A 144,179-nucleotide genomic window follows, 5' to 3' on the forward strand; every position below is an offset into this window, starting at 1 on the left:
TGAGGCATAGTATTTATTTTTCACATAATGAAATAGTTCTGTTGACAATTTGATAGTTTTAAAATGGCATAATCATGTGTATTTGAGAATCTGAATTTATATTCAGACATCTCTATTTAAAGTACCATGGTAGGCTTTCAAGCACAGAGAAAATAAAGCTATTTCTTTTACCTACAGTTTGAATACTTCATTTTATGTTAAAACTTAATTTACTTTCACGTTACATGTCTTATTTCTAATTTTCTTTTTTTTTTCCCATTTAAAAAAATATTTATTTACTTCTTTGAAATTCGAAGTTACACCACAAGGAGAGGGAGAGAGAGATCTTCCATCAGCTTGTTTACTCCCCAGATGGCCACAATGGCCAGAGCTGGGCCAATCTGAAGCCAGGAGTCAGAAGCCCCTTCCACGTATCGCATGTAGATGCAGGCAACAGACACACAGACCATGCTCTGTTGACTTCCCAGGCACATCAACAGGGAGCTGGGACCTGACGGGCACCCATGTGAGATCCCACACTATGCCATAGTGCTGGCCCCTCTAATATTTGAGATGAGTGAGCGTTTCAAGGTGATATTTGAAAAGATATCTGTGTAAATCACCCACTTAGACTAAATGGTTTATTTCCAGTTAATTAAGACAAACAAATATAACTGTTGCTTGTTTCACTTGATCTGTTATTTTTAGTGTGAGGCATCCTGATGTACTATATAAAATCTCTGTGAGAGGAATACAAGTTACAGTTGGGATTAGCATCATAAAGAAAATTCAGTTAGCCTCTACTCCTGTTATATGGTAAATTGTTTATTCTCATCAAATAACAATGGGCCAGGGCATTTTGAACAGTAGTTGAGGCACCACTTATGATGTCCACATCCCACATTCAGTCCACGGGCTTGAGTACAAGATCCGCTCCATTCTCACCTTCCTGCTAATTCAGATGCTGCAAAGCAACAGGTGCTCAAGTAAGTGGGTTCCTGCCACCCACCTGGGAGACCCAGCTTGAGGTCTGGGCTCCAGGCTCCAGCCTGCACAGTTCCAGGTTTGCAGGCATCTGGGGAGTAACAGCAGAGTGGAGGCATCTCTACTTTCTCTTTCTTTCAAATAGATAAAAATGTCCAAAAATAATAGTGGAGTGGAAGAGAAACGTATACTTCACTATGATCAAGGGCACCCTGATGTCGAATGGTGTTCCACTGAGTGGTAACTGGTTTGGCAAATGATGGAGATCTGAGTGCACTCACTTGAAACACACTCAGGCATACTCATGTGTTCCCTTTTAAAAGAAAAAAAATGAGGAAAGGAAAGTGGTTACGATGCTACGTAGGACACTGGTATCCTACATCGGAATGCTTTGGTTTGAGTGCCAGCTCGCCTTCTGATTCCTGTTTCCTGCTAATGGACACCCTGGGAGAATGCTGTGATGGCTCATGTGCATGGGTTTTCACCACCACGTGGAGAACATGGACTGAGCTTCTCGGCCTTTGGTAGCACTCAGTCCCAGTTGTTGCTGGCATTGGGAGAGTAAACCAGTAGATGGGACGTAGCTCTCTCTCTCCCTCCCCACCTCCCTCCCACCGTGAATGTGTGTCTTTCAAATAAGCTAAAATACAAACTGAAAAGCAAAATAAAATAGCAGAGACATGTTCATATACATTGTATGTCTTTCTGATTCCTATTTATTCCATTTAACATCATGTCCTCAACTCCCTCAATGATCAGTTGACTGTATCTCATATTACTGAGGATAAGGTTATAGTACAAAAGACTACAAATTATTGATCTTGTACTCAGTGAATTTCCAATGAAGAATAGCTCCTAGAATTTGATACTTTACAATCAAGTTAATATTTTAAGCCTTAAATTACTTTCTTTTTTATCACTGTAAAAATTTTGATATATAGTGTGTGCATATTTATAAATAATTTCAAGTTATACAACTCCATTGTAGAATATAACATACTCACAGTCATTAAACTAGAAATAATGGAATTATATTTGTCTTAAGGTAACCTGCCATTTCCAGCTTTTCTACTACCTTCATAAAATTTTGTTTGGTAGAGTCAGAGCAGTACAAAATAGCATATTTAGACCATAGATAATGAAATGTTTACTATACTTCCTCATATAAAAATGTTGCTTTAAAATAATATTATTAATTCTGTTCTCATAGACCCTGGACTCTGGAGGCTCATCAGGAACTCCCTGAAGCAGGTAAGAGAGAATTCAGTTTGTAAGATTCAAGTTTCATAACTAGAGCACCATCGTTTTTTTTATATATTTTTATAACCTGTGATGGAATACATGGCTAATTTTGGAAGATAGATTTTACAGCAAATTTGACCAAAATATAGATCATAATTATTACAGCATTGAAAAATGGTTTCTCATATAAAAATGTAACAGATGTGCTCATTTCTGCTCATCACTAATATTTTTTTTCAGTCCAAAGCTCCCACTAAAGGCACTTAAGTAAACATAATTGATCTTTTATGTATATCATAAACTTGAATATACTGAAATCTTCAAAATATGTTAATATAATTCCTAGCTATTTTTCTATTTCTAAGAATAATGTATACTTGTAGAAAACTTGGAAAACAGAGAAAAGTACAAAGAATCTCTTGTTGAAGAAAACACCATAAGTGTACTAGCATATTTCTATCTCATTATTTTCTATATACAGGTACATTTTAGATGTAATATTGGTGCTATTTTAATACCACAAATTGAGAATGATTGGAGACATTGTTTTAAAATATATGTTATACAATTAGTATTCATAAATATCTTACTAACACCATTTTGGAACTAGAAAAATCATTTTATATGTGTACATAATTTTTAAACACCCAGTTATTTCTGCATAAATTCTTTTCATTTTCTCTAACTTTTACAAAATCATATAATGATAATCTTTTAAAAATATTTTTAAACTTAACTTACTACTTGACAAGAAATTTAGACAGAGAATAACTGACCTATAGAATATGAACCAGTTTAGCCTCTTAAACATTCATATAATTTTTTGATAAAAAACTGTATCAGATTTTTACGCATAATAGCTAGGATGTTCCTTCTTATGTTTTTACTAGTTTATAGGTGAAAGATGATGCTTATTGCATACTTTCATTTTCACTTAAAAAGTGAGTTTTATCATCATCTCATTTAAGCATAGTTATTTGCATTTTTTCTGTGGATTGGACGCTTTTTCCTGCAAATGTTTACATATTTTATAATGTTCATAAGAAAAAGCAGACAAATTATAAATTATGCTTTTAAAGACATCAGAGTTCTGTGGAAGCTGATTAGATAGGATAAGATTCTAAAGAAGGGAAAACCAATCCGAAGTGAGCTGGTAAATAACCAGGTGCTATTGGGTGAATGCACTTACAAATTTCGATCATAGGCTTAGGAAAACTGAATGAACTATTACTAGAGAAAGAGAAATCTTCAGGCTTTTAATTGACATGAGCAACCAGAATGGCAACATCTGAAAAATTTTTAAGACTTATGCATAATTCTAATTTTCTGGTTCACAACCATGGCTGGATTTTTCAACACGCTACTAGCCTAAAGAGATAAAAGAAAAGATATGAAAATGAAACATGACTCTCCCAAATACTTTCATGGCTGTGTTAAATATCTAATCCCATTAAATACAAATTGGATTCAAAGGAAAGCAAAATAGATGAGCAGCAATGATACCAGAGGGAGTGGTGGAATCACATTGAAAATCCACAGAAATATTATGCATAGGAATGATTCAGGGTGTTGATAGAGGTTGTGAAATCCAGTCTATGTTTCCGTATTGTGGGATAGTAGGATCCCGGCTAGTCTTATTGTAGATTCTCTTCACATATGAAAGAATGCAAAGATGGAGGCATAGAATATAAATAAAGCAGAATTTATTTAGTACAAAACAAAAGTGCAAACTCAAGAATTAAGTAATGCATGAACAAATAGTCAAAAATGCAAAAAAGCCCCAAAGAAAAATCCCTCACCAAGGAAACATCCAAGAGAGTAAAAGTCCTCAATAAAAAAAAATACCCACTAGGGCTGGCATTGTGGTGTAGCTGATTAAGCAGCTGCCTGCAATGCCACCATCACGTATCAGAGTAGGTTCCTATCAGGTTGCTCCACTTCTGTTCCAACTCTCAGTTAATGGCCTGGAAAATCAGGGAGGATCACCCAGGTCCATGGACCCCTGCACCCATGTGGTTGGTTGGTGGGGTTGAAACTCCTGAATCCTGGCTCAAATGCAGCCATTTGAGGAGTGAATTAGTGGATAGATTTTTTCTCTCTCTCTCCACATCTCTCTCTCTCTCTCCACATCTCTCTCTCTCTCCCTCCCTCCTTTTCTCTGTCTTCCATTTTCTCTGTAATTCTGACTTTCCAGAAAATAAATAAATTTTAAGAAAATTAAAATGCCCCCCCAAAAAAAACCCCACAGAGTAGACCCCCTCCCCAAAACAATATTAAGTCTTCCTTTAAACACTCCAGAGGTTTTGGGAGTGATGTCAGAAAGGAACACAATTTAATATTCAGAAGTAAGTTTTGGATTGATTTCTGGTGTTTCTATTCTGTTCCAAATCAATCCAAGCATCTACAGCCAACTTATATTATTTCTGGAGCAAGGACAGTGTATTCAAAAAATGATGCTGGGAAAACTGGATTTCCACGTGCAGAAGCATGAAGCAAGACCCCTAATTTACACCTTACACAAAAATCACTCAACATGTATTAAAGATCTAAATCTATGACCCAACACTATCAAATTATAGAGAACATTGGAAAAACCTTGCAATATATAGGAACAGGCAAAGACTTCTTGGAAAAGATCCCATAGGGACAGGCAGTCAAAGCCAAAATTAACAATTGGGATTACATCAAACTGAGAAGTTTCTGTACTACAAAAGAAACAGGAAAATGAAGAGGCAACCAACAGAATGGGAAAAAATATTTGCAAACTATGCAACCGAAAAATAGTTAATAACCAGAATCTACAAAGAGATCAAGAAACTCCACAACAACAAAACAAACAACCCACTTAAGAGATGGGCCAAGGACCTCAATAGACATTTTTTCAGAAGAGGAAATCCAAATGGCCAACAGACACATGAAAAAATGTTCAAGATCACTAGCAATCAGAGAAATGCAAATCAAAACCACAATGACGTTTCACCTCACCCTGGTTAGAATGGCTCACATACAGAAATCTACCAACAACAGATGCTGGTGAGGATGTGGGGAAAAAGGGACACTAACCCACTGTTGATAGGAATGCAAACTGGTAAAGCCACTATGGAAGTCAGTCTGAAGATTCCTCAGAAATCGGAATATAACCCTACCATACAACCCAGCCATCCCACTCCTAGAAATTTACCCAAAGGAAATTAATTTGGCAAATAAAAGAACTGTCTGCACCTCAGTGTTGTTTGCAGATCAATTCACGATAGCTAAGACCTGGAATCAACCTAAATGCCTGTCAACAGAAGACTGGATAAAGAAACTATGGGATATGTACTCTATAGAATACTATACAGCAGTAACAAAAAATGAAATCCGGGCATTTGCAATAAAATGGAAAACATCATGCTGAGTGAAATGAGCTAGTCCCAAAGGACTATGATCGGTGACAACTAACTGAGCATCTGAAAGGAAACCTGTTGTAGTGAAATGGACACTATGAGATACAATGTCTTGATCAGCCCTTGTCCTGACTGTCGAGTAACATCTTACTATTTTATTCCTTTTAGTATTTTTTGTTCTACTTAATACCACTGGTTGAACTCTTTAATTAACACACAATTACTCTTTGTCATTTAAATTTAACTGAAAAGTGATCCCTGTTAAGAATGGGAATAAGAGATGGAAGAGATGTACAGTTTGGCACATGCTTACTTGGACTTACCCCTAATGGTAGAGCTAGAAATGTGCCAGGGGGATTCCAATTCAATCCCATCAAGGTGGCATTTACCAATGCCATCTCATTAGTGCAAGTGATCAGTTTCAGTTCATAATTGATCAAAAATATAGGATTAAGTGTCAAAGGGATTATATAAATAAGATCAATGTCTGCAAATAATAATTGATAGAATTAAAAAGGAGAGAATAGTCCTACATGGGAAGCAGGATACACAGCAGACTTATAGAATGGCAAATGCACTAAACAGCACTCTGACCTCAGAATCAGCCCTTAAAGCATTCGGATCTGGCTAAAAAGCCCATGAGAATTTTGCAGGCGTGGAAACCGAGACACTGTGGCAAAAAAAAAAAAAAAAAAAAAAAAAAATGACCTAAATGAAAGATCTCTGCTAGTGAGATCCCGGTGAAAAGAATGGGCCATCAAAGAAGGCAGTACCTTTCTCTGAAGGGAGGAGAGAACTTCACTTTGAATATGGCCTTGTCTAAATAAGATCAGAGTTGGTGAACTCAGGGGGTTCCCATAGCCTTGGCAGCTCATGACAAGAGCCTCGTGATTACTGACGTCATAAATAAGATTGTCAATTGTTAAATCAACAATGGGAGTCACTGTGTACCTGCTCCCCATGTAGGACCTCTGACCTTAATGTGTGTACTATGCAAATTAACGATAAAACTACTACTCAAACAATATCTATACTTTGTGTGTCTTTGTGGGTGCAGTCTGTTGAAATCTTTACGTAGTACATACTAAGTTGATTTACCCACATGTAATGCCAGCGCTGCAGATGGCAGCTTAATCCTCTATGCCACAATACTGGCCCGTATATGTGGATCCATACAGTGTTTTTTTTTTCTTTTTGATAGGTAGAGTTAGACAGTGAGAGAGAGAGAGAGAGAGAGAGAGAGAGAGAAAGGTCTTCCTTTTCCGTTGGTTCTCCCCCCAAATGGCCACTGCAGCTGGCGCACTGCACCCATCTGAAGCCAAGATCCAGGTGCTTCCTCCTGGTCTCCCGTGTAGGTGCAGGGCCCAAGCACTTGGGCCATCCTCCACTGCCCTCCTGGGCCACAGAAGAGAGCTGGACTGGAAGGGGAGCAACCGGGATAGAATCCGGCTCCCCAACTGGGACTAGAACCCAGGGTGCTGGCGCCGCAGGTGGAGGACTAGCCAAGTGAGCCACGGTGCAGGCCCCATACAGTGTTTTAACCACATTATTAATTACATATCTGAGCAATGATTTTACTTCCTATTTAATATTTTAAACATAACAACTAATTTGAAATTTTCTTCCTAGAGATATTGCATTGCTGTCTAGTGGAACACATTTCATAACAGATGGTATAGAGCCATTACTAGTAGCTACCATCTGCCAGCATTGGCTCTTGAAGCTAAATAGTCTTCCTCATTCACTAAGGAATATTAATCCTACGTGACATATCTTTACTTCCAAGGGATCTTGGGTCTATGAAAGTCTTTAAAAAGCTGGCAGAAAAATGGTATTCAAAGTTTCTACTTAATATTATTGGTTGAACTTTGTAATTAACACACAATTATTGTTAGGTGTTTAAATTTAACTGAAAAGTGATCTCTGTTAATTATAAGAATGGGAATAAGAGAGGGAGGAGATGTACAATTTGGGACATGCTCAAGCTGACTTGCCCCAAATGGTAGAGTTAGAAACATACCAGAGGATTCCAATTCAATCCCATCAAGGTGGCATGTACTAATGCCATCTCATTAGTGCAAGTGATTAGTTTCAGTTCACAATTGATCATTATGATAGGTGTAAGAGTCAAAGGGATCACACAAACAAGACTAGTGTCTGCTAGTACTAACTGATAGAATAAAAAAGGGAGAGAATGATCCAATATGTAAAGTGGGATACACAGCAGACTCATAGAATGGCAGATGTCCTAAACAGCATTCTGGCCTCAGAATCAGCCCTTAAAGCATTTGGATCTTGCTGAAGATCCCATGAGAGCATTTTAGGCATGGAAAACCAAGACACTCAGTGGAAAAAAAAAAAAAAACCACCCTAAAAAGATCTCTGCAAGTGAGATTCCAGTAGAAAGAACAGGCCATCAAAGGAGGAGGTACCTTTCTCTGAAGGGAGGGGTGAACTTCCACTTTGACTATGACCTTGTCTGAGTAAGATCGGAGTTGTCAAACTCAAAAGGCTTCCATAGCCTTGGCAACTCATGACAAGAGTTTACTGACGCCATAAACAAGAGTGTCAATTTGTTAAGTCAACAACAGGAGTCACTGTGCACTTACTCCTCATGTAGGATCTCTGTCCTTAATGTGTTGTACAATTGAATTAATGATATAACTAGTACTCAAACAGTATTTTACACTTTGTGTTTCTGTGTGGGTGCAAATTGTTGAAATCTTTACTTAATATATACTAAATTGATCTTCTGTATATAAAGATGATAGAAAATGAATCTTGATGTGAATGGAATGGGAGAGGGAGTGGGAGTTGGGAGGGTTGCAGGTGGGAGGGAAGTTATGGGGGGGAAGCCATTGAAATCCATAAACTGTACTTTGGAAATTTATATTTACTAAATAAAAGTTATAAAAAACAAAACAAAAAAAGACAAAGTTTATGTTGGCACACATTTTATCTTAAATACATGAATAGTTCTTTCATAGTATGTATATTCCATGAAATCTTTTAAAGAAAATCTGAGAACTCACTAGACATCACAATTAAAGAATACTGATGCTATAACTAGTACTGAAACAGTATTTTTACACTTTGTGTTTCTGCGTGGGTACAAACTGATGAGATCTTTACTAATTATATACTGAATCGATCTTCTGTATATAAAGATAATTGGAAATGAAAAAAAAAACCTGGTGTTAAATTGGAAATGGCATAGAAAATTAATTAATTAAAAAAATATTATGTAGGATCTCTGTCTTTAATGTGCTTACACTGTGATTTAATGCTATAACTAGTACTCCAACAGTATTTTTTTTCACTTTGTGTTGCTATATGGGGGCAAACTGTTGAAATATTTACCTAAGATATACTAAACTGATCTTCTGTATATAAAGAGAATTGAAAATGAATCTTGATGTGATTGGAAGGGGAGAGGGAGCGGGAAAGGGGAGGGTTGTGGGTGGGAGGGAAGTTTTGGGAGGGGGGAAGCCATTGTAACCCATAAGCTGTACTTTGGAAATTTATATTCATTAAATAAAAGTTTAATAAAAAAAAAGAATACGTTAGTGAGTAGTGTGAAATAAAGATGAAAATGTACATAGGTAGACTATGAAATAAATCAGAATAATCCCAAGAAATAAATGTCTGTAAAAGCCTACAGAGAAAAAAAATTACTAAGGTATTTCATTTTATTGATGATCTATTTGACAGTACTCAAGAGCAAGTGACAAGGTCAACTTTTGCCTTTAGTGTACCAGTCACATAAGCGCCAAAATGCTGAGTGACATGACCAAGGTGAAATAGCTAGATCTTGTTCACTGTAGCCTTTATTTTTCCCCTTATTATTCTCTAAAACTGTTTATTGCAGGCACCTTCATCCCAAGTGCCATTCATACTGTTCTTTCATTTAATGAGGATAGCATCTTGAGATTGGTCCTATGTTCATGTGGGGATCAGTTATTTGATTAACTTAGCACTCATTGATAAGGTGGATTTCAAAACCGCTTTTGTGTTAACAATGAAATGTCACTCATATTTTACTTGAACAGTTTCAGATAAATGGCTTGATAGTTACCAGGGGGAGCTTTTTATGATTTTTAATTTTACTGAATGTATGAAGAAAAATTCCTGGAATATGAAAATCTCTTGACTTCTAGACAGCTTCTAGACTAGGAGAGTTTAGAGAATTACAAATAATAGATGTTCTATTGTGTCATTCTTATTGAGGAGCACAGTGATGAGAAATTTGAAAGTAGAAAATATATGATTTACCCACAGTTGATTAACCATTTTGTTGTATCCTCAATTTTAATTTTAGTTGCTCATATATTTGATGAGAGTTATGACATTGTTCATATTTTTCCACAAGTTCAACATTTTTCTTGTTCCTCCTTGTTTTCTCCTTGTTGAAACATCCTTAATTTGTCAGTCTTTCTCAACAGTCAACATTTTCTTTTTTTAAGATTTATTTACTTGAAAGCCAGAGTTACAGAAAGGGAGAGGCAGTAAAGAAAGAAATAAGGAGAGAGGGATCCTGGGTTGGGGGGAGAGAAAGAGGGAGTGGGGGGGTGGGGAGATTGGTCTTCTATCCGCTGGTTCACTCCCCAAATGGCTGCACAAGGCAGGGTTGGGTCAGGCTGAAACCAGGAGTCAGGAGCTTTATCCTTGTCTCTTGTGTGGATGCAGAGGCCCAAGGACTTGGGCCATCCTCTGCTGCTTTCCCAGGTCATCGGCACAGAGTGGGATAGGAAATGGAGCAGCTGGTATTACAACTAGTACCTACATGGGTTGAAAGTGCTACAGGCTGCATCTATATCCACTACAGCGCAGCATTGGCCCCAGTATTTTCTACATTTTCACAGTCAGTGTTCATTCTTTTCTACATGTGCTACTATTTTCTGTATGTTCCTCTCACAAAATGATTCACTACGAAATGAAATCATATTAAGAGAGACTAATATATTAAAAGCAAGGCCATTAACAAAAGAAATCATAAAATAAAAAGGTTTACCCACTTCAAATTTTCTGATCTAGTCAAATCAAACTTAAGGATTCTAGGTCAAAAGAGAGTTACAAGTAGGAAGATGCTAAGTTCCAACTCTCCTTGGGCAGATAATAATTCTCTTGTCTTGGCATCAGTCTTGGTACAGTCTGGCTTTACTCTCAATTGTCAAAATATATATGTCAAAATATATGGTCATCGTAGCTAGAAATAAAGTAGCAACATTTATTTTATACAGAAAGATATTAATTAGATTTGCTTTTTATTGGTGCCCATGAATGCTCATACTACATTTTATTTTCCTTTGCTTAACTTTCATGTTAGCACATACAGTTTTTGAGAATAAGAAATGGGGAGGGAGAAAGGGAATGATATGGACCCATTCTCTGCTTTACCATAACCAAACCTTACTCACAATAGGGTTTCTATTCCTTTGCATTCCCTAGGACTAGCAGATTGTAAAGGCAGGAAAATCTCCATTTAATGCTACTAGTAGGCTACCACATACTAAGTTCTTTATAATGATCAGAGTGTATTTGGTCCATTTCTCTGGGGGCTGGGATAATAAGAGCACAGCACTGATATCTGGCAAGGAGCTTTGGGCTGTGTCATTCCGTAGTGGAAGAAAGAAGGGGGAAAGAGCACACACAGTGGGCACAATAGGGGACCAAGTTTGCTTTTAGAATAAACAGCCTTTCAAGATCATGAACTTCCACAGTGATGACTACTCTGTTCACAGGGCTGGGGGCATGGTCACCTCTGAAGAGCCTCGCTGTGCAACACTGCTGCATTGGGAATCAAGTTTCCTGCATATGAACTTGGAGGGACACGTTGCCCTGTGAGACAGTGACAATACAGTTGGTAAGTGATTAGGCACAGGTGCGGACAAGCAAAGTAGAGAGGGACAGAAGCTTTATTTAAAATTCCAAGCACATTATGCTCTTGCACATATCTTTGTTTTTTTGGCCATGCCTTTCATATGAAAGGTCCTATTAAACATGTGGTGAGTGAATGAATGACCTGGAGTGAACAATGCCTGTATATAAAGTCTGAGGTGACCAGGACACCTTCCAATTTCAGAAACCTCTATTAGGCAGCTGTGACCCTTGTGAGACTGTTGCTTCAGCTGGAGCTCATATAAATTCAGCATGTGAAAGAATATTAAACTTTCATTGTTGAATATTCAAAAGTATAGCAACCGATTAGAAAATGCTTGAAATTTATTTTTGTATGTACAAGTATCTCCAGCTTTAAAATGAGCAGTTCCATAAACTAGCAAACAAATTTGATGAGGTGGCATTCATAGAGGTTTAGAGATTTAGGTGAGTGTGAAAATACCGCAAGGGGTGCAATGGAAATGTTCAAGGGGAATCTCCCTAAGATATTTCAATACTGTTTGTGCTGGGGTGCATTTGGATAGGTGGTTGAAGGAGTAAAGAAGAAAGGCCTCATGAATTGTTCTGTAAATTATAGGGGCACAGATAGGGCTGTTGTTATGGCCACAGGGAATCTGAATTGGAAGGAAAATTCTCCATGCATCTCAAGGCACGACATTACAGTTACAGCAACGGAGCACTGATGGCTCTGCCTAGCGTTCTCACGTCTTGAAATAATGAGCACCAGTAGCAATGAAACTGCTCAGGAACCTGGAGGGGACTTCACAGCTCATAAATATTAGTGACATTGAAAGCACACAAGGAAGAGCATCAGGACATCAGACTAAAGAAATCTCAAGGTACCCACCAACCATAGAAAGATGGCCACTCTCTTCAAGCTGACGTCTTTCAGCACAAAAGGTCATTAGTTCTAGAAACTAGTTTGATTATTCCTAAAGGATCCCTATTTGTCTGCACTATTGTCTGAATAGATACAATAGAGTATTCATGATTCATTTGTATATGTTTGTTGTTTGAAAGGTTTTCTTATGAAGCACCAATTTAATAACGTCAGCAGTCACACTTGTCTCTTGGCATGTCCTTAGGTTAGGGATACCAGATTGTCCAATACAGTCACAGAACACACATTTAATTAGAATTTAAATTAGAATTTTACCTAAAGAACAAATAACCCTTAGTGTAAAAATGCCACAAATATTGCCTGGGATAAACTATGACCAAAAATAATGTTATATAAAATTTAAATTTAATGATACTCTTTTTTATCTGATCACTCTACTCTAGTCTTGTTGCACATCAGTATCCTTCATCTGCCTACTGTCCATGTCTTCTTACTTCTTTACCAAGGTGGAGGCATGGTAGGGACTTGCATCATACAGCCTATGTTTGTAATTAGATTTGAATATAGCCACTCTGCTCTCCTCCTCACTGGTGTCCCCTGCTTCTGCATGGCAACCTTTTACTGTACATGGTCTTCAGTCTGCATGTGAATGAGTACTTCTCTGATGTGTCTACTGTACTCAGAACTTAATGATTAAATTACTTCTTGGTCTTCTGTGCTCTTTCTGTCCAATTTCAAAGAGATTCCTTTCTCCTGCCCAGCTCTTTTACTGGGGTATAACTAAAGAAAACAAAAAAAAAAGAAGAAGAAGAAGACAGCTCTCTGCTTTCTAGGAATAAGTGTGTTGGATAGTGGTGGTCATAGCTTGAGTGATATTCAGGCATGAAATACAAAATCATCAGAAGCACTATTCTCTATAGACTTTACTCCCTATCTCTAATGATATTCACTTCGCAAAACTCTTGTCTTCTTTATGGAAATTTTGTAAAAAGAAATCAATTGTTCCTCCTTGAAACATACAGTCCCATGAATTGCTACCTATATCAGATTACTCAGTTATTTGTGTCCTAGTCTTAAATCCTATTTTGGATAAGATCAGACTCTGTGTTGGGATTGTTGACTCAAATTCAGTAAGAAAATAGTGTGAAATATTTATTACATATTCCCACCTAAAAATTAAGGAGCATATTTTTTACTTCCTGTTTGCTTTTGATCTTTTTTCAGAAGATATATTTACTTATTTGAAAGGCAGAGTGAGAGGGAGAGGGAGAGGGAGAGGGAGAGGGAGAGAGAGAGAGAGAGGGAGAGATTCTTCCATCTGCTTTTTCCCTCTCCAAATTATTGCAACTGGCCAGGGCTGAGCCAGGCTAAAGGCAGGATTCTGGAACTCTGTTTAGATCTCCCATATGGGTGCGGGGATCTAAACACTTGGGCCACCTTCTGCCCCTGGCTCTCCAGGTGCTTTAACAGGAAGCTGAATTGGAAGTGGAGCAGCTGGTTAAGGAACCAAACACCATTTGGGATACTGGCATCCCAGGCAGCAGCTTAACCTGCGATGCCGCAATGCCAGGCCCCTGCTTGTGAGGTTTAAAACATTTGGTTTGGGCTTGTGTGATGCAGCAAACATACAGAGGAACTTGAGCTTGTTCCACCCTAGCCCAGACAAAGCATCTTATTGTGTGGTCTGGGTAGGTCTTTTCCACTTAAAGTGAATTTTTTTTAAAGATTTTATTTATTTATTTGAGAGGTAGAGTTAGACAGTGAGAGGGAGAGACAGAGAGAAAGGTCTTCCTTCTGTTGTTTCGCTCCCCAGATGGCCACGTAAAGTGAATTTTTAAAACTTGCATCCATAGTTTTTACTTATTAGTTTCACCACAGTTTTTCAAGTATGAAGGAATAATTGAAGCACAGCAATAAATAAAATGTAAGTGGCGAAGACCAGGAAGTTATTTTCGGATCTACCATTTGTTACCTGTGCTGCCAGTCTCTCAGCTTGTGATTGTTTATCCATTAAATGAAAATGACATCCTCTGCTCTTGTAAGCTAAACCTTTTGAAGGATTCTTTTTAAATAGTATCGTGCTATTATATTCTGAAATAATAGAATATGTTCCAGTTTATTATAAACATTTTAGCTTTAAAAAGCTAATTCTTTATTTGACACTATAGGATTTCATCTCATATTGTGGCAAGAAGTTATTACACATTTCTTTCATAATGAAGTGTTTGAAAAAATTATTATTCATCTCACTCTTAAATTATTATCTTTGATGCCTTATTTCTAACCATTCTTTGAGTGTTTCTTTTTAAAAAAAATATTGCTTCCAAATGGTAGATGGCCAAGGTTTTCTCCAATTAAGTCTTGCACATGTTATGTAAGAAAGAACTTGGCTTGTAAAATGGACAGTTTGTCATAAAAATGACCAAAGCTGAAATGTAGATACAAAGTGCCATTGGACTGAAATTGTAAATGTGAGATTATGTGCTCAACTTCACCTATATATTCAGTTCATTCTAGTTCTTATCCACATTTCAAAATAGAATGTTTTGTTTTACAACTTTTAAACTGCAAATTCCAGGTTATTACACATTCTCCTTTAATATCCCACAATTTCCACTTTCCCTCTCAGAACACCTACTGGTTAAAAGGATATTTTAAATCCCATATTACTACCTAGATTACTCTTTGCAACCTCCAGAATCTCAAGTTAGTCTTAATATGTAGTATTCATAATGTATATGCATCATTTAAAGCTATACATGTCATATACTACCAGCATTACACAAATATTATTAACTCATATTTTTCCTGTAGCACCAAACCATTTGTCTTTTGAGTAACTCTGTAAAGTGAAGCATTCATTGACATAGGAAAATTCCCCAGATGGGATTGTCAGATAAAATATTGGAATTTGAATTTTAAATAATGAATGAGATTTTCTTTATGAGTCATATTGTTATAAAAAAGTGACTTCAAATTCTAAAATAACTGTAATTTCTATAATTATATTTGTTGATACTGCCAAGAAATAATTACATAAAGATATTTGCTTTGTATTTTTCTTTTTTATATATTTTAATTTTTAAAAGATTTTTTAAATTTATTTGAAATGCAGCGTTACAGAGAGAGGTAGAGATAGAAAAAGAGAGGTCTTCCATCCACTGGTTCACTCCCCAGCTGGCTGAAAAGGCTGTAGCTGAACCCATCCAAAGCCAGGAGCCAGGAGCCAACAGCCAGGAGCCTCAAGCTCCATCCAGGTCTCCCACGTGGGTGCAGGGGCCAAGAACTTGGGCCACCTTATACTGTCTTCCCAGGCCATAGCAGAGAGCTGGATCTGAAAAGGAGCAGCTGGGACTCGAACCAGCAGCCATTTGGGATGCCGATGCTTCCGGCTGGGGCTTTAACCTGGCGTATCCCAGTGTGTGCCCTGCTTCATGTTTTTCTCCCTTCTTCCTTCTCTTGTCTTATTCTTCCTGTTCCTTTTCTGGATCCCTGTATTGTTGCTTTCTCCCCAACACCATTTTGGGAATCTCTGTTTCTGGTTTCTTATGAGTCATTCTCATCTGGAATATATTGCATAATATTTGAATATTTTTAACATGCCCTTAATATCTGTTGTAAAATCTTCCATTGCTTTCCATTCCTCTTGTGAGAACATCTGAACTTTTCAGCTTATTTTTTACTATCCCCATAGGCTGTGTATTCCTTTTCCACGGCTTTCTCCTTAACACCTCATTCCAGTGCTTTGGGAATGAACCCAAATACTTCTGTCACATTGACTATGCTGCTTCTGAGTTTTAGACACATTCTCTCTTCTCATCAGTTGATTCTGCCAAATGGGCGCAAATGTCATCTCTTGAATGGTTTCCTGTACTTCTTTAATCTTCTTTGTAATTGCCCTCTCATTGAACTGTGGAGCCGCACTATATGTCGTTCCTTTCTCCTTCAATGAATTAGTGTCTCCAAGGTCAGAGAAATACGTTCTTTTTGTGTACGTGTGTGCTGATCAAATAGCACATTTCTTAACCTGCTCAAACTACTGCAGCACAACTCAGTTGCTTGGGGATTTAACCATACTTCATACAGTCTTGCAAGTTGAGAGACCCAAGATTCAGTTCCTGGCAAAAAACATTTTCCTTGTTTTGCTGAGGATTGCCTGTTGCCATGTCTTCACATGGCAGAGAAACTGTGCTTCTCTTGCCTTTCCCGGAGTCACTAATCCCATTTCTAAGGACTTCATTCTCATGACTTAGTCACCTTTCGAAGTCCCCACTTTGAAATGCTTTCACCTTGGGAGCTGGGGCTTCAGTGGATGAATTCCGAGAGAACACAAGCATTTAATCCATAGGAGCAGACATTCAATAAGTGTTTTGATTAAAATGGAAGACCATAATAACCTCTTAGTAGGCATTATACCGATTCCCAGCAGAGAAGAAAATGGTTGAGGTAATCTTGTGGAATGCAGGCATGATCTTTGCTGTATTGCACGAAAGTTGAATTGGATACCAATCACAGGGAGTTTAAAGCTGCAAGAAATCTGCACACTTTAATCAAGTGATCAGACTGATAGGAGACGAGAACTATTATTCTCTGAAATGCATGAAAGGCATGTCCTCCTTGTTTAGATTGCTCAGTTTTGAGACTCCAGCCTGACCCTCCATTTCAAGTTCAGAGTCCCACAACAGCATGCTTCCTGGCTATTGGAAGAAATCATTGTATTTGAGATCAAATGAGTGGAAGTCAAACTTCGGGCTACTTGACTGAAGGCATGGCATTCGGCACGTCGGCATTTGAGAAATCATTCTGAACTTGGTACGAAGACAAATAATAAGACACAGACGTCTTTGATCTACTGATCTGAGGCCCTTGCATGGCCTGGTATTTTTGGCTAGGCCCATATCTCCAGAGTTCATATAAATCAATTTACAGGAACATTATTTATTTCTCTCTCCAAGACAATTTGCCAGAATGAGGTCAGAAAGAAAGATTAATATGACATCTATTACTGAAGCAAGAAGAAAACTGCTTTACAATTAGGGTCAAATCTTAAAGAGGCAGGTATTCTTGCTTTGCCAGAAAACATTAAATTCACAATCTCACACTAATGAGCCTAGTAGATTCTATCTAAGTGTATCCAACCACAGTGCAACAAAGGCACACAAACAGAGGCCTTGGCTTTTGGAAATCCACGAATAACTGATTTCTTAGCATTTCTGAGCCCCAGTTTTATTATCTGAAAATGAGAATGTGACAAAGGGTTTTTGAGTATTAAATTGAAAATAAGTAGGTGGTAGAGCCCCTTTAAAGTAACCCCTTGACAAATAGGCATGCCTGTGTCTGTTCCTTCCACTTTTCTCTTGCCTAAGGAATGCAAGTTTAGGTCTAGGTAAGAAGTTATATATAGTTTCATGTTTTAAAACTCTATGTATATACTTTCTTGTTATTTTTTAATCTCCATAATTCACCATAATTTATTACCTTTATACATTTCTGATAAATAAAGTGAATCAGAGAAGAACTGTGTGAGACAGAAGAAAGATTACTCAATAAGGAGCCAGGGAGGTTAGTGAAATTTTCAATTTAGATACTAACTATTCTATTGCCTTAAGCATTTTAGCCCTCCTATGTGTAAAGTAAAAATGCTGACACGGAAGTTCACCGTGGTCTGGCAAAACCAAAAGCCTATGAAACAGATCAGGTAAAAACAAAATTAAAAACAGAATTGGAGATTTTATGGTTATTAAGTAGTATGGCTTTCCTCACTTGGTCATATTGCTTTTCTGCAATTATTTGTAGCATTGATCTCCATATTTACATGACAAAATCTAAATTTCTTTGCCCTTTAAAGCGTACTGCTAAATGTACGTGTCTTACAGTAAGCGTTGCTCAACCATCAATGATTTGTTGTAACTGCATGGGGGACACACATAAATCAAAAACACATTTAGAGCTCTGTCCAAATTATAAATTCAATAACTGGATCCAAATTATAAATCAAATGACTACTGTGCAACTGTCAATCAATTGAAATAGATTAATAACCTCAACTGAAGTGATTTGATGAACTGTAGAAGTTAGGGGAACTGTAAGATTTCAACACTAATTTGAAGAACTCTTCACAGTGTTGGCAAGTACTTTCATACACTGGATAATGGGAATAAGGAAATTTATAGAATGTATGCCATGGGCTTTACTCAGTGTTTTGTTGTTGTTGCTTTCTTTCCCTCACAACTACCTATTTATAAGGTATTCTGGCCATCTTTATCATTTTATACGTCAGAGTCTGAATATCAGCGAGGTGAAGTAGCTCCTCCCGTGTCACTTGCTGACTGAGTGTAGATCAGGATTCAACCCCCTTGGGTAGTTTTGTCTAGTTACTAGTCTCGTAATAATTACACTCAGCCACTTCTTATTTACTTCCAAGTAGAGAAGGGCAACTGATGGGTGAAATTGCCAAATAATCTTCAGCTGAAATGCACCTCAATGGACTTGAGAGTATGGAGATCCCAGGAAATCCAAGGCATGGTTCCTCTCTTTAATGGAGAAATAGTTTCTTTGACCTTTCCTATTCAATGAATTATCCTTTTCTTTATTCCATTTGTGTTGTTTTTATTGCGTAATAAAACCGGAGCACTAAAGTCAGTAGAATTTGGTGTTGTGATTTTTTTTTTCTACAATGACCCACTCAAGCTCCTAATCCACAAAGTGCAACCTCAGCCTCTTTTGGAATAAAAAGGAAAAGAAATAGGATTTTATGCAAATATTTCAAAATTCTGCTTCCCACAGATCATGCATTTGTAGTAACTGGATTTTATATATTTATGTGGGATGGGTTTCTACTGCAGTATAGGCTCTGTGCTATTTTTACCTGCACTATCTTATATAATATTTAAAGACAACACTGAGAGGTAGTTCTTTTTTCTTTTTTGTTCGTTTCTTATTTTTAATTCTTTAAATTTTAATTAGTTTTTAACAGATTCATTGTGCTTTGAATATATTGATATTCCCTTCTCCCTCACTCTGTTCCTGCTCTCTCCCTCCCACATTCCTTCCTTCTCCCTTTCTTTCCCTTTTTAGGAGTTTTTGAGATTATGTATTTTAAATTTATGTAACTGTAAAAAGGTTTAATTAGAAGTTTATCAAGTAAAAAGCAAAAAGATCCTAGTTTAGTGAGATATTAACAATGGCTATAAATAATAATTGAGTGGAAAAATGACCATATCACCCATATGCAGTAAATTTTCAACTAATCACAGATCATTAAAACTATAGCAGTATAATATTCTTAGCAATTTGTTTCAAAAAGGTATAAAACAAAGTTTTATAAAACTATATTTGCAGCAATACTGATACAGGCAAACAATAAATTCACCAACCAAAAGACTTAAGTTGACTGAATGGATAAAAAAACATGACCCCACTCTATGCTTCCTACAAGAAACTCAACTCACAAAAATACGTACAGACTGACAATGAAGAGTTTGAAAAAATATACCAGGCAAATGGAAACTAAAAATGAGCTGGCAAAGCAATCTTGATATCAGATAAAATAGACTTTAAATAAAATACTGTAAAAAGAGAAAAAGAAGGGCTTTATATTTTGATAAAAGATCCAACTCACCAAGAAGACAATTTTATATATATATATATATGTATACATATATAAGTATATATATATAACTATACATATATAAGTATATATAAATATACATATATACATATATATTTATGTATGTATGTATATATATACACACACACACATATGTACCCACTGCCAAGACCTCCTGTATGCATACAGCAAATACTATTAGACCTAAAGGGAGAGATGGACTCCAATACAGAATAGTGGCTGACTTCAACACCCCACTCTCATCAATGGACAGGTCTTCCAAACAGAAAATCAATGATGCATCAGAATTTAAGCATATTATTGAACAAATGTATCTACCAGACATTTACGGGATATTTTACTCAGTGGCTACAGAATATACATTCTGCTTATCAGCACATGGAACATTTTCTAGGAGAGACCACATATCAGGCCACAAATCAAGTCTCAGCAAATTTAAAAGTATTAAAAGCATTCTATTTTCTTAGACCCTAAAGGAATAAAACTAGAAATCAACACCAAGAATAAGAGACAACTCATAAATATTTGGAAATTAAGAAACATGCTACTGAATGATCAATGGGTCATTGAAGAAATTAAGAGAAATCAAAAACTTTCTTGAAAATAGTGAATATAAAACACAACATATCAAAATCTGTGGGACACAGAAAAAGCAGTATTAAGAAAGAAGTTTATAGCATTAAGTGCTTACATTAAAAAAGACAAGTAGCTCAAATTAAATATTTAATAATACAATTGAAGACTTAGAAAAACAAGAACAAACTAAACCGCAAATCAGCAGGTAATGAGAAATAATAAAAAAATGAAATAAAAGTAAAATCATGCAGAAATCAAGAAAACAAAAAGCTGATTTTTTTTTACAAGATAAAACAAAATAGGTAGACCTGTAGCCAGACTAACAAAGAAAAAAAAAAAGAGAGAGAGAGAGAAAGAACTCAAATATATGAAATTAGAGAAGAAAAAAACAGGCATTGCAACTGACACCATAGAAATACAAAGTATCATAAAAAAAAAAAAAACTATGAAGAACCAGGAAACCTTGAAGAAATGGTAAATTCCTGGATTCATATAACCTACCAAGATGAAATCAAGAAGATATTGACAACTTGAACAAACCCATAACAAACAATGAGATTGAAGCAGTAATCAAAAGTCTTCCATCAAGGAGAATTCTGGGATCTGATGACTTTAATACTGAATTCTACAAGATATTCAAGGAGGAAATAACTCCAGTAGTCTTCAAACTATTCCAAAATATTGAACAGGATAGAACTCTTCAAACTTTTTATGAAGTCAGTATTACCTTGATACCAAAACCAAAAAAAAAAAAGGGCATGACACAAAAAGAAAACTACAGACCTATATGCTTAATAAACATAAGTGCAAAGATTCCCAACAAAATACTAGCAAATCAAATCCAAAACCACATCAAACAGATCATACTTCATGATCAAGTGGGATTTATCCCAGAAATGAAAGAATGGTTCAACATCCACCCATCAGTAATCATCATGAATCACATCAATAGAATAAAGAACAAAAACCATATGGTCATCTCAACAGATGCAGAAAAGGCATTTAATGTAATTCAACACCTCTTCCTGATAAAAACTGCAAAATGAAGTATAGAAGGGACCTTCCTAAAAGTTATAAAGGTTAGATGTCATAAACCAATAGCAAGTATCATGCAAAATGGGTTAAAGCTGAAAGAATTTCCCCTCAGATTTGGAACAAGACAATGATGTCCGCTTACACCACCCTTTTCCAATATTGTACTGGAAGTTTTAGCAAGAGCAATTAGGGAGGAGAAAGAACTAAAATACATCAATATTGGAAAAGAGAAAGTCAAATTATCCATGTTTGTAGATGGCATGAAGTTGTATATAGAAATCCCAAACCAACCAACCAAAGAATTGCTAGAACTGATAAATCAATTCAGTAAAGTTGCAGGTAACAAAATATATAAAAAAAAGTAGCTTTTTGTATGCTAATGATGAACTCACAGAAAGTGAAATCAAGAAATCCCATTCACAATAGCCGCACAATATCAAATACTTAGTAATAATTTTAACCAAAGAAGTGAAAGATATCTACAATGAAAATGATCAAATAGTGATGAAAAAATTATGAAGTACACAAAAGTAGAAAGATATTCCTTGCTCGTGGATTGGAAGGATCAATATCATTAATATGTCTATACTACCAAAGAAATATACATATAAAATAAAATGCAAACCCTATCAAAAACATGTCTTACAGAACTAGAAAAGGCAATCATAAATTCATATAGAGTCACAACAGCCAAAGGGATCCTAGTCAAGAAAAATGAAGGTGACGACATCACAATACCTGACTTAGAAGAATACTGCAAAGGTATAGTGAATGTTAGTTCTTAATAGCATCAAGACTTCTTCAGTGATCAGAACATTGTGAAACTACTTGGGAAGCATATTGAACATAGATGATCTGTGTTACAGAAACTTAAGTCACTCTTTTAACTGATTTCCCAACTTCTGAGTGTAGAAAATGAAAAATCTCAAACACTTGCTTCCGAGAGGAAGTGTCATAAAACTTAGCAAGGCTAAGCCTCTCTCCACATTGCAGCCTCTCTCAGTATTCCTCATAATTCGCTGACATCTCAGTACTATCAAAATCTAACAAGCACAAAAGGATCAGTTACATGCATGGGAGAGGAGATATAAAGAATGTGCTTGAGATTGTATCTCATAGCATCATACCTCCATTACATTTATTTTCAGTGATTTCATAGGTTTTTGGTAGATTGGCAGTAGCAGCAACAGTAGCAGTAGCAATAATGGCAAACCTATTGGATATTAATCTCCTGACAACGGGTCTTGAGTACTTCAAAATAACTGATACTCTCAGCTCAGAATCATCTGGAGGAAACACTACTATCAATGTGTGTAAAGTCACACAAAGTTACTACTGATTAACAAGTAGAAGGAATGTATCCCAGTTATGACAGGAGAGATAAGCCATTTTGATAAACAGAGTGCTAGTTAATACAAAGAATGCTAAATGATAGCAAACATAATCAAACATAATCATTAACAAAGGAATAAAGGAAAAAGAATACAAAAAAATAAATAGTAAATAAATATAAAAGTAATACAGGTATTTGAGATATTCACTGTATTCTATTATGATTCAAGATGATGCCATTCTTGTCAGCTCTATGCTATTATGAAATTAGGCTATCAGTGAGTGAAAGTTTCTTATTTCTCATCTGGCAAAACTAAAATATAGATTAAGCAACTTTTCCAGATGGCATGGTTAAAAAGTGGGATAAATGGGTTCAGGTGCATCCATTTTCAGATCTTCGACCAGTATGATACAGCTGTTTCATAGAAACAACAGAAAGATAACACACACACACACACACAAGTAAAAGTTTATCTAACATCAAATTAAGAGAAGCAGACAGAGTTTGTTTTTATTAATTTCTATATCCAACCATTTTATAATCATTGTGTTATAATATTTCACAGGTTGTCTCTGTACAGTTTAATGTGTAATAACAAAAGTCCAAGTTTGATAAAGAAGTAGAAAATTGCTATAATCTCTGGTGTACATTCCTCCTCCCCTACCCAAGGTGCCTACCATTCTGAATTCAATGAAAACAATTTTTTTTTGATTTTAAAACTTTCTTCAGTTTTTATTATGGTAAAAACACAGACCATTAAATATATCATTTCAAACATTTTAAAGTGTACCATCCAGTAGTATTAAGGACTTTCACATTGTTGTGCAATCAGGTTCCAGAAGTTGTTTCCTTGTGCAAAATGGAAGCACTGCACCCCTCCAGCCATAGCTCACCCATTGCCCAGCGCCCTAGTTCCTGGATACCATCATTCTCCTTTCTGTCTCCACGAATTTAATTTCGCAGGTAGAATCATGAAATATTTCTTTTAGTGGCTGGCTTATTTTGCTTAGTATAGAGTCTTCAAAGTTTATCTTTTTTGGTTCAATATATATTTAAGCAGTTTATTAATATGTTAGATTCTCAAAGTTACAACAAATGCATGATATTTACTATAACACATTTTCATCTTAGTGTGATATCAATTAAAGAAAGCAATCAACATAGTTCATAGATATAATCCTAAAAATATAATAACTCCCTATCAATTATATAAATAAGAATGTATATAAATAAAGTAAATATATCATTGTGTTATTATATATTATATCAAAAGTTCCTCTTTAAAAAATGAAGTAATATTCCATTACATGTATATACCATATTTTTTATAAATTCATCAATCATTAGACACTCGGCTGGCTTCTTATGACCATAAGTTTAAAAATAATAATATCCTAGAGTTAATTTTTAATTCTGTTGTGAATTAACGAATTTTTAAATCATATATCATGTAATTTTATGTTTTAGCTAAGCATTATGTTCTCAAGTTGCATTCATGTTTGCTAATAGAACTTATTTTCACTGTCATCTTGACTCCCTTTGTATAATATTAACTGTCCAGTCTACTGCCAAGGAATATTGAATTATTTCAATTTTTTCCTTCCTAATGTGAGCATATGATTCAGACATTATTTTACATGTTCCCTGGTATGGCATCCACATTCTTGTTATTCAGTCATGACAAAGACTGAACATCACTTAGAATTTATTAGAAATACTGGATAACAGGCCACACCCATGCCTACATATCAGAATATTTAATCTACAAGGAGGCCTACGGAGCTTGTGTGCACAGTAAAGAATGCAAAATATTTCTGTAGGGCGATGCTTCTCTGTATAGTAGCCACTAGACACTTACGGCTTTGAGAACTTGAAATGTAGCTAGTCTGTACTGAGATATGTTTTTAACATAAATTACATGCTTGATTTTGAAAGCAGTTAAAGCATGCAAAAAAAAACTCCTAAATAATTTTGTATTGATCACATATTGAAGTGGCAACCTTTTATAAATAGAGTCAAATAAAAATTATTTAACTTAATTTCATTGGTTTCCTTTCACTTTTATAATATTTTTGTCAAAAATTTAAAATTATATATGAGGCTTGCTTTAGTTACTTATACCTAACAGTGGTATTGCTGGGGCATAGCTGATATTTATGTTAAGCTTTTTTAAGGAATACCAAAATATGGCCAATTACTAAATTAATTTGGTGTCCTACAACCATGGGATGAGATATATTATTACTTCATCAGAAAATTTAGTGTTATAATTTTGTAATTATTGTTATACTGATAATAAAATTATATTTCCCTGTGGTTTAATAATGAATTTTTTGAAATAAATCAACATTTATAAAATGTCCATTCTGAGCATGTGGTTATGTTTTGGAAGCATTTGACTTTTTTAGGAGTCATATTTGTCAGGGGGCCTGGCATTTAGTCAGGTGGTTACATTAGTGTGATGTCCAAATCAGACTATCTGAGCTCACTACCTGATTTCCACCCCTGACTCCCTTTCTGCTGATGCGGATCCTAGACAGCAATAGCAAAGTCTTTTTTTTTTTTTTAAAGATTTATTAATTTATTTGAAAGGCAGAGTTATGCAGAGAGAAAGAGAGGCAGAGAGAGAGAGAGAGAGAGAGAGAGAGAGACTTCCATCTGCTGGTTCACTCCCCAGTTGGCCGCAATGGCTGGAGCTGAGCCCATCCGAAGCCAGGAGCCAGGAGCTTCTTCCTGGTCTTCCCATGTGGGTGCAGGGGCCTAAGTACTTGGCCCATCCTCCACTGCTTTCCCAGGCCACAACAGAGAGCTGGACTGGAAGTGGAGCAGCCGAGTCTCAAACCGGTGCCCATATGGGATTCCAGCACTGTAGGCAGCGACTTTGCCCCCTATGCCACAATGCCAGCCCCAGCAAAGTCTTAAGTAATCGAATTCTTGCCAACCACATGGGAGACCTGGATTGAGTCCCTGGATTCCAGCTTAAGTCAAGCCTAGTCCCAGGAACTGTAGACATCTGGAGAATGAACCAGCAGATACAAGCCTCTCTCTCTCTCTCTCTCTCTCTCTCTCCTATCTCAAATAATTGAATGAAATTTTTAAAATATCTGGATAATCATTTTACAAATTTGTTGCAAGTATATTTGTCATGTTTAGCCTTTCTTTTTACTCTATTTAAGATATATTGCTTACTCTATTTAAGATATATTGCTTTGATATTTTATTGCAATATAGAACTTTCAGAATTTTTTGAATACTTTTAATCTGATTAGGAAATCTGTCTCTACAAAGACATCAAAATGATGTTCTTGGCAATAGCAGCTAACAAGTTGGACTCTGGACTCAGATTAACCAGCAAAAATTCTGGATTTGCTCTTCCTTAGTACCTGACTTTGAGGTAAGTACTATACTTCTTTCAGCTGGAAGTTGCTCATCTATAAAATAAGGACAATGTTAAAATTTTACTATGTTTATTCTCAGTATTAGAAGTATAACCATAGCTATTTGTCTTCTAATGTTTTTTTTCTTTCAAATTTTATTCCTCAATGTGCCTGAAATTGAACAATTGAAATTCCAATAGTGAAAGTGCATAGCTATAGATGGATAGATAGATAAATAGAAGATAGATAGATAGATAGATAGATGCCATCCTCTTTCAAGGGCCATGGTAACCAATTCAGTCATAAATTATTTCTGGCTCTCATGATGTACGATCTCTTTGTATGATCCATTGGTATGATCTATTTATCTGCTCTCTAATCCATCACAATGCTCTAATTTTCTATCCTCCCCTCCCCCACCACCACACACACAATGCTATCTCACTATCTCGTTAGTACATCTTAAAAGGTTTGGAACTTATAAGCAAAAAATCTCTCACACTTTTTTATTCTGCAAACCCTCTGCATTCTTGTAGAATCCTTTTCGTGTTTAAACACATCTGTAAATTGACTTGTCAGTTTCCAGACCTTTGCATTCCCTATGAAGATATAAACAAAACTTTTGGGACTTTAAATAAAATGTATTGAATCTGTAGATGAGTTTGGGGAGATTTAATATTCTGGTAACATTGACTAGTCTAGTCCATAGTATGTTATGTTTCTTGTTTTATTAATGTTTTTAGTGTCATCATATAGAATTTTACATGCAGTGGACACACCCTTTGTCATAATTTTTTGGTGATTTAACTTTAGTAGTTATTGGTAAACAAAAATTTTAAGTCATTTCTCTATACTCTTTCCAACAATAAAAGGAGTTGTAGTTACTCCACAACCCACAATACTTAACTATTTAACTTAGCTAGTTGATTCATTGAGCTCTTATTTACTTTTTTGAGGCAATATGCATGTTTTCAATAGGTAAAACATAGAATCTGGAGCATGCATCACTGGATTTTATCTTAGTAGACCCAAAAACTTGTGTGCTTAGAGAGAGGAAATAGAACACATCCAAAGTGGTGTAATATGTGTTTGTGTGTGTGTTCGTGTGTGTGTAGATGGGTTTATATGTGTGTGTATGTCTATATTTATAGACCTTCATGGGAACAAAAATGCATTAAAATATGGGCTACAGGATGTAACTACTTGTTAATTACTATAATTTGCATACCAAATAAAAGCCCAGCTGCAACACAGACCAAATTCCAGGGATGTCAAGTTCAATTAATACGTGGTTTCCAGCAGAGAGTAGAAAACCACCATGACACAGGCGAATTTAAAAAGTGAGGATTAAGAAGTTCTTGTCTCCTAGAACTATAAGATATGGAGTTAGAACTATGCATAAACTAATCAGATGGATTTCAAAGACAATTCCAGAAGTACTAAAAGCTATGATAGTGACATAAGCTCAATATACATAAATGTCCATATTTACCTCCAACTGCTCCAACTGTGGGAATCAGAATTGAATGCATGAGAAGTATGGTGTTTTGTTTGTATCTTGAAAGAAGTAGAGGATTTCAATTAGTAGAAATAAATTTTAGACTTTTTTATTAGATTGAAGAAAGAACATTAGAAAACTATCACTGTGCTATAAAAGTCCATGGATTGCTGTGTCCATTGATTAGTTCATTGACTGCCTTTAAGTACAAATACTAATTCTATTTGGTTCAAACAGAGAGGTTGCGGAAGAGCAGTACTGCCCCCAGTACAAAGATGGAACTTTCAGTGACTAAACAGAGACAATGGATAGAATGATGAAACAATAAACAAATGATCTGTTGATGAGAAAAATAATTTAACTAGTAGTGGAAGGTTTTAGAGACACAGTTCTTTAAAGGCTCTTTGCTCATTGCACAATCTCAGTGATATCTCTCTCTGGGTAACATGACAGGTGAGTTTGTTGGCCACAAACCTTGGATTCTTTAAAAACACAGTTTCCCAGTGATGATGCACACCCACTGTGAATTCAGTGGGTCTGGCACATCTACATTGGACTTGTGGATCTTAATAGGAAAGGGCAGAAGCAAACATCATGCTGGAGCTCCTTGTCATGTTGTGAGTCTAACCCGAGAGTCTCGTATCTCCTACCAGTTTCCCTGTAACTTCAGCAGATTAACTTGTTAGCTTTCAATTAGCACAAAATCTGACTCTTCTAGACAGAGGTAAAATTAAAAGCTGTGGCAGGTACTTTGAAAGGTTGCACTGAATTTAGCATTTAAATTACTTCTCAATGAAAAGCAATGGTTTGAGGAAAGAAAGGAGGTCTTTATAATACCTTTGCAATGAAATATAAAACATCTTCTATGAAACACTTAAATTCTTCAATTATCGATTTGAGTACAGAAACAAAACCTTGAGGCTGGGATTGTGGTGTTTTAGGTTAAGCCTCAGCAAGTGGCACCTGCAACCCATACAGGCACCAGTTCCTGTCCTGGCTGCTCCACTTCTGATCCAGCTCTCTGCTAATGGTTGGGAAAGCAGTGAAAGATGGCTCAAGTGCTTGGGCCTGCACCCATGTGGGAGACCTGTATGAAGCTCCTGGCTTTGGATTGGCCATACTCCTACCTTTGTGGCCATTTGGAGCATGAACCAGCAGATAGAAGATCTCTTTCTCTGTCTCTTCCTCTGTCTTTAACTCTGTCTCCAAATAAATGAATAAATATTTAAAAAAATAAACAAAATCTTGGGGATTACAGGATTCTAGAATCCTAGGTATTTGTTGGAATATGGCTCTGTAACTGCACAACCATGGACTAAAGTAACATCAAGTATAAAATGAGTCACCAGATGAGTATTCACTATTTTCAGCACTTCACCTCGGTGTTCAGAAATGTCCGTGTTGCATTAACAATAATCATTAATACTTCTGGTATTTGTAATGACCCAATTTTTGACAAATGTAATATCACATATTTTTAAATGAAATCATTTTCCCTTGCAGAGAAATTTCCTATTTTTATTTATGCTATTCCAGAATGTTGCTTATATCTTTAAAAACGTAGAAAAATTGTCACTCAAGTATGTGTGCACTATAGTCTTCTTATATTATTTTTTTTCTAATGAGTATAATGGAAAGATGAATTTATATCCTTATTACATATAACTCTGAATTTGCCATCTTTCAATCAGAAATTATCTATACAATCTTATTTTTATCAAAAGTTTGCTAGAGCAGTAGGATTTTGGCCAAAAGGAATGTATATATTAAGGAATAATAGATACCTCATCTAAAAATGTTTAAGTATTTTCTATACAGAATATCCAGCTAGAAGACATTGACACAACCTAAATTATTACAAATATATCTTTCGTCCCTTTGCTCTCCTTTAATTTTTGAGAGAATAAAATGGAAAGCACAATCGGAAAACCTATTTACAATATTTCCTGAGACAGGAAGCATCAATCATTCACCCAAGTTTATTCCGTGGAAAATATAGCCTGCTGTTGCCTTCTGGGACAACATCTATTTTAGTTATTTATTAGTAGTTATTAGTATTCTCCGGCATTGCCCCATTGGGCATTTTATACTAAAAGATACGAATGCTAACTATACAAATCGTAAACGGTACAGAGAACGCGTTATGCTCCATCTAAATATATTTGTCATTTGTGTAGAAGCTGTGATCTCAAAAAAAGGACACAGCAAGGTTCCTTAAATGTTAGTCCTTCATAGATGATTGCTCATAAATGAAGGCTATTTTAAAATGGTTTGTGCACCAGCATAACTTCAGACCAGTTGACTTCTCTTACAGAGAAAAAAAAAAAAGAAAAGAAAAAGAAAAACTGGTGGCAAAGAAAAGCTAAGGCAAGCATGCTGCTGTATCACTACTGTGTCACAGAGAAGTGGAGAAAAATAACAGCACACTTCCCCTTCAGGTGCCTGGAGATTTGCTAGTATTCCAGTGAATTACATGCAAAATTCAGTGTGGTATATATCACTTTCTCTCTTTTCCTTTTTAATTCCTATGAGAATAAATCTCTGATCATTAAAGTGCTGTTCAGGATCACTTGTGTATGACTGCCACATGTTTAAGCAACAGAGCAAGAACAAGAGTAGGGGAAGAGTAGTGACAGTTTTTGGAGTTTATGTCTAGATGGCATAACATATCATAGGTAAATTTAGAAAATGCGAATTATGATATCCTTGCCTTTTATAAATCCAGAGTCCTTGACAGAATCAGAAACTTAAATAATAGTTTGATAGTATTTAAATAAATTCATGAACATTGTACTTTTTAGGTGTATTGTATATGGGGTGAGTTCCACTGAGATAAAGATTATTTACAGCTGCCCTGATCAATGGAGTGTAACCAAAAAGTTGACAGACAGTTCATCCTGAAAGCAGACAGGATTCAGGGAATTAGAAATAAGCAGGTGATCAGGTGATCAATAAGCATTTGCTGGTGATGGATATATGGTAAGTAGGTGAATGAATGAAAGATAAAATGGAAGTAAAATAGGAATGACAATAAAGTATGAATCATTTTATTTAATAAATGCTTATTACAAAGCATAGTGGACATTATCAATAAAAAATGTTTGTCTTTTCTAACCTCATGGAACTTGAATTACAGTAGGAAATGAAGAGGCTTCTGCACGAATCATGACCACAGTGTCTTAGCTACATTAGAAGATGTATTGAGAATGAACATACACAAAAGGCCTCATATTAAAACCAAACCAAACCTAGAGTTCACAAAGATCAATCCCTTTATTTATGTATAAGACATTTGAAAGGTAAAATATCAAGGACTTAACTAAAGTGACAGATATTAGAGTTAGAATAAGAGATAGAAGGGACCGGCACCGTGGCGCAGAAGGTTAATCCTCCGCCTGTGGCACCAGCATCCCATGTGGTTGCTGGTTCTAGTTCCAGCTGCTCTTCTTCCAATCCAACTCTCTGCTGTGGCCTGGGGCAGCAGTAGAGAATGGCCCAAGTCCTGGGGCCTCTGCACCTGCTTGGGAGACCCGGAAGAAGCTCCTGGCTTCGGATTGGCACAGCTCTGGCCGCCGCGGCAATTTGGGGAGTGAACCAACAGATGGAAGACCTTTCTCTCTCTTATTCTTTTTTTTTTAAGAGAAAGTGAACTATACAATTTTGTACAAAAGCAAGTCTGGAGCCAGATAATGAAAAAACCTTGAAAATGAGTTCTAATGGCAGGGCTAATATAGGAAGTGTTTTAAGGTATTGTGCTAAAGAGTATTCTTTGAATTATTAATCCCTATGGTTACATTTAGAAATATTAAATGGTGATTTCCTTAACCATTTCTAATAAATGGCCTACCTCTTGATTTTACTAACACATTTTAAGTGTGTTACATTGGTTTTCATACAATGTATTGACCATGAACTCTATGGAAGTTGTCAGAACCATGAACCTGCAATTCATAGATAATGCCAACCATGAAGAATAATATTTGTGCAATTCTCATGACAGATATTATCATTATTTTGGCAAAGAGAAAAGCTCCATTTCAAAAGGAACTACAAGGCAAGAAACTCTAATGCTTTTCTGTGCTAGAGGCCATTTGTTATACCTAGTTTATTTGCTAAGCCCTAGGTACTATTGAGACTAATTCATTGAAACCTGGAGGGGTTATGGCTTGCCATAGATTCATTGAGTAGGAGCTACAGAGGAAGGATAAAGTGCTGGTCTCTCTCATTCCTTGACAGGAAAGTGGGAGGGGTCACTCTAAAAGAGGACAGATTCTGGAGTGGACCAGTGATCAGTTTCCCTGGGTGACCTTACAGTTTCCCGTTGGAAGAAGTTTTGTTGTCAGATTATTTCATTTGAGCACGTTGCTATCCTGTTTACAGCATATGATGGAGGGATGACTCAGAGCAAGGAGAAAATTGTTAACATGGGAAGGAGTTGTGTAGTGTTACTTGAGTGACTAAGCCTACTGACATTAGGAAAATGAAAACCACAATCCAAGAGCTGGCTCTGCCGCAAAGTGGGTAAAGCCCCCAGCTGTGGAATCGGCATTCTATATGGGCGCCAGTTTGAGTCCAGACTGCTTAATTTCCAATCCAGAACCTCTACCAATGAGCCTGGGAAAGTAGCAGAAGATGGCACAAGTGCTTGGGCCCCAGCAACCATGTGGGAGACCCAGAAGCTCTTGGCTCCTGGCTTCAGATCAGGCCAGCTCCAGCTGTTGCAGCCATTTGGGGAGTGGATCAGTGGATGGAAGATGTCTGTCTGTCCCGCTCTCCCTCTCTCTGTGACTCTGCTTTTCAAATAAATAATTAAATCTTAAAAAGTAAACTTCAATCACTAGACAGCTTCACATTCAACTCCTTGAGGACAGTGTGCAGCAGAGCATCCAGTACAACATAAGCTTCAATAAAAATTGTAAAACAATATAATCTCAAACTCTAAATGTCACATATTTTGTAATTGACTATGTAAAAAAGTTTACTAGGTGGGTCAATATGACACTCCCTCCAGGGTAAAAAATTTTGCAAGGGAAAATCCACACTCTTTGTTTCCATTTGTTTCCATGTTGTTGTAAAGGTATACAAGACATCTGAAGATAGTAAGGAAGATATAATGAATAAAGATTCCTTACAAGATCATTGATAGGTTAGAAGCAATAACTAAGTATTAATTTTATTAAAACAAATAGCAAGAAATATCATACTTTCACTTAGCTCACTATTGTCTGATTGGTTTGAGGACCAGAAACTAAATTTGTATATAACCCAGGCATGTCTGCAATTAGGATGAGTGTGTCCACCAAATGGAGCTACAGCTTCCAAAATATGCAGCAAAAATACTGCCTAGTGCAATTTCATTAATGTAATAACAGCTGATTTTTAGAATCCCAATTGAATAACATTTTTGAAAAACAAATACAATGCATTTAGGATTGATTTGTTTTGCCTCACCTTGATTGTGAATTGTTTCTCTAATTTATTGTTTAGTCTTTACAATAATTTGCTTCTGTCCTCAATTCCTACAACTTAAAATGCTAATTAATTTTGTGAGTCTGTGGGGAAAAGTGCAAAATGAATAGGTAAATATACGTTTTTTGAATCTTTGGTCAGTTGAGTGTCTCTCTTTATAGTGAAATATAAAATAATTACAGCACCATCTGTCTCAATTAGCACAAGTCCAGCAAGCATACAAAAGAAGTAGAAGCAAACAAATAAATAAAATGAAAATATATTTTTCAGGAAGGAAATATATATATATATATATATATATGATTGAATTTATGACATGACTGCAGTGGGTAACAGTAACATAACCCATTCATTAGGATATGGAAGATGTTACAAGCACACAGGGTTCTGGAAATTTTAAAGCCAAATTTCCAACCATGAAAACTTTAGGTTTAATCTCTAAAATCAAATATATTATACTATTTTGGACCACAGCAATCATATGAAAATTATACAATTGTTGAGATAATCTAATTAGAAAGCCCCAAAGTAAAATATTGCAGTCATTTATTAGCTTTAAGTTAGTTTCCCCTCATCTATCAGTATTGCCTTTTGTGGTTTCACGTATATGTAGTCAACTGTGGTCTGAAAAGCTTAAATGGAAGATTTCAGAAATAAATCATAAGTCATAAATTGTGAGGTACTCTGAGTACAGTGATGAAAAATCACCCTGTCCCATTGATCCTGCCCAGAAGTGGATCATTTCTTGGTCCAGTTGGTATCCGCTGGTTAGTCAACTTGCACCTGTCCTGTTTATCAGAGTTGCTGTTTAAGTATCACAGTGTTTGTGTGTAAGTAGCCCTTACTTTACCTAATATTGACCTCAACGTGCTAGAGTGGTGATTCTGGTAATTCAAATGTGACAAAGAGAAGCTGTAAAGTACTTTCTAAAAGTGAAAAGATGAAATTTCCTGACTGAAAAAAGAAAGAGAAAAAGCTCATATGCTGAACTTGATGATTTTCAGCAAGAAGAAACCTTCCGGTCTCGAAATTGCGAAGAAGAAAAAAGAAATTCACACTAGTCTTTTCTACTCACAATGTGAAAGTTATGGCCACAGTGTGTGACAAGTGCTTAGCGATGGTAGAAAATACATTAAATCAGTTTACGTACATACTGTAAAAACCTAGGTAATATAGGATTTAGTACTATCCTAGATCTCAGACATCCCCTGGCGTTCTTGGTCACTGTAATAATAATAGCAACACCAGCAAGAAAGAAAAGCCACTGATGTTTGTTCACTACTCACGACGTAGCTGACACTTATGGTCACTTCTCATGCACTGTTGGTTTGTTTTTTCATGACTTTGATAATCCTTTGAGACATATTTACTGCTACTTTAGTGTTTTGAAAATGTGGCTCAGATGGGTTAAGTAATTCTGAAACTGCATTTAGCATGAACATGCATGTTCTCATCATCTCTAAAAATATTCTGTGCCTTGTAACTACAGTTTCTACTAATAGTGCAGCCAATGTTCCAATTTCTAGAGCAGATATTTAATTTTATGTTTTACTAAAGTAAAAACTCTGTAAAATTTTAACTTCCCTGCCATTAACACTGTCCCTACCTTAATAAGTCTTTATCACTTATGTCTAAACTTGCTATGTAATGCATACCACAAATATTTCTTCATTTTTAAAGGATTTATTTACTTGAGAGGCAAAGGCAGAGAGAGAGAAATCTTCCCTCCACTGGTTCACTCCCCAGATAGCTGGAGCTGGACCAATCGGAAGCCAGGAACCAGAAGCTTTTTTTGGTCTCCTGCGTGGGTGCTTGATCCAAGCCCTTGGGCCATCCTCCACTGCTTTCCCAGGCCATAAAAGAGAGCTGGGCCAGAAGTGGAGAAGCTGGGTCTCAAACCAGCACCCATATGGCATGCTAGCTTTACCCCGCTACACCATAGCCCGATTCCTATTCCTTCATTTTAATTAACCTTCTTCTACGAAGATAAAAAGAGCTGTCTGAAAGTTAATGACAGCAAAGAAAAGACTGTGTTTAAGAGTTGGCTTTTCTGGGCTTTATTTCCTAAAGACCAAACTACAAATGTTTTAGCTGACTTACAGGGCAATTCACTCTCTCTGCTGACATGTTTTGAACACCCACAGCAAACCACCCACAGTATGAGCTACATTGGGCTGCTCATGGGTTTCAATTACAATATGTCTTTCATGGCTCCCTGGCCCTAAACAAGACATTCCTACTGGTTGGAATGCCCTGGGCTAGCTTTTTCCTCTTTGAACATTTGTAACTATTCTCTTTTTTATTTTTTAAGTTTTGATTTATTTATTTGGGAGAAAGAGTTACAGACTGAGAGAGGGAGAGACAGAGAAAACTTCTTCCATCCATTGGTTCACTCCCCAAATAGCTGCAACGGCTGGAGCTGAGCAGATCAGAATCCAGGAGCCTGAAGTTTCTTCCCAGTCTCCCATGTGGGTGCAGGGGCCCAAGCACTTGGGCCATCTTCCGCTGCTTTCCGAGGCCATAGCAGAGAGCTGGATCAGAAGAGGTGCAGCCAGGACATGGACTGGCACCCAGATGGGCTGCTAGCGCCGGTCCCTGTAACTAGTCTTAACCATCAGCTCACAGGGACTTCTCCACATGAAAGTTAAGTGCTTACACTTTAAAATAGAACCAGCTCCTTTCATGGTTTTCTTAGAACTCTGATGTACCTCTCATTGATCACGTGGCACCATCATTATCTGTTGAGATGAATTCATAGAAATGAATATAGCAACAAATTGAACTTTACATCACATATTCATGTTGATTATATAGAGAAGGCACAATTGTTCATGTATCAGGAATCCAGAAATCTGGATCCAGTCTTGAATTTTCTATTTAATTATCTTGGAAAATGTTACTAATAAGTGCGTGCACTAGCATTTAGTGCAACACCTGCCAAGGAGCTTGGGTTTGCAAGAGATTATTATTCCATATGCCTTTTAGCATTAAGACCTAGGATTCTTATGAAATGGTAATTTGAAATATTCACTCAGTAGGTGATTATCCAGAGGACAAGAGCTATATTGAATAATTTTTATCTAAAAAATGTCTGTACCCTGCTTTGTCATTTACTTTTTACTTCATCTCTATTACATTCCAACTCTTTCATTTTGCTCTGGGCATTCATTGTAAAACGTTACGATAGTCACAAAAATGCTGAAGAGAAACACATTTTGCCCCTGGTTAGTAATAAGAATCTATTAGTGCTTTATCTTCCTGGTAGACAAGTATATGTAGGCAGTGAGTGAAATTTTGAGCCAGTTCCACATTTATCATCTGAATCAGCCATGGAATTATTGCACATGTAAGTATACACAGACTTTAATCACATAATTCATAATATAATAAATCAGTGATCTAGCATCCCTAATGTTATTCCAACTCACTATCAGATCCAATCAATTATTTATAAAGCACACAAACTCTGCTGATAAACAGAAATCATAAAATTTCTGGTTTGGAAAATGGCATAGTTTACTTGGAAGTATTAGATTTGTGATACAGGCAAACTTCCAAATCCATAATCTTCAAGATTTTTTTGAATTTTAAGAATATTATCATCAAGCAGAGGCTAAAAGAATGTGTTAATTAGGATGTCAGTTCAGCGGCACAACTTAGAGAATAAAAATTATAGTAAATTAATAAAGTATAAATTTACTTTTCTCTTACTAAAATGCCTTTTGGGGCAATCAGTCTAGTGATCTTCCAACAGTCATTAGAAACTGTTGAAATCTTTACTTAGTAATATACTAAATTGATCTTCTGTATATAAAGATAATTGAAAATGGATCTTGATGTGAATGGGATGGGAGAGGGAGCGGGAAATGGGATGGTTGCAGGTAGGGGGGAGGTTATGGGGGAAAAAAGCCAGTGTAATCCAAAAGCTGTACTTTGGAAATTTATATTTATTAAACAAAAGTTAAAAAAAAAAAGAAACCATAATTTTTTGTCAAATCACTCTGCCGAACTCATCTTGAGTTTCTAAGTCATAGTCCCAAATTGTTACATCAGTTTTAGTTCTCCAGTCTGTACTTCAGGCAATGGTCTGTTTAGATGTTTTATTTCAGGATTCAATCTTGGTAAGGTGTCAAAGGATTTGTATTAGTGTCTGTCTCTGTTTTTTGTCTATTAATATTTGCTTTTTGTATTTGGGTATTACAATATTAGTTGTTTATAGACTTACAACTGTTATTTCCTCTTTCTATATTTAACCCTTTCTAATTATACATTGTTATTCCCAGTCTCTTTTACTGCTTTTGATCTTAAAACTATTTTATGTGATAGAAGTATGACCATTCCTGCTGTCTTCTGGGGTCCATCTGCATGGAATACTCTGTTCCAGTCTTCACCATCAGCCTGTGTACATCCTTTGATGTGAAGTGAGCTTCCTGTAAGCAGCATACAGTTGGATCCTATTTAACCATTATGCTAGTTTATGCCTTTTAATTTCAGAATTTAGTCTGTTTACATTTACAATGGATTTTAATATATAAACCCTTAAACTACTGCCGTATTGATGCTTGGTTTTTATTTCTATTGTACTTCTCTTTTTCTCTCCTTCTTTTATAAATTTTATTTGTGGTAAAGCAATCTTCTCTGGTGGTATACTTTGATTAATTATTATTTCTGGTAAGTCTGTTTTGCTTCGTAGTTACCATCTGGTTTACAAAATAATTCTTTTGGATATAACAAGCTATTTTTAAATGACAACAACCTAACATTGACTATTAAATAGGGAAGGAGACAAACAAACTAACTCCATATTTGTGTTCCATTCCTCCCCACATTTTGAATTTCTGATGCTATATTTGACTTTATATGTTGTCTGTCTGTTAAAATTCTCACGTAGTCATTAGAATTATTTTTTAGCCTTCACACTAAATATATAAATGATTCACACCCCAATATGGTATATAATACTACAGCATTGGGAGTTCATTGAAAAAGTTACTGTTACCTGGAAATTTTCTACTTTCTGGTATATTCTTCTTTCTTATTAGTATCTCTCTCTTTTCAGTTGAAAAACTTGCTTTAGCATTTCTTGTCACATAGGTCTAATGTTGATAAACTACCTCAACATTTGTTTGTCTGGAAACGTCTTTATCGTCTTTATCTCTCCCTCATGTCTAAAAGATAGCTTTGCTAAGTACAGAATTCTCTTTTTAAAAAGATTTTATCTATTTATTTATTTAGAGGCAGAGTTAAGAACAGAGCGGAAGAGACATAGAGAAAGGTCTTCCATCTGCTGGTTCACTCTCCAAATGACTGCAAAGGCCAGAGCTGGGCGAAGGCAGGAGGCAGGAGGCAGGAGCTTCTTCCTGGTCTCCCACGTGGGTGATAAGGTCACAAGCACTTGGGTCATCTTCTGCCTCTTTCCCAAGAAATTAGCAGGGAGCTGGATTGGATGTGGAGCAGCTGGGACTTGAACTGGAATGCATAGAGGATGCTGGCATTATAGGTAACAACTTTACCCAATATGTCACAGTGCCAACCCTCTGATTCCAAGTTTTTTGTGGAACCTCCATACTGTTTTCCATGCTGACCATATTAATTTATATTCCATCAACTATATGCAAGGATTTCTTTTTCATTAATTAAAATAAAGAAAAATAGGACTAGTGAACTCATTATAATATACTTTTAAGAAAAATATTTCCACATATGAAAGAACAAATAACCTAAGATATATTCCAAATATTACAATGGGGTGTTTAAGGAATGCTTTATATTCTTTACTATATTGAACTATTCATTAATATTTTAACAATGATTATGTCATTGCTGTTTTATAACTCATTCTTCTGTCTCCCTAAGTGCTCCTAAACATAGATAAAAATCATCAAATTCTCGTATTCTATGAGGTCCCTAAAAATATAAAAATTTATTGCACATCGAAAAATACATTAACACTAATGTGCTTTCTAGACTTAAGCTCTATAAAGAGTAAAGCAAGGTGGTTGTGAAATTTTCAAATAATGAGGAGAAATATTAGTGGAAAAAAGAAAAGTAAACTATAAAATGCCAATGAGAATGGAAATAATTCTAGTGAATCAAAGCAATAAGAAATCACAAGTTTTAAAGTTCATTTCAAAGAAAGTATTCTGTTGTATGTGCTGGATATACTAAATTTTTGATTTGTGGTATGAATATTGAGCATAGTAGTTAGGATGCCCACATCCCACGTGGTATTGTGTGGTTTCAATTCTTGAGTCTGGTTCTAGATTCCGGATCCTGCTGATGCAGACTTTGGGTGGTAGAGGTGAAGGTTTAAGTTACGAATCCCTGCCCCCCACAGCAGAGACATGATTGGAGTTCCCCACTCTTAGCTTCAGCCCAGTCCCAAGTTGTATGCATCTGGGGAGTGAACCAGTGGATAGGGTCTCTTCTCTCTCTCTCTCTTTCTCTCTATCTCTCTCGCCTCTCCCTCAAAAAAAATTACTATTCTTATAATTTAGACTTACAGAAAGAGTGTGTGGTTAACTTAGAGAATTATTTTTGAAACATATTAAACTAGTTGATTCCTTGCCAGCATCAGCATATAATTTTCTGAAGATTCTTCCAAAAACATGGTTTCTAGTATTAAAAGGTTTGACAAGTATTTTAAAAGTGTCATTGAGGAATGAGTTTTTGGCATAACAATTAAGAGGCTTCCAGGGATGACCACATTCCTAGAAACTGCTTGGATACAAGTCCCAGGTCCACTCCTGATTCCTAATATGTACTTTGTACAGTGTTTGCATCTCTGCCACTCATGTAGAAAACTGGATTGGAGCAGGCACCCTGGTACAGTGGGTTGAGCTAACACTTAGAATGTCTACCTCCCATTTCAGAATGTGGGTTCAAGTCTTGACTACTCCACTTCCAATTAGACTCCATGATAATACATCTGGGAAACTGCAGATTATGTCTCAAATATTCAAATTCCTGCCATTCATGAGGGAGACCCAGATGGAATTCTTGGCTCCTGGCTTCAGCCTGGCACAAGCCTAGCTCTTGCTGTGGATGGGACATCTCTCTCTCTCTCTCTCTCTCTCTCTCTCTCTCTCTCTCTCTCACACACACACACACACACACACATACACACTCACACATACACAAACACATGCATGTATGTATCTACTGTTTACATAAGTGAAATCATTAAGTAAATTTATTTCAAAAGAATATATACAGGTGTGGCTAACATCTAAAATAGCAACCAGTAATTTCTACTTCTTGATATTCATGCCCTTGTGCAGTGTCTTCTCCTTGAATGTGGGAAGTTCTCTCTCTCTCTCTCTCTCTCTCTCTCTCTCTCTCTCTCTCTCTCCATATCCCCATCACTCTGCCTTTCAAATAAACACATGTAACATAAATGGTGAATATTTTATTTATTTGACTCTCCACCATTCCTTGTCTCTCCGGCAGTGTGTTCACACTAGAGAGAAACAAGCTACCTACATGGCAAAGGAGTAGTGTGGTTAGCAAAATAACATTAGACGTGAAACCTGCCAGTAGCCTTGTGAGCCTATATATTCTAAATCCCCTAAAACTTTAAGATCTGAATAATATTTTCATCATCCTTAGAGGAACTTTCATACTTTCTTCCTTAGAGGAATTTCAAAAGAGAATATTGCCTACATATTATAGTGCCTCCAGGCAATCAACGTTGTAGTCCCCAGTAAGTTTCTGTTTTGCAGGGGTATTACTGTCAATGAGGGAATGCTATCCTCTCCTTTAAGTATAGCAGGATCCAGACAGCATGTATGGCCCACTGAGGTATGGCTTGATCTCAGACTTGAAAATGTATTCTAACTTTAGCCGGTAGATCTTCCCAGCTGGGACTTGCTTCATTGCTTATTAGCATCATGGTAGAAGATTTAGAATTAGGAGCAATTAACTTGAATGAAGTGCCTGAGGAAGACAACAAATCCTGCCTGTTAAAGGGATTGGACACTCTGGCACCACCAAAAAGTGGCAAGAGATAAGAATATCTTCTATCTGATAAACTTGAGGTAAATTTTTGAGGGTAAAGCCAGCCATCAACACCTAAGATGATGTAGCTTTCTAACGATAGATGTCTGGTGTGGAAATTCAGAACAAAGTGGTTCTAATATCCAATAGGAAGTCAATATACTTACTTCAACTTTGGTAGTCACCTGGGTTTCTTGGCATGAGTTGTTTACATGGGTTGTGGGAGCTGCTGTGCAATCCCCAGACAAGATCATGAGGACATGGGAGTTCCCTCCTCCCTTGGGAGGTGAGAGCAATCCTATATCCAGTGAGCTTTTAAGGTAGGGACATTCCTTGTCCCGGTGTTCCAGCTTCCAAAACCTGAAAGTCTCTCTCATGGGCTTCTCAGGCAGAACAGAACTTTCCTGCGCTGACCCAGAGGTTTCTGGGTACTGGTTACAGTGACTGCTCTCACCTAAGCCTGATGTCTGGACCGCTTCCCATGCTGGAGTATTCTCTCCTCCTCAGCCTCATCTACACCTACAATACTACATCTAGTACCAGGCTCAAAGGAATCTGTGGTCAGTTTCTGAAGCTTCCTCTAAGTATTTGGTGATGGCTGGCTGATGAAATGTGTGTACCAAATAGGACCCATTTCTTTAGAAGTGCTAGGGTCTGTGTTAAAGTACTGTTCAAGGTCTCTATGAGCCACTCCTGGGATAAAGCTTGAGTTTCTTCCTTATATTGTGTTATCTCCCTGATTTTGTAATTCACAGGCTTGGCAATACATTTGCTCATTGCAGCCAGCAGACAGGAAACCATATGTTCTCAGTGCTCTAAATCCTTATGACCTGTTGGATAATTCCAATCAGATGCTGTTGTTGGGAATGATGAAGCCCCCAAGACACAGCGGTAGGGCTGTTAAGTTGCCAGAGAATAAGCCTGGGCTTGTGTCTCAGCTGTTTCTCTTCCTGGTGCAGCAAATGGGTAAGGCAACTTGTAGTTCAACCTAGGACAAGTCAAAGACCAGAGTCGTGTTCTGAAACTCCTCAGTAAATTCAGTAGGATATTCTGAGACTGCCCTAGCTTTTGTTTACAGTGACTTAAGTCAGTCATTGAGAAAGGGACATGAACTCTAATTGTCCCAGGATCTCCATTTGCCACCTCTTCCAGCTGACACAACTTACTTATGTTCAGTCAGTAGGAGGTTCCACTGTCAGTGACTCAAGTTGGGATTCCCTCTGGTAGAGGGAGTGCAAGACGGGTTATAGCATGGTGGCCATGGGTAACAGGAGATGAAGGAGAATAAGCATCTGGGGGTGTGAGGGAGGACCCATAATCTCCTGGGTTCACCCTGGCACTTGGATACATTGAGCATGGGTTGATGGAAGACCACCCAATAGTGGATCATACTCCCTATCTATCTGTTGCTCCCTTGTATCCTTTATCTTTGAGATGGCAGGTGTATTATAGAACCCACAACTCCTTCTAAGAGTGGAGTGTTCCATGAGTACAGAAGAAGCTGAATGGTAAGATGGTGTTTAAAGTTGAAAGTCCTGATTAGTGGGCATGTCTCCTCATTCTCTGGTTTATATTCTGGCCACTGATGTAAATAAAAATAATCTTCATCTTGGTTATAGTATCTAGCTTAACCGTTTTCCAATCATTGAGTAGGCACCCTAGGGTTGAGTTCTCGGAATGGATGTAGAGACCCATAGCTGAAAATCTGTTGGTAACCTAGTGGGGAATAGGTGAACCCAGTCATGCACACGTGTCTATCTTGAACACCAGCATTAGATGGTTTCTGGCATTCCAAGATCTCCTTCTTGTGCCATCAGCTGAAGGTTCCCTGTTGATTCATGGGTTGGTACTTTTTAGGGTAGCACTGCACATTGATACAGACCTGGGAACTTGTCCCAGATCTCAGAAGCAACCAACTGACCTCACATCATTTTCAACTGCACCAAGGTTTTTGCCCTCTAGGAGACATTCTAGTATGCCACAGGTCCTTGAACCCAAGCCAACACTCTGTGACATACAGGGCTGTTCAACCATGAGTTGATGGTACTGTGTGTCACAGCCTCAAATCCTAGAATATTACTGTACCTAGCCTCTGGTTTGAACTTCAGACAAAAATCTGCACCTGGGATGTAGCTAAAATACTAGGGCAATAACCCATTTTCAGGCATCCACATAGCATGGAATTCAAAGCTGCACCTATAGTTCAGCTCAAACCTATGAACAAAACCTGCAAAGAAGTGAGGCTTGGTCATGAAAGATACCAAGCCCCAGCTAGTTAGTAGTAGCCTATCCCATAAACTGACACCAGGGGCCAGGTGCTTGGAAACCCTTCCTGTCCCCAGAACCTGGTTACAATAACCCTTTTAGCCTAAACAAAGCAGAGAGCCTGGTGTCATCTACTCTTTTTTTAAAAAAAAGACTTATTTATTTGTTATTTGAAAGGCAGAATTACAGATATATAGAGGGAGAGAGAGAGAGAGAGAGGTCTTCCATCCACTGGTTCATTCTCCAGATGGCAGCAACAGCTGGAGCTGTGCCAATCCAAAGCCAGGGACCTAGAGCTTCTTCCAGGTCTCCAACACAGATGCAGGGGCCCAAGCACTTGGGCCATCTTCTGCTGCTTTCCCAGGCCACAGCAGAGAGCTGGATTGGTAGTGGAACAGTTGGAAATTGAACTGGCACCCATATGGGATGCCAGCACTGGAGGCAGTGGCTTTGCTCGCTACACCACAGCGCCGGCCCCATAATTTACTCTTAGAACCAGTGCTCCACATGGACTCTTATTCTCTGTTGCTCAGGGCTATGAGCTGGGCAGTAGGGCTGTTGTCCCATTCAGATAGCATGTGTGTCATTGGGGCTCAGATGGGTGAAATAATTAGGAAGGATTACATCATGCACTCTTGAGGAATGTTGACTGACCAGGCAAACAAATAAAAAGATGGCACCGCATGGTTTGGTTCAGTGACTGCACAGTTTCCAGCAGAAAAAAGAAGGTGGGCATGTGGTCTCACCTCCCCAAGAAGCTGGGAACCAGAAGGTAGGTACCCCAGGATCCCACATCTAGAAGGTAGGGCCTGAGTACACCTCTGGAAGCTGAGCTAAGTCACATCTGGAACTTATGTTTACCTGGAAGCCACTCCTTCAGTCCCAGAAGCTGATCCACATCCAGATCTGCAGCTTCTAGGTGCCTCTGCTTTCTCCTGCTGACTTCCCCCACCCTGAACAACTTCTCTCCCTCTCACCCCTTTCCAGGATGCCACCTGGGAGTAGGGGTAGACTAAACAGCCACGCATCCCATCCACTCTAGGGAGCTGGAGATGGCAGCTTTGCCCTAGAAGCCAGATTTGGATCACCTTTGGGGATCTCAGCAGAGTCCACCATCCCCTCACAAACCCCTGGCCACTTCCCCGGTAATTACACAGCAGTTTTGGGTGCCCTACGGCTAGACAGGTAGCTCGTGTTGAGCAGCCACATCCAGGCAATTGCCCTGTCTTCTAGGAGCTGAATGAATATCCCTGCCGGCTAGTGCATCTGGGGACTGGGAAACAGGTGGACACCTGTGTTTCCCACCATGTTTAGGGATATTTCTTCCCTGTATTCTGTGCCCACTGCAGCTGGTAGCAGTTGCATTTTTCCACCAGCTCTGTATTCTATCATCCAGCTAGCTTGCAATTACTAAGACAGAACAATGAAGTGCCCAGTTTAGCATCACAAATACCTTCCCAGAGACTGCCACAGAGGCCAAAGCTGTGATGCAATCAACGGCTTGCATTCATGGTGTACACTTCTTGCTCCCCAGTTTCCTCTGGCTGCTGATTGAGCACTTTATGTGCCCATCTGTGTTTATTCAAAGGTTCTTGTCTCCATGTAAGGTAGAGGAATTCAAAGCACAAATGTAGATAAAGAATGGAAGCGGGATTTATTTGAACAGATTAAAAATATAGTACACACTCAAAACTGAGTGCAGGCAGCCCCATGAGGAGAATTGTTGCCTTGAGGAGAAGTGCTTACATCCTAGGTTTGTCATCCACTTATTGGGTGGGGGTGGTAATCTAGTTGAATTTACGAGCAGGGTGTAGTGCATATTATGATCTCTGGGAAAGTATTTTGGTATCTCCATGGGGAGCTCAGCATGCATATGTTCATCTTCTTCATGGTAGTAGAAGCTCACATATGTCATGGGAAAGTGGATTTTGTGAATTTGCAGGGATATAACACGGCTGTTGGAAAACTCTCACATCCTTTGCCCCTCTCTAACTCCTGCCTAACCCACACTCATTTTGACTCTCTGACATGCAGACAAACCAGGAATGACTATGACAATTTTTTTTTGACAGGCAGAGTGGATAGTGAGTGAGAGAGAGAGAGACAGAGAGAAAGGTCTTCCTTTTTGCTGTTGGTTCACCCTCCAATGGCCGCTGCGGCCGGCGCATCGCGCTAATCCGAAGCCAGGAGCCAGGGGCTTCTCCTGGTCTCCCATGCAGGTGCAGGGCCCAGGGACTTGGGTCATCCTCCACCCTGGTCTCCCATGCAGGTGCAGGGCCCAGGGACTTGGGTCATCCTCCACTGCCTTCCCGGGCCATAGCAGAGAGCTAGACTGGAAGAGAGGCAACCGGGATAGAATCCGGCGCCGCGACCGGAACTAGAACCCGGTGTGCCTGCACCGCAAGACAGAGGATTAGCCTGTTAAGCCACGGTGCTGGCCTATGACAATTTTAAGTTGAAAATGGACAAAAATCAGAGTTCGGAAGTATTACCAGAGATGACTGCTTGTTGTCATGAAAGACAGAAATCAGAGATGAGATGGAGTAGCAGCAACCATGTGAGCCAAGTTTAATGAAGAGAGTACGCTTGGCAGACTTGGCACACATTTCCATAAAGAACTGAGAGCCCAGTCTGTATTCAGATTGGAGATATTATGGATTGAGATATGAACCTTCAGTTTCTTCTCACCCTTCCATTTCTGGATATGCCTGAGTGGAGGGTTTACTGGGTATGAAATTCCTGAAATTCCTCCCAGAACTTTATAATGAACCTAATAGCCCCCTTGATGTAGCGTGGAAAAGACTCCCCTAAGCTACCCATAGGTAGACCTCAAACCACCTACAAGGTTATTAAACAAGGACAAGACTTTCAATGTATAAATGCTGGTCTGCTTCCAAGTCTTGGAATGTAGTAAGAAAACTACATTGGAATGGGAACTGAGCAATTAAAGCAGAGAGAGCTCTCAGTGCCAGGAGGAATCTCTGAAGGAGGGAACTGTTACAGGCTGATTGTCTAGGAATTTATAGACTGTAAAAGGGGAAGTTCTTGTGACTTGTCTAAGAGAGCCATTAATAAGTGACAGCTTTGATTGGCTAATTGTTTGAAAGTTCATTCTCCAATCACAGAAGTCCTTCACAAACCCAGTTGCTTGACTACTCTCAGGTCCTTCCAGACTCATCTCCAAATGGTGGAGAGGGCCCCCTGTTCTCTGTTTACTAGCTGAGAGTCTCTCTCTCTCTCTCTCTCTCTCTTTCTCTCTCTATCAGATTGCTCTGATACTTGCTACGTAAAAGGTTTTTGTGTAGGTAGTAGGAGAAATGTAGACACAATAGAAAGGATATTAGAACATGCTGCATGTAGCAACATCATACTTGGTGGTTAAAAGCACAAACTCTTCAGATAGTTTTGAGCACTGGTTCTACACTTAATAGCTGCACAATTCATTTGAACTCATGTATCAGTTTCTCAAGTACAAAATAGAACGTGCAAGAGTTGCTAATTTAGAAAATAGTTGTAGGGAAAAATTATATGAAGACATTTGGGTATGTGAAGACATTAAATGTGTAAAGACACATAGAAGAGTCAGTGGCAAAATTTAAGCAATCCAATTAAGTTTTACATCCCTGTCTCTTTTTTCTTATTCTTTCTAAAAAATGTTGGTGATGACACTTTTTTCATCATTTCTCTCTTATTACCCTCACCCAAATACTCTATTTTTTCATAGAAATAAAGAAGTAAGGAGGAGGAGCAGATGTGATGCTGGGAGTTAAGGTACAACTTGGGACACCTCCATCCCATATTGGAGTGCCTTTTTGAGTTCCAGCTACTCCACTTCTGATACAGCTCCCTGTTTATGCTCACTTGCTCTCTCTCTTTCTCTCTCCCTCCCTCCCCTTTCTCTCTTTCTCCCACTCTCTTGCTCCCTCTCAATTTCTATCTTTCTCTCTATGTGTCACACTGCCTTTCAAATAAATAAGCAGTTTTTATTTAAAAAGAAAAAAGAAGAATGGAAAAAAGTAAAACATATCAAGTCTTTTGAGATAAACTAAAAGGATTTTAAACAACCATAGTAAGTGATTGGCTGGAGGATTTTTGATTCCCAATAAATTATAGAGAAAAAAATCTAGAAGATGCCCTCTTTACTCAAGTATAGAAGAGACTTTGTAATGAGAGTAAGAACAATTAAATACTTCAGTACAATTCATTGTAACTGCAATTTAATTATGTTTTAATTTTTTTTTACTTTAGCAGCTTAATTGAAATATAATTGCTATATAAACTGCACATATTTAGTGGGCATTATTTGATAAATTATGATCATGAAAATCAAGGAAAAAATACATATCACCAGCTGCCAGAATGTTCTTGTGTTCCTTTGTTTTCTTTCCTTGTTCATTATTCCCAATAGGCAATACACAGAAACAATCTAAGTGTCCATTGACATATGGATGGACTAAGACAATGTATATACACCTGTTGGACTTTTATACAGATTTAAAAATGAAAAAACAAAACAAAACAAAACAAAACACTACCATATTGACAATATGTATGAATTCAGAGGACACTATGCTAGGTAAAATTAGGCTGTCACCAAAGGAAAATACTACATGATTTTATTTTTCTGAGGCATTTATAGTAGTCAAGCCCATATAAGAAAACAATAATGATTTCCATGAATGGGGAAGTAGCAATATTGGGAAGATGTTTTTTAGTAGATATAGAGCTTCAGGTATATCAGCCAAATAACTTCTAGATCTCTGATCTACAACATAATGCCTGCAGTTGACAAAGCTGTATTGTGCCTTTAAATTTTTTAAAATGTTAGATCTCATTTTAAGACATTCTAAAAAAGTAAGACATTATAATTAGACAGTTTTATTATTTTTAAACAATTATTAATGTAAAAAGAACAGATTCCTGTATTTCATAATTACAATTCTGAGAAGATAATCATACTTCCCTCCCTCCCTCTCTCTTTTCTTCATTCTCCCTCCTTCATCTTTTTAAAGATCGTTTATGATATAATCCTAGTCTCCATTTTAGAATAACATTTTTTGACAATTTTAGAATTACAAGTTCCTCCAATTCAAACTTAGACTAATCATAATTTCTAGAAAATAAATAGCTTTGACATTTAAAAATATTATTTGGACTCTGTCCTAGTCCATTAAAATATTAATAATGATAATAAATTGGTCTAGCAACTACTTATACAATACTAGTGCTGGTCAGTTATAAGAGCTTTATATGCATTAAATAATTTGCTTATGTAACAATTCTATGAATTAGGTATTAGATGTAGTTCTAAATTTATGAATTATGTGAGAGGCAAGGAGACAGAGACAAACAAATAGGTAAGCTGATAGACATTCAAAAAGTCATCACCTAATACTTCCCATTTGCATATTAGCATGGTGCTGGAATTGGAAGTGAAGGCTAGACTCAAACCCAGGGACTCTAATATGGATTCAGATGTCCTAAGTGACTTCTTAACTGATAGACCAAGGAGCTTCCCCTACATTATATCTGTTAAGTGTAAGAGAATTCATTTATAAAGATGAGATTAGGGGACAATGTGGTGGCACAGCAGGTTAAACTGCCACCTACTATGCTGGCAACTGTATCAGAGTTCTTGCTGCTCTGCTTCTGATCCAGTTCTCCAATGTGCAGAAGCAGAACCCAAGTTCTTGTGACCCTGACACCCACTTGTGAGACGCAGATGGTGTTCTAGGCTCCCTGTTTCAACCTGGCCCAGACATGGCTATTCCAGCCATTGGGGATTGAACCAGCAAATAGAAGATCTCTTTCTCTCTGTGTCTATCCCTCTCCTTGTCACCCTGCCTTTTGATTAAATAAAAAAAAAAAAACTCAAAAAATGTGAGGATCAATAAATTTCCTGAAGCTATATGTTCAATAAATGGCAGAGTCAGGATTCAAACAAAGACAGTCTAGCTCAAAAATCAATACTCTTAATGAATGAACTATTGAATTACATAAATTGTGAGATCTAGGTTTTTAACTTTTCAGAAATTAATGAACCCTTTGAAAATATTACTTATTATTTTTTTCCTTTCAGGTGTTATGATTGCCTTGAACTAACTTTTATAAAAGTTTATTTTAGGGGTTAGTGCTATAGCATAACGGGTAAAGCCACCACCTGCAATGCCGATATCCCATATGGGCGCCAGTTCAACTCCTGGCTGCTCCATTTCCAATCCAGCTCTCTGCTATGGTCTGGGAAAGCAATGGAAGATGGCCAAAGCCCTTGGGGCCCTGCACCCATGTGGGAGACCCAGAAGAAGCTCCTGGCTCAGGGCTTCAGATCAGTGTAGCTCTGGCCATTGTGGCCAGTTGGGGAATGAACCAGAGGTAGAAGACCACCCGTCCCTCCCCCAACTCTCCTCTCTCTGTGTAACTCTGATTTTTTCAAATAAATTAATAAATCTTTAAAAAAAGTTTATTTTATTTATTTGGAAGATAGAATCGTAGAGAAGGAAAGTGATCTATCTTTCGTTCATTCCCCAAATGAGCACAATTTGCAGGGTTGAACCAGGCCCAGGCCTGTACCCAGAAACTGCATCTAGCTCTCCCATGTGGGTGAGAGGGACCAAGCACTTGTATCATTCTCCATTGCCTTGCCTGGCACATTAAGCAAGGAGTGCAATTGGAAGCGGAGCTGCCAGGACTCCAAAGTGCGTTCCTATGGAATGCTGGCATTGCAGGCGGCAGCTCATCCTGCTGCACCACAATGCTGGCACTGATGAACTAACTTTTTAAAAACTTTTCCCCAGAAGTTTATAAGTACAGAACTCTTTGTCAACTGAAGAGAGCCATATAACCTGTGGCTATGTCACAGAATTAAGAGCACACCTCTCTGGCTAATCATATTATGCTTAAACCAGCTAAAACTATATTCCAAGAATCTATCAGAAAATGAGCACTATAGCATACAATGAGATGCAAAAGATGTTTCGTAACTAAATTTAATGATAAATGGTAGTTGACTGCATCTTAAGAAATTTCCATTAAGATACATATAGAGAAATGCTTGGTTAAGTGTTGTTCATCAATATTTTTAATTAACAGGGACATAATTAATTATTTGAAGAATGATTTTTATAGGTAATGTTAATTTAGGAAGTAAAACAGGCATCTAGAAGTCAATATGCCAATTTATAAGAAACTAGAGAGAATAATTAACTTACAATACAGAGAAATTTTTTTATAATGATGATGTTTGGTTTTCTACATAAATTCACTTTATTTACATATACATAAATTTACACTTTCCTGATGATTCAGTTATAAACTTCAGTCATGGTAAGTGTGGGATAATGTAATGATATATTTGAGACTATATTTAAATTCTTCTTTTGCCTTTGATTCCAAAAAAGTAGACTTCAAAGTTTATTAACTACTGTTATGGCTTATAGCTTCCTTTCTTTCAAGACATATGTTGATAATTTTTTTAATCTTCTGTCTTTCAAACATATAACAAGTAGTTATAATTACATACATTTCTATAGTCAAGCTAATGAGCATCAATACAAGTATCTAACAGTCGCTACTCCCATGGGTACGATAAGGGAATGCTGTGATATATTTACTGAACTTTTCTAACTTAAGTGAGGTTTCCTGACATGATTTCCAGATGAATGAAATAATCTTAAAATCTTTAAACATTGAAATTTCTTGTTTTGTTTTTATATCTATGCTTTCCCATTCCCATGCCATCACTTCATAGATAAATTTGGTAGAGCCTATTTCTAAGAATGAAACCATGTGGAAAACTATTTTGGAGAGAAGTAGGAAGAAAGAAATACAAATTAACTCCAGGAGTATGAAGTAGTCAATTTCCCCTATTTATCACTTAAAGTCTTCCTGTATATATAATCATATCCCCAAAGTACTGTTCTCAGTTACCCCTCTTTTGTTTCCTGCACTCATTTTGATTATAGCCCATAATAAGCATGATAAACCGGAGAATTAAAAAGAAAACAGGCTTATTTCAAACTTATTACAAACTAGGATTATTTCACTTTTAAGAGGTATATTAGTCATTGTAACAATTTAGATCATTACATAAATTTTCTTTAAAACTTTAATATTTGATCCTGGTTCCTATTATTGCCTCATACTAACACCTTAATTCTACTTTCACAAAATGATTTTCTGTAATATACACAAGAAATAGTTGTTTCAATATATTAATAAATGTTAACTTACCTAGATCAATTTACATTTATAAAATGATAGATTTCTGATATAAAATGCAAATGAATTTCTCAAAGAAAGTTAGTATGGAGGTGAAAACATAATAAATATTAAATGAAAGTAACTAATAGCTAGAACAAAATTACTTGCTCTTTTAAATTTCACAAGTTTTAGTTCACCATTCTGAAAATAATTAAATCATTTGTTTTCCCTTGTTATTAAAGAAAATTAAATTTGTCAGATTCATTTATATAGCAGCTCAAATTGATCAACTTGCCAGCATCTCTGTTAAAAAAAAAAAACTTTCTGTAATTTGAATAATAATACACATGGTTTATAAATTATCCCAGTATGAGGGGTCTTCAAACAAGTTCATAGAAAAATGTATATTGTGGGCCGACGCCGTGGCTCAACAGGCTAATCCTCCACCTTGCGGTGCCAGCACACCAGGTTCTAGTCCCGGTCGGGGCTCTGGATTCTATCCTGGTTGCCCCTCTTCCAGGCCAGCTCTCTACTATGGCCCGGGAGTGCAGTGGAGGATGGCCCAAGTGCTTGGGCTCTGCACCTGCATGAGAGACCAGGAGAAGCACCTGGCTCTTGGCTTTGGATCAGTGAGATGTGCTGGCCGTGGCGGCCATTGGAGGGTGAACCAACGGCAAAAAGGAAGACCTTTCTCTCTGTTTCTCTCTCTCACTGTCCACTCTGCCTGTCAAAAAAAAATGTATATTGTTTAAAAAAACTGCACAGAATTCAAAAATAATTGTACCAAAATAGACCTGCACTTACCTGTTAGAAAATGTCAGCACAATCTAGATAGGGGCACCCAGATGGATAAGAAATCAGCTCCTAGCAGAGCCACATAAATTCTGTTAACATTGTAGCAAAAACAAGTGTCACATTTACAGCTAACTTGAGTGGAAGAACAGTGAAATAATTGATGCTCTCATGAAAAACTGATTGGAGCAATGCACCCAAAGTAATCTGGATTTCACAAATAATTAACTTGTTTTAAAATGGGACAAGATGGTGCTGACATTGTGGCATGGTAGGTTAAACCTCCGACTGCAGCACCGGCATCCAAAATGGGCTGCAATTTGAGTTCCAGCTGATCCAGCTCACTGCTAATCCACCTGGGAAAGCAGCACGAAGATGCCCCAAATGCTTGGGTCCCTGCACACGTGTAGGAGACCCTAAAGAATCTCTCCTGGCTCCTGGCTCCTGGCTCCTGGCTTTAGACCTGCCCAGCTCTGGCCATTGATTTGGGAAGTGAACCAGCAGATGGAAGACCTCTCTCTGTCTCTTCCTTCCTCCCAAATAAATACACTTTTTTTTTTAATTTCAAATAATACAAGACAGCCAGAACAATCATCACCCAGTTCCCCTAACAGAAGTTGAGATCCATTCTTATCGGGGAGGGAATGTGAGGAGTCAGACTGGCCCTAGTGGAAATTTAGGGTGCAAAATTCTTGCTTTCCCCAAAAGTTACTTTTAGCAAGATCAAAAGTGCTTGCCCCATCCTTTAGGAATTGCCAATTTTATCATGAGAAAAGCAAGGAATAGTGATTCCAGCCCACTGAGCTCACAGTTTATTGTGAAAACAAGTTACCTATCCTGCCCTTCTAGATGGCTTTTTGTTTTATGAGCAAGTCCAGCTCTCTGCGGTGGCCCAGGAAGGCAGTGGAGGATGGCCCAAGTGCTTGGGCGCCTGCACCCGCGTGGGAGACCAGGAGGAAGTACCTGGCTCCTGGCTTCGGATCAGCATAGCTCCAGCTGTAGTAGCCATTCTGGGGTTGAATCAATGGAAGTAAGACCATTCTCTCTGTCTCTCTCTCTCACTGTCTAACTCTGTGAAATAAATTTTTAAAAATCTAAAACCACAAAAAAAAAAAAACCAGTGAAACCATTTTGCTTATTAATATTTCCCAAAATTAATAAGCTGTGTGGGTTCTTGTCATGAATTCAGAGAAGAAATTCTGAATAGTGTCTCAAATAGACCAGACAAACATGGTAAGTTCTAAGGATTTTATTCAGTGAGAGAAATGCATTGGAAATTAAGTTGGGATCCATACCAAGCAGAGAGCAGGCCATGAGCCACGTGTAACAAGTGTTTGGTTATGAGCAGCCACAAGCAATTTATCATGGCAGTTAAGTGAAGGCAGAGAGGGCCACATGACTGGAAACAACAAGGAAGGGGCCCACCATGCTCAGACCTTTTACTTAATCTCGGAGAGCAGTGGTTAGGTAGCCTGATTGGCAGGTGGGCATACAGGTGTTGTCAGGTAGGGACATGAGATCACAAAGGGGGTGTGGTGAAGGCATTGTCTTTCAGCTCACAAGCCTAATCATTCTCCTCCTATCCACCTACCTACATCACCAGTCTCACGTGGAGTCCCCATCTATGCCACTCTGCCCGGAGGTCTCTGACTTAAATAAATCTTGCTTTTAAATCTTAAAGGGGGGGGGGTAATATGACATTAAAGGTGATGCCTGCTGTGGCAGAGTATCCACATAAATTTTTGAGGGAAAAATTCCACTAGTGCCCAAATTGATAATTAACAGCAGAAAAGATAACTAACATCACACACATAGACATGAACATAGACATAGACTGGTTCAGTTCTCACAACTTTGCCTGAAAAACTGAAGTAGAGCAAACTCGACAAGATTTACTTGAGTTACAACCATTTTGACAGGAGAGCTTCCGATGGACATTTCAAACAAGTGGGATCAAGATACTGAAGTATTTCTTCCAGGAAGTGGAACAGTAGATGAAACACGGCTTTATCAGGATGTCCCAGGGCAAAGTACCACCAAAGCTACAGCTACCAGGTACTAAGAGGTGGAAGTTGTCCAACGAAGCAAAAACATTCCGGCCAAGAGCAAAGGTGATGGCCACATTCTGGGGGGACCGCTCAAAACATCTTATTTGGTGACCCCCTGGAGGGTAAAGGAATGAAAACAGTGGCTTGTTAGGAGAATGTTTTGGGAAAATTAGGCAAAGCTTCTGCAGAGAAACATCCAGGAAAGCTTAACCAGAGTCCTTCACCACAACAAGGCTCATTCCTCTCATCAGACAAGGGCGATTCGGAGAGTTTTAGTGAGAGCTCATGAGGCATCCACCTGCTTGTCTTGATTTGGCTCCTTCAGACTTCTCTTGGTGTTCTAATCTGGAAAAACCTTTATAGCACAAGCCTTTTAATATCTAGGAATTCATTTTTCCCCACACATTTGTTTTATTTTTTATTGGACTTTTTTTTTTTTAATTTTTAATCTACCCCACCCTTCTTCTGGGTAGTATTTGTGTGGTAAATCATTTTCCACTTTTATTTTCAAAATGTATGTTTTAAAGATTTATTTATTTATTTGAAAGTCAGAGCCCCAGAGAGGGAGAGGCAGAGAGAGAGTGATCCTCCATCCATTGGCTCACTCCTCCAATGGCCACAATGGCCAGGGCTGAGTCAGGTTGAAGCCAGAAGCTAGTAGCTTCTTCCAGGTCTCCAACATGTGTAGTGGGGTCCCAAGCAATTGGACCATCCTCTGCTGCTTTTACCAGGTCATTAGCAGGGAGCTGGATCAGCAGTGTATCAGCCTGGACACAAATTGCTGCCCATTGTGGCATTGCAGGTAGCAGCTTTACCCACTATGCCACAACATCAACCCCCAAAAATGTGTGTACTCTTATGAATCATGTTTAAGACATTTTATTGAAATATAGTATAGTGTACAGTATAGTATAATATAGTGTACAGAACATACTCAGTGTACAGATAAATAGTTTTTTTCTACTTTGATTATGCATAACCAACATCGATATTAAGAATGAAAACATGACTAGTACCTCAAGGGTCTTTACCATCCCTCTTTTCTATGTCCTTCTCTCTTTTTTTTAACATGGGAAAGAAAAGTATTTTGTTATATACGTGATATGATCCAGCAAAATAATATTTATAACTATATCCCAAATGATATGGCAGCCACTCATTTTTTATACTCTTGCTATTAACTACCAAAAATTAGAAAAATCATGGTTCAATTTTACTCTTATTATGGACCAAGAAATGCCTTTGCTTTTATTGATGTTTATATCCCAATATCAACTAGAGAATTCAGACATTTACATGATGATTAATCATGCACTTAGGTATATTTTTATTACTGTGCTTTATTTTGCTTGAGTGGTTCTATTTTTTCTATTTAGATAAATATGCATGATCAATACAGTTATTATTTGTATTTATTTGTGTTCACTCTTATTTATCAGCTGCTTCAAATTTGTTTATAATTTTATTTTCATGTTTAATTTCTAGAATCTCTTTGTGGGTAATTTTGAAATGTACTTGGGGGTCTAGCACTGTAGCACAGTAAGTTAATACCCTGCCTGCAGGGCCGGCATCCTATATGGTTCTAGTCCGGGCTTCTCTTCTGATTCAGCTCTCTGCTATTACCTGGGAGAGCAGCAGAAGATGGCCTAAGTCCCTGGACCCCTGCACCCACGCAGGAGATCCAGAAGAAGCTCTTGGCTCCTGGCTTCGGATTAGTACAGCTCCAGCCATTGTGGCCATTTGGGGAGTGAACCAGTGGGTAGAAGACCTTTCTCTCTGTCTCTCTCTCTCTCTCACCATCTAACTCTGTCAAATTAAAAAAAAAAAGAAAAGAAATAAAAACATCAACACTTTGCTTTCTGAAAATTCATTTTTCATGCAACAATGGGCCATTCATTGTGTTTCTATTCCCTGTCTAAATCTTTAAGAATTGTCCTCTTTTATTATATAAAAAAGGATGATTTTTGCCTACATCATGATTATAAGCTTCTAGTCTATGCCACTTTGTGGACTTGAGTGATCTGTTGATGAAGAAAACATCTGGGCATGAGGGCAAGTGAGGGTGGGCCGAAATGCCCTGTGTGCTCCTCTTGCAAAATGCACCATTCCGCCTCACCTCAGCACAGCATGTGTCTGGCAGGGATGGATCTTATCCTCATTACCAAAGGTATCCTATGGATTAGATGAAGTTTTATTATATTAAATTTCATAAAATGTATTTCTCTGAATTTAGTAGACATACCTATCTTCATAGCCTACTTTACAAGTGAAGTATCAGCAATCACAAAGTAAAAATATGCCAGTTTTGTTACTGCTGCACAAGAGAAGTCAATGGGAAAGGTCTATGAGCACAGTAAATATGCTGATTCAACTTTTCAGTCCATCTCAATTCACTGTCCTCATTTCGGCAAGCCTTAATTTCCAATGTTGATGTGTAGAATTATTCTGATTTCTTTGAAGAAATTTTACTAATTAATCAAAAGCTAGTGTAGAATGCTCCTAACCAGACTTCATTGTAATTAAGCCACAAATCAGTCATTACCCATTGTCATATAGCTGTTATAATAATGTATACTTTAGACAGTAATGCATCATCATGTTTTCTTGCTCAAAGTAAAATCCCTGCAAACTCTTCATTACCTTAAGCCTTTTTAACTTAAACATTTAATTTTAGATAATTGTAGATTTGCATTCAGTTGCGAGACATAATGCAGAGAGATCATGCACACTCTTTACCAAGATTCCCCCAATGGTGATATCTTGCAAAGCCATATGTAGTACAATGTCACAACTAGGACATTGACACAGATACAGTCAAGGTACAGAACCAAACTGATCCTTTATGTTGCCCTTTTACAGCTACACCCACCTCCATCCTACTGCCATTACCTCTGAACCTCTGACCACTGATAATCCACTCTATTTTTAAAATACTGTTAATCATGTACATTAAATTTTTGTATTCTTTATATTAGTTGATTTTTGTTTATATCCCTTGTCATCACTCCTGAGGAACAGTGGTCTTTCTAGTTACCAGTCGTTGAACTCTTTGTTTACTGGAAGATTAAGCATGTGACTATAAAGTAAACTGAAGTTGTGTCATTGAAAAAATTAGAAGGAAAAAAAATGGAAAAAGGAAGGAGGATGGGAAGAAAAAGAGAGAGGGAGGAAAATAATTGGGAAAAAACATAAAAAGAATGGGAGAGAAACTAAAAAAATAAATAAATAAAAATAAAAATAAATGCTAGTCCAAGGGAAATAAAGTGTGATGTCCTGGCCGTAGAGCTGTATTTGTAAACAAGTAGTCTCAGCTGAGGAGGAAAAGCTGTGTACAACAGAACAACGGAAATGAATGTAGCAGCAGGAATGGGACAAAGTTATGTACAACATACATGAAACCTATTCCCTTTACATAAATAAATAAATACATACATAAATAAATAACACCATACTACTTTATCAGTCTTATATAAATGAAGTCCTACAGTATATGCCTTCTTGGTTGAATTAAAAAAAAAAAGACTTATTTATTTATTTGAAAGAGTTACAGAGACAGGGAGAGACAGAGAGACACACAGAAAGAGAGAGAGAGATCTTCCATCTGCTGGTTCACTTCCCAGATGGCTCCAACAGCCAAGGATGGGCCAGGATGAAGCCAGGAGCCAGGAGCTTTTTTCAGGTCTTCCAATGGGCAGCAGGGGCCAAACACTTGGGCCATCTTCCCCTGATTTTCCCAGGCTATCAGCAGAAAGCTGGATCAGAAGTGGAAGAGCCAGGACTTCAACTGGTGCCCATCTGGGATGCTGACATCACAGGAGGTGGCTTTACCTGCTATGCTACAATAACAGCCCTCCTTGGCTGACTTATTTACACTCAGGATTATACTTTGAAGTCACCTAGGTTATGCACATGAAAAATGTATTACTGTTCTACAGTAATAGAGTGTTATTTCATGAAATAGATACAACAAAATTGAATTACTTATTTTTTAAGGACATCTAACAAATACCAGACAATGGCAGACAGTTTTCCAGAGTGTGATATACCATTTTTCATTCCAACTAGTAATATGAATGATTCAGTTTATTCACAACTTTATGGACATTTTATCTTCTCATAATTTATTATTTTAGCCATTCTAATATATATATATATATATATATATATAATCTCATTGTGATTTTAAACTGTTTTGACTAAAATGTTGAACATATTGTCATACATTTATTTGCCAATTGTATATGATCTTTGGTGAAAAATTGCTTCATATATGAGGGTACCTCAAAAACATTCACGGAAAATAAAATACAAGTAGAATATTTTGGTACACAATCGTTTTGAAACTGAGGTATAGTTTTTAATAATACAGAATTTCCATTAAATTTTTTGAGGACTCCACATACTGTACCTACTATCTAAGTGCAATATTCTTTTTAACCTGAGTATTGAAAATTGTTTTTTATAGCCTATCCTTTAACAGATACATGGCCCACATAAACGTCTTCCCAGCCTGTAGCTTGTCTTTTCATTCTCTTAACAGTAAAGCATTTCACTGAAGAGAGCTGAGGATGCAACTTTCAGTTTACAAACTGTGCTTTTCCTTTGGGCTAGTTCTGATGTTTCTCCTGGGATTATTTCCTAATAGTTTCATAAACTCACATTTAAATTTATATCCATTTAGGGTAATTTTATATAAGGTACAAGACATATGCTGAGGTGTTTTTTTTTTTTTTCTCCCCCACAGATATCCAATTGCTCTAATACCACTTGTTGCAAAAATCTTGTTGGGATACTGACTAGAATTTTGTTAAACCTGCATATCATTTTGGAGAGAATTGACATCTTTATTACACTGAGTCTTCTAATCCATGAATGCTGTGTGTCTCTATTTAGTTAGGTCTTTTTTTATTTCTTTCATCAATGTTTTGTGGTTTTCATTTTACAAGTTCATATGTGCTTTTTTTACATTGATAGCTAATCATTTCAGCTTTTTAAGCAATTGTAAATCATAGTGTATTTTTAATTCTTTTGTCCATGTGTTCAATGATGATATATAAAAATATAATTGATTTTGGTTTTTTTTTTGTTTTTTTTTTATTAAACTTTTATTTAATGAATATAAATTTCCAAAGTATAGCTTGTGGGTTACAATGGCTTCCCCCCTCCCATAACTTCCCTCCCGCCCGCAACCCTCCCCCCTCCCGCTCCCTTTCCCCTTCCATTCATGTAAAGATTCATTTTCAATTCTCTTTGTATACAGAAGATCAATTTAGTATATATTAGGTAAAGGTTTCAACATTTTGCCCATATAGCAACATCGAGTGAAAAAACTACCATTGGATTACTAATTATAGCATTAAATAGCAATGTACAGCACATTAAAGACAGAGATCCTACATAATTTTTTTTTTCAAAATAATTAATTTTCTATGCCATTTCCATTTTAACACCAGGTTGTTTTTTGTTTTTTTTTTTTTTCATTTCCAATTCTCTTTATATACAGAAGATCACTTCAGTATATAATTAGCAAAGACCTCCTCAGTCTGCGCCCACACAGAAATGCAAAGTATAAAAATACTGTTTCAGTACCAGTCATAGCATCACTTGGCTTTAGACGACACATTAAGTTCAGATCCCGCATGGGGTGTAAGTACACAGTGACTCCTGTTGCTGACTTAACAATTTGACACTCCTGTTCATGGCGTCAGTAATCTCCCTAGGCTCTAGTCATGAGTTGCCAGGGCTATGGAAGCCTTTAGAGTTCGCTGACTTTGGTCTTATTCCGATAGGGTCATAGTCAAAGTGGAGGTTCTCTCCTCCCTTCGGAGAAGGGTATCTCCTTCTTTGATGGCCCCGTTCTTTCCACAAAATATAATTGATTTTGTATACGGACTTGTCTTGCATCTGTAATACTAATGAATTCACATATTAGTTCAAGAATCTTTTTTCTTTTAGCTTCCTTGGGACTTTATACATAGATAATTATGCTACCTGCAAACAGGCGAAATGAAAGTCTAGACTCTTCTCTTGGACCTTGATGCCATGAATGGGGAAGTGGTTCTTAGATTTTTATGTGATATTTGCTTTATTCTAGAATGGTGCTCTTTACTGCTAAGTTATCACTTTTTGAGCCTTTGTCTAGAGAGAGAAGGCTTCTTTCTTTTTCCTTTTGGTGTGTGTGTGGTGGTAGGGATTGTTCTTGTTGTTTGCACATTTTGATGTTTCTGAATTACTAGCTTCTTCAGTTTCAAGTGGGAAACATATGGGGCAAAATGAAAACCCAGGGAATTCACTACAGTGTAGTTTCATAGCTACTGAAGCCCCTAATCAGGCTGTCTCACTTCTGCATTTCTTAGTTTTCCAGTCTTTTATTTATAATGCCCAGGGATATGTAGTTATATTTGGAGGAATAATGAAAAATATACCTACCCCATCTTCCATTCCTCCTATGTTCTAACTCATGAAACACCCTCAAATATCACCATGCTAGAATTTTGCTTATCTTGTTTAATCTGAGAAGTGATAGCCAACTTTTTGTAGCAAAATGTTCTGCTAATTTGTGTTGACAGAGTTCTTCAGATCAACGTTACGGTGAAATGATTTTTTAAATTGCTGTCCTTTACTCCTGTACAAGGGAATTGATGCAATTATACTCTTCGTCCACACCATTAAGAAAATACTACAGTCCCTAGCTATAGGTATTCAGCAGGTTGTTAGTTTCTTAAGCATTCTATATTCATCATATGCATTTCTCATACCATAGCCAAATAATGACTATTTGCACATATGTCCAGGATATAGATGCATTATTAATTCAACCTTGAAAAATATATTTTTCCAGAAAATAGAAGACAAATAGAAACTATTCAGCCTGGAATAGCAAAGACATTGTTAATTTTTGTCTCCTTGTTTCTAATAGGAACTATGGAAGGAAAACTTTTGTATCTGGTTTTATGGAAAATGAAGCATTACTTAATTCCTAGAGTCACCAGAATTAGTATTAAAGAATTATCTTTCTTTAATATATTTTTAAAGATGTATTTATTTATTAGAAGGGCAGAGTTACAGATAGACAGTGAGAAAGAGACAGAGAGAAAGGTCTTCCATCCACTGATTTCACTCCCCAGATGGCTGCAATGGCCAGAGCTGCACCGATCTGAAGCCAGGAGCCAGGAGCTTCTTCCTGATTTCCCAAGCAGGTGAAGGAGGCCAAGGTATTAGGCCATCTTCTATGGCTTTTCCAGGCCATAGCAGAGAGCTGGATCAGAAGTGGAGCTGCTGGGACTCAAACCAGCGCCCGTATGGGATGCTGGCAGTGCAGGCAGCAGCTTTACCTGTTACACCACAGTGCTAACACCCTTCTTTAATATATTAATAACCAGAGCTGTGCTTCCTCATGGGCAGAAAAAGCACAAAACGGAAAAAATTCTCGGATTTCTGGAATCATCAAAAATCTCATTCCTGAGGGTGACCACAAATTTAAAAGCCATCTATTCATATTATTTGTATAAGCTGCATAATTAACAAGCTGTCTAGCTCCCATGGTTTTGAAAATATATTCATAGGAAGTTAAATGGCTGACTGATTTGGACATTGAATAAAATCCCTGTATACATTTATCTTGATTTTTAAAAGTATACTAAGAGTCTTCAGCATACAGAAAGAGATATAGTAAAGTAACTCAGGTATTCTTAAAAAGCAAAACTTATAATTATTATAAATTTAATCCCTTATTTGCTATGCTAAATTAGACTAATAGAACAAATTAAGAACAAAATAATATAAAGAGTAACTTTCTAAACAGAAACTAAAATTGACATATTTTAATATTGATTGTATTCAAATATCTTATATTAAAACAGCATCTTAGAGTACAATCTACCTACAAGGTGATTTTCTTTATTAAATTTTGTTGATCTTAAAATTAAAAGACTTTAACCTGTAAAATGTAGATATTTCCATATATTTTGTAAATAAATGTTTAATAATACGATAGCATGATTATAATTGCATTTTTGTCTTGTTTGACTTTTTAATCTTGACCACAATCACCATGCTGTACGTATAATTAGCAATGTTATTAATTTAAGGCTACTATGTTATATAACATGCAAAAATTATAAATTTTATAACAGATGATTTACCTTTAAAATTCCTACTAGATTTTAATACAATATTCCTTTATATCTACACGTGGATAATGACTGCTACCTAGCTCCAGTTAAGTACCTTGTCTTCTACGAGAAGTAAAGTAATCATAAAATATGAATAATTAAGTAGCATATGTTCACAGAATGAAAAAGGATGATGGCATTATTTGATCAAAAGTGAATGAAAAACTCATGAAAAAAGACAGGTTGATATCACTGACTAGAGCAAAATATCTCATTAAATTACCATGCAAGCTGATAGGTAATTTACAATTACAAGCGCTCAACAAATTTGTGTTCAAATTTCATTACTCCAAATTTATTAGTGCAGAAAATGGAGTGAGGCATAAATTAATAGCAGTTAGGCCAAGATTCTCTTACTGTCAACGCTTTTTTTTTTTTTTTTTTTTGAGAGGCAGAGTGGACAGTGAGAGAGAGAGACAGAGAGAAAGGTCTTCTTTTTCCGTTGGTTCACCACCCAATGGCTGCTGCGGCCAGCGCACTGCACTGATCCAAAGGTAGGAGCCAGGTGCTTCTCCTGGTCTCCCATGGGGTTCAGGGCCCAAGGACTTGGGGCATCCTCCACTGCACTCCCGGGCCACAGCAGAGAGCTGGCCTGGAAGAGGCGCAACTGGGATAGAATCCGGTGCCCCGACTGGCACTAGAACCCGGTGTGCCTGCGCCACAGGCGTAGGATTAGCCTAATGAGCTGTGGCACCAGCCCACTGTCAACTTTTTACCCTTAGGAATGTCTATGCAATAAACCTTCCATTTTCTTTTATTGAAGGTTGAGGCAGTGCATCTGTTTTGTTGTGAAAAACCAAAACAGTACTGATAACTCTCATCTAATCACAAGAGGCCACAAGTTTGAACTCACTATAATTTTTTTTTTTAAGATTTATATATTTATTTGAAAGGCACAGTTAGAGAGAGATCTTCCATCTTCCGGATCACTTCCCAAATGACCACAATGTCTGGGCTGCACCAGCCTGAAGCCAGGAGCCAGAAGCTTTTCCTGGGTCTCTGTGTGAATGCAAGAGCCCAAGCACTTGGGCCATCTTCTGTTGCTTTCCCTGGCCATAGCAGGGACCTTGATCAGAAGTGGATGCTACACTGCAGGCTGCTGCTCTACCCAGTGCACCACAGCTCGGGCCCCTCTCTGTCATCTCTTTAGATAGTATTAAAATTTATGAACATCTGTGGATGTTGATATAATATCCCTATAGGAGAAGATGATTTTTCCCATAATAAGCATTAATTATTTACTGGATAGGAGCCTCTTCTTCCCTTTTCATAAGTTCACTTTTCTGCATTCATTCATTCATCTATATGCTTTTTCTATTATGGTTCAAGCAGCAGGCCAAGCCCTAGAAAAGAAGACTAAGACTAGGTTATATACATAGAAGGATTGTCTCTAGTGAATATTTTTGGTGTGGTGGACAGAAAAAAATTAATCACATACCTATAATACCATATACCAACAATATATTTACCACTTGAACTAAATAATAAGAAAGATGGGCAGGAAAACGATCAGTTGAAGTCTTCCTGAGACCATCAGTGGATTTTTTTAAGGGCAGATGGTATCTTAACTAGATCTTAGGAATGAACAAAATTTCACTACAACAACAACAAAACCCGAAAGGATGGAGCCCACAGAGGGAATAGTCTAATGGAAAGCAGAGGCCTGAAGAACAATGCTGCAGGTGTGAATGGGAGAATTTCAGTGTGTTGAGGTTGACAGTAAGTATTGGCATGAAGAACGAGATTAGAATGTGAATTGTCTGAGCAGTCATCTTTAGTGATCTAGCGATCATAATCCCATCAATGGCTTTCTTCTGAAACTCTTCTTTAAAATCCCTCTACTCTCTGCCACTTTAGAAGATTAAAGTGAATAAATAAGAGTTGTTCATTCTGTGAAAAGCTTTTATTTGTCTTATGCTCAAGCAATACTGTAATTCTTTCAGGCTGACTGTATTCCTTGGGATTAGTATTGTAGATATGATTTCTCAGAAGGGCAGTAAAATGGACCATTAAAAAGCTAGCACAAATTAGCTTTTTCAGTGTAATTGAGTACACACAAAGGGACCATAAGGGATTTGGAACATAACACAGGCCCCATTCAAGGCAAACTAAAAGGAACAAAGTATGCAGATATGCGATGCTGTTAAGTCAGGGCAGACCTCAGATCTGAATAGACTATCTAGGTAATCTAGGAGACATCATGTAGCTGCTGACCATCAAATCCGAGGAAGTCACTGACGAGTGATAGACAGGTCCTAAAACCAAACCTGATTCAGCCGTGCTAGACCAGTCCCAGGCTTTTTCAGGTATCAAGATTATAGAGAAAGACAAACTTTCTTCAGTCTGTCTTATTATCAGTGTAGCAGAAAAGTAGAAAAGACTCACGTGTCGTTAAGTTTAATACAAGTGACGGGGCTGACTGCTGCTTCCCTGTATTTTACATGAAGGCATGTTCACTTTTCTCTGATCTGTGTCATCCTTGTGCAGTGTGCTTCCCCACAAGACAGGGAGCGTGGGGCTGCTAGTCTGCAACCGTTGCTTCTTAAACCACATCAGCGAGAGGGTCAGAGAAGTACTGCAGCACTCAGGAGCTATACTATTTCTACGTAAGAAAATATTTACAAGGTCATAATTGTATAATGACACACTGTATATCTACTGAGTCATCACATCATCAGAAGTGCCCAGGTGGCTAGCTTGGCATTGGTCCATCACAGGTGTATGCCTCCATTTTGGCTTCTGCCTAAGGTGTTTAATCTATAGAGAGAGCAAATATTTCAAAAAATTCTCTTTTAAATATGTAGAAATTCTTATAGTTAACGCCACTTAAAATTTAATTTGATAGAAAGAAATCAACTTCTTATTCAATGATAAATCATGTAAACCAATGCTTCTTTGAAATTTCCACTCTATTTCTCCAATTAATCAATTTTTCTACATTATGTATATCCTGGCAATTTCCTGTTACTTAAATCACTCTTGTTTCAGGATATTGTTTCAGTATTCTTTATTATTCCAAGAAGTAATGTGATATAAACCATAACCATGGCATTTATAGTTTTTGAGTTTAAATTCTGACTCACATACAAAGAAAAATCCAAATATAAACACTTAAACTCAGTTTGTCTGATATTCTGACTTAAGTAACTAAAATACTAAAGCCTATACTACAGACAGTTTTAAAATAATTTTAAAAGGTTATCATAAAATAATTGTTGACATAAACCAAAAAATACACCTTTCTTGAACCCAAATCTCACACCTCTATCAATTTAACTTGCCTGATTTTCTGGACACTTACTTTTTGAAGTCACATTTCATAATGAATTTATAACTTGAAGTTCTACTTTCATAGAAGTCTGATTAAAATCCAAAGTATAATAAAAAATAAAAAGAAAGAAAATAATTTTCTAATACCACCCTAGGTCTCTGTTTGTATGGAATTTAATGTTAAATGGTTACCATCTGTTGGAATCAATTAGCATGATGGAGAAATAACTAGAAATGTGCTTTAACTTTTATTCACAAAATACATTGTTATGGTTATTTAGAAACACGCTATAGCAAATGAAACAAAAATTCTTAAAATGTTGAAGCAATTGATAAATAGAAAGGAAAATGAAAATATTCTATGGAATGTTTTCTAAAAAGTGGATATCAAAGATTAAAGCATCATAAATTATATGATTCTGAAGAGCACTTAAACAAAGAAGTTTGGCTCATGTTTACATGTTACTAGCTTATTATTCACTCTTTTTAAGAAGTAATATTATTATTAATAATAATAGAATAATAATAGAATTAGAAAGGAGAGAATGTCCAACATGGGAAGCAGTCCACACAGTGGACTCATAGAATAACAATTGCTTTAAGTAACACTCTGACCTCAGAATCAGCTCTTAAGGCTTCCTGGTCTGGCTGAAAAATCAGTGAGAGCATTTTGGGCATGGAAAGACAAGACACTGTGGCAAAAAATGATCTACATGAAGGATCTCTGTGAGTAAGACCCCAGTGGAAAGAAGTGGCCATCAAAGACAGATGCACTTTTCTCTAAAGGGAGGAGAGAACTTCCACTTTGTTTTTGGCCTTTCCAAATACTGAAGGAGTTTGTGGACTCAAAAGATTTCCATAGCCTAGGCTTCTCATTTCAAGAGCCTCAGGTGAGTACTGACATCATACATAAAAGTGTTGATTGTTAAGTTAAAAACAGGAGTCACTATGCACTAACTCTCCATGCAGGACCTCCGTCCTCAATGAGATGTATTGAAAGTTAACTGTGGCCAGCATCGTGGCTCACTTGGCTAATCCTCCACCTGCAGTGCTGGCACCCTGGGTTCTAGTCCCGGTTGAGGCGCTGGATTCTATCCCGGTTGCCCCTCTTCCAGTCCAGCTCTCTGCTGTGGCCCAGGAAGGCAGTGGAGGATGGTCTAAATCCTTGAGTCCTGTACCCGCATGGGAGACCAGGAGGCAGCACCTGCCTCCTGGCTTCGGATCAGTGCAGTGTGCTGGCCACAACACGCTGGCCGTAGCAGCCATTTTGGGGGTGAACCAATGGAAAAGGAAGACCTTTCTCTCTGTCTCTTTCTCTCTAACTCTGCCTGTCAAAAAAAAAAAAAAAAAGAAAAAAGAAAAAAGAAAAAAAAAAAAGAAAGGTAACTGTAAAACCAGTTCTCAAGTGGTTTGTGTGTGTGTGTGTGTGTGTACAAATTGTGGAATTGGTCTTCTGTATACAAAGTTAATTGAAAATGAACCTTAATGGAGAATGGGATTGGCAAGGGGAAAGGGAGGAGGAAGAGGGGTGTGATTATGTGTTGGAGAGCTGGTATGGTGGGAAGAACAAATATATTCCTAAAGTTGTACTTATGAAATTTATATTCCTTAAAAATAAATTAAAATAATATTTAAAAAGAAGTAATAAAATCATCTTTCAGGAAGAGATGAAATGTTTCTTTTGAATTTTTTTTTACTTTTTATTTATTTATTTTTCTATTTGGGAGGTGATATAGAGGTGGACAGGAAGAAAGACAGAGCTCTTATATCCACTGACTCATTCCCCAATTACCCACAAAAGGCAGAACTAGGCCAGGGTGAAGCCTGGAACCGGGAACTCCATCCAGGTACAGTCAGTCCTGCAACTTTGTATTTGCTCAATATTGAATTGGCTCTTCTGTGTGTTTTTGCCTAATGAAATGATATTAAAAATAGATTGACAGTGTCCACAAAATAAGATGTTGGGACTCTGATTGAGATTTGCCTTATATATATTTATCAAGTTGTGAAGAAGTGATGTCCCCCATCCATGAACATTGACTACATTACCGTTTACTTCATTCATTTTTTAAATTTATTTTCATTTCATTTGAAAAAGAGAAAGGAAGGAAGGGAGGGAGGGAGGGAGGGAGAGAAGGAAGGAAGGAGAAAGAAAGAAAGAAAGAGAGAGAGAGAGAGAGAGAAAGGAAGGAAGGGAGGGAGGAAGGGAGGAAGGAAGGGAGGAAGGAAGGAAGGAAGGAAGGAAGGAAGGAAGGAAGGAAGGAAGGAAGGAAGGAAGAATGAAAGAGGGAGGAAGGAAGACCATCCAGGGGTTCACTCCATAAATGCCTGCAACATGCAGATACAACTTGGGCAAGGGTGAAGACAGAAGCCAGAAGCCTGGAACTAAATCCAGATATCCCACATGGGAAGGGGAACAACACTTACTTGAGCTATTAACAACTGCCTCCCAGAGTGTGCATAAGGAGGAAGCTGGATCCCAAATTGAGGCAGGACTTGAAACCAAGCACCCAGCTACAGGAGACAGGCCTTCTGTGTGACATCTTAACCACTACATCAGATGACCATCCCTTTCATTTTGTGTATTACCAATTTGTATCATCTCTTTTTCTTCCTTAGCTGTGCTACAAGATTTTCATTTTAATATATATTTTCAATGAACTAGCTTTTTGTTTTGCTAATGTTCTCTATTGATTTGCTGTTCTCAGTTATATTGATTCCTTCTCTAACTTTTATTATTTCCTTTTTTGCCTACTCTGGGATTAATTTACTCTCCCTTTTCTAGTTTCCTAAGTGGAAACTGAAATTATTAGCTTTAGAGCTTTCTTCTTTTCTATTATGTGTATACCATGTTATAAATTTTCCTCCACGTACTGCTTATGTTAATTCTCACAAATTTTATTATTGTCATTTTCTCTTACTTCAAAGTATGTTTAATTTATTTTTTGACACCAGTGTGATTCAGAAGTTTGTTGTATTAGTCTCTAAGTATTTTGAGATTTCTAAGCTATCTTTCCATGATTGATTCCTAGTTTAATACCTGTATGTTAGGATGCAGACATTATATTTATTTCTACTCCTTTTTATTTGTTAAGATATATTTTCTGACACAGAATGTCATACATTTTGCTAAAATCTTGTTTTCATTAACTTTTATTCCAATGAGCACAAAGTGAGAAATCTAGTGATCATATTAATGTGTAATTTGAGATAAATATTCAGAATTTTTTAAATGAATGGTTTCATGAAGCAAGGTAATTTTACCATCCATGATAACATATAAATTATTCTCGATGAAAGTGATTATTGATTATAAGCTTGATAGATGAATGGGCTGTTAAATTCTTCCTCGTTGCCCTTTTTCATCTCAGTTCAGACCTTTTGAGTTTTCCCATTTTTCAAATACACCAGTTTCCTCCAGGTAAACCTTTCCCTGCTTTTGTCTTCTACTTTTGTCTTAACCACTGCATTTGATGCATTGGTTAAGATGTCACACAGAGCCAGCACCTTGGCCCAATAGGCTAATCCTCCACCTGCAGCGCCGGTCAGGGCACTGGATTCTGTCGCAGTTGCTCCTATTCCAGTCCAGCTCTCTGCTGTGGCCAGGGAGTGCAGCGGAGGATGGCCCAAGTGCTTGGGCCCTGCACCCCATGGGAGACCAGGAGAAGCACCTGGCTTCTGCCTTCGGATCAGCGTGGTGCGCTGGCTGCAGCGTGCCGGCCGTGGCGGCCACTGGAGGGTGAACCAACAGCAAAGGAAGACCTTTGTCTCTGTCTCTCTCACTGTCCACTCTGCCAGTCAATATATATATATATATATATATATGTATATATATATTTATATATATACATATATATATATATTTTTTAAAAAAAGATGTCACACAGAATGCCTGTCTCCTGTAACTGAGTGCTTGGTTTCAAGTCCTGCCTCAATTTGGGATCCAGCTTCCTCCTTATGCACACTCTGGGAGGCAGTTGTTAATAGCTCAAGTAAGTGTTGTTATGAATGGAGAGAGAAAAACATTCTAGTAGAAGACAAAAGCAAGGAAAGGTTTACCTGGAGGAAATTGGTGTATTTGAAAAATGGGAAAACTCGAATTTAACAGCCTTTATGTTGGACTTTGACCTTTAATTTGAGGTAATCCAATGAGGCTACAAGTAGGATTATTAGCAAGGAGAGTACTTGAATCTGGAGCTCAGACAAGATGTAAGAAATCAAAATAGACTAAGAAATAGGGGGTATCCAAGAACTCTTTATCTGGATTCTAGAAAAGGGAAGAAGAGAATACAAGAACATAAGAAAGGATGGCCATTGATTAGGGAGAAAAAATAGTGCCTAATATCAGATAATAATAAAATAATATTATTTAAAGGAAGAAGATACAGCCAATAATTATGACCGAGTAGTCATATAAAAGGAACAATAAAATGTGAGTTTGTGACTTTAGTGAGATTATTTTATTGAAAATTTTGTAATAGAAACATTACACTCTAAAATGGGTTATATGAAGAGGGATAAAGAAATAAGAAAAATAAATGTCCCAAAGGGACAAATATCCTATGTTCTCCCTGATCGGTGACAACTAACCGAGCACCAAAAAGGAAACCTTTTGAAGTGAAATGGACACTATGAGAAACAGTAACTTGATCAGCCCTTGCCCTGACTGTTGATGAACAACTTAATACTTTATCCCCTCTAGTATTTTTTGTCCTACTTAATACTATTGTTGAACTTTGTAATTAACACACAATTATTCTTAGGTGTTTAAATTTAACTGAAAAGTGATCTCTGTTAAATATAAGAGTGGGAATAAGAGAGGAAGAAGATGTGCAATTTGGGACATGCTCAATCAGGCTTGCCCCAAATGGTGGAGTTAGAAACGTGCCAGGGGGTTCCAATTCAATCCCATCAAGGTGGCATGTACCAATGCCATCTCACTAGTCAAAGTGATCAATTTCAGTTCACAATTGAACATAATGATAGGTCTAAGAGTCAAAGAGATCAAATAAACAAGACTAGTGTCTGCTAATACTAACTGATAGAATTAAGAAGGAGAGAATGATCCAACATGGGAAGCGGGAAACACAGCAGACATAGAATAGCAGATATCCTAAGCAGCACTCTGGCCTCAGAATCAGCCCTCAAGGCATTCAGATTTGGCTGAAGAGCCTATGAGAGTATTGTAGGCATGGAAAGCCAAAACACTCTGGAAAAAAAAAAAAAAAACCCCTAAATGAAAGTTATCTGCATGGGAGATCACAGCAAAGAAGGAAGTACCTTTCTCTGAAGGGAGGAGAGAACTTCCACTTTGACTATGAGCTTGTCTAAATATGATCGGAGTTGGCAAACTCAAAATGCTTCCATAGCCTTGGCAACTCATGACAAGAGCCTACGGAGTTTACTGACGCCATAAACAAGAGTGTCAATTTGTTAAGTCAACAACAGGAGTCACTGTGCACTTACTCCTCATGTAGGATCTCTGTCCTTAATGTGTTGTCCAATGTGAATTAATGCTATAACTAGTACTCAAACAGTATTTTACACTTTGTGTTTCTGTGTGGGTGCAAACTGTTGAAATCTTTACTTAATATATACTAAATTGATCTTCTGTATATAAGGGGAATTGAAAATGAATCTTGATGGGAATGGAATGGGAGAGGGAGTGGGAGATGGGAGTGTTGCGGGTGGGAGGGAAGTTATGATGGGGAAAGCCATTGTAATGCATAAACTGTACTCTGGAAATTTATATTTATCAAATAAAAGTTTAAAAAAGTCCCTAAAATGGTCTGATATATAAAGACAGAAAACACAGTGGCAGTTGTCTAAAGGGTTAGAAAGATGCCAGCAGTCAAGCGTCTGCACTATGCCCAGTGCAGTGCACTAATATGTTCTTACATAGTTTCTACTTTACCGAGCCATAGCCCACCACAACTGTGTTGGAACCTGCAAAGGACCTTGAAAATATATGTAGCTAATTATCTACACTACATTTTAATTTGTCAGAATGAAATATCCTAGATTAGAGTACAACTTAAGATGTGTTCTTAGAGATTCATGTCCTATCAATATTGATTTCCATAGCTACACATTAATATCTCCCATAAAATCACACTCTTTCTGATTTTATTAGTTAATTCAATTTACAATTTTTATATATTTTGCCTACTTTACATTCACAGTGATTCTTCAAATTACTCAATTTTTTTTCAGGTTCTGACATTTTTGAAAGAAATATGCTGGAGAATAAAAACTGTCTTGCAAGGTGACGCTAAAAGCTGTCAGCTTATATAGGTGCAGAGCAGGTAAGGACTCTGTGATATACCCAAGCTGTGGTGAAAATGTCCATATCACTAGCAAACAAAGATGCTGTGCAAAGTTTATGAGAAACCCAAGAGTAGACTCACAATGTATATTTTTCTAATAGTACTTTCTTTATTTTTTTTTACTTTTATTTAATGAATATAAATTTCCAAAGTACAGCTTATGGATTACAATGGCTTCCCCCCCCCCATAACTTCCCTCCCACCCGCAATCCTCCCCTTTCCCGCTCCCTCTCCCCTTCCATTCACATCAAGATTCATTTTCAATTCTCTCAGAAGATCAGTTCAGTATATATTTTAAGCAAAGATTTCAACAGTTTGCCCCCACATAGCAACACAAAGTGAAAAATACTGTTGGAGTACTAGTTATAGCATTAAATAACAGTGTACAGCACATTAAAGACAGAGATCCTACATGATATTACAATGTATATGTTTTAAAAAGTTTATTTATTTTAATGGCAGAGTTACAGAGAGAGGGGGAGTGTTGAGAGAGAGAGATTTTTTTATCCACTGGTTTATTCCACAAATGGACACAACAGCCAAGGCTGGGCCAGGCCAAACTCAGAAGCCAGGAGCTTATTCCAGGTCTCCCATGTGGGTACAGAGGCTCAAGCACTTGGGCCATCCTCTGCTGCTTTCCCAAGCACATTAGCAGGGAGCTGGATCAGATGTGGAGCAGCTGGACTCAAACTGGTGCCCATATGGTATGCCAGCACTGCAGACAGCAACTTAACTCACTGAGCCACGGTGCTGGCTCCCAAAATTCAGATTTGCTTGTCATCCTTGGAGAATCATACATCAACCAAAAAGCAGTTCTTCACTTCGGAGACCTAGGAAAAAGAATGTTCCGGATCATGGGATACCACATGACCAAGAAGTCACCCACTAAAATTCATTGTGTTAATTTTCCCAGTAAAAGAGGCCAATTAAAACCAGAAGGAGTTTTTCCAGGGGTTTGTAATATCAGGAAAGTGGACCCAAACGAATATTGTGGCATGCCAGTCAGATTCTTGTGGGTTTGGACATTCATTCTCCCAGCCACTGTGGAGTGTTTATAAATGTTAGCTCTCAGCTGGCTCTCTCTTCAGGGCTTCCTACCAGCCAGAGTATGACCATGCCTGAGGTTACACTATCTTCTCCAAGACTGCTCTAATAACAGTCGCTAGTACATACAGAAGGTGAAAAGCCCAGGATGCGCCGGCACCACGGCTCAATAGGCTAATCCTCCACCTTGCAGCGCCAGCACACCAGGTTCTAGTCCTGGTCAGGGCACCGGATTCTGTCCCGGTTGCCCCTCTTCCAGGCCAGCTCTCTGCTGTGGCCAGGGAGTGCAGTGGAGGATGGCCCAAGTGCTTGGGCCCTGCACCCCATGGGAGACCAGGATAGGCACCTGGCTCCTGCCTTCGGATCAGTACGGTGCACCGGCCGCAGTGCACCGGCCACAGCGGCCATTGGAGGGTGAACTGTCTCTCTCTCTCACTATCCACTCTGCCTGTCAAAAAAAAAAAAAAAATAGCCCAGGATGCCTACCTCAGGATAGGTCAACCATGAAAAAATTCTAGCTCTGCAGATCCCTGTAACATCAACAAAAGATTTTGTTAGGATTGGAGAGTAATTTAACTCTTTGGTTACTTTCCTTCTTTACAGGTGATAACACCAAGGAGCCATTTCCTAACAAACTTTCTACATGAGAGGTGGAAAATTCACATAGTAGCTAAGACAGTGCTTGGGACACCCACATCCTATGGTTCAGATCCAGCTTCCTACTAGTGTGCAGGCTGAGAGACTGCAGACAGTGGCTCAAAGTGCTTGGGTCCCTGTCACCTAGATGAGAGACCTGGATTGAGTTTCCGGCTCCTGCCTTCAAACTGGACACACCTTGGCTGTTGGAAACAGCTGGGGAGTGAACCAATAGCTGAAAGATCTGTCTTTCTCTCTCTGACTTTCATATTTAAACAAATGAAAATAAAGGCCAGCATCGTGGTGTAGGGGTTTAAGCTGCCACTTCCAAAGCCAGCATCCCATAGGGGCACCAGTTCAAGACCCACCTTCTCCAATTCTAAACCAGCTCTCTGCTAATGGCCTGGGAAAAGCCATAGAAAATGGCTCGAGAGTTTGGGTCCCTGCCACCCACGTGGGAGACTCAAATGATGTTCGTCTCCTGGCCTCAGCCAGGCCCAGCCCCAGCCATTGCGGCCATCTGGAGAGCGAACCAGCAGAAGTGAGATTCTCTCTCTCTCTCTCTCTCTCTCTCTCTCTCTCTCTTTCTCTCTCTCTCTCTTTCTCTCTCTCTCTCCTTCTATCTGTAATTCTTTCAAATAAATAAATAAATCTATGAAAATGTAATGAAAATAATAAATGATATATCTACATACAGATTTCTACTTCACAGTCAGGAAGCACATAGAACCCCAAATAGGCATAATCAGAAAAGATCTTTGCCAAGACACATAGTCAAACTCTTGAAAGTAAAACATAAAGAAAATATGCTAAAATATGCAGGAGAGAAATGCCACATTACCTTTAAAGAAACTTCAATTAGATTGATAGCAGATTTCTCATCAGAAAACCTACAAGATAGGAGAGAATGGAGAGATAATCTAAGTGCTAAAAGAAGAAGAGAAAGAAAAACAACCTGTCAATTCAAAATACTTTACCCAATGAAGCTGTCATTTATAAATGAAGGTAAAATAAAGACCTCCCAAAACAAGGGAAAACTGATGTTTGAGTGCTCATGTTTTGGATAATGTGTTCTTGGCACACATGTATGTGTGTGAGCCTTCCATGGCATAAGTACTAGCAAGCAGTGCTTGGGAAGTGATAGACTTTGTATTGAGAGACTTCTTGAGTGTCTCATGTGCCTGCACTCAGCCCCAGTTCTTGATGTAGCCCATACCCTCCAATTGAAAGCCCACCCACTTCACACCCACTGCACAGACACACTGTACATCCCTAGCTGCCTAATCCTAGAGCCGTTCCAGAGGATTCTATTATATGCATTTCGTTTTGTAGAAACGAAGCAGGGTAATATGTTTTTATTACAAAAATTAGCATCAGCTCCTTAATGAATGTGTTCAGCACTATGTAAATGATTAATATTTTACGTGTAAATGTGCTTTATGTTTTAAATGAAGGGTAGAATTACATGTCAGAATCAGTAAACTATAACAGCACAAACATGGGACCGAGCTACAATCCCAAAAGTATCAATGTTTTCTTCTAGTAAACGCATTCCCCTTTGCTATCCAACATTTAGATAAAAAAAAAAAAAAAAAAAAAAACTGACATTTGTGACTTTGGGATCTTTTCTGTTTTTTTTTTTTTTTTCCCTACAGTTAAGAGTGTAGACAGAAAACATGATATCTATAAAAGTTTGTATTTCTATATGAGACTTTTTGGTATACTACATAAAGTCCAATAACTTCAGAATGAAGATCAGAGTCAAGTTTAGAGATTCTACACAAGTAGTTTGATTGCAAACAAAGCCACAGGGGCCAGCACTGTAGCATAGCAAGTGGAGCCTGTAGCACTGGCATCCCATATGGGTGCAGATTCTGGTACCAGATGCTCCACTTCAGATCCAGATCCCTGCAGGTGTGCTTGGAAAAGCAGAGGAGGATGGCCCAGGTGCCTGGATCCCTACAACCACTTGGGAGACCCAGAGGAGGCTCCTGGCTCCTGTCTTCTGATCAGCCCAGCTCTGGCCATTGCGGCAGTTTGAGGGGTGAATCCGCAAAAGGAAAATATCTCTCTGTCTGTCTGCCCCTCTCTCTTTCTCTCTCTAACTCTGCCTTTCAAAAAACAGAAGTAAATCTTTAAGAAAAACGAAAAGAAAGCCATGGTGTGTTATATTCATAAAAATGTATCTTTAGTTCTAAAATTAATTATAGTTAAGTAAATGTAATTTTGAAGCCATCAAAAATATGCTCTTAATCAATTTCTTCTCCCACTGAAATGAGGGAAAGTTAATTCCAATTGTTGAAGAACACGGCTTGTAATAGTAGAAAAATTCACTACAGCACAGATTTTTTACATAAAATATGATGTTACTTCTTTTTTACCACCTGGAAGTCATTAGGAGGTTTATGGAAGATGCAGAATTCACTTTCTTGTATCCTTCTTTTAAGTGATGTAAGTAAAAACAGGTGTGAAGAAAGTGAAGGGGATAAATGACCATTTGAAAACACCTGCAAACTAAAATCCTGCATAATCCTTGAGCTTTGGCTTCCTATAAAAACTTGTCAAAAAGTGAGTTTATATTCAGTATGCTCCAGTTTATCTAACTCTAAAAGAGTATGGGTTTTCATCAGGTCCTTTAACAAAAAACTACAGTTAATGCAACTATTCTATGAGGTCACTGAACATGTCTAGAAAGAGTATCATATTACCTTCAACAGCCTATACAAGTGTTCTTCATATATAGATACATTATTTTAATAAATGTATACTTGATCACAGACACTACCAAACTGGTTGGCAAACTGTATAGTTAAGTCTGCTCACATACAGAGAGAACTGAAAACAATAGTGGCTGGCGTTGTGGCATAGCAGTTAGGTAGACTGTGATAATGCCAGCCTCACTTATCAGAGTGCCTATGTTTGAGTCCTGGATCTGCTCCTGATTCCAGCTTCAGGCTAATGGACGGCTAGGGAGGAAGCACCTGGGTTCCCGCCATCCATGTAAGACACCAGACTGAGTGCCTTTCTCCTGGCTTCAGCATGGCCCAGCCTCAGCTCTTGCAAGCATTTGAGGAGTGAATCAGCAGATGAGAAATCACTCTCCGTGTGTCTCTGTCTCTCTGCCTTTCAAACAAAAACGAAAGAAAGAATGAAACTGAAAAAATAGTCACTGAATAACTTCATGCAGAGTGATGTACTCAAAACTGTTAAGAAAAAGTACATTTGTGAAATGCCAAAGAAATTCGAAGGAAAATTTTACCCTTGATCTTCCCTTTCTTCTTCCCACAATACATTAAATCATGGGAAAGTTGCATACAGATAAGGATATGGGCATGCATATAGAAGTAGATATGAATGCACACATGTACCATGCATAATTATCTAAATATATGATTGTTTTCTGTAGTCTGCTTTACCATACTCTAAAAACAATTCCTTATTTGTAATTACTGCTGGTTATAGCGACGATTTTCAACTCAGTAAGATTATATAAAAGTCCTTTTGTAGCTACATGATAAATTAAAGCCATCCTGCCATGAAATTCCCCCTAGGGAAAGTAGAGCAGTTAATCAAATCTGAAACTTCAACTCCATGGAACCAACCCAATTCATTGTTGATTTTGTTTATTAATATGTTTGTTTCATTTGCTTACTTAATTTCATTATTTTATCTCGCTTGATTTTGACTTGGGATTTTTCTGGCTGGGTTGAAATATTCGACACCTATGTGCCTCCTTCATGGGAAAATATCTACCACTACAGTGACAGCAGGTATTCAAATGTCCACCCTCCGTATGCAATATTTGCCTGTTATTGCACTTCGCATAGGTAGACATACATAATATTCACTTTTTCTATGTGATTTCTTTCACAATTTATAATGCACCAGGGATGCATTTATACTTTAGTTTATAATATAATTCATCCTTGCTGCTGCTGAGCGGTATTCCACTTCTGAAGTGTGCCACACTGTGTCCACCCATCCTCCCAAAGAGGGATTACAGATTGTTTTCAGCTTAGACTATGAGAAATAAAAGCTGCTTTGTGCACCGACTTTTGGTGAATTCCAACGAATAGAAGTGTAGGTCATAGGGTAAGAGGGTGCTTCAATACAATTATGGAAAAATACAAAATGATATTAAACATTTGCACCACAATAAATTTAAATTTTAATTCCATTTTCCCACTTATGTTTGGATATGATGTTCATATACTGAATCTCCTTAAAAACTGAAAATCAATATTCAAAAGAAGTTACACAGTTTTAAATCTGCATTGGCAATATTTGAGTTCTACAACTGCATCATCTCCTTCCTAACAATTAATATAGGGGTGTGTGTGTGTGTGTGTTTAATTTTAGAAATGATAGTGAATTTATGATATCTCATCACGGTCGCAATTCATATTCTGATGATGATGTTCACATTAAGAAATAGCTTACTCATGTAGTTAGCATTTTTATAACTTTGTTTTATAAGATTCAAAGTTTTTAAAAACCTTTAGAAACCAGGTTATTTCATTGCAGTGATTTGTAAGAGTTCTTTATATTGCACGCTAGTCCTTTATGTGTTTTCTTTATTGCAGATTCCTTTTCGCAGTCTGTTGCTTTCATTTTCTCTTCCATAGTGGTGCCTTGCTGAGTTTTTTATTTTTCGTTTTCCATGTCATTTTAGCACTCTGTGTGTGTGTGTGTGTGTGTTAGTTAATGTTTGTATTATTTTCCTGTGGCCATCATAACCAAGTGTCACAAACGTAAGAGAAATGTATTGTCTCATAATTTTGGACACTAGAAGTCCCAAACCAAGGTACTGACCCCTCTGACAGCTGGGAAGGAAGAATTTGCTGTAGGTGTAGGTCTCTCTCCTTTGCCTTCAGATGTCTTCTCTTGGAGTACTCGTATCTTCACTGCTATATGTTTCTGTCCAAATTCCCCCTTCAGGTAAGGGCACCACTCAACCAGACTAGGACCCGCCATAAAGATCTCAGCACAGTTTAATGACATTTACAGTTACCCTATCTCCAAGTAAGGCCACATTCTGAGACACATGGGGTTTGGATAAGATTTTGAGGATTGAGGGAACACAACCCAATCCATCTGGGCACATTTTATCTCCTATCAAATCATTGTTCACCATGGTTTGAAAAAAGTATTCTCTCATGCTGTCTTCTATAAACTTCAAAATTATAGCTTTCATATTCAGGCCAAAGGTTTCTATTTGGTAATTTTTGTTTGACATTATTTAGAAATTAAACCTCATCTTCCCCACAAACAATTTAGTTGTTACAACACCATCAAACAATCAATTGAAAATAATTTTCTTTCACTACTGATTTATTTCGATGTTATTATCTAAGCTTAGAATTAATTAACTATGTTTATAATGTTATTATCTAAAACTAAAATTGGTCATAGATTTTAAGTCATTTCTGAATTCTCTTGTCTGTTTTTGTGAGCTATTTTTCTACCTTTTTGCCAATAGCTGCACTATCTTAATTGCTTTAGTCTTATCCTCTACTCCTGTAGCTTTATAGTAAATCGTGAAATCCTCACCAGCACTGTGTTCTGCAATCCCAGCTGCCTTAGCAATTCCACATTCCATTTTCTGTTTTCTCCATCTAATGAGATTGCTTTCCTTTCTTGTGTTTTATTTTTCTGCATCATGGGTTAGAAAATGCTCCAAGGCAAAAAGCTGCAGTAAATGTAAAACCTATATCATTTATTTTAATGCTTTCAGTCCTGAACTATCTGCAGTGTAATAGTTTCTTTATGTATTTTCCAATGGTATAATTGTTTACCATGGGATGTAGGTGTGAAACTGGCTACTACATCACGTTAGGATAAGAAGTCAGGCTTGAGGCCAGTGTTGTGGTATAACGGGTTATGCCGTTGCTTGCAACATCAACAGCCTATGTAGGCACTGGCTTGTGTCCTGGCTGCTCCACTTCTGACCCAGCTCCCTGTTACTAAACCTGAAATCAGCTGAAGATGGCACAAGTGTTTGCATTCCTGCTACCCACACAGGAGACTCAGGTGGCACACCTTCTGGCTTCAGCCTGGCCCAGCCCCTGCCACTGTGGCCATCTGGGAATGAACCAGTGGAAGATCTCTCAATATCTGTCTCTGTCTGTAACACTGCCTTTCAAATAAAAAAATCTTTAAAAAACAAAGAATTCAGGTTCAATCTCTTTCATCCACCAATTATTCTGGTTCCATGACTTCAGAATGTATATCCTGTTTATAATAAATATGCACATGTAATATATATATATATATATATATAACATATATTGTTATACATATATGTATGTTAGACTGCTAAATCTATTTATATTTCCTTTTCCAAAATTTTTACATATTTATCTTATTTCAGAGAGAAAGAGTGGCAGAGAGAGAGAGAGATAGAGAGAGAGGAGAGAGAGCTCCCAGCCACTGATATACCTTCTAAATACCCACAATGGCCAGGGCTGGGCCAGGCCAAACTTACGATTCCAAAATCCAATCCTAGATGAAAAACTCATTCTCAACATAGATGGCAGGTGCACAATTACATGAGCCATCATGTGTTACCTCCCAGTGTATGCTTTATCAGAAAGCTGGAAATTGAAATGCAGCCAGGAGTTGAATCCAGGTACACAACCAATGATGTAATTAGTGTCTTAACCTCTAGACCAAATGCTCATGCTTATATCCTTACTTCCTCCCTACAATATCAACTTTAGAGACTGCCAATCGACATTTTATAGTACTGAAAAGTGGGTGATTTACGAAGTTTTGTGTGGTGGCAGACTACCAATAGGGAGCCTTGGCCTGAAGCAGGTGTATTAAGCCAGGACTTTATGTGGTCAGATGAGCATCTCTCACGAGTACACCCTAGACTGCAGCAGAGAGAGGTCCTGGAGATCAGAAACCGAAGAAGCTTGCAAGGGTTTCTCTTTGAGTAGGGGACCCCCTTTTTGAATGAGAACCTTCCCTGGAGGATTATGCAGTATAAAGAACAGCTTAAGAGGTCTGCACACCAGATGAGGACCTGGTCTGAGCCCTTCTTATGTCTATAATAAAACCACTCCAACAACAATCTCTACTGGGCTGAAAACACAACATGACGATGCTTTGTTAAAGTTGATTCAAGAATTAAAACAGTTAATCTATGATTGTTTGCTCATTAAAGTGCCTGACTCTTATTAATAAAACAGTTTTTTTAATTATTAAAATGGAACATTAATGCAACTATCATTGGCTGAGTGATAGAAAGCAGTAAATGTCATCACCTCCTTCCAAATAGTTGACAGCTTGATCACAAAACAAAGCAAAAAACTCAAGTGATGCTGAGGAGTGAGGGAGACAAATATTTAACTTTGTCTCCAAAAATTCTGATATATCTTGAACACATAAGTCATCTGAAATTTACTCTTCAAGCATAACATAAATTCCCTTCACTTTCTGTGCGAATCTAACTGCAGGTGTTAATGAAAACTGCAAGAAAGGCATTTAGCATACTGAATGTGCATAATCTCTGTGTAAACACACAGAATTATGGCCAATAAATGACTTTACTTTCTGTCAGTTTTAACTTTTGTGAATTCTTCCACTTTGAGCTTGGGAAATTTAGTGTTTCTTAAGATAGCACATCTTAAGAATTGCAATAATATTTTTTAAAGATTTATTTATTTATTTGAGAGGTAGTGTTACAGATAGTGAGAGGGAGAGACAAAGAGAGGTCTTCCGTCCACTGGTTCACTCCCCAAATGGGCACCATGGTCGGAGCTGCGCCAATCCAAAGCCAGGATCCAGGAGCTTCTTCCAGGTTTTCGATGCAGCTGCAGGAAACCAAGAACTTGGGCCATCTTCTACTGCTTTCCCAGGCCATAGCAGAGAGCCAAAGGAGCAGCTGGGACTATAACTGGTGTCCATATGGGATCCTGATGCCACAGGCAGAGGATTAACCAACTGCACGAAAGCACTGGCCCTGTAACATTTTTTGAATATGAAAATTATTTGTCCTGTATATTGTTGGCCAAGTTTTGCAACCTTAGAATTTTAAGGTTTAAGGAAACAACATATGAGAAGAGACCTTGCTATTCCTCTTAATAACATTAGATTTCACAAATGCAGTCATTGGTATAATCAGTGGGATTGGTTCCAGAACACCCTCCCTATATAGACACCAAAATCTGCAGGTATACAAGTCCTGAATATATGATGACATCATATTTGTATACAACAAATGTACATCCTCCTGCATATTTTACTTTTTATTTTTTATTTTTTCTTTGAAAAAACAGAGAAACAGGCAGACACAGAGAGAGAGAGATAGAGAGAAAGATAATATGCAATATTCTATACACTAGTTCATTTTCTAAATCCCTGCTATAGCTGGGATTGGGCCAGGAACTTGGAACTCAATCAAGGTGTCCTGTCTGGGTGACAGAGACCCACCATACTGGAGAATCATTATTTGCTGCTTCCCAGAGTATGTAATACCAGGAAGCTGGAATCAGAATTGGAGCCAAGACTAGAACTCATGCACTCCTGGATGGGATAAGGAAGTCCTAAGTGGTGTCTTAACTGCTGTCCCAAATGTCTATCCCTGACCCATATACTTTAAGTCATCTCTAGGTTACTTACAATACCTGATATAGTTTAAGTGTTAAATCGTTGTCTTATTGTATAGTTGAGGGAATAATGACAAGAAACAAGTTTGTGAATGTTCACTAGAGACATTTTTTTCAAATGATTTTTATCTGAAAATGGTTGAATCCATTGATGTAAAACCTAAGGTCACGGAGAACTCATTGTACTTAGTGAATATTCATGTTTGCAGGCAAACTCACCTGTGAAACTACTTTAGTACAGATAGTGTTTTCTTTTCTGTAAACATAGCCTTTGGGCTCAGACAGCAAGCAAAATTTCCACTGTCTCCTAGCATGACCATTATATGGTTTAAGGAGGTCAAGTGGGAGGAAGACTCTTTCATCAAGAAAAACCTATAAGCAAATGCATAGAATTGTAAAAATGTATAGAAAATGTCTAAGGAAGTAGTTAGAAAAGAGGGTAAGTTAGAATACAAAACTTATGGGAGTGACAGAAGGTGATTATTAGAAAAATAGATTAGCAATACAATTTTAAAGGTTTTAATATAATTCTAAATTGTTAGAATTTTTATGCAAAAGGAATTCGGAAGTAGATAATGGTGATCAGTTCATTTTACAAAAACATTAAACATGGAATATTCATAGATAATATGCATATAAGATTATAACATGTAACATGTGCCTATAATATACATGTACAATACGATGTAACACATTGAAAATAAAATTTTGTAATACTCTATAGATAATTCCTATTAGTAGGAAAAATTTTTAGTAACTCATCTAAGCAAGCTGTGTTAGTTTATTTTGTAGAGTAAAACAAAATGATGTGACATTGTTAAAACCATACATACCTTAGGTGTCTGAAATCTTGACTGAGGCTTTTGAAGTATTTATTTATTTGAAAGGAAAAGAGGAAGAGACTATGAGGGAGAGAGCTCTATTTCACACCCTGCACACTACAGCCAGAGCTGGACCAAAGCCAAGAAGCCAATATCCCATCCTCGTTTCCCACATGGGTGACAAGGGCCCAAGTACGTGGGTCATCTTCCGTTGGCCTTCTCAGGCACACTAGTGGGAGGGTGGATAAGAAGCATAGCAGCTGGGGCTCAAATTGGGATGCTGGCATCACAAGCAGTGGCTTAACCCACTGTGCTACAGTGCCAGCCCCTGGAGCCTTTTATCATTTTAATTATGACTAATGAGATAGAAAGTCAATATATTCTTCTACATCATGTAGAATTGTATTTCAGGGTGTGGCATGTACCGAGTACATTGTTTGTTTTTCTCTCCATGTTATATGAACCATCTAGTGCTGTTTGAGAAACTACTTATAAGCTGGAGCCTGTTCTGCCAACATCACTTGTCTTGATGGCTGGATGCATTTGTGGCCTAGCTTTCTGGAGTCAGTGACCAAAAACACAATAAAGCAGGGACAGAGCTTTCATGGTTGTTGTAACTTGCTGTTTTATCTGAGCAGGCGCAGTCTCAGGAGGCAGCTGTAAATATGCAGCACCATGGGCAGTGGTATTAGGACAGCGCTAGCACCTGTGCTATCATTTGCATCTTGGGATCTGACATGGTTACCACTCCCCCTTCCTTCCATTCTCAGGACATGGCTATTCTAAGCTCTTAAACCTTCAGCAATTCTTTCAGCTACCCAGAAGCTTCTCAAACATGTATTTCCAGCATATATTCTGCATAGACTTATTTTATTGCTTGCAGACCAGATATCTAGTATGAGATGTGCCAATTATTTGAGAGCAAGGGCAATGCCTCTTACATTTGCAATCCTGAGCAGAAAATCTGGCAATAGTTGTACAACTGTTATTGAAATCATATAGTTAATAAAGGAAATGTATTAGAATGACATTTACAGTCTTAAATTATGGATTTTTTTAAAGATACTTGAATTCCTGCCATATCTTGAATAAGAGGATGTATGAGGTACTTTTGAGTTCAGTGCTAAAAGCTTCCAGAATTAAAACACCAGCATTGTAGAACTGAAAACAGTTTAATGATCTATTTACTTTCATTAGCCTCGTTCTACATAATTTGGGTATCACTGTGAGGAAGCACATATGGTGTCAATAAATAAGTCTTCAGCATTTTACTTATCCTCTAAAATGTATATAAAAAGGTCAATTATCCCTAATTAATTCACTATTTTCTTTGGTAAGGATGTATGTGTTTTTCTAATCAAGCACTCAGTGAGGTTATGGAGTGTTCTTACATGGTTGATTAAGGACAAATCAAAGATAGGAGTCAGGAAAAAGTTGAAGTACATTTTTCTTACAAAAACAAAATTGGTAAGAGGGGCCACCATTGTAATATAGTGGATAAGGCTGCTGCCTGCAGTGCTGGCGTTCCATATGGATGCTAGTTTGAGCCCTGGAGGCTCCGCTTCTGATCCAGCTCCCTGCTAATGGCCTGGGAAAGCAGTGTAAGATGGCTCAAGTGCTTGGGCTGCTGCACCCATATGGGAAACCTGGAAGAGGTTCCTGGCTCCTGGCTTTGGTCTGACCCAGCCCTGGCCATTGCAGCCATTGGGGAGTGAACCAGCGAATAAAAGCTCTCTCTCTCTCTCTCTCTCTCTCTCTTTCTGTGTGTGTGTGTTCCTCTGTGTGTATATGTGTGTGTGTCTATCCCTTTCTGCCTTTCAAATAAAATAAATCTTTAAATTAAAAAAGTAATAGCAACAAAACAAACATATATCAGGATATATATATTCTCACTCTTATTTCATCTTATTTCAAAAATATCATTTTCAAAATCTTATGTCTCCCCTTACCAAAACTGATAGAGTGTCGGAATTATTTTCGGGGTCAAATTAGATCTGCTCCTTCAGGCATACTGCTTGGCATGCAAGGATTCCACACAAATCTACAACAGTAGCTGGTATGGGTTAAGGTGTTGACACTAGGAGAGGACCATCTGTGAAGGCTGCTGGGAATTAACTCACAAGATGCTGGGAGGTACACAAGGGTGGGAAAAGTGGCTGTCTGAAAGAAGCTGGTAGAGCACTATCTGCTACATTACTTAGCTAAGAGTTTTTTGGGAAACCACTTTATTTAAGCTTGTGAAATAAAAAGTTATAGTCAAAAAACATTAAATTAGGTTAAGGAATAAAAAATTGAGCTGGAAAATTTGTATACAAACCACCATGGTCTGAATGTTTGTGCTCCCCAAAATTCACTCTCAGAAATCCTAACCTTCAATGTGATGCTTTGGGGAGGTGCTTAGATCCTGAAGGGCAGCCCTGCAGAATGAGATTAGTGGCCTTATAAGAGAAATGCAACAGAGACCCCCTTCCCCTCTCAGGTCTATGAAAGAGAGGCCCTTAGAAGATATTGAATCTGCTAGCATCTGGATCTTCGACTTTGTGGGCCTTAAGAACAGTGAGCAACGCATCTCTGTGGTTTACAAGTCACCCAGTCTATGTTGTTTTGTTATAGGAGTTATACACTAAGACACAGATTAATGAAGAAATGCTAGAAAATCATGCCTCAAATACAAATAAAAACCCTGAACTAACATTTTCTAAAATAAGCTAAAACACTCTGAAAAAAAAAAAAAAACAGAAGGTGAGAAAGCACTGCATAAATCTTAGTTAGAAGAGACCAGCATTGCAAAAATTAGAAAAGCAGAAAAACTGGACTTGAAAGAACGTAGGAAAATAACTAAAAATAAAAACTTATGTAATAAATTTAAAGTATTTGTATAATACATAATATTTATTATATATAAATAAATAAATATTTGTGTAATAAATAATAAGGTAAAAGGAACACAGAGTGGACAAGCATATAAAAACTCCATAAAAGAAATATGAAATGGAAAAAAGAAAAATTGTCAACATTAACCAAAAAGAAAGGTACAGGTAAGACTAGATTTAATAATGGAAAATAGATTAAATAATGGCCATTAAAACCAGATGAAATTTTCTTTTATTTAAGTGTAGCAACCAGGGGCTGGCGCTGTGGCATAGTGAGTAAAGCCGCTGCCTACAGTGCCAGCATCCCATATGGGCGCCAGTCATGTCCCAGCTGCTCCACTTGGAACCAGCTCTCTGCTATGGCCTGGTAAAGCAGTGGAAGATGGCCCAAGTGCTTGGGCTCCTGCACCCACATGGGAGACCTGGAAGAAACTTCTGATCCTAGCTTCCAACCCGCCCAGCTCCAGCCATTCTAGCCATCTGGGAAGTGAACCAACAGATGGAAGATTCTCTCTCTCTTTCTCTCTCTCTCTCTCTCTATCTATCTCTATCTCTATCTCTATCTCTATCTCTATCTCTATCTCTCTCTAACTCTGACTTTCAAATAAATAATAAATATTTTTTTTAAAATAAAGTGTAGCAACCAATCAAATGTAAAAAAGGCAATAACATTGCATCACCAGTCTGCAACCTCTGGAGATCATTAGGGATAGTTTCCAACCTTACAAAAAGTAAGCATAAGCAACATCTTCTTGATCAGTGTATACTACACCACCCATGGTGTGCTCTTACAAAAATCTTACCTGTATTTCATTAAGTCTCTGAAGAGTTTGAATTACCAATTTAGAGGCGATATAGAATATTTTTAAAAATTTAAATGACAATGCAGTTACACATTAACACAATTCAGACTAAAAATTTCTGCAGTGATTTTTTAAAGCAAATTGAGAGAGAGAGAGAAAGAGAGAGAGAGAGAGAGAAACAGAGTTGATTGCATTGTATGGAGCTCATTTGCATCCTAATTCTAATAAACAATTTGGGGGATGTTGAAATTACTCCAAGGGAGAATGAGTACATAAGTGATGGTTCAGCAATTCCGAACGATATTTTGCAGCTGTTAGCAATGATGTTGTGAAGGTTAGTCAACAAATAGGAAATGCTTATGATATTATTTAAGTGAAATTAATTGAAACAAAATGTTTATTACATGGTTTAACATAAAATAGTGCAAAACTTGTAATTTTTCTTATTATTTTCATCTATTTTAATAATTATTTTTAAGATTTATATTATTTATTTTGAAAGGCAGAGTTACAGAGATACAGAGGAAGAAAGAGAGAAGAGGTCTCCCATCCACTGGTTCACTCCCCAAATGGCCACAACGGCCGAGGTTGGGCCAGGCCAAAGCCATGGCCAGAAGCTTCATCCAGGTCTCCTACATGGGTGCAGGGGCCCAAACACTTGGGTTGTCCTATATTGCTTTCATAGTTTCATTAGCAGGGAGCTGGATCAGAAGTAGAGCAACCAGCATTCGAACTATTGCCCAAATGGGATGCCAGTTCTGCAACAATGCTGGCCACATATTAACACATTATTGTTTAAGTTATTCATTTATTTGGAAAGCACAGTGACAGAGAGAGGAGAAAGAGAGATCTTTCATCCACTGATTTATTCCCCAGATGCTCACGATAGCCAACCCAGACCTTGCCAAACACAGAGCCATGAATCCATCTGGGCCTCCCAAGTGGATAGCAGGAACTCAAGCACTGGATTGAGATTCACTGCTTCTCAGGTACATTAGCAGGAATCTGGGTCAGAATCACAGAGTAGTCCAACTCCAGCCACACACTCCAAAATGGGAGGTAGGCATCCCAAGCAATGGCTCAACTCACTGATGGGACACAATGCCCATGCCTAACACATTATTTATGCATGCATAAATATACATATGTTTAAGGATCAGGAACAATTTGTCCATTTCATAAAGTAGTGCCATCATGAAATATTTTAATTTTTTTATGATTTGACTATTTCAGTGAACATTAGTGCAATAAAATAAAATTGTAATTAATTGACTTTTTAAACTTTTATTTAATAAATATAAATTTCCAAAGTACAGCTTTTGGATTACAGTGGCTTTTTCACTCCATAAGTATTTCACACCCTGAATTAAATGCCTCTTGTATTCAACGAAAATTGTATGAGGTGGAAAGAATAGAATTATTCTGCAATCATAGGTCTGCCATTATTTTAAACTTGGGTTGTGAACTGATTAAAATATATTTTAACTCTTCAATTATGTGGAATTTTATTTGAAGGAATATTACACTGAAAATCTTTGGGAATTATTTGGCAGTTTATCTGGCATCAAATTTTAATCACTACATTCTAATTCTCTTTATTTCTCATAATCCCCTTTTGATCTTCAAGTCTGAGAAATTCCTCATCTTCTACCACTTACAAAAAGTCATTAAAGCCAAACCAAGTTATAATGTTCAAGCTTCTAGTGAAATATTTCACTTTTTTTTTCCATTCCTAAAACATATATTGGTCATTTATTGCCTTCCAAACATAGATTTCTGCAGTGTCTATAATTCACTTTACCTGATTTTCCTCTCCTTCCTTCTAACAACAGAAAATAGATTAAGAAGAGATACATCCTAGATATTCATTTTCTGTGTTGAATACCCAAACGGTGTCTAAATATAGTTTTATTCTTCTTTATCATTTCAAGATTGAGTAAATCATAGATGTCCTCATTTTTTTACAATGTTAAAATCTCTCAGCCTCTAACATTCAAAGGATAAATGATATTTTGAAACATAGGGTTTTGTTGTGGGCTACAATTTAATCAGCCCTCCAAATCCTGCCAATCACCAGAGGACTACAGCAGCTCTTCTGTTCAGATCAAAATAGAACCTGTAGCGCTCATCTGTCATTTCAAGTTCATGCCGTTTTAGGTCAAGACTGTTTCCTTAGTAAAACTGTTAATTCTCCTTCCCATACTTCAGCCACTCAGACTCAAAGAGACCCTCACTCCAAACTCAACGCACCCAGGCTTCTGTGAGCACTGTGATGGCCTCTCTATCCACTGAACAGAAGCCGTTGAAGGCATTCTTATAATCTCATTATATTCCTCTTCACATTTAAGAGCCTCCTTTCAGGTCTACCTTGGAAAGCCATTCTGTAAAAAGCCCACACAGCATATACTACCTTTAAAAATACATTACAAAAAATAGTGCTGCTTGTTGAATTAAGTGCTGGTTACTATTGATAAACAAAGTAAACATAGTTTATGTGTTACCTAGATTACTGTCCAGAATTTCCTGAAAGATAATGTTTTAAACTCAATTTAAGCATCTTTAAGTTGACAACAATAATATTGACATAAACATAAATGAATCATTATTAATCATTCTCTCAGTGTAACCTACACATCACCCCTTCAATCCAAATTCCTATGTCCCTTGATCTTGTTCTAGCTTTTTTTTTTTCTTTTTCTCCATAGCATTTAGCACATGTTATCACTATGGTAATTCAATTTTATTAGGCTGAAAAATATGCTTCACAAAGGCCCATATCTTTCTCCTTTTCATTCACTGAAATATGCCAAGTATATAGAATAATGCCTATTGCATAGTAGATATTCAATATTCCCCATTACAGCATCCATACTTGTATTTTTATTTGTTTTGTTTTAGCAGGAGAGAGGAAAATAGAATTTAATGCATAGACAATGTTTCCTTTCATTCTGATTACTTACAAATCTTCTGTTCATTGATATTGGAAGACCTCAGAAGGTTTGTAGAAGAATGGAATTAAGTAAGATTAAAGTAAAAAAAAAAAAAAAAAAAAAAAAAAAAAAAAAAAAAAAAAAAAAAACTTTTATCTTGAAACATAAGCTTCATCCAGTTCAAATACTTTTGTAAGCTGTGACACTAGCCCTGTAGTCCAGCCCTAAAGAATTGAGGAGGCAGCAGGAACATTGTGATTTCTGCAACTCATTTTTTCCCCAAAGCTTGGGCTAACTTTCTCAAAATATCCTCCTAAACCGCAGATGTGACCATTCTTTAGCCTTCCACATATCCAACAAGCAAACTTCTTTGAGTATAGTATAAAACTTTTGCTGTAACCTTTGATCTTAACTGGTCCACTTTTATATTGATTGGACCACTTCTACCTCTTGGGAGCCAGTTCTCTGATTGTGCTTTGTTTTCAGGATTATACTGGCAAAGCCATGTTTCATCTCCTGTTCTAATTGCTTTAGGCCCCTGATCCCACTTGTTTGAAATCTCCTTTGAAAGTTTTGCATTTGTCTTGGCTTACTTGTGAGCGAAAGGTTTAATGCCCATCCAATAGAGTTTCCTCCACTTCAATTTTTCAGCAGAATTGTGTAAGAGAATTAGTTGAGGTATCCCCAATGCTGACTGTTTTTCACTGTTAATTGTTGATACTCAAATTGATGCAGGTGGTTTGCCTCACCTTGCTTTATCTTCACCACTGCCTTATCCCTTAATAAAATAATTCATCTACTGTAAACCACTGATTCCTTTGGGCATCATCCCCATAAACTTTTTTTTTTTTTTGACAGAGTTAGACAGTGAGAGAGAGAGAGACAGAGAGAAAGATCTTCCTTCTTCCGTTGGTTCACCCCCCCCCCCAAGTGACCGCTACGGCCAGTGCATTGTGGCCGGTGCGATGCGCCGATCTGAAGCCAGGAGCCAGGTGCTTCCTCCTGGTCTCCCATGCGGGTGCAGGGACCAAGCACTTGGGCCATCCTCCACGGCACTGCTGGGCCACAGCAGAGAGCTGGACTGAAAGAAGGGCAACCGGGACAGAATCTGGTGTCCCAACCGTGACTAGAACCCGGGGTGCCAGTGCCGCAGGTGGAGGATTAGCCTATTAAGCAGCGGCGCCGGCCCCTATAAACTTTTTATCAGCATCAACCATTTTGCCACCTAAGCTTCCCTCTGAATTTGATGTGTTTTCTTGCTTCATTATTAACAGAGTTCACGATTCTTTGATAAGGGCTCTTTTCAAACCATCTTACCCATTTCACTGCTTTAATTCAGATCCTGACCAGATAGGTTGTCACAAACTGGTATGAGTTTAGTTAGCATGCTTGCCTTGCGCTTCTGCAGTTCCCGTGTACATTTGTAGACATGGTGTGGTTGCATCTTTGAAGAACTGGCACTCATGTCTGTACATAAATTGTGTGTTTCCCAGTTATTATTTTGGATTGAATAGTCTAGGAACACACACTATTCCATGTTTGCTAATAAAGAAAACATATTTAATGTTATAGGAATGTCTAATTTAAGTGAAGGCTTGAGAAAAATCTTATTGTAATGGTAGCTTGTCTTGGGGTTTCTTCATCTGCTTTTTGTCTGATTCTACTCCTTTAGCAGTGCCTTCCTACACACACTCTATTATTCTTTTTTTTCTATTTCTTTTTCTTTCTTTCTTTCTTTTTTTTTTTTTTTTTTGACAGGCAGAGTGGACAGTGAGAGAGAGAGACAGAGAGAAAGGTCTTCCTTTGCTGTTGGTTCACCCTCCAATGACTGCCATGGCCGGCACGTTGCAGCCGGCGCACTGTGCTGATCCAAAGGCAGGAACCAGGTGCTTCTCCTGGTCTCCCATGCAGGTGCAGGGCCCAAGCACTTGGGCCATCCTCCACTGCACTCCCGGGCCACAGCAGAGAGCTGGACTGGAAGAGGAGCAACCAGGACAGAATCCGGCACCCCGACTGGAACTAGAACCCGGTGTGCCTGCGCCGCGGGCAGAGGATTAGCCTACTGAGCCATGGTGCCGACCTCTATTATTCTTCATATAAAGATACACTCTGGAAAAATGATCATAGACATGACAATATTTTGTCTGTTGTCTCCCCAAGAATGAACCTATTTTTCTCACAGAATAAAGCCTTAAGTTGAAGGAGTAAGATGGTAAATATCTATTGATAGAACTTAAAGTGTATTAACAGGGAAAATGGTGGTAGGATAATCATTCCTTTGAGGCTGTAATCTTTTAAAATACAGATCAACTCATTGATATCCTTACCCAGGGGTTCCTCAGTGTTATGTGTAAGACATACATTCCTATATATAACTATGGATTATACTTACCACGTGTACTTGTTATGTTCAGTTTAACACACACAAAAAAGCAAGTCTCTGATATAACCCTAAAGGGAAAGAAGCTTCTTTCACAATAGCCCTCCTAGGATCTACAAAGAAGGGATGAGAGAAATCCAAAGTTCTCTACCTCATACCCAACACGCTTAACCTCCTTTAGCCAGTTTGCTCTCAACAAACTGTATAATTAGTGACAGGTAATTACCCCTTCCAGAGAGCTTCAATTTGGCAGGACACTCCAGAACAAGGAGTTGGCTTTCAACACTGAAATTTTCAAAAATGAGTGTGAATTTTGTACCAAAATGTTTGGAGGAGTCAGGGTGCCATTAAAATTCTGTCTTCTCTGCTTCCAGAGAAACAATTTGTGACCATGTACAAGAAGTTTTATACTTTTCATGAATGACCTCCACTCAAAAGATTTTATTTATTTTTTGAGAGGCAAAGTCACAGACAGAGAGGGAGAGGGAGAGGGAGAGGGAGAGGGAGAGGGAGAGAGAGAGAGAGAGAGAGAGAGAGAGAGTGTCTTCCATTTGCTGGTTTGCTGGTTCACTCCCAAAATGGCTGCAATGGCCAGAGCTGGGCCAATATGAAGCCAGGGGCCAGGACTTTCTCCCTGATCTATAGACATGCAGGGGCCCAAGGACTTGGGCTTTCCTCTGTTGCTTTCCCAGGCCATTAGGAGGGAATTGGGTCCGAAGAGGAGCAGCCAGGACATGAACTGGCGCCCATATGGGATATCAGCCCCATAGGTAGAAGTTCAGGCCACTATGCCACAGCTCTGACCCTGACATTCACTCTATAAACTGAAAAATATCATGTACACATATTTTAGTAGCAAAAGTTATAATCTGTCTATACTTTTGCATGTAGAATTTTCTCAACTGAGTTTATTCACTGTATACAAGTTTTTTCCATATTGTAAGGGTTTCCTTGTCCAAATACTTGTACATAAAATATCCCTCAAGCACCTGGATAGATCTTTTACTTTATATAGTAGCCAAATGTGTTAACTCCTCTCTTTGAAATTTCATTTGGAGTATTTTTATAAAAATCTACCAATTTTCAGAAATATTAGACTGGTTAGTGTACTTACAAATTTATCCATTTCTCCATGAAAATTATTGTGAATATGATAGTTTCTCATTTTATTATTTTCTGATTATGATTCATAATACACATTTTCCATGAACTCTTGGAAGCATTCTTGGAGTGTACTATTTGTAAATATATATACAAAAATTTTGATTTCATCAAGAGTGGAAAAGCTTTTCAATTTCCTGCTTTTTTTTTTTTTAACATGTTTGTGTTACAAAATCAGATCATTGGCAAGATTAGTCTCCAAGCAAGAAAGGGAAATTGGCAATTGTTGGGAATTGAAGGAAAATTATAAATTAAGGGAAGTGAAGAGACAGCAGACTGAGGATGAGAGATGAAAACAGGGCATTGGAATTAGGAAATGGACCAGAGAACGGTCAAAACAGAAAATAAAGTTTACCTTTAAGATTTTGTAATTGGCTTGAATACTTCACAAACTGTGTTATCAATTAGATCACTGTTTGTCTTTTATGTTTCATTTTATACCTGGTAATCATATTTCCGTAAAATTTGAATTATCTGTGGAAAATGTTTAAAGGTAAAAAAGCCATGTAAAATGTAATTTCTGTTAAAAATGTTGCCTCTGATTAATTAGATAACTTTGACTAAGACCTTAGAATTATCCTCTAATGTTACTTCATAACACCTTTGACGTGTAAAATATTAAAGTATATATACAACTTATAAATATTCAGAGATTATGAATATGGTATTGGTAATTAAAATACCTAATTTTGCACAACTCCACAATTTATCTCCCTTTTGACAGGAATGAGAACACATAGCATCTTTGCACATGTTCTGATGTATACCAGAACATTTTAATTCAAAGACACCTGGTTGGGAGCCATGGTTTAACCTAGAGACTTAAACACCAGTGTCCCACATTGGGGAACCTGCTTTTGATTTCATGTTCTGGTCCTTATGCCAGCTTCCTACCAATGCAGGTCCTGGGCAGCAGTGATGTCCCAGGCAGTTGGGTTCCTGTCACCTACATGGGAGACCTGGGTTGGGTTCTCAGCTTTCAGCCTTGGTCCCAGCCAAACCCTGGTATTGCAGGAATTTGTGGAGTGAACCAGTGGATAGGAATGCTCCTTCCCTCGCTTCCCTTCCCCCTCCCTCCTCTCTCTCTTTCCATCTCCCTCTCCTTCTCCCTCTCTCTCTGCTTCTCAAACACATAATCCAAAAAAATAAATAAATTCACCTAGGCGCATAATTATGGGACTTCTACAGCTAATCTCTACTGTGAATGAACTGGTTGTTTGATGGTTTTTGAGTCTTGTTTTTTGACAACTCAGAGATTTATCAACAATTATGTCTGGACGGCACTTGCCAAATGTAGCACTTTAACGACACTCTGCTTTTCTTCCACATGCCCTGTCAATACTTATGCTGCGAGCAGCACGCTGGGAAGGTAAATGAGTTTAGGTGATTGAGCTGAATGGAAGCGTTTTTATACAGTGGAGACTTCACAAAAGTTCCTCAGGAGAGTTTCCATTTGTTATCCACTGGTAATGCTGCTGGGAGCAACCATTAGCCTACTGATGGTTCATTTAAAGATGCACATTTTGACAAGAAACCTTCAGCTTTCTCTGCAAATTGATAACTGATTCATTGCATATATACTATATTTTGTAAACCTATGATTTTAGGTTTATCATTTCTTAGGAAAAAAATCCATGCCTTCAAAAGTAACTATTTTAAGATGGGGGGAATGACTTAATTTAAGATGGAGACTTCCCTAAGGAAATATTAGAGTTAATTTAATAACAGAGAAATACAAATGCCAGTCAATATTGCATGATAGTGCAGTTTCAGGCAGTGGGTATTGATTTACTGATGTTGACTCTAGGATTATGTGTGCTTATTTGTAATATAAGATTTTTTACTTCCTAAACAACCATATATTAACCAATTTTCTTCATATCTTTCGCCTTTGGACATTTCTGTGATCCAGCAAAATGTCATTCTTTCTCTTGATTTAGACCCTAATTATCGAAGCTTTATTAGTACCCTAAAAAAAAAAAAAATCAGGGAAAACGTCAGCCAGTCAACAGTCAAATGTGATAAGTTAATTTCTTTTTCACCTTCACAGCTACATCATAAAAACAAACACACAAAACCATCTTCAAACTGTGAGGAAAATGGCAGTTTAGAATGGAATCAAAAATACTAAAGCAAGTGAGTGTGGTGACAGTTCCTAGCTGCTATTTATTCCAAAGGGATGTCACTATGATCCAGGCAAGAGTTGGATTCTACTGTATGATGTCTGCATTGACACCTTCCATGCTCCTTCTTAGAATCTCTGATTCTGAATGAAACAATACTCAAATCTATAATTCAATGTAAAGGAAAATACGGTTGAAGAGGAATGCTTGTTATTTAAGAAGAGAATTTTCCAACCCTACCTTTCATTACTGTATACTGTAGGATTTATAGCAGAGAAATAAATAAACTCATAAAATGCTTGAAAAATGAAATTTGAAATTTGTTTTTGAGCTGCTTAATAAAACAAAATTATCAAAGAATTAATCTCTTAATCTGTAGATTCAAAAAAAATGAATCCTTTAAATTGCTTTTTTCTTCCTCCACACCTAAAAAGGATTCCTAATTCGTCAAGTAAAACTCCACCTGACACGGGCATTGTGCATGCAGAGTTAAGCAACAATTTGAGGCACCTGCAACCCACATCAGAGCAGTGGTTCAAGTCCCAGCTACTCTGCCTCAGGTCCAGCTTTGTGCTAAAGGATTTATGGAGCACTTGGGCCCTGGCTACACATGTAGGAGGTCCAAATGGAGTTCCTGACTCCTAGCTTCAGCCTGGCCCAGTACCAGCTGTTGCAGGCATTTGGGGAGTGAAGCAGTGGATGGAAGAGATCTCTCTCTCTCTCTCATTCTCTCTCTCTCTCTTTCTCTTCTCTCTTTTTCCTCTCTCGGTCATTTGTACCTTTCAAATAAATAAATATTTTTAAAAATTTAACAAGAGCTCTTTCTGGAGTTATATTGCCTTGGGATGTTTTTCGGTGCAGCACTTCTTAATTCAACATTATGGGAGCCGGTGCTGTGGCGCAGCAGGTTAATGCCCTGGCCTGAAGCACTAGCATCCCATATGGGCACCGGTTCAAGACCCAGCTGCTCCTCTTCCGATCCAGCTCTCTGCTATGGCATGGGAAAGCAGTGGAAGATGACCCTTGGGCACCTGCATCCGCATGGGAGACCCGGAAGAAGCTCCTGGTCCTGCCTTCGGATCAGCACAGCTCCAGACGTTGCGGCCAACTTGGGAGTGAACCATCAGATGGAAGACCTCTCTCTCTCTCTCTCTCTCTCTCTCTCTCTGCCTCTCCTCTCTCTGTGTAACTCTGACTTTCAAATAAATAAATAAATCTTTAAAAAGAATTCAACATTATGATCAATGGCTAAAGATTCACAACATTTTGCTAAATATGCTGAAATAGTCAGCTACTATATCTATAAGGCACACTCTAAGCCTCCATATTTTTAAAAGTGTTACTCATTTTTACTTATTCTACAGGCAAGGAATTAAAGAGAGAAAAAGAGAGAGGGAGAGGGAGAAGGAGAGGGAGAGAGAGAGAGAGAGAGAGAGAGAGAGAGAGAGAGAGAGAGAATCTTCCGTTTGCTGATTCACACCCCCAGATGCCTGCAACAGTCAGGACAGGGCCAGGCCAAAGACAGTAGCAGGAACTTCATCTGGTGCCCTAGTATGGGTGATAAGGAATTAAATAGTTCATCCACCATCTGCTGTTTCCCCAGAACATGAACGAAAACTTGGGTTGGAAGTGGAAGTGGAAGAGATCCTCGATCCCTGGCACTCTGATATGGGTAGTAGGCGTTCTAAGCACCAGCTTGCTTTGCTGTACCACAACTGCCATCCATCCGTATTTGTTTTTAAAAATGATGTATTCGGCTTTAGGCTTTACAAGCCAAATTATTTGCATATACCTGCTTTGAATTTTTGATGTACTTTTTTTCTCATCGTAATATCCCATTTCACTAAGATTGGCAACGCTTCTGCCGTTTACACATTGTTTCACATAATTTGTATTCTTAATGTAATGACTGGGATCACTCTAGGGGATACGTATTATTATAATCCAATATTAAAAAAGGGAAATCCGAAATCTCAGGATGCTCTAAGCATGAAATGTTATCAAAAACATCTTCCCCTGTTTTCCTGTGGTGGGCCACAATAAGCCTGTTCTTTTTGAGAAAACGCATTGAAAAACAATTAGAATTACCCCTGACTGAGCTGAGCATGTACATGCATAGTATTTAATCTTAGCAGCGACTCATTAGAATTGTTTATTATTATGGTCACCTTCATACAGAAAAGAACTCGAGGATTTAGAGCAGCTAAGTAATGTACCCGGTGAGTGCCCGAAGTAATATAAAAAGCTAAATATCTCAACTCTAATGCACTGGTATTTACCTCCATCCACTGCACCCCAATAATTTCTACAAAAGAAGATAAATGAATCATGTTAAAGGAATTGAATGGCTCCATTGCTATCACAGCTTATCAAGTATATAACTTATTATTCCAAGGTATAATAAGTATAATTTTTAGTGACTAAACACATTTATCATATATAGATGAATGACTTGAAATATTCTTAGGCTTTTATTTCCTGTCACTCTGTTATTAATTTGGGATTTGGGACTGAAGGTCTTTTCTACTGTTTTCCCTCAAAACTAGAACATCAACCACCACCATCTTATGTATATATGCATAAAATGCCACTGATTAAATGTATATGCATAATTATATGTCATTTTCCATATCACAATGCAGTCACAATTCTTCTAGATGTGTTGTACTATGAGAATTAACAATAAAACTAGACTTCAAACAGTACTTTATACTTTGTGTATCTGTGTGGGTGCAAACTGTTAAAATCTTTACTTAATATATACTAAGTTGATCTGTATATAAAGATAATTAAAAATGGATCTTAATGAAGAATGGGATGGGAGAGGGAGTAGGAGATGGGATGGTTTGCCGGTGGGAGGGTGGTTATGGGGGGAAAAACCACTATAATCCAAAAGTTGTATTTTCACAATTTATATTTATTAAATAAATGTTTAAAAAAATCAATTGTGTGGCATCCTGTACCTATAAGTCTAGTTCTACATGTGCATAAGCAACCAATTCTGTATGTATTAACTATTAATTCAGTATATCATCCTATTTTCCTCATATGCATAAAAGTGATATACACACACACAATAGAAAACTTTATCTGTTCCTTATTTATTTTCATGAGAGTCAGAGAGTCAAATAGATAAACGAGAGAGAGAGAGAGAGAGAGAGAGAGAGAGAAAGCAAGAGAGAGCTCACATCATGGGTTCACTCCCCAAGCATTTACAATAGCTAAGTCTGGACTGGGAGCTCAGAACTCCATCTGCCTCTGTCTGCATTAACAGGAGGGTGAATCAGGAAACAGAGCTAACAGTTACTCATTCATCACTTTCTCCCAGTCCCAGGGAACTACCAATCTACATTTCTCCCTTTATATTTACCTATCCTGGATATTTTCTATCAACAACTTAATAGAATATGTCATGTTTTATATATGACTTATTTCAATTAGCAAAATGTTTTCAAGATCTATTCATATTGTAACTTGTATCAAAGTACCTCATTTCTTTTTATGTCAGAAAACATCCCATTATTCATATGGATCCCATATTGTTTATCCATTCATTTACTGACAGAGGCTTATTTCCACTTTTTGGCTATCATTAATAGTACAAGTACATGTTCCTAAAAGTGGGATTATTGAGTCAGATGGTAATTCTAAATCTAGAATTCTGAAAAATGGCTTTCCACATTGGCTGCATCATATAACATTGCTATATACATACTAGGGTGCCAAGTTTTTCATATCCTTACTAATATTTGTTATTTGGATTTTTTTTTTTAAAAAAGTGCTGTCATCCTAGTAGGTTTGATGAAGTTTCTCATTATGTTTTGATTTGAGTTTTCCTGATGACTTATGTTATTAAACATTCTTTCATGTGGTATTGTCCATTTATAAATTTTCTTAGGAAATAAGACTTTTCAGGTAATTTTCCCATTTTTCATGAAGTTGTCTGTTATTCAGTTGTAAAGTATTATGTCTTGGATATGGTAGCTTTAAGTATATGATTTGTAGATGTTTTCTCCTAGTCTTCAGGTTCTCTTCACACTGTCATGAAAATGTCCTTTAATTAATTTTTTTAAAAAAATTTGGAAGACTTCTAATGTGCCTATTTATTGTTTTGTTACTTTTTTGGTGTTCTATCTAAGAATCTGTTGCCATATCTAACTCATGAAGATTTCCTCTGTGCTTTCTTGTAGGAATGTTACAATTTTAATTCTTATGTGTAGTTTATTGGGCCAATTAACATCAATGATCAGTGTGATGTAAGTCAGTGAGACAACTTTATTCCTTTGCATCAAGATACACTGTACCCAGAATACTTTGGTTAAAAAGACTATTTTCTTTATTCAGCAGACTTGTCAAATACATGTGAATTTTGAAGTTTTAATTTCATCTATTTCTAGCTTCATCCTCTTGTGGTTGGAGAAAATAATTCTCATTGTTTCAATCATTTAAAAATTTACAGTGACCTAACACATGATCTGTCCTGGAGAATGTCATGTGTGCCCATGAGGAAACGTATAATCTGCTGTTGTTTGTATAACATTTTCTACACGCTGTTAGGCCTACAAAGTTCATAGAATTTTTCAAGCCTTATGTTTACTTGCTTTACATTTTGCTTGCTTCTTTTCAATCATTGTTGAACATTGTCCTTATGGCCTTCAAGAATTCTTGTAGTACTACTAAATCTCCAATTCTGTCAATGTTTGCTATATATATTTTGGAGCTCTTTTGTTTGGTGTCCAGATGTTCATAATTATGTATGTATCTCTTTGATGAGTTGAATTTTTTATCAGTATATGGTGACTGTCTTTGACTTATCTGCTATTTCCATGATGTTATTCCACATACATAGTTTGCAGTAGAAGGTATAGAGGTAATAATAAGACATGTAAAAATTCTATTTTTCTTATTTTTATAATATTTGTAACCAACTCTTTTGTTAGCTAATTTTTTAACTTTTATTTAATGAATATAAATTTCTAAAGTACAGCTTATGGGCTGGTGCCGTGGCTCACTAGGTTAATCCTCCACCTTGTGGCACCAGCATGCCAGTTCTAGTCCCGGTCGGGGCACCGATTCTGTCCCAGTTGCCCTTCTTCCAGGCCAGCTCTCTGCTGTGGCCAGGGAGTTCAGTGGAGGATGGCTCAAGTCCTTGGGCCCTGCACTCCATGGGAGACCAGGGGAAGCACCTGGCTCATGCCATCGGATCAGCGCAGCGCGCCAACCGCGGCGGCCATTGGAGGGTGAACCAACGGCAAAAGGAAGACCTTTCTCTCTCTCTCACTGTCCACTCTGCCTGTCAAAAAAATAAATAAAAATAAAATTAAAGTACAGCTTATGGATTACAATGGCTTTCTCCCCCCACATAACTTCCCTCCCACCTGCAACCCTCCCCTTTCCCGCTCCCTCTCCCCTTCCATTCACATCAAGATTCATTTTCAATTCTCTTTATATACAGAAGATCAGTTTAGTATATATTAAGTAAAGATTTCAACAGTTTGCACCCACATAGAAACACAAAGTGAAAAATACTGTTTGAGTACTAGTTATAGCATTAAATCACAATGTACAGCACATTAAGGACAGAGATCCTATATGAGGAGCAAGTGCACAGTGACTCCTGTTGTTGACTTTGCAATTTGACACTCTTGTTTATGGCATCAGTAATCAGTCTAGGCTCTTGTCATGAGTTGCCAAGGCTATGGAAGCCTTTTGAGTTCACTGACTCTGATCATATTTTAGACAAGGTCATAGTCAAAGTGGAAGTTCTCTCCTCCCTTCAGAGAAAGGTACCTCCTTCTTTGATGACGTGTTCTTTCCACTGGGATCTCACTCGCAGAGATCTTTCATTTAGGTCATTTTTTTTCCAGAGTGTCTTGCCTTTCCATGCCTACAATACTCTCATGGGCTTTTCAGCCGGATCCGAATGCCTTAAGGGCTGATTCTGAGGCCAGAATGCTTTTTAGGACATCTGCCATTCTGAGTCTGCTGTGTATCCCACTTCCTATGTTGGATGGTTCTCTCCCTTTTTTATTCTATCAGTTAGTATTTGCATACACTAGTCTTGTTTATGTGATCCCTTTGACTCTCAGTCTTGGACTAGTGAGATGGCATTGGTACATGTGTTTCTTGTTAGCTATTTATTTTAATTATTCTAAGTAAAACCTTAGGAAAACAGTGTCACTTTCTGTGGAGCACTTAAAATGAATTATTTGAATTTTTTTGAAAACTGTTTGAAGAATTAGTTTATACATTTTCTGAAAATATTTTCCCTGAATTTTGTGTATACCAAGAAATTCTACAGATAGGTTAAAAGGAAAATGTCTCTCATGTTTTTTTTTTTTTTTCTAGTAGTGGGATAAAAATAATAAATGAAAATATAAACTGAAGAGTAGTATATCATAGCATGTTAAATGCAAGGCAAAAAATTCAAACAATGAAGAAAGAGAGTGTATGAGGGAGAGAAATGCAAGTTTCTATCACTAAGAAGGTAACTTTGAATAAAATGGGGCAGGTAAAAGGCTACGTGATGGAGAAATCTGAGGAAAAGAGCATTTCTGGCTTGGGAAAAAGGAAGTTCATTCCTCACAGAGAAATGTGCTGGGGAAGTAGAGCAGCAGCAATGAGAGAGTTCCTAGCATGTGGTGGGTGACACGGGAGAAAGTGAAACACTAGTAAGACACAACATTAGATGGTCAGGGGTTAGATCATAGACCAATGCACATGGTGTTAAAACATTTTTAGAATGTTCACTTTAATGTTTGTGAAATGAGAAGCTACTGGACGATCAAAACACTTAAAAGCTATGGAGAATTATTACCAGACTTTTGATTTACAGAAATTTAACAATGGGAATGGAAATAGTGATCAAATGCTGGATATATTTCTAAGAGTAGAGGACAATTTCTATCATCATAATAATTCTATTAAAGGAATCTATTATGTGGAAATAATTAGGTGTCTTCAAATCACATCAGTAAAATTTTTCCAGAAAGTTTATTAAATCATTACTTTTATTAGCTACTATGGTAACAATATAAATAAATAGTAACTTATTGGTTTTAAACTAACCATTTCTACATGACAAATTGATAACTTCTTATTCAACAACAGTAGATCTACTTCATGAGGTATCTTTGATGTGTAAAGAAAAATCTTAAAGTAATTTCATAATTACAGGTCTTACATTTAAATCTTTGATCCATTTTGAGTTGATTTTTTTAGAAAGTAACATTTCAGTCTGCTGAAATATTTTGAATATTTAGCTTTGTATAGTGTCGAGTTTCAGTCTTCCACATTTTAATATCTAGTTCTCCCAGCATCATTTATTGAAAAAATTGTCTTTTCCACACTGTGCATTTTTGTCAAACATCAGCTTGCTGTAGATACATGGATTGATTCCTGGACCTTCATTGGATGTTCTGTTGGTTTATGTGTTTGCTTTTATACTAGTGCCATGCTGTTTTGGTGGTTGAAACTCTATAGTATGTCTTCAAATCACATGGTATATATTGACAATTAAATGTTATTCAGGCACACACACACAAAAAAAAAAAACCATGACATTTTGACATTAGTCAGTTTGAACTTAGAATAGTGACTACTGTAGTCTGAGATGAGTGGGAGGATGAAATACAGAGAGGTTGGATATTGGACATCACAGCACAGTGAGGAGACTATAATTCAAAATGATATATTGTATCCTATACAAATAATTGGGAAAGAAGAATCTGTAATCTCCAAACACAAAGTAAACTTGAAAAATGGAAAATATATTGCATGGTTTGATCAGTTTATGTTGAAAATATTTGTTGAGATCATGCACTGAATCCTAAAAAAATACATATTATCACATACAAATAGCAATATTAAAAGAAATAAAGGCCATGCATGAATTTCAAATATTTCTGCACAAAAACAAGGAAAGAAACATTATTACCATGGTCTTTTTGTATTGGTAGATCAGTTCTGGTAGCAGAATTTCATAATACAAAACTAGCTTCTCCATTGATTCCAAAGGGCAAAAAAAGAACATAGATATTTGAAAAATAAAATGGCATTGCTATAGAGGATTCTTTTATATTTACGTTCTAGGAACAAGTTGTGGTGATTAATAACACCTCTAGAGCTTCCCACAGGGTTGCAGGAACCAACTGGCATTTGGTATAGAAAGCCCATTGTGAGATATTAAGTTCTGAACCAGTTGGTGGCACACTGGTAGTTTGAAATCACTCATGGTGTGAGTATTTACACCAATGAAATGGGTAAGCACTACAAATCAGCTCCCCCACAGACCGTTTTTTGAACAGTGCACTGCTGAGCTAAAGTTCTTAACACCAAATAGTAGAAAGATTGAAAAAGTCTCATTTAGCACATAAGATGTGTTAGCTTAAAATGTGGTTCTGAAAAAATGTGTTTTGGACAAGTTATATATTATATCAATCATATTTTACTAATCTATTATAGATGTGTTTTGAGAGTTATATTGTGTCTGCTGCTATTCTGTATATATCAAACAGTTTTGAGTAAGTCTTTAATTCAGGGAAAATAAAGCATAGGTTCTAAATATTTCATCAAATTACAAGAGAAATCAAAATTAAAACAAAATTTACAGTCCATGTTTTCTTCAAACATTTTTACAAAGCATCAACAATAATCAATTGCATCAATTTTTTTTCTTGTAAACCTGGATATCCCCGTTTATGCTTAAAGAAATCTGTGGCAAAATTTGTTTATTGGTAGGACATGTAGCCACTGAATCTACAGGGACTGTAGGAAAGGCAGACAGACACAGCAGTTCTTTGGAATGTATCCATCCTTGTCACCTGCTTACTCTTGCTACAACTTTCCTTTTCAGATTTCTTTCAGAACATCTGTCTGACATCTCCCTTTTCCAGAAACAAACTGTCTTTGTTCCCTTAGATTTATGAGATTTTCATCACATAAAATAGCCTGTGACAGCACTGGTTTGATCTGTCCATTCGGGTTCAGCTGGATGAATGTGTTGTGACTCCTCAAACAGCCCGCTCTGTCAGAGGACCACATTTTTACCACAAAAAGCACAATAAAGCAATTCACCCATTAGTTGTTTTAATGGGGAGATTTAAAATATGAATAGTAGCTGTTCATAAACTGTTTCAGAAAAAAATCAATTTTGAATACCTTGAGCGTGTAGATTCTCAGAAAAAAATGATTGCCTATCATATATATAAAATATAAGCCAAAATGTTTATGTTATTTTTGTAGGTAGCTTTACAACTGAATTTGCAGTAACATCTCTAACTTAGACACAACTATGACACATTGTAAACTCTGTGTTTGTAGAGTTTTGTGTATTCTTCCACTATGCACATATGGATAGAGTGCCTCTTCACTCACAGCATTGTGCTCACAGTTAATATATAAAGCTGCCTGGTCCAGACCTCCTTTACTGGTAAGAGGTCACATGTTGTTGTAGTTCTGACCGTGGATGCCAGGGGCAGACTGCATTCATATCCAGCTTTATCTTATTTCAGCTATGTGAACGTGGGTGAGTTACACAACTTCTTTATCCTTGAGTTTCCTCTTCTAGAAAATCTAAGTAAAAGTAAGACCTACCCTTTAGGATTGGTAATTTTTTTTAAAGGCAAAGAGAGGCATACCAATAGAGGAACACTGAAAGATTCATTGCCTACATGTCCTCAATAGCCTCAGCTGGGATAGGCCAACGTCAGGAGCTGGGAGCTATATCCATGTCTCCCACATAGGTGGCAAGGACCCAAGTGCTTGAGCCATTAGCTGCTTCTAGGTTGTGCCGTAGAAAGTGGCTGGAATCAGGAGAGCCAACACATGACCCCAGGCATTCCAGAATGTGAGTGTCCAAACACCTGCTCCAAAGTGTTTCCTTAGTATTAGAAGATACCACAAAATAAACTATGGCATTATATGTGCTACATATTGCCACTGTTATTTTACCACTATTATTAAAGCAATAGAAAAATCTTGCTAATATTTTCCAATATTTAGTGCACATTGATATTCCCTGTACTTGTATTATGGTAACTATTGTTGTTCTTTCCTCTGTAAGTTACATAAGTTAATGTATTCACAGTCATTTATACCACTGAATATTCACTTCTCTGGGAGGATAAATGATTTCTGGTAATTTGCTTTCATTTCCAATCGTAGATATTCCACAGCTTCACATAGTAGCTGCTTGTCTGTCATAATCAGTGTAACAACAACCAGAATCACAGATCCTGTCCTCACCAAGTTCCTGAGAAAATATACAAGTAGTCACTTCTTCACTAGAAAGCCTGAGAGTTAAATTGTGACATCTGTTTCTTGGTCATCGCTAGGCTACCTGCCCCATTACACGTGGAGTCATGGTTAAAATCAGATTTCATAGCTCCATTTCAGACAATAAATCAATATCTACTAACCAAAACCTGAGAAAGTACATGATACTTAGCTCACCTGCTGATTATCATCCTCATTAAAGCTTGGAAATTTGACCTCTCATCTCCTACATCATGTTCAAACATGTGAGTTAGTGACCAATTATAAATTTAAATTACATTGTTTTACTCCACGTGCTTATATACTACTGCTGTAGTATTCAATACAATTAACATTTCAGGGAAAATCCTTTCGTGGTTATTAAAATTCAGCATTAATGTGGACACTTGTAATGACTTCTCTGAAAAAAATTCTAATACATAAGACAGTTATTTTTTATTTAAACATAAATGGGTTCTTTTCAACATGCTAATATTGGACAGACATTTTGAGTTTCTATTTTTTAAGATTCATTTTAAGGTCGGCGCTGCAGCTCAATAGGCTAATCCTCCAATGCGGCGCCAGCACCCTGGGTTCTAGTCCCGGTCGGGTGCCGGATTCTGTCCTGGTTGCTCGTCTTCCAGGCCAGCTCTCTGCTGTGGCCCGGGAGTGCAGTGGAGGATGGCCCAAGTGCTTGGGCCCTGCACCCGCATGGGAGACCAGGAGAAGCACCTGGCTCCTGGCTTTGGATTAGCGCAGTGTGCCCGCTGCAGCGGCCATTGGGGGGTGAACCAACGGAAAAGGAAGACCTTTCTCTCTCTCTCTCTCTCTCTCTCTCTCTCTCTCTCACTGTCCACTCTGCCTGTCAAAAAAAAAAAAAGATTCATTTTATTTATTTGAGAGGCAGAGTACAGAAAGAGAGAGAGAGAGAGAGAGAGAGAGAGATCTTCCATCCTCTAGTTCACTCCCCAAGTGGTCACAAATGCTGGGGCTGGGCCAGGCTGAAGCCAGGAGCCAGGAACTTCATCCAGATCTCCCATGTGGGTGCAGAGGCCTGAGAAATTGGGCCATTTTTCACGGGTTTCCCAGATTCATTTGCAGGGAGCTGGATGGAAAGTGCAGCAATTGGGACTCAAACCAGCACCCATATGAGATGCCGGCATCGCAGGTGGTAGCCTAAACTTTTATGCCACAATGTGAACCCCAGAAATTTTCTGTTTCTTAATGTGTAAAATGAACTCAGGACTTCAAATCCAATTTTTTTTATATTCCTGAATACTAAAATTCTATTTATAATATGACAGGTATCTCACAGGTGTATATTGCACGTATTTTGTGATTTAAGAGGAAAATTATGGGTATGTTTTAAACAATTCAATTCAATAATTGCTGACCTCTCAGTCTGGTTGAATATGATTATATTGTTAAAGGATGCTACAAAAATATTTGGAGGAATCGCTATAGAAGCCCCATACTGAGTGACTTGTCCAAACGTTATTAACTTTGGAGTGGTAGAACAGAGGTGATTATGACAAAGCACAGCAAGGAACCAGGCAGCTTTCAGTGAATTCTTTTGTGTCTTTGAGGTGTAAGGGATAAAGATTACTGGTGCTGGAACAGTGGTGCAGCAGGGTAAGCCACCATCTGCAATGTCAGCATCCCTTACAGGCACCAATTTGAGTCCTGGATGCTCCACTTCCAATACAGTTCCCTGTTAATGTGCTTTGGAAAGCGTGGAAGGTGGCCCAAGTGCTTGGGCCACTGCACCCATGTTGGAGACCCAGAAAAAGCTCCTGGCTCCTGGCTTCAGCCTGCCCCAGCTCTGGTTGTTACAGCCATTTGGGGAGTTAACTAATGGATTGATGATCTCTCGTTCTCTCTCTCTTTCTCTGTGTGTCTCTCCCTCTTTCACTGTAACTCTGACTTTCAAATAAATAAATAAATATGTTTTAAAAGGATACAGATTCTTGTAGATAGAAACTGGGACTGAGAGTTGCATGCCAGCACATTCCTAAATTCCTGATTGATTAAAAGTGACCACAATCTTCCTTTGATTGGAAACTGATATCTGTGTTCTTTTGGGGAGTTTGGATGAAGACAAAGAAAGTGGACTCAATCCGGAGGCTACATGCTGATTGTAGTTACTTTTTGCTTATAGCAGGGAGTTCCTTGAAGCTCCTTAAGATAAGACCAAGATGTTAACTATAAAGGAAAATTAACATTGTGATTGTAGTGAACAAGGACCTTGTAGGACAGGCTGCACTACTCTCCCAAGTCAATGAGTTAATTTTAGGCAGAAGTCGGTAGGTCATCCTAAAAGCATGTCAAAGGAAAATTTAAGCTAAGGGAGTAAGCCTGGGAGATCATAAGAAACCAGCACCAGATGGATCTAGCATCCGTGTTAATACCTTTATAGTGCCTTGGTTTCAGTATCATCACAACATAAACATTTTTAAGATTTGAGAAGACAGGATGCTCTTCAAAGGCAAAGGTTTTTGCCTTATTCATCATTATATCTCCAATAACTGATGTCTGGTAGGGGGCATGCTGTTAAAGGCTGTTGACTGAGGGCCGGTGCTGTGGCCTGCTGGGCTGAGCCTCAACCTGCGGTGCCAGCATCCCATATGGCTGCCAGTTCATGTGCCGGTTGCTCCTTTTTTTTTTTTTTTTTTAATTTGACAGGTAGGGTTAGACAGTGAGAGAGAGAGAGACAGAGAGAAAGGTCTTCCTTCTGTTGCTTCACTCCCCAAGTGGCCACCACAGCCGATCCGAAGCCAGGAGCCAGGTGCTTCTTCCTGGTCTCCATGTGGGTGCAGGGCCAAAGCACTTGGGCCATCTTCCACTGCCCTCCTGGGCCACAGCAGAGAGCTGGACTGGTAGAAGAGCAACCAGGATTAGAACTGGTGCCCATATGGGATGCCGGCACCACAGGCAGGGAATTAACCAAGTGAGCCATGGAGCCGGCCTGCTTCTTTTCAAATCCAGCTCTCTGCTATGGCCTGGGAAAGCAGGAGAAGATGGCCCAGATACTTAGGCCTCTGCACCCATGTGGCAGACCCTTAGGAATCTCCTGGCTTGAGACTTGTGATTGGCCCAACTCTGAACGTTTCAGCCATCTGGGGAGTGAACCAGCAGATGGGAGAATTTTCTCTCTCTTTCTCCCTCTCTCTGTCAAATAAATAAATAAAATATTTTTTAAAATCATGTATGAACAATAAATATGTGATACTTTTAAAACATTGTTGATTAACTATTTAATTGTAATATATAAAAATGTGCTAACGTGCTATAGTCTATATTAGCAATATGAGCAACATGCTATGAAATGACAAGGAAAAGAACTCTCAGTAAAAATTTAAAATGCATCCATGTTGACTCTATGTAAGTAATTACTTTTCCATAAATGATTTATTTCTGAGAATATAAATTTGAAATTATTTTGTTAATGCCCATTTTTATGATCACTAGGAAAAAAAATAGGAAAAAGTGTGCATGATCCCTTTGTAACTGGGGTCATCACATTTTTTAAAGATTTATGTATTTATTTGAAAGGCAGAGTAACACACACAGAGAAAGAGAGCGATAGAGAAGGGGGAGGAGGAGGAGGAGAATAAGGAGGAGGAGGAGAAGGAGAAGGAGAAGGAGAAGGAGAAGGAGAAAGAGAGAGAATCTTCTATCTGCTTGTTCACTCCTCAAATGGCTGCACCAACCAGACCAAAGCCAGGAGCCAGGAATAGCCTCCAAGTCTCAAACGTGAGTCCAGGGGCTCAATCACTTGGATTATCTTCTGCTGCTTTCCCAGATGCACTAGTGGGGAGCTGGATGGGAACTGAAGTAGCCAATACTTGATCCAGTGCCTGTATGGCATGCAGACATTTCAGGCAGCAGCTTAACTCACTTCACCACCACACTGACCCCGGGGCTCCTCACCTTTTAGGAATGTAACTCAGCCTAAGAAATTTATCCTAAAATAAGGGTACTTAACGACAGGAATTTGGCATAGCAGTGAGACACCGCTGGAAACCCACAACCCATATAGCAGTGGCCAAATTCCAGTCCAGGTTGCATTCCCAGTTTCAGCTTCCTAGTATTGTGCACCCTGGGAGGCTTCTGGGTATGTGTTGCCCTTCATAGTTTCTACTGTTTTCCACCCAGGGATTATAAGTGCCGTCATCCAACTTTGCTTAGTGCCCAGGTACAATGCTCCATACCTATTTCAACTCACCTTCTCCTCTGTCATCCCTGTGCCTGCCAAATGTCAATCTCTCTCTTTCTTTTGCTTTCCCAATGATTCATTCTATTCCGATTACCACCAGTGCATAACCTCAAACCTCTTCTTTTCACAGATAAATGCTGAAGAAAAGTAAGCATTTGCACATACCTAGGCTGCACACTTTCATCTCATTCATTCTTCACCTATGCTGTGATGAATTTCGATTCTGTCCTCATTATTAAGATGCTGAAGACAATGGCGTCTTCTTAGTCTTCATTTCACTTGATGTTTCATTTGTTTTAACCATGTTGAATATTCCTGCTATTTGAAAAATGCTTATTTTCTAAACAAAAAGTAGCATAGTTAATACTTTTTCTAGTCACTGTCTTCTTTGGAGGACCATGTGCCTTTCTGCCTGAGAATGTAGCATGGTTTCATTCTTGGACCTCTAGTTCTTCCAATGATTTCCACTCTTCTTCCTAAGCAGTATTCTTTTCTAAGTGTCTTTAAGTGATTAAAATACTCTATTAGATCATCTCCCTAATTTATTTTCCTTCCTAGATCCTTCCTCTAGATTCAAGAGCCATGTATCCAGCTGTTTAATGTATATCTACAATTGGATGACTCTGGATATCACAAATTAAAGTATGTGAAGCAATGGCTTCTCCTCATTTCAAGAAATGTTACCAAGAGAATGTATTTTTAATAATCAGAGACCTGGATTTACAGTTGATTAAAAATGTAAAGAATTTTTTTACTGTGATTAATCCTACAAGGAGAAAAAAATCTGTGTTAGTACGTTGAATTTCTTGATCAATTATCATCTTCAGTAAGATGGTGAATGGGGAATATTGTAGAGTAATGCATATATGAGTAACATTAAGGGCATAAAAAATTAAAGGCCAAACAATTCAGAAATAGTCAAATTTAAATTTAAATGTGAGTAAGTTATTTCTCTTATTGTACACCTTAAAAGAAACAGGAAGCTCCCCATAATATTAAAGTTTTATTATAAACCCTTGCTGAACTTCCACACATTCCCCCTGTTTAATTTTTTAGGACTTGCATCCATGTTAGAAAATCATTTAAAGACCACAGGCTGCAGTTTTTTCCACTTATTTTATGAAATATGTACTTATTGTGGAGAATTTTTGATATTGTTTAAATTGTTCAGTTAAAATTTTTAAAAGTGTTCATCTGACTATTTAATTATGCAACACAAGTATTACTGTGGTAGCTAGAAAAATTTCATAAACTTCTATCTAATATTCTCCATGTCAGCTATTCTACAAAATTAATGGTGTCTACCAGATTAAAATCTAAACAGGAGTCAAAGCATTATTTCTTCCAAAATCTCTTCAGATAGTACCTGTCCCAAGCAGCCGTCATCATGGCAGAACTGTTGCAATTTGGATTCCTCTGCTGATCTCTCCTTGTCTAGGATAATTTATTATTGCACAGTGTAATATATTATTGCAGACAAACAGCCATCTCACATCTCAAATAAAATCAAAAGTGCTTAGCCATTTTAAATTTTAGTTCTTTTTAATTTATTTGAAAGGTAGAGCGATAGAGACAGGGAGGAAGGGCAAGAGGGAGAGAAGAAAGGGGAGAGAATGAGAGATTGAGAATCCTATCTGCTTCTTCGTTCCTCAAATGCTCACAACAACCAAGACTGGGCAAGACCAAAGCCTGACACCCAATCCAGGTAGCAAGGATCCAAATACGTGAGCCATTTTCTACTGTCTCCCGGTGTATGCTTATCAGAAAGCTGGAATTGACAGCTCATCCAGCACTTGAGCTCAGTCCTGATGAGGGACGTCAGTATCCCAAGTGGTCTCTTAATCCCCCAAATCTGTCCCTTCTTAGCTGTTAGATTCTGAACAGTCAGGTGATGCTTATTTCTTGAATTTCACTCTATAATTTTCTCCTATTCATTTAATTTGGACTCAAATGCAAATATTAAGTCTCTCAGATGAAACTTTAGTACATGCAAGAATTTTCTTATTGTTTAGTCTAAGTATATTTCCTTTTGTTAATTTCTTCACATTCATGCCACTACTTTCCCAGGAAGCTATTTCAATGGCTTTAAACTGTATCAATGAATTTGTAAGCATCCTTTTAAATAGACCTACATAAAGTGTTATTATGTGCTTCTGTATTTTAGTTTAATTAAATAGCAATATGTTTTGGAATTGTTTCTTTTTCTTACTGTTGTTATTCAGTCTTGTGTTTTTAATATTTACCTACATTGCTGTGTATATCTGATTTTCAGATTCTAATCAACTCTACAAAATGTTACATTATATATAAATAGCACATTTCACTTATTCATTCCTCCTTGGTTTACTCATTCATTTAGCAAGTATTTCCTCAATGCATACAATGTATCATGTCCTGCACCAGGCACAGGACATATAGCAGAGTGAGCCTGCCTGGACTGAGAGTACTGGCACACTTATGTTGTTATATTGCTCTCTCAAGTCTCTGTAGCCAACTAGACACTTACCAGTAGTGCATAAGTCCTTTGTTCACCACATCCTTCACAATGCTTGGAAGTCTCCAACATCTGTAAATTTCAAAATAATTCCAAATAATTCAAGATTTTTCTAATAATGTGAAATAATATAAATTGTTGAAGCATTTTTTTTCATGATAAAAATACCTGAAGCAGAAAAAGTTTGAAATGTTTAATTAAAATGTGAGCAATTGGGGCCAGCTTCATGGTGTAGCAGTTAAAGCCACTGCTTGCGACAATGGAATACCATATAGACACCAGTTTGTGTCCCAGCTGTTCTACTTCCAGTCTAGCTCCCTGCTAATAGCTTGGAAAAAACTTCAAAGATGCAAAGATGCCTTACGTGAGAGACATGGATGAAGCTCCAGGCTCCTGGCTTCAGTCTTGCCCAGGCCTGGCTGTTGCAGCCATCTGGGAAGTGAACCAACAGATGGAAGATCTTTTTCTCTCCCTATTTCTGCCATCTCTCTGTAACTCTGAATTTCAAATAAACAAGTCTTCATAAAAATAAAAAAAAATAAAATGCAAGCAACTGTATCAATATAAATATGAATTCAAGGAAATAAAATATTCTGTATCAGTAAAATATCACGTTAATAATAAATTAAACCATCCTACCCACAAAAGAAATCTCAATGAATCCAAAATATCAATATTACACAGATTGTTGGTTTCGATGACAAAGCAGAAAGAGTAGAAATCATTAAAATAAAAAAGAAAAACTTTTTAGCTTTCTCTAAATCTGATAACTGAGTAAACTTAAGTTTCAAAAAAAGTATAATGAAATTTTTGAAATATTTAAAACAGTAGCCGAAATATAGCACAATTTCTGTGAGAGCTGCACTGAAGTTTTATGCAACCATTGAGAGTAAGAATTATGCAATATAAATGAGGTAAGCTCATTTTCCTTGAGGATTTTAAAAACAAGGAAGCAAACACAGAGCAATGAGAATGAAGAGAATTATAAAAATAAAGCAGGAATCTAAAAATTAGAAGTGTAAGTTCTGAAATTTACTTACTGGGAACATTGTTGTGCTATAGCAGATATAGCCACCACCTGTGACACTGACATCCCATAAGGGTACTGGTTTGTGTCTGGCTGCCCACTTCCAATCCAGTTCCCTGCTAATGGCCTGGGTAAAGCAGAGGGAGATGCCTGAAGTATATTGGCCCCTGTAACCCACATGGGAAACCTAGATGAAGCTCCTGGCTCCAGGCTTTTGCCTGGCCCTCTGCTGGACATTTCAGTCACCTGTGGAGTGAACCAGCAGAGGGAAGAGTCTCTCTGTGAGTCTGTCTCTGTCTTGCTGTCTCGTTGTCTCTCTCTCTCTCTCTCTTCTCTTTCTCTGTCCCTCTGTCTCTTCTTCTTTCAATAATTTAATCAACCATAAAAAAGAGGAGAGGCTGAAACAAAATGTAGACTAAAATATAGACTAAAATAAAAGGACATTAATATTGTTTGTTGTTCACTAGTAAAAAAAAATAATATAAAATAATTTGAAAATACACTAAATGTTTGCATATAAAATTGGAATTATAGAAATCATGAAAATTTGCTACAGCAAAACATAGAAATCTTTAGTAGAATATCATTTTAATTTGAAATACTAAACAAAGACATCCATTTATCATGTCTTTAAATCAGATTCTCCCTATTTCAAGTCTTCAAACACACCATGCTGAGTCCTACCTCAAGACCTTTGACTTAGCCATTGTCTCTGCCTGACACACCACAGTGGTGGCCCTCCTCACCTAGGTCCTCCTCTATCACCCTCCAAAAAACACATTGCACTTAAAAAAAAAAAGTTTTGTTGATTTGAACGAGTTACAGAAAGACAGGACAGATAGAGAGAGATCTTCCATTTGCTGGTTCACTCCCAAAATGGCCACAATGGCCAAATCTGGGCTAGACAGTAACCAGGAACCAAGAGCTTCATCTGGGTCTCACACACGGATACAAGGACCCAAGAACTTGGGTCATCTTCTCTCTTTCCCAAGCACATTAGCAAGGAGCTGAAATGGAAGTTGAGTAGCTGAAACATGAACAAGCACACATATGGTGCCATACGGTGTGCTACAATGCTGCCCCAACGTGTCAGGCTTTCCCAAGGAAGGTTTCCTCATTCTTCTGCATATTCCTTTCAGGTTACATCCACCCAGAGCATCTGGTCTCAATTTTTTCTAATTTATTGTCATGCATTTAAATTGCTATTAAGCATCCATTTGGTTCTATTCTCCTTGGTAATTTCAAATTCTTATTGGCTACAATGCCTTTCTCACTTACTTCAAGATATTTGTTACTGTGTCTAGCATAAAATACATGCTCAATAAAGATTTACTGTTTGAATAAAAGAATGAATTGCATAGATTATTTATTCTTTTATTTGTGTGTATGTGTAATCTTAATAAGCATGCAAAACATTCAAAGTTGCAAATCACTGATTGTAACAGTAAATTATATTCTGAGACCTGAAAATATTCTGATACCAGGAAACTAATTAGGCCCAGGCTTCTCATTTGTGAAAGGTAAACCTGCCAGAGACAAGAGTTCATGCATGGAAATAAGATTTATACAAGAAACTAGTGATCTTATGGAGAAAGGGGACATTTCTGTGTGCATTTTCTACTTTGCAGGCTTTCAGGAGGACTTCTTAATGGAGGAAGTGGAGCTGAGGGTGGTAAGGTGGGATAATGGGTGAAGTGGAGAGCCAGGTAGATCAAGAGGGCATTGGTCAAGTGGCTGTCTCCTTTATCTATGGCTTCAGGGTTGGAAACCACTGACCAGGTAGACTTTCCTTTGGCATTTGACTTGGTGGTTGCAAAGTCCTTCCTTATCTGACATAATTATAGCCATTTCAGTACAGATAGTCTCTGGAATTCCTAAGCAAGTATTACTTACCTGTTTAGTTAAAGGTAGGTCTGATTAACTTTGTTAACTAGAATTGTTATTAGACGCACAGTCCCTGTCCATGGTTCTGAATTAAAATATTTAGGACAAAGTTTGAAAGTAAATGAAAGAGAACATTTGATTTATCAAGAAAAGAGGGAGTATCAGATTTCTGTCTCAAAAAGACAAATATCATGTGTTTTCCCAGATTTGTGATAACTAACATATAGACTACAAAAAGTATTATATGACTGAAATTGACATTTTGAGATTTGTTTATTGTTTATAGCCTTCATCTATACCCCTGAGGAACAATTTTTCTACTCACTGCTTGTTGATTTTTTATTTAGTGGAGGGTTAAGCTTGTGATTATATATCAAATTGAAACTATGTTATTACAAAAATTAGAAGAAAATAAGACAGGAGGGAGGAGCTGGATGGGAGCAAGGGAGGGAGAGCTGGCTGGGTGAGAAGTATCAATAGTTCTTTTTTTTTACTTTAAAGTTTTTTTTGACAGGCAGAGTGGATAGTGAGAGAGAGAGACAGAGAGAAAGGTCTTCCTTTTTGCCGTTGGTTCACCCTCCAATGGCCACTGCGGCCAGCTCATCGCGCTGATCCGAAGCCAGGAGCCAGGTGCTTCTCCTGGTCTCCCATGTGGGTGCAGGGCCCAAGGACTCAGGCCATCCTCCACTGCCTTCCCGGGCCATAGCAGAGAGCTGGCCTGGAAGAGGGGCAACCGGGATAGAATCCGGCGCCCCAACTGGGACTAGAACCCGGTGTGCCAGTGCTGCAAGGCGGAGAATTAGCCTGTTAAGCCATGGCGCCGGCCTATCAGTAGTTCTTAAAACTGTACATATGAGGAGTGACACTGTGGTGCAGTGGGCTAAGCCTCTGCCTGTGGCATCTGGATCCCATATGGGCTCTGGTTCAAGTCCCAGCTGCTCCTCTTCCAATCCAACACTCTGCTATGGCCTGGGAAAGCAATAGAAGATGGATCAATTCCTTGGGCCCCTGTACTTATGTGGGAGACCCAAAAGAAGTGCCTGGCTCCTGGCTTCACAGTATCATATAAGGCATTTGTTAATTTTAGTTAAGACTTGGTTTTATATTTTTTTCTTATTTTTAAAGATTTATTGATTTTTATTTGAAAGGTAGGTTGACATAGAGAGAAGAGGAAGAGAGACAGAGAGAGACAGAAAAACAGAGAGAGAGGCCTTACATCTACTCATTCACTCCCCAGATGGGCTTGATAGCTAGGGCTGGGTCAGATAGAAGCTATGAGCCAGCAACTCCATCTAGACTCAAGCATTTTGGCTTATTTCTACTGCTTTCCCACCAGGGATATTAGCAGGAAACTGGATTGGAAGTGGAGCAGCTGAGACTCAAATTGCACTCCAATATGGGATGTTGGCCTCCTACAAGGTGGCTTAATCTGCTGGACCTCAACGCCAGGCCCCTTTTTCTTATTTTAATAATGATTTCAAAGGTAGAATTAACAGAAGCAGATAGTGAAGAGGAAAAACTAGCAGAAAATGTAATTATACACTTAACAATAAAGTGTAGGAATTTTTTTTCCTGCCAAGAACCATTTGGATATTTAGAGCATCATTCACAAGCAATACATAATTATCAACTTAAAAATAGGCCTGCTAGGGGCCAGTGCTATAGCATACTAGGCTAAGCTTCTGCCTGTTGCATAGGCATCTGATATGGGTGGCCATTTATAGTCCCTGCAGCTCCTCTTCTAATACAGCTTTCTGCTATGGCCCAGGAAAGCAGTAGAAGATGGCCCAAGTGCTTGGGCCCCTGCATCTTCTGTGGACCTGGAAGAAGCTCCAGGCTCCTGGCTTCAGATCAGCCCAACTCCAGCCATTGCAGCCATTTTGGGAGTGAACTAGTGGATGGAAGACCTTTCTCTCTGTCTCCCCTTCTCTCTATGTCTCAATAAATAAATAAAATATTAAAAAACAAATTAGCCTGCTATAATCCATTGAGATCTGAAACCTTGTGGTTGCCATGGAAGGGCCAGACCAAATGATTTCACAGACTTTATTTGCCTGTGGGCTGGCCATTTCCCACTCAGTAAATAGAACACGGGCTATGCTAACAAACAGAGAGAACTAGGAGTAAGTAGCTGAACGCTGTAGGATGAGATTTCAGCATAATTCTAGAACTATCTAAGAGACTGAAGGCTGTGACAGTGTCTCCTGCTTGATGTTTGCTAGCGTTCCAACCACTGGCAGAATGTTTGCTCAGTGAGGGAAGAGCCAAAGAAATCCACTGCACCTGGGTGGATGCTATTTAATGCGTCTTCCCAACACTAAGATTTATGATATATTTACATACTTTACCAACCAGAAATGTGCCCATATTTCTAAATGTATAGTCAGAGAAATAGTAGATACAGTAAAATAACTCTAACATTTTTTTCATTTCAGTTTCAAACCAACCAGTTTAAGAGATTGCCTAAAAGAAGAGTGTATTTTGTTCACAAGATTAGTCAGACTGACTGCTTTAAAGGTCAGGGTGTGTAGCTAGCAAAAAAGCACTTCATTAAGGTTTCTTTTATTTAGCAGGCTATGTAGGTATTTTCTAGAATTCAGGAAAACTTTTATGACTAAAAAAAAATGCTATCATGGGTAAACAAAGATAGAAAACAGAGCAATGGCAAAGAGGACTATTTGCACTCAAATGAAAAAAAGAGCGGGGTGATAGAATAAAGACTGAGTTCAGTAGGCCATGAAACTCATATAGAAGAATAATAGTCCTGAAGAAACACAGGGAATGAGCAGGGAAGGTGAAAAGCATCTTCAGAATAAAAAAATAAGTTTCCTCATATTCTATAAGAAGGCACAGTCCAGTGCTAATCCTTGTAAGGAGGCTGCAATCAAAGGATATTTTTCAGAAGAATTTTGTGCTTATGTTTGAAATGTGCCCAGATAATCATACCCTGGTTTGATAAAGCTTTAATTAATATCTTAGAAAGTGTGATGAGCCATTGTAATATTAGGTTATTGGATTTTTTTATCTGTAAACTTTTCTGGTTATTAATGTTAAAAGTGCTCCTTGTTGAGAACATTTTTAAATGCATCAAATGTTTAAGAAATAGTTAAAGTTCCCTACTCAGCCATTATTCATCACCATTGCTAAAATTCTGTCTTCTGAATTTTCACACTGGATTTTTCCTCCTGTTTTTAAAATACTGTACTGATATATTAGTAGCCTGTTGCATAGGCTCAGGATGGCTTTAAATTCCTGATCCTGAACTTTTTGACTGCAGTGTACACTATGGAGTCTCTTTTACTTACTTCTTTTAATTTATAAAAAGGGAAGAAATTATATATTTTAGGTTTGTTGTAAGGGGTAAGTGAAATGAACCTATAAAAGTGCTTAGCACAGAGCTTAGTGCCATTAAGCACTCTATAACCAATAGTCTGTAGTGTGATTGTGCTGCACTGGCTGTATATTATATCTGTCAATATGTTATTTGAAAAATCTATTTCTCAGGCACTGCTGTATACACGGCAGTCGACATTGTGGGAGCATATTTCCTAGCAATTCATAACATCAACAACTGAGACTGGAATATCTGGCAGAACTCCAACAATATCTTTACATCATTTCTTTGTCTTTTTTATATTCTTATTTTAAATTTTGCCCTTTTGTAAACAGGAAAATGGCTTTCAAATGTTTAAATGTATTTCTTCAGGACTTCTTTATGATGAACTAAATAATAGGCCATAAAAGGTAATGACCTTAAATGTAATAGGAGGGGCATTAGAATATGCCAACTAAATGCAAAGTGCTTTAAATACTTTTCTCTTTTCATCATCACAGGAGTATTCACTTCCTACAGATTAGAAAAGTGAATTTCAAGAGATTAGTTGCTGGTTACATTTTGTTTCAAATATTTTGCAGAGATTAAAATTATAAATTACTTACAAGGAAACCAAGAGACCATTTCCAAAATATACTTAAAATTTTGCTTAGAAAATTCTTAGATAAAAATTCATTTGCATTTAGAATAACACTGAAAATATTAAAAATGTCACTCAACTTGCTCTTTCTGATATCATCCTCAGGCCAAAACAATTGGAAGTCCTCCTTGATACCAGTACAGCAGCAGTTCCAGCTTCAAAACGTAACCCGACTCCTACCATTTAGCCCCACTTCTAGAGCTGCCTGCCAAATGAAGATGATGTCCTCAGGGCTCAGGAGGAACATGCCATTGCTTTTTCAATCCTGTATCAATTCTTCCCTCCATCTCTACTTCCTCAGTCTATTCTCCATGCAACAGGTACGATAACGAATTTACAATGAACCATTGCCACCCCTTTGTTCAAAACATTATCATAGCTTCCTGATGCACTTCTTTCAAAGTAAAACAAAAATATTCATAATGGCTTACAAGGCCTTGTTCTGTCCAACACCACACCTGCTACTTCTCAAATTCTGCTTCCATTACTTCCCCCCACTCACTAACCTTATCCATACAGCTATGGTACACACACTATGGCTATACAGCCTTTACACTTGCTTTCTCCCTGCCTGGAACCATGCTCTCCTCTACCCCTCCCATTTGTCTGGTCTCTCTTTTTCTTTAAATTTAACATGGGTCACATTCTAGGCATGATCTCCTCTTAATATCCTAATGAAATCACAACTTCACACTCATGTCCACATCACCTAATTTTGTTCTCTCTGTTATCTCTTTAAACTACTTATCTCCCTGACTTTCTTTTTTAAATTTTTTTATTTAATAAATGTGAATTTACAAAGTGCAACTTTTGTATTGTTGTGGTTCCCCCCCAACCTCCTATCTCCCACGCCCCTCCCCTCTCCCACTCCCTCTCCCATCCCGCCCTTTATCAAGTTTCATTTTCAATTACCTTCATATACTGAAGATCAACTTAGTATATACTAAGCAAGGATTTCAACAGGCTGCACTCACACAATGTATAGGGTACTGTTCGATTAGTAGTGTTACTTTTAAGTTTCATAGTAAAACACATTAAGGACAGAGCTCCTACGTGGGGAGCATGTGCACAGTGACTCCTGTTGTTGATTTAACAATTGGCGCTCTTATTTATGGCGTCAGCAATCATCCGAGGCTCTTGCCATGAGCTGTCTAGGCTATGGAAGCCCCTTGAGTTCACCAACTCTGAACTTGTTTACTCAAGGCCATATCACAGTAGAGGTTCCTTCCTCCCTTTGGAGAAAGGCGCCTCTCTCTCCTTGATGGCCTGTTCCTTCTGCTGGGGTCTTGTTCACCAGGATCTTTCATTTAGATCCGTGTCATGGCTTTCCATGCCTGTGAGACTCTCATGGACCTTTTAGCCAGATCCAAATGCCCCAAGGGTTGATTCTGAGGCTGGAGTGCTGTTTGGGGCGTTTGCCATTCTGTGAGTCTGCTGTGTGTCCTGCTTCCCCCACAGGATCATTCTCTCCCTTTTAATTATATCCTTCATTATTTGCTTACACTGGTCTTATTTGTGAAATCTCTTCAACACTTACCCTATCTTTTTGATCAGATGTGTATTTATACTTATCACTTTACCAAGTGTGCTGGCATTGGTATATGCCTCCTTGATAAGATTGAGTTGAAATCCCCTGGCACATTTCTAGTTCCACCATTGCAGGTAAGTCCGAGTGAGCCTGTGCAGACTTATATATCTCCTCCCTCTCTTATTCCCACTCCTATGTTTAACAGAGATCACTTTTCTGTTAATTTTTAAACGCCTAAGAATGATTGTGTATTGATTACAGAGTTCAACCAGTGGTCTTATGTAGAACAAACAGAGCAACAACAACAGCAACAAAAATACTAAAAGTAATAAAATAGTAAGTTTTTCCTCAACAGTCTAGACAAGGGCTGACCATGTCATTGTCTCTCATAGTGTCCATTTCACTTCAATGGGTATCATTTTAGATGCTCGTTTAGTTGCCATCGATCAGGGAGAACATATGATATTTGTCCCTTTTGGACTGGCTTATTTCACTCAGCATGATGTTTTCCAGCTTCCTCCATTTTGTTGTAAATGCCCGGATTTCATTGTTTTTTACTGCTGTATAGTGTTCCATAGAGTACATATCCCATAGTTTCTTTATCCAGTCATCTGTTGATGGACATTTAGGTTGATTCCATGTCTTAGCTATTGTGAATTGAGCTGCAACAAATATTGAGGTGCAAATGGCTCTTTTTTTCTCCCCTTTAATTCCATTTGGGTAAATCCCAACGAGTGGGATGGCTGGGTCCTGTGGTAGTGCTATATTCAGGTTTCTGAGGACTTTCCAAACTGTCTTTCATAGTGGCTTTACCAGTTTGGATTCCCACCAACAGTGGTTTAGTGTCCCTTTTACCCCACATCCTCGCCAGCATCTGTTGTTGGTTGATTTCTGTATGTAAGCCAATCTAACCAGAGTGAGGTGAAACCTCATTGTGGTTTTAATCTGCGTTTCCCTGATGGCTAGGGATCCTGAGCATTTTTTCAAGTGCCTATTGGCCATTTGGATTTCCTCTTTTGAAAACTGTCTGTTAAGGTCCTTGGCCCATCTTTTTGTTAGGTTGTTTGTTTTGATTCTGTGGTGTTTCTTTATCATTTTATAGATTCTATTTGTTAATCCTTTATCTGTTGTGTAGTTTGCGAATAATGTCTCCCATTCTGTTGGTTGCCTCTTCACTTTCCTGTTTTCCTTTGCTGTAAAGAAACTCTTCAATTTGAGGTAATACCATTTGTTTATTTTATCTTTGATTACCCATACCTCTGGGGTCTTCTCCAGGAATTCTTCACTTGTTCCAATATCTCGGAGGGTTTCCCCTATGCTCTCAATTAGTTTCATGGTATTGTGGCATATCTCTAGTTCTTTGATCCATGTTAAGTGGATTTTTGTATAAGGTGTAAGGTAGGGGTCTTGCTTCATACTTTGACATGTGGACATCCAATTTTCCCAGCACCATTTGTTGAAGAGGCTGTCCTTGTTCCAGGGGTTGGTTTTAGGTCCTTTGTCCAATATGAGTTGGTTATAGATGTTTGGATTGATCTCCAGTGTTTCTATTCTGTTCCATTGGTCTATCCATCTGTTTTTGTACCAGTACCAGGCTGTTTTGATTATAACTGCCCTGTAGTATGTCTTGAAGTCTGGAATTGTGATGCCTCCAGCTTTGTTTTTATTGTAAAGGATTGCTTTATTTATTCTTGGTTTCCTGTTTCTCCATATGAATTTCAGCATCATTTTTTCTAGGTCTTTGAAGAATGACTTTGGTATTTTGATTGGTATTGCATTGAACTTGTAAATTGCTTTTGGGAGAATGCACATTTTGATGAGCATGGCAGGTTTTTCCATCTTTTTGTGTTGTCTTCTATTTCTTTCTTTAGTGTTTTGTAATTTTCATCATAGAGGTCTTTGACATCCTTGCTTAAATTTTTTCCAAGGTACTTTATTGTTTTTGTAGCTATTGTGAATGGGATTGATCTTAGAAGTTCTTACTTGGCAACGGCATTGTCTGTGTATACAGAGGCTGTTGATTTCTGAGCGTTGACTTTGTATCCTGCTACTTTACCAAACTCTTCTATGAGTTCCAATAGTCTCTTATAGGAATTTATTGGGTCCCCTATATATAGTATCATGTCATCTGCAAATAGGGATAGTTTAACTTCCTCCTTTCCCATTTGTATCCCTTTAATTTCTTTTTCTTGCCTGATGGCCCTGGCTAACACTTCTAGGACTATATTGAATAGCAATGGTGAGAGTGGGCATCCCTGTCTGGTGCCAGTTTTCAATGGAAATGCCTCCAACTTTTCCCCATTCAATATGATGCTGGCCATTGGTTTATCATAGACTGCCTTAATTGTGTTGAGGAATGTTCCTTCTAACCCCAATTTGCTTAGGGTCTTCATCATGAAAGGGTGTTGTATTTTGTCAAATGCTTTCTCTCCATCTATTGAGATAATCATATGATTTTTGTTTCTCAATTTGTTAATGTGATGTATTACATTGATTAACTTTCGAATATTGAACCATCCCTGCATACTTGGGATACTTATCTCCCTGACTTTCAATATTTCTGTGCTTACATGCCTCCTAGGAGACTTTAATTTCCATGAAGATGATGAACATTTTCAAGTGATTCATCTATATTACATTTTTTCCTAAAGTAATTCATCTCGTTGAGAATCAGTAAAATATTTTGTCAATGAATTATATTTATTCATATAGAAAAAGTTTTAGTTCACCAAGTACTTCAACTAAACAAATGTCCCTAACCTTTATGGTTAATTACACCATTTCATTAAAACCATTTCATTTCAAGCTGAACAAAAGAATTTTAAGTTTTTTTTAAGAGTTTATTTATTTGAGAGGTAAAATTACAGAGAGAGAAAGAGAGCGACAGGGAGAAGGTCTTCCATTTGTTGGTTCACTCCCCAAATGGCTGAAAAGGCTGTAGCTGGACCCTTTCAAAACCAGGAGCCAGGAGTTCCATCTAGGTCTCCCACATGAGTGCAGGGGTCCAAGAATTGAGGGCATCTTCTGCTGCTTTCCCAGGTGCATTAGCAGGGAGCTGGATCAGAAGTGGAGTGGAATCCAAATGGGATGCTGACACCACAAGCAGAGGCTTAACCGAATTGGGAATTATCTAAAGACATTATCTTTTTAAGTAGTTTTTGAGAAACTCTAGGAAAATTGAAGCAGGGAGTTGGGCTGCCAGAATCCAGATTTGTTTTGATTTGTTTAAAGATAAGGCTTTCAAGAGCCTTGGGTGATCACTGACTTCATAAATAAGAGTGTTATTAAAGGAACAACAGAAGTAACCGTGCACTTACTTTCCATATAGGACCTCCATCCCTAATGAGTTGTACTATGAGAATCGACTGCAAATTTTGTTCCCAAACTATACTCTATATGTTGTGTGTGTGCAAGGGTACAAATTGTTGAAATCTATGCTTAGCATGGAGTTGGTCCTCTGTATATAAAGTCAAACTAAAAATGAACCATAATGAAGAAGGAGGTGGGAGAGGAAGAGGGAGATGGGATGGGATGGGGGGGGCGGTTAGGGGAAAGAACCAGTGTATTCCTAAAGTTGTATCTATGGAAAACATGCATTCATTAAATAAAAAATAAAATAAAATAAAATAAAAATGAGGTTTCATACATATTTCTGACATGGATGTTGGAGACAGAGATTTGGAGCAACTGAAGGTACATTTTCCATCACTGAGATAGTCTTTCAACTATTTGGCTCCCAGGCTTTTGCCATTTCTCTTATTTCTTATACTATCAAAATTCAGGTAATAGCATTACCATTAAGCCCATCTCACCTATTTTAGCACCTTTCCTGATTCTCTGGTCAGACTCACCCCCTCCCTCCACCTCTCAAAGAGAGACTATTTGTAATATTATTTCATTCGCAATGGTTGACCTTTAGAAATACTTTGAAAATGGATACACATATATGTGTGTGTATACATATATAATATATATACATATATAACAGTTTTATTTCTGAAAATCAGCTTTGTACTATTCTGCCTCTATATTATACCTTGACTTCTAAAATTCGTTTTTAAAGATTGCTTTATTTTGATCTTAACAATCTGGTACACTAAACAGCCCTGAGAGTCAGAATAGATGAAGCTAGAACTGTAGCCTGATCCGACAAAGATTTCATAGATTCGGTAGAGGCACCTCCATTTGCACGTCAATACTTTTGAAATTGACTACCTTCCAACATTCTTTCACCAAGATATTATCTCTCTCTCTCCCCACTTTTAATGAAATCACAATCATTCATATTTGCTTTGATTTCCACTGCTTTAAGATATGAGTATATTCATATTATGATATATATGCATATTTATCAGAAATCATGTATATGTATACATGCAGACATCAAAATATTCACATCATTTGATTTTTTTAAACAATTCTTTTCAATTTGAAATTATTAGGTGAGGTTTTTATTATTTTTATTTATGTTATTTTGTTGCTAATATTTTATTTCTCATTATTTGTTCAGCATTCAGTACCCATGTAGACTCCAAAAAGTATAAAGAAATTTCATAAAAAATTCATAAAAATTTCACAAAATTCTTCAAGTATGAAGACATCTGTGTGTGTGTGTAAGTGTGTGTGCCCAGTCACCACTGTACATGACTGTGTGTTAGCAGACACCAGGACTCCATTTGCTTGGGGGGACCCTGATGAACCAGCCTCAAGAGAGAGCTGCTACTGGGAACGCTCCATTTATTTGTGACAAGTAAAGGAGACAGTAGGGAGGTATAATTCCCTTATTAAACTGCTTCCCTGAGAAGCAGTTTGTCAGGGTTTTTTTTTAAAGCAAGGGTTAGGGGAGTGTCAGGATATAGAAAAGTGGGAACAAGAGAGCCCTTCCTTTCTGAGCAGAATTCAACTTCAAACAATATCTGTTCACAAATCAGGTTCTCTCCACCTCTTTCTGCCTTTTGAATATATAAAAAGATTTTATTTAAATCTAACTCAAACTGGTCTTCTACAGTTTTCCTCGTCCTCGATGGTCTGCAAGATAAGCTTTCCTGGAACATCCTCTGAAAAACACATCCGAGGGAATAACTGGTTTAGATCTTCCATCCCTTGTTCCTGATGCTCCTCTTGCTAAATCCTACACATAAGCACAGGATTCACCTTACAAAAAGTGGTGGAGGAAGAGCTTGTCTGTGTGCCCATCAAGAGGAATGCTGCTTCCAGGGTGATTATTAGGACACGAAGAGATGGGAGCATTTCTCTCTTCTGAAGTATATTTTGGTTAGAGTTGAGGAGCACAGTGGAAAGAGTGTTTCCTTTGGCAGTGCTCCTCAGCTCTAATCAAACTACATCTCCAGTACCAAGCATGCTACTTTGACTTTCAACCACATTATGGGATCCATCTTCAGGTGCTACATGCCAGAAGAGCTGGGCCAGTTGTTTAAATGGTGACATACTTCCATGCCTGTCTGCTGATGGCCCTGATACCCTGCGGCTGCCCCAGTTTCACCCAGAACTCCTTCTCATTCAGCAAGTAATGTTAGAGTACTGCCTGCAAACTCCATGCAGGTTCAATTCGAGCTTATTCTAATTAGTCAGTAACTTTATAGCTAGCTGTTAAATTATTTCAGCATGACTCAGCTCACAAAATCTGGCCTCAAAAGTACTTCAATGTACTTGGCAAACATGAGGTTCAATATTTTACTCTCCCCGTGCCATTGCATTATTACATAAATTATTCAAAACTGTAGCACTTTGATTAATAAGATCATTAATGGATTTTGAAATTAAATACAGCCTTGATTGGAAAAAATAAATCATAGTCTGTCACAGGATGAAGAACCGCATTTACACAATATTAGACTACGTTTAATCAGAGTCGTTGCCTCTGTGGATTCTTCACATACCTTAGGTCTGTCTGTCTGTCTTCATACACCAACATGAAGTCTTCAGTCTTTAATGCTGTATAAAGTAAGGGGGAATAAAGAAATCTGAACTGAAGCATGCCATCAGAAATAAAAACACATGAGAAAATCAAGCCTAAGGCAGATATTTTTAACTGTAAAGTCATATTAAAATATGAACCCTCATACAAGATAGTAAATAAATTTATTTTTTAAAAAAGGCTTTGAGACAATTTAGCAATGAAATGCTCTATTTGTGTTTTAGGACTGGAAGAAGTTGAGGTTGTTTATACATGCACTATATATAAGTAGAAAATATACTGTAGTGCTTAGAATCAATAAAGCATTTTTGAAATACACAGACACACACACACACACTCACACACAGATATCTGGCTTAGAAATAGGTTTAATACTGATCTTTTGTATATAAAGAGAATTGAAAATGAATCTTGATGTGAATGGAAGGGGAGAGGGAGCGGGAAAGGGGAGGGTTGTGGGTGGGAGGGAAGTTATGGGGGGAGGGGAAGCCATTGTAATCCATAAGCTGTACTTTGGAAATTTATTCATTAGATAAAAGTTAAAAAATAAATAAATAAATAAATAAGTAGTAACTGTGCAAACTAAAAAAAAAAAGAAAGAAATAGGTTTAATAGGCACCATGGACACACTTGACCCGAGGAGATTTAGTTAACTATGCACATGTTGAAAGATTTAAGGATAGTTTACTTGCATCCACAACTAACTTTAATGTGCACTCAAAATTACAAATATTAGTAATTGAATAGAGGAACTGATATTTGGGAAAGGATTTATATAAAAATATATTTAATCAACTAATTTAAGATTTATTCTAATAACTTAATTATAAAATTATTTTAGTATTTCAAAATTAGATGTTAGAACAAAATCTATGTTCTGTATGTGGAGCCAGTTCTCCTTATATCTATCTTCACGATACTTCCCTTCTATGAACAGATAAGCATTTTCTCCACACCCTTATAAGTAAACTTGAACTTTGTGTAATTTTCCTGATATATGTTTCTTGTGATAGCTTTGATGATTGAGATTACAGGCAATACCGATTTATTAAGTTAGTGTTGCAGTCCTTCTTCCATATAATATGACTAATATGACTAACATGGTATATATAGAGAATGTTATTCTTTTTTAAAGATTAATTTTATTTATTTGAGAGGCAGATTTATAGTCAGAGGGAAAGACAGAGAGAGTGATCTTCTATCCGCTGGTTCATTTTCCAAATGGCAGAAATGGCTGGAGCTGGGCTGATCCAAAGCCAGGATTCAGGAGCTTATTTCAAGTCTCTCATGTGGGTGCAGGGGCCCAAGCACTTGGGCCATCTCCTACTGATTTCCCAGGTCATTATGGGGGAACTGGATTGGAAGTGGAGCAATGAGGACTGAAATTGGTGTGCATATGGGATGCCAGGACTATAGGTAGAGGCTTAACCTGCTATGCCACAGCACAAGCTCCTAAAGATAAGTCTTTGCTTAATGATTATGATATTTGGCTTTGGATGCTTTTAACCAAAACAAAAGTGAAACATGGAAATTGTGATAATTAAGTGAAGGCCAATGCTTGCCAGTTTTGAAATGCACTTCAGAAATAACAATTCATTTATTTAGCCAATATTAATGAAATATACAGGAGTAAACTGAATTAAATCAATCATGAATCATCTCCATATCCACATGGAAAAGTTTAAGCTCAATCTTTTTTAGTTACTATATTATTTAATTTTGTAAGTAAAAGTCAGATGAATAAGTCACACACCAAACTATGGATTCACATCTCCAAGAGATATTAATTCAACCATGATTTGACAGCATATTCAATTTGTAGGTCCTTTGTCTTTCTGCTGTGCTTTCCTTACAAATTCTCAGCCTTGGACTCATCTACTAAATGTCCTCTCTTCTAATAACTAGGCCACACAGCATAGCTAAGTAAAGTTCAGCACTAATATGATATCATTTCACATGAGCTTGGTCATATCCATTTCCACTTGCTACAACGCCTAGTCCAGATCCATACTTCTTTCTCTGTGTATAGCCAGGTTTCCAGATTTGCTAAGGAAATTAAGATTATCAGTATGATTCCCTAAATTTCATTCTCATTCCCAAATATTATCACATTTCCTTCAGTCTCTTTAGAATAATTATCTCATGTTTAATTCAAGATATATTTTCCCCTGTGCTCCAAACCTGTGGAGTTACTGCAAGATTTCAAACTTGAGATTCAGAAATACTAGTAACATTGGGAAAAGGAATTTTCTAGGTAGGAACTAGTTTTGAGGATAAAAAGTTTAGGTTTAGTCATGAATAATCAAAGAAAGTCCAAATTAGGAAATTTTCTTCATAAAGAATTAGAGAATTAAAATAAGAAAATAATAAACATTAATAAATCAAATTATCACACTCACTTCTTGATTTACAATGGAGTTATGTCGTGATAAATTCTTCTTAAATTTAAAATATTGTAACTGAGAGTGCAACATAGTATGTCTGAGATCTCCTGAGTGACAGGGACCTTGGCTCAACACCGCTGCCAATGTCATAAGAGAGTGTATTCTACCACCTACTGCTAGTCTGAGAATAGAATAAAGCTAACAGTTTGAAACATGGTTTCTATCATTGTGCAGCACTTTTGCACCATCATAGTGTCATCATATCATACGTCAATCCATCTTAATACAATATATCCATTTTTATCTATTATAACATCGCCCAAAATAGCCTTCAAAAACGCTATTGCATTCTCCAGTGTGAAAAAAATTACAAAAACTTACCTTAAGAGCTAGCTTATCCCTAGATGGCTAATTTTGGGTTGATGTCATTGCATCAACCTTTTCACATATTGGAACAAAAATCCCCCAGTATTTTCTAATACTTAAAAAATATTTAAGATATTGTATTGAAGGACAATATCACATATACTTTGAAGCACTTGTTGTTTATCAGAAGTGTTGTCTACAAGTTTTTCTCTCAAAAAGATTCCTAAAATATAAAGAAGTGGAAGCTAACTTTGATAGAAGGGCTGAATAGCAGCAGAAAAACCTGTCCATGCAATTAGAGACCCTAGTAACGTGGGGATGAATATAATTGACAGCATGTGTGCCTGAAGAGGATCAATGGGATGACTATATATTAACAAGCCATGGCAGATGGTCCATTTTTGTCCTGAGTGTTCATGTGAGACTGTTTGAGCTGAAAATGAGGCTTCCATTTCAGCACCAGTATTTTCAGATATTACCTCTTATGTGGTATATAAAAATAAATGCATCCTTTTACAGACCAGTGCTTTAATGTGGAAGTAGCTATTACAATTGAAATATCGTCTCATTATTGCTCATTATAGCATGCTCTTCATGATTAGTTTACTTATTTTTTATGTGACTGCCACTATATAAATAATGGGATATAAGCATGAACAGAATGACCATATCTGATATGCAACTTGAAGAATAATCCTAAAAGTGTTCAAATATACTAAATTAACTATTGTAAAATCACCCGTGGAGGGAGGAGTTATTTTCACAAAAAATGAAGGTAGTTTCTACTGTGTCAGGAAGAAATATGAAGTGTACATTTAAGTGTATTTATATCAAAAGCATAAATAAATACATGCAAATATTTATAAACCAGAATATCATCTTAATAAACAACACCTTAGTTTTTATCAGAGTAATAAAGTTTTTTCTCTCTGAGGTTTTCTGCAATTACTGGATATGAATTTAGAGTTGCATTTATAATGCAACCATCACATGATTGCACTGCACTAGTTATGTGTAATTTCATACCAAATCAGCGATGAAAGTATTATGATTCCTGACTTGAAATGTCTACTTTATTCTGTACTCACTAAAGTTATTAAAAGGAAAAAACTAGATAAATGAACATTCAATTAGATAGTCCAAATTATTTTCACACAAGTCTTGTCAGGCTGGTGACACTCTGTCGCTTTATTTTATGGTGTATTTCTGAATTCTTTAACGCTCTGCCATGACCATTTCTATTTATCCATTAGAACTGTCTTATCCTGAAGATAATTGTCCCAGTTACTCAAGGTCAAGTCTGTTGTTCTTAGGTTTATGTGATCACATTTATTGAAGCATTGAACACATTTTAGTGCAACTTACCACTCACCCTTTTCTCTCCTACATTGTATTATCTGCAGATATGAAATATTGTATAAAGTGGCTCAGAGATAGTAAGAAGTAAAAAAAACCCTAGGCTTAGCTACTTTTTTTTGTAACAGTATTCCTCATTTAGCAGAAAGAAACAATGTTAGCCTTTTGAGCCTTTGAGGATGGCTTTTTGGATATTAAAAAAAGTTGTTTAATGGGGAGCCTAAGAGTAGCAACACAAAAGACCAGCAATGGATGCTCTGTGGTGACATCTTTGAGTTTGGAATTTCGATGTCATGTGCAATGTCTTGGGGCCCTATTAGGACTCTCGCCACTCTTTGAATCAAGTAAATGAATGTATGTAGTACTTTTGCAGGATCAAATTTGGTAGAAATGTCTTACAAAATTCTTATGCTTGTGGATCACAACATGTATAGCACACGTTACATTCAATACATTCTCTTGAAATACTCTATTTTAATCTTTGCTACGATAATTTTTTTTTTTACATTAGGTGTAAGTTCCAAACCTTCTTTCTGCTAACCATGTTAAGACTTGATTTTATGTTGTGCTCAATAGGATTATGTGTACATTGGTAAAATGTATGTATTTTATAATGTTAGGGAAAAAACTCAGTGGTATTTTTAAATCTGTACTGATATGGACTTCAACTCATTATTTAGTGGGATGAAATACTGTCAAGTACCTAAGGGTGAGCATTTGGAACAGCAGTTGGAACACTGCTTGAGATGCTGACATCTATGTAAAAATTAGTGGATTCTAATCCATGATATATTTCTAATTCCAGATTCCTGCTGATGCTCATCCTAGGATGCCATAGGTGATGGTTCAGGTACTTGAATTCCTGCAGTCCATGTGGCAAACCCGGATTTAATTCCTTGCTTCAGGTTGGTCCAGCCCCAGCTGTTGATGTTTGGAGGACCAGGAGAGGAGAGCTCTCTCTCTCGCTCTCTCTCTCTCACACCACACACACACACACACACACATACACTTAATAAATAAATTTGCAAATCGACTTCATGGCAAGAGATATGAACTTTAGTGTGATATTTGACATTCCTCTCTACAATACACACAGCTGACAAAAGGCTAGCTACCTCTCTTAAAACTAACCAAGTGAATTATTTTAGTGTTTTAAATATTTCCCAGGAAAATGTATGTCTTCTTACAGGTTCTTCTCATTTTCAACACATTTTACTTGCAATATTAATTGTGTCCATGATCTTTCCAACTATACAGCCTAGAAGGGAGTTGTCTTTCCTCAAAATGATAGTATATGTTTTACAAAATCAAACCAAATGTATACATTTTTATGCTTTGTCAAGATTATAAATAAACATTTCTAAGATGTTCAAAATTACAGATATATTTTAAGAATTTATTTGAAAGAGAGAGAGAGAGAGAGAGAGAGAGAGAGCGCCCTTGTGCTGGTTTGCTCCTCAAATGCTCACAACAGCTGAGGCTCTACCGAGCCAAGACCAGGAGCCAGAAATTGAATTCAGGTTTCCCACATAGGTGGCAGAGCCCCAACTACTTAAGCCACCACATATTAGCAAAAAGCTGGAATCAGGAACCAGAGCAACTTAGATATTCTGATGTGAGATAGGAATCTTAACTGACATCTAAAACACCAGACTAAATTGCTGCCTGCACAAATATTTTTAATGAAAGAGAAAAGTGCAAATCTTGTAGTAAACTGAAGCCACAGATTTTTAACTTCCTAATTTTTTTGTCTTGGACACACTCTTTAAATATTGAAAATAGAGGATTATTATATATATATATATACTGTCTTCCTCCTCCCATTCCAAAAGATGACTCAGCAAAGTAAAAGAGCACACAATAAAAAGGATAAAAATAAATTAAAACCAGGAGAGTGACAGCTGTCTCAACCTTCATGAATCAACCTTCATGAATATTTCTGTGAGCTAGAATTGAAACTATTACAAGACTATTTTCATGAAGACATGGCGAATTTGGGAGAATCCTGGAGCTAAATCTGTATTTGTTCCTTGAGCAATCCTCTTCTGTTCCTACCTCCTCAAACCTGTGGATAATCAACCAGATCTTAGACAAAAAACTTAATAGTGATCATAAGTAGATTCTTCCATTTCACCCCAGCCACCACCATTTTCACTCAACACTTGATATTCAAATCAACAAGTGCTTTTATTAAGTCACCACTTTCTTTCTATGAATTGATGACCCAAACTCCTTCTAGTTCTTCATGATTTTAAGCTTTCTTGCTCAACTAAGCCAATGTATTTGGCTCTCCTGTCACATGATCTAAGACAGCAGAAATCCTCAAACTTTGGATGCACTGCACTTTCCTGCAGGAGTTCTAGAATGGCAGGCATCTGGGTACATTATTATAGCTTCTTATTATTTGTTCTATGTGGTAGCCTAACACCTTTTTCAGGAAGGCATCTGACACAATTTGTATAAGGATGGTCTGCAGATTTTACTTAAAATGTCTTTTCTTTGTGGGAAAGATGCCTGTGCTTCTTGCCTCTGTCCTCCCTTTACACAGTATCTTATATTAAACAAAAATTTAATAAATTCACAATTAGGGGCAGCATCACGGCACAATGCACTGGGTCACAGCCCGCCACACTGGCATCTCATATTGACACTGGTTTGAATCCCAGCTGCACCATTTGTAATTCAGCTGTCTGCCCTCGTCTCTGGGAAAGTGGAGGAGGGTGGCCCAAGTGTTTGGGCCCCTGTCACCCACGTGGGAGACCCATGTGGAGTTCTAGTCTCCTGCCTTCTGCCTGGCCGAGCCCAGGACATTCTGGCCATTTGGAGAATGAACCAGAAGGTGGAGGACATCTCTCTTTCTAAGTGTTAACTTGGACTTTCAAATGAATAAATAAATACATACATAATTAGTGTATAAAATAATAAAGCTTAAATATTTCACTAAAGCAATTTCCAAGTAGAGTTAAGCTGCTGAAGAGAGAGACTAAATACTTTCAGTTTTAATGGTATTAAATTTGAAGACTTTATTGCAGTGCAAGCTTTACTTGCATTGGAATCACTGGAGACATTTGCTACAATTTGGTTTCTGATATCACTCAGATGCACATATCTAGCCCTGGCTGATTGTCATCAGACCCCAGGGGGTATTTTCATATGCCTGCTTTGAAAAATCATTATTTTAGAAGATTTAGTATTCTATATTTACCTGTGGAAAGTATTCTTCCCAAGTGGCAATTTGTTCATACAAGTTCTTAGAAATCATCACACATGTAATTCAGTTATGAAAATATACTTGTTCATTAGGTATTACTCAAAAAGCACATTGATTTAGCATTTTAACATATTATATATTCTTTTTTAACTTTTATTTAATAAATATAAATTTCCTAAGTACAGTTTATGGATTACAATGGCTTTCCCACCCCCCATAACTTCCCTCCCACCCTCAACCCTCTCATCTCCCACTCCCTCTCCCATTCCATTCTCATCAAGATTGATTTTCAATTATCTTTATATACAGAAGATCTATTTAGTATAAATTAAGTAAAGATTTCAACATATTATATATTCTTCATAACAGATGTGCCCATGTGTTTTTCTCTTTTTATAGACAGAGACCATGGCATTTCTATAAATATAATGGGCAAAAAACATGTTTGATATCTTTTTATTTTTTTTTTTTATTTTTGACAGGCAGAGTGGACAGTGAGAGAGAGAGAGACAGAGAGAAAGGTCTTCCCTTTGCCGTTGGTTCACCCTCCAATGGCCGCCGCGGTAGCGCGCTGCGGCCGGCGCACCGCGCTGTTCCGATGGCAGGAGCCAGGTGCTTATCCTGGTCTCCCATGGGGTGCAGAGCCCAAACACTTGGGCTATCCTCCACTGCACTCCCTGGCCACAGCAGAGAGCTGGCCTGGAAGAGAGGCAACCGGGACAGGATCGGTGCCCCGACCGGGACTAGAACCCGGTGTGCCGGCGCCGCAAGGCGGAGGATTAGCCTGTTGAGCCACGGCGCCGGCCATGTTTGATATCTTAAGGAATATTGCCAGGAATCCAGTTGAAACACTAGAGAAGACTAAATCTGTAATGTGTAAGTCAACCACTAGTTTCGTCTATAAGTGTATTTTCAATTAAGAAATTGTATTTGATTTTAGATAAAATATATTTCAAGTAACACATGATACTAGCACTCTATCAAAGTATATAAATTATATATCCACTGGATTAAAAAAGTGATTAAATTTTATGTAGTTCAAAGTACATCAAAATTTCTAAAAAAAGTCTTGATATTCTAGAACCCAACTAAAAATATCATAAGCAGCTATCAGAACACCTGAGCAGTCATGAGTATCAGATATCCTTAGCTACAAAATGGGAACAACAACGTCTGTAGTGGACATAGTGGGAAATCATGGCTTTGTCCTCCCCAGATACTTAATATTTGCTACATGTTCTCAAAATGTCCAAGCCCCATTTTCACTAATTTTCCCCAAATGAGAGGGGAGAGCCCTCATACTATGAGGCCAAAGAAGATGGATCAGAAATCATCCTCACATTTCTGCTATTTTATCAAGCTGTCTTCCGTATTTCAGTGTCATGGCTGAAGTCTGGAGGCATGGGTGGCATACTGAAGTTATCTGCAGAGTGATCCTGATGGATGACCATGCTGTTATAATTTACCTTGATTTTTCACAAGCATATGAGTACTAAAGTGCACAAGCGCTTTGAAAAATGTTATCGTGAAAACGAGTGAGCTTTTTGTGGTGCATCAGAAGATAGTTACTTCAAATTCCTGCTTGCTGTGAGTGAGTGACCTGTGGTAGAACACAAAATCCCTGCTGGATACTGATTTCTTGTCGCTTAGAGAGTTTATCTGGTCTGATCATTGCAGAAATCTTCACTGACTATGCCAGCTCTTCTCCCTATCTCCCAAATTCCTCTCACTTTTCCCAATGTAGAGCCACTTGACTTGGTCTGATTTGTAAGTCTTCATTGTCCGAAACGACAGTGTTCTACCATGTTTGATTGCTCTGCAAATCAACCTAGCACCTAGACTTCAGTGGCTGCTCCTTGCTAAACAGCCTTCCACCTGCTTTCCTCACTCCACATTACTTGCTTAGCCCTGTCTTATGCTGCTTTTACTTGCTATTCCAACCTCCCACCTCTTCATCATATATATAGGCTGCTTGTTTCTCCAGCCTGTCCTGTGTCAGGGGCTTCTTGGTAAGAAATGTATTTGCTCTGGTGACAAAAATAAATTTCCTTTTAGTACATTTAAGTGCATAATTTTAGCAGCATCCACTGGCAGAGCATCAGATCATCAAAGATTCTAGCCATCAAATTGTACACAGTCATCATTTTTGTTTGCCCAATTGAGAACAATTCAGCATCATTAAATGTTACGTTCTTTGTAGACAGAATTTGTGTGAAACTTACTTATGTTCTTCATTTCCAACATTATTTTTCTGGTACAAGAACAAAATATTATCATTTGTTAATTATTTATTTATTGAATGTATTTTGGCAATTTAGTTTATAGGGTACCATCAAATGTATGCATGAAAGGACTCCACTAGGATCACGTGAAAGTGTTCATCTCAGGATGCAATGCTGGTAAATATTCTGCAATAACTCTTTTTTTTTTAAAGATTTCATTTATTGATTTGAAAGGCAGAGTTACAGACAGAGAGGGAGAGACAGACAGAAATGTCTTCCATCTGCTGGTTCACTCCCTAAGTGGCTGCAACGGCCAGGGCTGAGAGGACCTGAAGCCATGAGTCAGGAGTTTCTCCTAGGTCTCTTATGTGGGTGCAGGGGCCCAAGCATTTGGGCCACATGCCACTACTTTTGCAGGCCATAAACAGAGAACTGATTTAATAGGAGCAGCCAGGACACTAACTGGCACCACAGGTGGAGGTCAAGCCTACTACGTCACAGCACCAGCCCCCTCTGCAATGATTCTTACATGCATTATTTTATGAGGTTTTCAAATTTTTTCCACCTCCAGATAATAATGATAATTCTACCATAGAAACGCTTTACCTTTCCATAAAAATTCACAATTCCCAAACCTTTTTCACACAGGCTACCTCATTTTGTCTCAGCAAATGCTCTGTAATGTAGGCACAATCAATTTACTGTAGTCCTTGTACTTTTAAGCCATTAAAGATCACTACAATTACACGACTTACCTCATCCTAAAAGGGAAGAGCCAAGAACAAATGCTTTCTTACACTATGCATATGGTTTATTTTATCAAAAATCTAACTTACAGTTACAATACATAAGTCAAATCAAATCAAATGTATGCATGAAAGGACTCCACCAGGATCACGTGAAAGTGTTCATCTCAGGATACAATGCTGGTAAATATTCTGCAATAACTCTTTTTTTAAAAAAAAAAAAGATTTATTGATTTGAAAGGCAGAGTTATAGACAGAGAGGGAGAGACAGACAGAAATGTCTTCCATCTGCTGGTTCACTCCCTAAATGGCTGCAACGGCCAGGGCTGGGAGGACCTGAAGCCAGGAGTCAGGAGTTTCTCCTAGGTCTCTTATGTGGGTTAATGAACTTGGGTGAAAACTTGTCCAGATGTTCTGTTAGCTCAGCTTCTAAACCCTAGTACTCCATAGAACAGTTCTAAGAAAAACATTATTTTATCAAGTATATATTAAAAAGCAAAAACAAGAAAATATTATTCTAATACAAAGTAAAGAGATTGTTGTAGAGGAGAGTTTTGAGGTTTAAGAGTCACCATCTACCAATCCACAATAAGGTAGAAAAAAACATAAGATCAGAAAAATATGCTTAAAATTGCCAATAGTGTTTGTATGAGTTGTATTTATGGCAGATTGGGTATTTGCACAAGATTAGCTCAAAAAAGGGATTGGATTTTTCAGACTTACATCCTATTTTCCCTTAAACAATGATCATTAATAAACTACTTCTTGGTAGTATGCTCCTCTTACTTGACTACAGAGGGGGAACCTTGCTGTTACAACTGCACATCTACTGAATGTTACTGTAAAACAATGCCACAGACTACTTAGAGTATTGTTAACATAATCAATCCTGGATACTTTGTGAGTCATATCGGATGAATTGTGCTTTGACATTTCACTGTGCCTGAATGAATGGATTTTATCACCCATGTTGTGCCACAACAAAATAGGATAAGAGAGAAAATTGTGAAGACACAAAGCTAAGTTAAGAATTTCTCAATTACTCTTTATTATTTATTTATTTTCCCCCAAAGAAAATTTTTATTTAAGGAATACAGACTTCATGCATTTCCTATGTACAACTTCAGGAATATAGTGATTCTTCCCACCAAACTGGCCCTCCCACTTCTTCTTCCTCCTCTCTCCCTCTCCCATTCCCAATTCCATTCTCCACTAAGACACATTTTCATTTAACTTTATACACAGGGGGCCAGCGCTATGGTGCAATGGGTAAATCCCTGGCCTGAAGCGCTGGCATCCCATATGGGCGCCGGTTCAAGACCCAGCTGCTCCACTTCCAATCCAGCTCTCTGCTATGGCCTGGGAAAGCAATAGAAGGTGGCCCCAGTCATTGGGCCTCTGCACCCACGTACGAGACCCAGAAGAAGCTCCTGGCTCCTGGCTTTGGATCAGTGCAGCTCCAGCCTTTGCAGCCATCTGGGGAGTGAAAGAGTGAATGGAAGACCTTTCTCTCTCTCTCTCTCTCTCTCTCTCTCTCTCTCTCTCTCTTTCTCTGCCTCTCCTCTCTCTGTGTTACACTGACTTGTAAATAAATAAATAGATTTTTTTAAAAAAAACTTCATACACAGAAGACTAACTCCATACTAAGTAAAGAGTTCAACAATTCACACAGGAAAAAAAGCAAAAAACAAAACAAAACAAAATAGAAACTGTTCCTCAACTGTCGAGACAAGGGCTATTAAAAGTCATTGCATCTTGAAGTTAATTTCAATTCTTTTTCTTAGAAACTTAATTAACTTTAAAGAAGCACCCAAGAATGATACATCTTTTGTGAACATTTAGACATAATTGTAATACAACACTTTGAGGACAGAGGTGCTCAGAGGTGCACAGTGACTCCTGTTATTAATTTAACAATTAACACTCATGTATGATGTAAGTGATCACCCCAGGCTCTTGACATGAGCTGCCAAGGCTATGGAAGCCTTTTGAGTCCACATTCTCTGTCAGTATTTAGAGAAGGCCATAAACAAAGAAGTTCTCTGCTCCCTTCAGAGAAAAGTACCTTCTTCTTTAATGATCACTTTTTCCACTGGGATCTCACCCACTGAGGTCCTTCATGTAGAACTTTTTTTTTTTTTTTTTTTTTTTTTTGCCACACTCCCTTGGCTTTCCATACCTGAAATTCTCTCATGGGCTTTTCAAACACACCAGAATATGTTAAGGGCTGATTCTGAGGTCAGAGTGCTATTTAAAGCAGTTGTCATTCTATGAATCTGCTGTGTGGACTGCTTCCCATGTTGGAGCATTCCTTCTTTTTTAATTCTATCATTGTTACCAGACCCTTAATCCTATCTGTAGGATCACTTTAACACTTAAATGGTAATTTTACCACCTAGCTTAAGGGAATTTGGGCTCCTAAGGCAAGTTTTTAAACTGTACCCTTAGAAGGAAGTCTATAAGAATTTATGCAGAACTATACAGCTTTACATTTATAAAAAATCATACATTTCATAATTGCAACTTTAGGAACATGGTGATTCTTTCCACTGCGCCCACCCTTCCATCCATATTCCCAACCCCTATTTCTCCTCCCTCTCTTATTCCCACTCTTATTTTTTACTGAGATCTACTTTCATCAATTATTTTTTTAAATGAACTTGGATGAGTAACTTAACACTCTAAATGATCTCATTTGCTTTTTTAAAAAGGTTTATTTATTTATTTGAAAGTCAGAGTTACAGAGAGTGAGAGAGATAAAGGTCTTCCATCCAATGGTTCACTCCCCAATTGGCCGCAACGGCCGGAGCTGTGCTGATCCAAAGCCAGGAGCCAGGAACTTCCTCCGGGTCTCCCATGTGAGTGCAGGGGCCCACGGACTTGGGCCATCTTCCACTGCTTTCCCAGGCCAAAACAGAGAGCTGGATCTGAAGAAGAGCAGCTGGGACTAGACCTGGCACGCATATGGGATGCCGACACTTCAGGCCAGGGCGTTAACCCACTGCACCACAGTGTAGGCCTCTCATTTTATCATTTGTAAAGTTACCAAGGCAGTACTTACTAAGTAGGCTAACGTTACATATCTTAATTAATTTATATGAATCTGGTAGCAATGCCTGGACATACTTAGTAAATCATTAAAAAGGGCTCTTTCTACTAACATTTAGTGTTCATTTGTAGTATAGAGAAAGAAAAAGCAAAGTACACAGTACTTTGAGAGTCAGCTTTGTTGACCAAGCTGATATGTAAAATGGATCTTGCAACCAGGCATCCTCACAAATTTCATGACTCCAGGATTAGGCAGTCATTAGAAGATGAGTCTGGAGGATCTTCATATGCCAACAAATAAGGAATTGTTAAAAAAAAAAAGGGTAGGTACCACACATGTTTGTAGAATACAGCTGTAAGGACTCACACTAGTGAAATCTGAAATACTATAATGAATTTGTAAATCACTAAATAAAATAGAAATTCATGAAGCTGCACTGATAATAATCAGGCAGATAAATATATATATATGTATATGTATATGTATATGCATTTATGTGCACATATAAAATACTTAAGTAGAAAAGAAAAGAAAACTTTTGCCTGAGTAAAATGTAGATGACTACCTTGGAAATAATTATTTTGATATCCTCATAGTGGGGGGATCAGGCAGGTATGATCAATAAATGTTAATCTTGGGAAAATTTTTTATATGTAGGTTATTTACATGATCTTAAAATGTCTCATTTCTTACTGCTTATTAGATACCAGGCTAAAGCAATAAATATTTGTACAATAAAAACAGTTATCTAAGTAGGTAATCAAAAGTAATTTCAATAAGGAATATACAGAATTCATATATCTTCAGATACATCATCTTGAGAAGGGCATATTATTAATGATTTATTCTAGCTGAAAACAAAAAATTTTTAATCTAATCACTAGTGAACACCAGATAAACATAAAATGGGGATGTTTCTATTAAATATAAAAAGATGGGGGTTACATCCCTTCAAAATATCAATATCATTAGATATCATGAATGTGAAATATTCCAGATCAAATAAATGCAAATATAGATGATAACTAGTTATAACTCATGACTCTAGGTGAGATCCTACATGGAAAAGAAAACTAAATAAACTCTATAAATACCATTATTGGGTCATTTGACAAGGTAGGAAGAGAAATGGTAAATTATTAAGATGTTTTATAGATGTTTTATTACTATTGTACCAATGTTAAATTTTATGAGGCTTATAATTGCACTGTGATTATACAAAGAAGCATTGATATTTTAGAGAAATACATACTGAAGGAATTAGAAATAAGAATACACGATATATGTAACTTATTCTTAAATATTCAGGTTTTAAGTTATGTGTGTATGTGAGAGAATGAGTGTGTAAACCCAGGGAGAAAATATACAAATGAGATTAAGTGTCAGCAAAATGTGAATCAGGATAAAGAATATATACATTTTCTTTGTACTGATTTTATTTTTGCAATTTTTCTGTAAATTAGAAATTATCTCCAAATATAGGCCATAAAATATAAAAATGGTTTCTCAAGTAGAGACACGTAATTCCCATCAAGATAAAGTGAATGTAGAGGTGATCAGAGTCCTTAATTCAAAGGTGACTGGTGGGCTTATTCTACTGTAGTTCTTTCTGAATGGTCTGCAGAGACTCATCCTGTTATCCAGTAGAAATAAATATTCCAACTCATGGATATGAAGACAAACTTTCCCTTGGTTAGTTTATGGATTAACTGCACTGCTTTCCTCACAGTATGTTGCCCTTCCCTTTTGTGATTCTATTTTCTAACCAGTCAACAATGAATGGCTGCTTTTTATGAACAATAAAATGCATATGAGTTCCACTTTTAGTTTTTATGGAAGAGCAGTGGCTAAGGTCAGGGACCACATCTCATAAATTTTCTCAGTATTTTTATTGAGTTTTTCTAAAACCCATGGTTCTAAAATAGTTGGAGCTTGAAAGTCAGGTGCATTGACTACTGTTCCTGTTTATTATACATGTAGCTGTTCTGGCCATATAGATTTAAAATGTTTATTACTGGCGTGGTGGTTTTACCCAGCAAACAAGACACTGATTAAGATGTCCATGTTCCAGCTCACCAGAGTTCCTGTGCTTGATACCTAATTTCGGCTCCGAACTCTAGCTTCCTGCTAACGCAGACAATGAGAGAGGCAGCCGTGGTCACTCAAGTAATTGGATACCAAGTACCCATGCATTCTGAACCCAGGTCCTGACTTTAGTTATTTTGGTTCCAGCCTTTGCAAGCATTTGTAGGGTGAGCCAATGGAAGAGAGCTCTCTATCATTCTGTCTCTCTCTCTCTCAAATAAATTAATACAAATAGATCAATAAAATTTGATATGGAAATAATGAGAATTAATAATTTCAACTATTTTAATGTTTATTGGGAATTTACTACAACAGTTTTAAGTTAAGAACATGCTGAAATTCTTAATGTCTTTGTTTAGGAAATGTTCTAGCTCTGGAAGAATTTTAAATTTTCCTGAGTTATTTTGAGATTTATGAAGATTCTTTAATAATCAGACAACTTCATGCTGACATCATCTTCATATTTATCTTTTTACTGTATATTTAGTTGGAACATTGTAAGAAAATACCAAAGTATTGACAAGAACTTGACCAATGTAGCAATTAAAAATAAAACCATAATTATCTTAGAAAAATTACTTCATGAAGATCAATAGATTAAACATCTATCAATATTTGAACACATTAAATAATAGTATGTTAATAAAAGGTATCATTTAAGTACTACATTTTAATAATCACATTTTCATAAACCTATAGTAGATATTTTTTGGTCAAAGCAGATATGCAACACTAACACCTGAAAATTCACATGTCTAAAATAGATACAGTTGAACTACTGAAAAAAAATCAGTTCAAATCCCTCTGCCCTACTCATTCTGAAAAGATATTTTTAAGTATCCAAAATCTAATAGAATTGCTTTAGGCTTTTGCTTTAAATTTTAGAAATGCTGCCTAAAATAACTCTCAGACTAAAATGTAGCACATTAGTTGTTTCTACTACATTGAAGCATGCTGTAATAACTCTTGTGAATACTGCTGAATTCGAAAGGAATTGTCAGACACAGTAAGAGAAACAACAACAATGCTTTACTTAAATAAACTGCTTAAGGAAAGTAAGGAACACATTTAGTTCAGTTCTGAGATTTTGAACTGAATATAGAAAAAACATGTTTTTTAAAATTTTAGAAAAGATTTACTTGTCTATTTGAGAGGCTGAGCTACAGAGAGACAGACATGAACATAAAGAGGGAGGGGAGGGAAGGTGGGGAAGGAGGAGGGGGAGGAAGGGAAGGAGGAGGGGGAGAGGGAGAGGTCTTTCATGTGGCCAATTCTTCACACTGTACAGATGTTACCTAAAATGAATGAATGTGCAATATGCTTTATCATACTTCACTTACTATCAAACAAGGAGAAACACATCATATTCCATTTTAACACAACAGTATTATTAAAAATACTGAATCAGGTGGATATTTTTCTACTTCATTAAAATATATAGCACTGGGGCCAGCACTGTGGCGCAGCGGTTTAAAGCCCCAGCCTACAGTGCTGGCATCCCATATGGTTGCAGTTTCAAGTCCTGGCTGTTCCACTTCTGATCCAGCTCTATGCTATGGCCTGGGAAAGCAGTAGATGATGGCTCATGTCTTTGGGCCCCTGCACCCACGTGGGAGACCCAGAAGAAGTCCATGTCTCCTAGCTTTGGATCAGCTCAGCTCTGGCATTTACAGTCATCTGGGATGTGAACCAATGGATGGAAGCCCTCTGTCTCTGTCTCTCTCTCTGGCTCTACCTCTCTCTGT

Source organism: Lepus europaeus, chromosome 1, assembly GCF_033115175.1.
Source record: "Lepus europaeus isolate LE1 chromosome 1, mLepTim1.pri, whole genome shotgun sequence".
Taxonomy (NCBI): domain Eukaryota; kingdom Metazoa; phylum Chordata; class Mammalia; order Lagomorpha; family Leporidae; genus Lepus; species Lepus europaeus.